The sequence below is a fragment of the Xiphias gladius genome, chromosome 11 (genome assembly GCF_016859285.1).
Source record: "Xiphias gladius isolate SHS-SW01 ecotype Sanya breed wild chromosome 11, ASM1685928v1, whole genome shotgun sequence".
Classification (NCBI taxonomy): Eukaryota; Metazoa; Chordata; class Actinopteri; order Istiophoriformes; family Xiphiidae; genus Xiphias; species Xiphias gladius.
Genome location: NC_053410.1, coordinates 9244249 through 9360136, shown reverse-complemented (window position 1 = coordinate 9360136; position 115888 = coordinate 9244249). Strand labels below are relative to the sequence as shown.

Here is a 115888-nt window from a genome sequence, read left to right as displayed (position 1 = left end):
CAAAGGCTACGTGCCCAAAAATATCAAGTACAGGCAATGACTGTGCGCTAACATCCTGCATGGATTCAGTAACCTGGACTGGCTCCACTCTTAGCAGTACGGGACAGTGTTTACGGCAGGAGGGAGCTTTACGTGCCACGCTCGTCGCCTTTAATACGTTTCTTCTGCTGGACACATTTTTTTTTTTTTATCTCTATCTCCTCGCCTGATCGTGTGATCCCAGGGTCGACACACATTCACGGGCAGCGTGAGCAAGCGAGTGTCCCGGGGCTCCCCGCAACGCTCTTTCCGGCCCGGCCCAGCCCACACACTCGGCCTCGCCCCGCAGCCGGCGGCCTCGCAGTCGGTCGTGTAAAAAGAAGGGAAAATTCCTTTCAGAGAGTCGGAGTCGGATTAGCATCCGTCTGCCCAGCTGTTTTGTGAATGAGCGCGCTGAGGGGGTTCGGGTTTCGGTTCTGGGAATTTCCACACAAATGTCTGCGGCATGGGAGTTTACGAAGGGACCAACGGAGGGACCTTGCAGTAGGTATCTGTCTCAAAGTGAACGAGCTCCTGTCTCCTTTACACACACGCAGGCACACAGGCGCGCACGCCCACACGCCCACACGCACACACACACACACACACACACACACACAGACAGATGGACAGACATAAGCGACCCGCGTACAAACAACATCCCGCCGACCCCGCACGACACTCATCGGGCCCCTCGCCCTGCCGCCACAGACGGAGAGGCGGCAGACAGAGGCTGGAGGCGGGGAATAGCAAACGGCAGAGGCAGTGTGCGGGGTAGCGACCCTGCCGCTCCGCTCTGCTCCTCATCTGGCTCGCCCCCCCCCCCGGACAAAGCGCATCTGTTCGAATGCAGGTCACGCACGCCCGGGCACACAGATGGGCTGGTGGGTCCTTCTGCCCCTGCGACTCGGTGTTTTGAGGGGGCGAGACTACACAAGAGGAGCTACCTGCCCATGTGGGAGCGGAGAGGGGCGTGTGCGCTGGCTCTGTGTCGTTTGGATGAGAAGGTATTTGCGGCCGCGCGTCTGCGCGTACGAGTGCCCACCGAAAGCGCTCGGGCGTTTGCAGGGCTGCGCGTTTTTTTTCCACGTGCCGGGGCTAACCGCGCGTCTGCCCGCAAAACGTGCGAGTGAGCGAGACGCCAGCGAGAGCGTCCGCTCGGGGCGCGGAGCGCCGTGGGCAGCGGAACAGGGCAGCACCGGTGGACGAAACGTTTGGATGAAGCCTCTGTAGTGAGAATAAAACAACCCAAAGCTTGTACGCGATGCGGTGCGCGCCGGCCCTGTCGCCGCCCGGCCGTGTGGGGCCGCCGGCAAAGTCCCCCAGCCCGGCCGGCAGCGTGACGCCAATCTCAACCAGTCCTGTACCGACGCAGCGTTATATTGTCACTGCACCCCATTTTCCGGTCTCACGTGACCAGCCCCGCAGTCACGCGACCGTCCCGAGTTGTCCTGCGAGGTGGCCCCCCACGAGTCGTCGGGACAGGAATCTTTCCCCGTCCACCAGCAGACAGACCGGGGGGGGGGGGTCTGGACGACCCGACCAACACGCTGTTGCTTTTATGGGATTTGTTTACATGAAAAAAAAAAAATAGTTTGTACTTGATTTACTTTTTGCTGACGGTACTTCTTTGCGGCTAAAAACTTTGAATGAAGGGCTTGTAGTTACAAAGGATTTTTTTTTTTTTACATTGTGGTATTGCTGCTATTACTTAACAGATCTGAACACTTCTTCCGGTGCTATTTAAGACACAGTGTTTCAGTTTATCTTTGAACAGAGGCAGGCTGAGAGAATGTGTGTGTGTGTGTGTGTGTGTGAAGAACCATATCGGTTAACACGCGTTATAAATGCTGCGTTGTGAATAATAAAAAAAAATTCTGAAAGCGAAAAGCCAGATTACAGGAGTATTTTTTCTTTTGAATCTTCACCCACGTGGATGTGGGCCCAGAGCTTTCGGAGCTCGCAGATCTGAGAGATGGATGGTGCCTGCGCGCTCCCGTCCGTGTTTCGTGTGTTGGTGCACAGGCGGTGTAATTGGGTTCCAGCATGTGACAGCTCGACTCGTACTTACTGAGTGCGGGCTGCTGATGGTGAGCACAGAAACCGTTGAGCCTCTCCATAAGTGTTTCACCGCTCTCCGGGGCCGTGCGTGCGTGGCCGTGCGTGCGTGCGAGCGACTGCATCAGCGAGACGAGGGCGTCTATCTCTGTGGAGACAGCAGAGTTCTTACGGCTGGAGGGGAAATCAGTAGGCAACACCACTGATGAGAAGGTGTGTGTGTGTGTGTGTGTTCACCTCAGCCACACGCGCACTGCGGTCAGAGTCTTGGGTGCTCACACCGCCTGGTGGCATTGAGGCCTGGCGCCATTTGTGCCCTCAGAGGAAACAGCGGGGGAGATAAGACGACAAAACAAAACGACATTTGCCCCCCCCCGCAAACTAATCACCCATTCAATCTTCCCATTCGCGGCAAAGCAAGCGCGTGCGATAAAACACCAAATGGAGGGTGTTTGCAAGGATCGTTTTTGCCGGGAGTTAATCTCAGAATGAGCAAGATCAGAGAAGACCTGAAGACCGCGTGTGCGCAGGGGAGAGGTGAGACTGACAGGACACACGAGTGGAGCCGGGGGGGTAAATGTGGCCGGAGAGGGAGAGAGCGAGACGGGCAAGCTGTAAAATCCAGTTGTAGTGCTTCCCCCTCCGGCTGTGCAGCTTCACGGAGGCTTTTGATTGACAGGCGGGACACGTTAATCCCCCGTGCTCCGCAGCTGTCTCGCCCTCAGTCGTCCCCCTCCGCCCTCCCTCGCACTGGGCTCTCAGTGGAGGACATCCCATCCATCCCGTTAACCTATGGAAACGCTGCCTTTTCCCCCTCCTTGTGTTTACTCTCATCTACTTCCCTGCCACTGATCATCACAGGGGGAATGATCTCTCTGCCTACAGCTGAAGGACTGGCACGTATAATACATTTGGGGGGGGGGGGGGGCAGGCAAAGGTGCCCGTCGTCCTCCCGCAAGATTCCTGCTCTGTGGAATTGAAATCTGAACGACCACCCGAGTCTAGTCGTGTATTTGTATGTTGGGCAGCGAAGACACAGCAGCATAATAAAATGCTATTTGTGCACTGTTTACCAAACGTCTTGCCCCGTCTCGTAAATTCCTGAGGTTCCAGATTTAAAGCCTGCAATCTGTCCCCGCTCGTTGTAATCATAGTTGACTTGACACCGCTGTCGCCTGCATGGAATCGGTGTTACCGGATAGTATTTCCACTACATTCCTCAGCCTCCCTGAGCTATTTGTAAGCTCGACTCTCGGGAAAGCAACTGCAACAGGAATCTTTTGTTTCCATTATGCAGCAGTCAGTCAAGCTGAGTGGCCACGTCCACAAACTGTCACTGCTGAGTGCTGTTAAGTATACCGACCATGCTTTGGACTCTCACTCCATCCCAGCGAGTTTGTCAGGGACGAGGAGAAAAGAGAAAAGAAAAAAACAAAAACAAAAAAAACACCTTTTTACATACACACACACGAAGCTTTCACTTGTAGCCTTGTAGGGTTTCGAGCAGAGACAAGGTGGAATACAAAGTTGAGCATTCAGCGGCTGCGACACCCTTGAATACCAAAAGGAAACTAAGCATCACTTCGTTTGGTAGCTTTCACCTCCAGTAGCTCCGAATGCATGTAAAACTTCATCCTGAAAGTCTGGAAATGAAAGCGAGCATTCCAGGTTGTTCAGACAATTCAAGGAAGAAAAGACATGGGGAGTATACTGAAAGTAGCAACTTTTTTTTTTTTTCCATTTTGAGATACAACTATTTACATGTAACCAAAGACAATGTCCTTGAAATGGTACAAACTATTTTTTTTTTCTCTTCCTGCGATTTTTGTTTTTCCAAATGACAACTCAGAAATATTGTATAAAATAAAAATATCAGCTTCAGGGAAAAAAGTAGTCTAAGCATTTTAAATGTCCATTAACCGCTATGTACAGGAGTATTTACATTCAGACCAAAATTTGCAAAGTAATAAACAGTAAACAGTTGCAGTTATGTTCACTGCAGCCCTACAAACCAGATAAACCTAATCTGCTTATACAGGTATGGCTGTCATTCAAATCAGTGATCGTACATGTGAGCAGTACAAGACGGAGGCGTTTTCGAAGGTTCAGGTGCATCATCAGACGTAAAATGACACCACAAAAGAATAAATAAAATGGGAGCTTAATGAATGTTGTCTAATGCAGACACACAATGATACAACGTGTACAATGAGAGTAAAAACATTAAGCTACATGTGGCTGGACATACAGAAACAGGAGACCATCAGGAAATTCCCCATGTCAATTAACATGAGCCTAAAAATGACTTGTCCTATTTTATTAAATGCAGCACTGTGGTGTAAAGCCAAAACCATGTTTAAATTAAATCTGTCATTATACATGTACTATGTCCAACCACTGAGCTGTGTCACATGGAGTACATTATAATGAAACATGAATTGAAACTTTAGACACTAATGGCATCTCACGAGGTAAAGATATTTGCATTAACAAGGGAGGAGAAAGCATTAAATTAAATACAATTTAAAAAAAAAAAAAAATTAAAGTTCATTACAAATTCAAAAAGGAAGCACAACCATCAAATTTTTTTGAGTAATTCATCACATCTGTTATACTTGTGAGGTTAAATGCATACTGTAATTACATACTGTTGAATTAAATGAAATTTAAATAATCTAAACAAACTAAAAATATGACCAAATTGATAATGGGTGAAAAGGAAATCAAAAATTCATAATAGCCTGTAATTTCCAAGTGCCATTATCAGCCAAATAAAGAACATCCTATCAAAGTCGGCATGTCACGCAGTCCTGATCTCTTTAAAAGTAATTCATAATTAGAGTGGGGGGAAAAAAAATGCCCTCAAGCAAAAAGAAAGTTTTAAAAACATATCAGAGAACACCTATCTGACTTGCTAACTCGCACAGTTTACAAAATTAACGGGCACAATGAGAACATAAAAATCAAAGCTTAAAAATACTCTTTCCCTTAAACATTCAAGCCAACAGCAAACAAGTAGGTAAATGGATGTATGCATTCAAAATCATTCCACACAAGTTTACAAACAGAGACGTCATTCTAACATCCATGAACATGATTGTTTTTCATGCTAATCAATGATTTCACCCTCGGCTTTGACATGGATAAGCAAAGATTAAAATGTAATGATCCATAAAATTTGATTCAGAGGTTCATACTCCAGCTAAGTGACCAGGAATCAAGACCTGACAGCGGGCAGGGGACTCCACCTTAGTGGCCTGTTGCTGTCAAACCTTTTGGGACGTTTCAAGAAGAGGTCTGCTTTGGGTCCATCTTTATATATGTGACATTCCACAGAGTATTTAGAAACTTGCCAGATTTAGCCTAGCCTCTGCCTGATTCCCAGTTACCTGAGGAGGAATCTTGAACCTTTCAAGTTTACCTGACTCTAACTGCGACATTGGTAGAGTGGAACTGAAGGAATCTGCACGTCTGTCAGCTAGCAGGGCTTTGGTTCAGGCTGTGCTCCAGAGAGGGCGGGGAACTTTTGTATGTGTGTGTTTAAATGCACATCAGAGTATGCCTTTATCGGTGAAAACTCAGAGTGATCACAGCACTGGGTGATCAGGTGAAGTCAAGGGAATGTTGCTAAGATTCCCACGACCCCCCCTGTTGCTCCTGTCAGGTACGGGGGGGGGGGGTAACAGAACATCCTGGGATCCCTTTAATGTGCAGTCAGAGTGTGAGTCCGCTGTCTGGCTGTCTGTTAACAGTGCTCCAGGTAGTCGATGACCCGTGAGATGGACTTTTGTCCTGTGGAGCCCATTGCACACTGTGTGGAGAATAAGAAAACCAAAAAACAGGAGTGAGAGAATGCCGACATGTGCCATTGTACTTGTGAGGTCTTGAGGCGCAGACAGTGAGGATTTGGAGGATGTTTGAGCTTCTGTTCACTTGAAAAAGCAGTATCTATGAAACAGATGGTTCACATCTCCAGCTCTGACAGGATGAGTCACATTCAAAGCTGCTGCAAAATGCACACATCTGTAACCGTGTAGCTGTTCGTTTTAATATTAATGCTTGAATTATTTTCTAAATTACCCTACATATCACTCTTTTTTGTGACAGTTGTGCCGCTTGGACACACAAGAATCATATTTAATTTATAACAATGTATTGATCATATTTCTTATTATAAAAAGGGGCATTATTGCCACTTCATTTTATGAGAGTTAAGTGCCAGTAAATGCATTGCAAGTGATTTCCGAGGTAAGAAATTACTGAGAGACACTTTAGATGAGCGAAAACCAAAGAGCCTTTTCATATATTGGTGATATATATTGGCTATACAGCCATTTCAGACATTATGCATTCCTCAATCTCTTTGTTAATGAGATACACAAAATTAATAGCTTTCTTTTTCATCCATATTCTTGTATTTTCTCAGAAAGGAGCTGAATGAAGGGGCGGACAGAGTGTAAAAGCTGCAATTTTCTCAAGTTAAAGGGAAAATGCAGCGGCGTACAGAATCCCCGGTCGTCAAAAATGTTTATTTGATCCAAGCCACGCCACTGCACAAAAATGGGCTCACTGGGTCTAATTAAATGGCTTTTTGTAACTTCAATATAATTCGCCTTGAGCTAAGGATCGCATCAACATATTTAGGTGTTTACAAAAAATACGTTTCATGGCTTATCTTTGCGGGAAAATCAATTTGATTTATTGCTACTGTGTATTTCTAATATTCAGCATGTTTCTGCATGTCTGTAGTTACCACAGAATTAATCTCAGCAGTGTCAGCAGTCAGCACTGATGGCAGAAGTACTGTTCTGACAGTCATACTCACAGTGAGGTTCATGAAACTCAAGAATTTCTTCAGCATTTCTGTCATGATGGAGAAATCCCCTTTAGGTAGATGCTTTCTCACAGTAGTCACATTTATCTGAGAGGGAAAGAAAGTGCGTGAGTAACGACACAAATATTTATGAGTATGAAACAAGCTCCAGTCATATTTTGCATGTGTGTGTGTGTGTGTCTGATATTCTCACCTGGCTGCCCTGGCAGAGACAGCCCAACAGCAGAGCGGTGTAGGAGGCAACAATGCTGTCCTCCATATGCTTGCCTGCATGCTGCAGAGCTACAGCAAAAACGGGGGAGAAAGAAAAAGATTAACCATTACGGTTACATGCACTGCTTCATTTGGAGAGGAGGGTTTCAAACACATTGTGGGACATGCTGGACGGATAAAAATTTTGGCTGGAAACATCCCTGTGAGAAGGAGTTTATAGCTGTAATTCACTGGTCCATTACTGAACAGTCTGTACTGTGGCTAAAACATTCAGAGAAGGTTGCTCCAAGTGGCACTAAGTCCTAATTGTTCATTCAAAAGGAACAATCAAAAAAAAACAATACAAAACAAAACAAAAAAAACGAGGTTTGCATTTCGTAATGCACAACTCAACTATCTGACCGGCCTGGCTACGCAGTACATGAGCTGTTTTACTGTGAATTCATAATTGTATCACTGGTATATAATGATAATGACACTATATTAGTTGTAAGGTTGGGCAAACAGGACAAACATACAGTAAGCTGTCAACGATTGGCTGAATCTATGGCCAATTGACTTTTACGGCCGATTTAAATCACCAAAATATGATAATGCAGATAAACCTCAGACATACACAAATGCTTACCTTTATTTAGGTCCAACTCTTCATCTTCCTCCTCTTTCTTCTCGGTTTGGCTGTCGTTGTTTTCGGCTGCCACCCACTGGATTTCTCCCGACGTCTCTTGCCACTCTCCGCTTTGGTCCAGAGCCGGCTTGGGCGCTTCACTGATGAGGTCGTCGGTCTTGGCCTCGGCCAGGATGGCTGCGCGCTCCCTCTCCAGGAAGAGCTAAGGTTTAGAGAGAAATAAACGCATGTCAATTCCAAACACAAACTGAAACAGAGGGTGCGTCAATTCACACTTGCTAATTACTAGTTTACACAACTTTAGACATTTACTTCAAAAGCACTGAAGGGAGCAACTAAGGTTGTATGCGCTGAGAGGAAATTTGAAATGATGATAGTGACATCTGAACTATCTTTCCTGACAAAAGCAGGTGAAACACCGGGTTGCCAGATCATACAATACACGGATTTTTCCTCACAACTGCTCATCACTTGATGTTTCTGCTCCCATCCTTACTTCAAAAGAAATCATTAAAAACTTTCATGTAGCCAAGAGGAGAGAAAGAAGAAAAAAAAAAAAAAAAAAAAACCTACAATAACTGCTGAAATATTTATTAATGAGTCTTTGCACAATTCTTACCTTTACAAGTGCAGCTAGAGCACCGGAGGGTTTGGACTTGTCAGCCTCATCTCCCAGAGTCTCAGCTGTGCCTGGTGGTGCCAACTCTGCCACTGTCTCTGATTGTGTTGGGTCAGCAGGCTGCATCAGGCTGTCTTCAAGACAGGTCTCGTCGACACTGTACTCCATGTCCACCAGACAGTGGCGGTTTCTGGAGCTGTACTCCACAAGGTTAATTAGTAGACCCAGGCCCTAGCATACGAAACAGAATACACAAATAAGGTACATGCAGGCGCAGATATAATAAAAGCTAACACATTTTGGCTGAATATATTTTCAACAATTATGAGGTGTTGTTTTGTTTTGTTCATGAGTGCCTTACCAGTACTCGCACATCAAAGCGCTGCTCCTGGGGGATGTAGCGTGGGACTCGCAGGACGCAATTCAGAGCAGTTACTATTAACTGTTCCTGCTCACCTGTCTTAGTGCTTCCCCACTCTGCCGACAAAAATAACATCATTATTATCCTCCGCTGCTATTAGACGTCATAATTCCCCGCTAAGCACCTGAATATTATATTTCATGGTGAGATCTATGGGTATACCAACTAGGTCTGAGTGATATGGTTGAAGCCTGTATGGTGATATTAATAAGAATATATTCCAATAATGGTACAATGCAATCATGGTCATGCATTACATCAGATAAACACTAAGCCATAATACTGAATTATCAAGTGGCTCTTAGTATCCAAAAATTACAGATAAAACCAACACACACTGAACAAAAGCAAAATAAAAGCAAATTCAAAAAACGTAAAGGTTTTAAATGAGAATACCATTGTCATGGGTAAGGTTGAGCAGCACTCCTATCACAGCCCTCATACAGTCCTCCACCGCCTTGCCCACGTTACTGAAGCTGCAGTGGGGCAGCGTTACAACCGACGAAGACAGGGAGCTGTTGTTTAATGCCCTGCTGTACCGCTGGATCATATCCTCACAGTACCGCAAAGCTCTGAGGAAAGTAAGGAAAATTGGTGAGAGGAGGTAAAAAGCAGAGTAAAAGGGCAGAAGTGAGGGACATTTTCAAGAAGACGAGCACATGGGTGAAGGAGAGAGGAGGGAGAGACATTAACAGAGATGAAGAGCAAGGAGATTCAAAAAGACACAACATAGATTAATTTTCTATGGCATGATTCTGACCGTTACTGTGTGTCAAACAATACAAACCATCAAACCAAGCAATCAGTGGTTAAAAGACAAGATCCAATTTTGCCTAAAATTCCCATTAACACAGCTTGGAAATCTGTACAGGCTCCTATGCTAACCATTACAATGATGTGATTTTCTTTTACCTACAGTCTATGCTACACTAATTAGTCCTTTGCTTCAATAAGGTGATGATGTTTTAATGAACAGACATCTAACCAATTGTAAATGACCCATAACACCCCCGAGGGCATTGTTGAATATGATGGGTACAATGCTGTAGCACAAAGTACAAAGGTAAACTAAATGAACCATAATAGTCAGTGCCTCAGTATGTGTCCATGTCCGGTCAATAACAGCTCCAAGACGTATCCGGTGCTCACCTGGCAGAGGAGACAATGAGTTGCGAGTCTTTGTAGGCAATCAAGTAACCCTGGTTTTCTGGGTTCTGCACTGTCACCTGTTGGCAGAAGATGAAAGAGAAGTAAAATCAATTGAAGGAAAAGTACACTGAAAGGCTTGAAAAGGAGTGTTTTGTTCAGACTTTTGACCATTGACATTTTTAGTGATATATTTGATAAGAGACCTTCCGCATTTTAAAACACAGCCTTTCATCAGGTAACAATAAAGTTACCAGCCAATTCACAGCTCTCAGTACTCAAATACTTATGTCCTTGAGTCTTGTATGACTTTGATGAAAGAGAGAACCCAATTTGACAGAGCAGTACTTACACTTTCAAGCACTCTCAGACACCTCTCTGCCCCCCATAAAGACGCTACAAGGTTCTCCTTGTCATCCTCTTGGCTCAGGTTCTGCACACATTCTTTCACTGTGGCAACACAACACACGAAAGGCACATGACTATTACACATGCTTGAAAGTCAACAGCTGTGACACTTGATTTTGGGAAAAACAGATGTTTGCACATATACACTAGTACAGAGACTTGTGAACTGCCAACCTTAACATAAGTACGGTAGCGTATCACACACCCACCTTTGTCTACAATATGGTCTAAACCTCCCAGTAGCCGCAGTTCTTCTTTGAACCAATCCCCGGCTCTCTTGGAGGTTAGAGAGAGCAATGTCTCCATGGCAAGGTGGCCCGTCTACAACAGAAAAAAAGACGACAGGTAAAATCTGCACTCTCTTTACAGTATCTCTTCAAATGTGCATACACTTCTGTATTTGGCTATACACTTTTAGCCCCAGGGAAACCTGTAATCTAACACGAATAAGGACATCAGCACATTTTGATAATTAACTGCTAGTATTGCCCTGGAGTCCTGTACTACAGATTGATTATTTGATAATTATAGTCTACACTTAAAATATAATTTAATTCTCCTAATCACTTTAGATGGCTGATAAGGAATATTAAAGCACCAAATGTGAATAGTGCCATCACTACAACATAACAAGGGCATGCAAAGAAACTAATGCCTTTCTTGGCTCAAAGTAAAACTTTGATGTTCAAGGATCACAATCACTGCAATATGCATGAGGGGAATTCAAACTTTTATGCTGAGTTTTTGTCAGATCAGGCTTTTACTTAAAATATTTCCAATGAAGTTCTTTAAGTATTCACTGAATTTTGCTCTTTTAAAAAAAAAAAAACAATTAGGGGGGGAAGAACCAAAAAACAAAAAAAAAACAGAGAAGGTGATTACTTATTTAAACTAAGGTACATCCTGAGTAGAAGCCTTTTTGTAATGATCATTATATTACTCAAAGACAACGCACCGTGATGTTTTCCAGGTCGAGATGTTTATTGTGCACGGTCTCACACAGCTTCCTGATCTTCTCCTTGACCTTTGCAACCTCCTTCGCGGTGAGCTGATCCTGGTGGGCCGAGTAGTCCTGGTCCAGCTCCAGCAGCTTGATCATTAGCTCCAGACATGCCCTGTCCAGATCCATGTTAAGACGATCCCGACTCAGAATATACATCAGGGCAGCTGTGCACAGAGCAAGGTTCTGGTAGAACAATAGAGACCGGTTTTAACAAAGTGGTGTAGAGCAGACAGAGATGAGACAAGATAATCAAAGGTGATCAACGGTTTGACAACCCTGGACGACTGGGAAAAATCCGAATGTATGTCCACTATTACTGGCGAATTCTCTAAGTTAAGAAAATTAGCTTGGAGGGCAACAAACAGTACAGTACATGAATGTTAAACCACGAAATGTTCAAAATACTTGAAATACTGCACCCAAACAAAAAGGTTATACTTATAGGATGACTGAAACCTCAAGGCTTTAACCTGAATTCATTAATTAAAAGAAATCGTGACTTTTAAAAAACTGCAGACATGTAGATATAAAACATCCCCTTCTTTAGGAAATCAAGAGGTGTTGATTCAGCTACTTAAACATATCATCTCTCTGTCTCTCTATACATGTACACACACACACACACACACACACACACACACACACACACACACACACACACACACACACACACACACACACACACACACACACACACACACACACACACACACACACACACACAAATATATACCATGAACAGTACATTTAAGTTTTTAAGTGTGTATTTTAAGCGATGACTTAAGTGTTTGTAAAATTGTAAAACAAAATTAAAATCAAGAAATGTATTGATAAACATACTGAGGATTAATTGCTGAAATAACTATCGGTACTAGTCAAATCACATGAGTCAGTCAGTTTTTTTTTACTTTTGGGTCATTCATTATTCAAGCATACCAGCTTAGGCTGATGGCTCAAACTCCCTGATTCAAGACTTTGGAACTGAACCTTAAGGGAATGAATTTCCATTAATCATAAAGTAACAACAAAAGCAGTAATCATTGAAAAGTGGTAAACATATTACCATCCCAATGTTTTTGAGGGAGATGAGAAAGTAAAACTGGAAAAACAGGTGACAAAAGAGTTTGACTGACCGGGTGCTGCGGTGCATCACTAAGCATTTTGAAGACCTGTGCCACTTTCCCCCTGGCCCGCAGGTGCATCCTGAAACTCGGCATGGCACACCTTGTGGCCAGGCTGATTATACTGGAGCAGGTGAGAGAGAGAGAGAGCGAGAGAAAGAAAAGGAAGGATTACAGATTTGTCGGGTCAAATATTTATCAGTCTTGTGCTAAAAACTAAGATGAATGAGACAGAATGTGGAACAGCCTACTTCCAAATCCCTATCACCATTTGTAATTCCCATCGCCAACATGTATTTCTGCTCTGTCTTTTCACCCTGTTCTCTCTGCATGTCTAAAGACTGAAAAACATCGTGAAGGAGGCTGGACTCCCTGCAGCTTTTTCTAAAGCTTTTTCTTTCCTGAGTAAATTCCATTTTCACAACAGAATGGCTGTATGCTTTATCATACCACAGAAAAACACATTTCATCTTGCCATATTGTCCCAACGGACTGTGGAACTAAAAGCAAGACATATAAAAAGACCAGAGAGGAGGGCAAAATATAGGTACACAAACAGTGTCTCGTTTATTTTTATTTTAATAGTGCCTCATATTTTTTAAAATTTTGATTAAAAAAAAATAAAATCCTTAATTATTGGTATTTATTTTGAAGGAAAATACAGGCAAACAAATCAATAATAAAATTGAAACAAGAATAAAAGAAGAGAGAGGAATCTTCATGAAAAAGTGTCACTCTTCTCACACTTCACTACTGCTTGTTAAGACTGAAAAAAAAATTATTTTACTAATCATATTCACTTTGATATGCTACGTCTTGTGGCTCTGATTGTATAGTAATCATTGTTGTTTTGTTTACTTTAAGGACTTTTGCACAAATTATAAAGCTTTGAACAACTAAAGCAGATGTTCTTCCAATCCCTTTATAAACAGACCATTACTTGCTGACTTGAACAATTGTTAAGCGACAGGCACTTGTACCATTCAATCAATTTAGCGAGGTACTTCATACTCATAGAAATCAGTACCAACAACGTGCCATTAGAAAAAAAAAAAAAATCTATGTCAGAGCAGAGTTATAACATCTAAGTGCCCCGTGTAGAACGCCATAAAGAAGTCAGCGCTTAATGTCTTTTTTCACTTACCTAAGGCATCTTGTGTTGAGTGGCTGACTGCTCTTCAGCCCTGTCTCCAGGTACTCAAAGTCATCTGTGAACTCTTGATTCTCTCCGAACTCCACCACATCATTGAAGTGCTTCACATGCTGCACCACCGTGTACAGCTGGTGGAAGGGGAATGGGGTTAATTACAGCTAATTGGGAAGCAGTGCATTTCTCCAGAGATATAATCGACTCCCACAAACACACATACATAAGCACAATGAGAGAAATGCTCTCATTGTTAAATTCCTCTCTACTGGTTCCATTAACAACAATAGCTGACTGTTAATACCCCAATCAATCAATCTGCTCAGCGTGTGGCTGTGTTAGGGCCGGATCAGCAGTTGTCTCCATATGTTTACCAATATCAACAGTCATGCTGTGTGTGCACTCAGCATGACACAAGAGGGAGGACCTCAGCTTAGGACAACACCAGTGTGCAGTGACAGCTTAGCTGCAACCATTTTACCTCAGGGGATCTGTGGCTAACAGACTGATCTGGGGCCAGAAAGCCCATCTGTAAATGACACAAGCTGTAGGGGAGTTTAAATTAACAGCAACAGTCCACACTGCAACCTTAAACCCACGCTGGGCTTCAAATAAACAGTGTTAAGCTTGAGACCATTGTTTCAAATGAATGTTATGCCTTTACTTTATAACCTGCATTAAATGAGCTGAAGACACATAAACATTTAACTAGAGTTAGAGTGCTTCCTCGCCGCTCTGTTGTTCACCAGACATGTAAAAACACCTCCATGTTCTCCAAACTCACCTCCTTATCCTCCTTTCTGCATTTGAGTGCAGTGATAATATCCTGGTTGGGTCGTGTGGGGATGGTCTCTGACTTAATGACTTTGGGCGGAGGTGGAGGGGCTTTGAATAAGCCATCATCTTTATGGGAGTTGCTGTCCTTGCTGCTGCTCGATAAAACGGCCTGAGGAAGAAAGAGACGGAGAAGTGGGATTCATACCAAAGCAACAAAATCTGTTTAATGACATGTCCGCGAGATTTACCCCAGCTGAATAGTCTGTTAAGCACACAAGTCTTTAATAAGTGTTGTTAACAGATGTCACACGAGGTAGTGCATAGTTAACAACAACTTTTCAAGACTCTGACTAGCTTGTCTCTAAACAAACATTTATTTCCATGGGGGGAATTCAACACAGAACATACAAGTAAACCCTGGTTAACTTGTCTGGGAAAATAACTCCATGTGAACAGAAAGAGACTAATGAGAGTAATTAACACAGAACTGCTGACTACTAAGAGACCAATAAACAATATCCTGGAATGTGGACAGTAGGGAATAGGGACTTCTGTAAATAAAGAGTACTAATTAATAGCAATCGCTTTACATAATACCCTGTAATATCGCTCGCCTGCTTTGTGCAAAATCAATGCATTCATTTCAAACAACGTCTGAAATGTTACAACATTACAAATTCAGCTTTTTCCACCAGCTGATAGTTCAGTTCATGACAAGGTCACCTCTGATAAGTTTGCTAAAAGACACAATATAGCTAAACATAATACCTATGACCACAAAGCCAGTGATATCTTACTGGAGCAGTTTGAGATCGAGAAAGGGGAGGCGCAGGCATCTCTTCAGGCTCAGGTTGGTTCCAGTGACGAGCGTTATACACAGCTTTAGCAGGCGACTGGAACACAGCAAGAATTTAAGGATTTGTTAGTTGGCTAAACAAAGACATGCCCTAACACCTGATATGAGGTGCGTGTTCCATGTACATTCATTCATTCACTGATAGATAACAATCATCACAGTAAAAATCTTCAGACACCTACAGGACAAAGACTTTATCGAAACAGTCCCATGTTGATCTCCATAAAATAGTCTAGCACAAAGCTTAAAATATTGTTTTGTTATGACTGAACACAAAACTCTTGCATACTGCAAAAATGATGATAGACTGAGACAACAGCAGCCTCAGTGTGGGGCACAACAGTCCCCAAGCAGCACAAAACATTTCCTTAAAATGACACATTGTGCGACTCAGTTATATATCGCAAAGACCATGTTTGGAGTTTTGTTGATGATAGAAATACTAAACAAACAGATATAGGAAGACAGACCACAAATAACCCAAAGCCACTGCAAAACATGATGCAGATAAACAGAGCTAATGTGGGCGTTACACAAAGTACCACATATCAAAGCTGAGTTATTCAGATAAATATGGGTGTGACCAAAAGGTAATCTTCAAATCCCCCTTAATATTGGAAGACAGTACAGTGCGTGCAACTGAACACACATTTACCCCATTCATGTGAGACTGCTTTAACAGATTAATCCCTGGGCATCACCATTCAGAGCCTCAAGTTTGCAACTGTAGTTCTAGCGCACATTACTGCTGAATCACAGAATTACATTCCATTCAATGACAAACAAATAAATGTAGGTTTCAGTTGAACTTCTTTCCCGCCTACTTCCTCTATTTGTCTCTGCTCTCTCACATTATCTTAGTCTATTTTTAGACAAGCTGCGTATTCGGTTACATAATTGTCATTTAAACATCAATAACATTAAAAGAAATGCCTGTTCAAAGCCAGCAGAGTCAGATCCTGGTTGGGAGGAAGTCTGTGATCAGATCATGTTAGATAACTCACCCCGGCCTGTTCATATTGATCGCAAACTCATTTTAGGGTTCCTGCAAGCTCAGTTTCCTAGTTTGTGTAATTACAAAACAAGAAGTCTAACGGGCAATAACTCAAAGAAACTGGTGCATAATAAAGGACAAAAATTACTTTTGACTGAAAGCAGGCAGACTCAGACAATTTCTGGCATGATAATATACCTTTTTGGGTCCACTGAAGATCTTTTTGGGTCCACCGCCAATGTCCTTGGATTTGTCAGTCTGTTTCCCTGAGCGTCCTTTCTGCACCTCAGTGGCACCAGGACTGGAGTCATCAGAGAAGTCAAAAGCATCTGTTGGAGAGACCGCACCATTATGTGAATGAACTGAACATTAACCACATTGGGAAAAAACGTTTTAAAATCTTATGTAGTAAAACTTGGTTAATGCTACAAATATCAATCACACTATAACCTAATCTGGTTTTGTCTCCTTAATGTAAAGGCCAGCTCACCTGTATTGCTGCTGGCCTGGCTGTCCTGAGAGTCACTGGTATGAGGGCTGTCCACACTGGAGCTCAGAGCAGCCAAGGCTGCAGCCGCCTTCTTGGCCTTCTTCTCTTTGGTCTGAGAGCACTCATCATCACTGTCACTTTCACTCAGGTCATCGAATCCAAAGTACTTGATCTTGTAGCTACTCTTGCCTGCCATGCCAACTTCTGACCCCTCCTCGCCCTCCTGGTCCTCTTTGTCCTCAAAGCCAAAGAACTCTAGCTTGGTCTCAGTCTTGGTCTTCTTGGTCTTTGTCTGGGTGGGTCTGAACCTAGAAAGATACAGTAAGAGGATTTGTTTTTGCATGTTTTGTATTGTTGTTTTTTACTTAGATTGTGGGAAAGAGGGGGAAACTGGAAGGGGACAAGCACAACAAAAAGCGAGCTTTGAAGCTAAACAAATAAAACCACACAGGGTTCAGAAGGCGGCGCCTTTTCACTTTTGGAGTGAAAAGAAGAATTTTTCAAAGTCACACAACAGTAACCAGAGAAGACAAAATGATTTAATGTTTGGAACCAACTAAAACATAATGGACCTTTAATAGACCACAAAGTGTACATACACTAATGGCAGTGTCTCCACACAACTGGCCTAAAGAGCATCTGACATTGACAATACTCTTCTATTTATTATAATTCAAGGAAATTCAGTCAGGTGGGTGTCGTGGCATCGTATGCGATGCTTTAAAAACATAATATACCCAACTAGATGTATAGAGTACGCGTTTGTGCTAGCTTTTTCCATTCTGAGTTCTGCTTTAGACCTAGGTTCTAGTCATAGGACTTAATTCATCCAACAAACCAAAGCCCCATTTTACTATTTTGCTCCACCTGCTGTGATTTATCCAATCTGTACATAAGACTACTCATTTCCTATAATATTTCAAACTGACCTGACTGAGAAAAACTAAGAAATTATACAACTTTCAAACTATTATCGAGCAATGACTTAGAATTCAGCAGCAGGTATACACCTCCAAGTAAAAAATCACAATTCTTCAGAAGAAAAGTGTTGCAACATTACATGAGTATACCACTTGAAAAATACTACCCGTTTCTGTCCATTTTGTAATTGCAAAGATAGCATAACCCTAGAGACAGACCGTTGCCTTTCAGACATCTGTAATGAGGCCTATACCTATAATACAATATGCATTTTTCTCCTTGGCATCTGAACGAATTATATTTCATATGATTCAGTCCTAAAGGTGGTTCCAGTGAAGTTCAAGACAGGTTGTTAAAAACCACACGGTTATAAAGTGTGTGTGGATAAGCTCACAGTGAAGTAATATACAAAATTGATATCCATTATGTTGTTGGCTCATTCATGTGCGCGCATGGTGCCTGAAATCTGAATACTTCATGCATGCAGAATCCTGAATGATGCACACAACACACATCATTTCTGAAAACCTTTAAACATCACTGATATCAATTTTATCAAACTGTACAAAAATGTTGGGATTAATGTCTGGATTGTTTTTTTGTACCTCTCATTCATCGCGACGGCGATTGCTATTTTTGAAGGATTCTGAAGAAAACTTTTTAGTAATGTCCATAATGCAGGCTGTTAAGACACACAGAAAACAGAAAAGACTTACCTGGTAGGTTTGGGTGGTGGAGCATCTGATTTCTTCTTCATCTGGCCTGCCTCTCCAAGGTCAGCGGGGGCAGCTGGGGTGACCAGATCATCAGAACTCCGCTCCATTGAGTCCTGGATGGTGACGTTGCACACTGATAGACAGGAAGGGTGCAGAACCGTGTAGTCCCGTACCCTACCACCACCCCTGCCTGCGGGCTTGGCTGCTGTTTTAGTACTGGCAGCATTACTACTTGCACTAGCAGAAAGGACACTGTTGGGTTTATCTTGGGCACTCACTTTTTCAGTGGGTTTGTTGCCGTTGTTTTCAGCAGGTTCAGAGGATGTTTTGTTAGGCCGGTTGGGCCGCTGGTATTTCTTGCAATTAGAGGCCCTTAGGGTAAATGGGGATGGGGGAATGTTGTCCACTGGTTCTGGTGGAGGCTCTGTAGGAGGATCCAGCTCAGCGATCTTCATCTCTTCTGATGGCAGTCCATCATAAGAGGAAGATGTTTGGAAGTCTCTGCTACCACCTGGTGCTTCAGTGGACAGTTTAAGGGACGTGTCTATATTTGGAGAGGAATAGATGGGCTTTTGGGACGCTGTGAAATTCTGATCATCAGAGGGGACTGTGTTTGAGAAAGAGGCCACGCATGCAGGTTTCTGGTTGCTATCGGATGTACTTTTGTACCATGGCTGGTTATTTTTAACAACATTCTCTTCAAATGTTTGCTTGCCTATGAATGGAGAAGAAAATTACAGATGGTCACATAAAAAAGCTTACAATGCAACTAAATGGATTGTAGATACTATTAGAGATAAATAAGGAAATGACAGGTAGACTACAAATAGTAAATGATCTGTAAGACAACCAGGGGCAGACTTTAAGGCATAGATAAACTAGTCTAGTTGACTTATTGATTACTTACTTGTGAATGTGGCTGTTGAGCTTGCAGAGCCTTGTGCACATGTCACAACAGTGGCTGTCCCACCGCCCTGCGCTGCCGTTGTCTTCGTCACGTCCTCTTCATTGACTTTCAGCTGGGACACGCTGTGAGAGGTCACAGTCTTGGAGTCATCATCACTGTCAAACCCAAATGGGTCTTCTTCACTGTCACTATCCTCAAGCCTGGGCCTCTTGGTAAGCTCAGAAACGTCAGGTTTTAAGAGAGGCCTTTTAGCTCCCAATTGAGCCTTGTAGGTGGTCTCCCCCCATTTGGTGGTCAGTGTGGGCCTTTTATTGGAGAAGACCTCTTCAAATTTCGAATTAGCCTCCCCTCCCTTGCGGTTGTATGTTTTACCGAATCTGGATGTCATGTCGGATATTTTATGTTACATATTCCCTGTGAAAAGATGCAGAGAAAAAAAAATAAAAAAATAAAAAAAATCAACATTTAACATACCACTAAAGAAGGTGAACGCACAGCTCAACCAATATGTGTCTAACACTAACGTTACATATAATATTAACGTTACTCATACAGCGGCACGTTTGTACCACTTTTTAAAACAAGCAAATAAATGACCCGTGTGCTGTAACAATCACACTGGTAAGATTGGGCTACTTAAGCTGGCGTTAGCGTCTAAGTAATGTGTCAACTATTGGTTAGCATGACCAGCTCAAGCCGCGTAGCTTTCAAATAACATCATTCATCGTCTATGCGCAATATGACAGGAAGCTAGAGCGACTCAGATTAACTTTAGTAAAACTTGGACTTAACTACTTAACCTAACGTCACACTGACAGGAGAGTTAACTCGCCTGCGTCTGTTAACTCTAGCTAGGCCTGCTCAAGCTTGTAAAGTTACCATAAAGTTAGCCGTTAGCTTCAGCACTGCTAAACTACGCTAACGTTAGCCCCCTGTTTACATCTCACACCCGACTGCATCAAATGTCGGAAATCTTGCATTTTAAATATTATATTAGTAATTTCACACGTACAATTTGAATGCAGAGATTAAGGTTTGAAATCGTCTTGAGTACAAAGGAATAGCAGCGCTCACTGTTACCTTTCAGCTCCGGCGACTAGCTAACCGTCCGCTTGTTTTTTAGCCAGCCGGCTAGGCCTGTCGCACAAATCAAGCGGGTAAAGTCCGTTCAACGCAGTAGAAACAACACTAGAAATACATCTCTAGCTCGAGTATGTCCCACGAGCAATGCTGGTCACCAAAGAAAAGTAGCCTACACGCAGAAGTGGCTAATAGAGTCTAAATATAGTTGATAATCCGGACATTTCGCATTTTGTAGTGCAACTGACGGCCATTAAAATATCCCCTCCCTCCTCGTTCCCTGGCAAGACCCCTATGTAGTGCGCTGCAAGAAGAGAGGTGACCAATCAGCGGCAGTAATGTTTTCTTGTGCTTTGAGAATCCACCAGCAAGTGTGAGTCTGATTGGTTCAAACCTGACGCCATAATAAACCATAGGGGGTGCTGGAGGACCACGTTAGTTAATTTAAACTTGAAGACGTGCCAAAGAGAAGCGGTACTGCCTGCGTCGTCCGCTTCGAGTGTTTTTCGCAAACTCTCCTTTGTTTAGTGAACTTGAAAAACAAATGAGTTTCACCCGAAACCTAGTACTGTACTCACATTTCCTCAAGATGGTTTTAAGAATCGCAAACCTGATCATCTCTACACAGTGGGGGAACGTAACCACGGTAAGTACATTTACTCAAGTACTGTACTACTTGTACTTTACTCGAGTATGTTCTTTTCATGCTACTCCACTGCATTTCCGAGGGAAATATCGTACTTTTCACTACACTGCATGTATCTCACAGCTTTAGTCACTGGTTACTTTACAAAATTAAGATTTTTGCATAAAAAATATTTTATAAGCTAATAAAATGTGATGCCTTTTATAAACTACCCAACAGTATATATAAGTAGAGCTGAAGCGATTGATGATTGATCAGTAAGTCCATTGACAGAAAATTAATTTGCACTGGTATTGCTATTCTGCTAATTGTTTATTGTTTTTTGGTTCTAGCTTCTTAAATCTGAATACTTGCTGCTTTTCCCTTTGATTATTTTAATGGTTTTCTAATTTATTTTGTAATAATTTTGAGGTTTGGCCTGTTGGTTGGAAAAGACAAGCAGCTCCACCTTGACCAACTGCTCAAGCCTACAGATTAATGCATGAGTAATAATAATCTAATGATATTATATATAAAAGTATAATAGTCACAGGGCCAATTTTTCTGAGTTATGAATACTTTTACTGCTGTGGTCTCAATAAAATGTATCAAATCAAATATATCTCATACAATCAATAAGAATTTAATTCTGCACAGCCAAGTCTGATCGTGGCGTGCTCCCTGGACTGAATGACCAAACACCTGCAGCATGCTGGAAACAGAAAACATATAGATCACCGACACTGGCACTGGTCTGGGGCCCAGATGGTGTCAAATAAACTAATGGTGTGTTATAAACAGCCCGGGTCTGTAGGGCAAAGTGGTTCCAACTGTATCAACACTGAAATGACCATTACTCAGCCCAGACCGCCATCACAACATCTCCTCCAAAGCATGTGCGTCCTCGAAGATGGGAAATGGGGGCACCTTTGTGAAAATGGCTTGTCTCAGTTCAGATAGAGAAGGGTACTAATTTCCCATGGGAGGCATCTGAAATGTTTTTTTTATGGTATTTGTTTAGTTTTTTCTCCATCTCACCAAAAGAAAATAGAATTACTCTTACTATATAGCCCTATATTTTTAAACATGCCAAGGGTTCACAGCTGAAACATGTCACCCACAGCTGTTCTATATATTACTGTAATGCCATGATATCGACAGTAACGAGGCAAAGTAATTAACCTCTTTTTAGTTTTTCAGATGAGGAGGACACTTGTCTTAGATCACTAAGATCTAAGACAAGTCATTAGATTACCCAAATGACCAGAGGTTTTCTCAGTCACTCAGTTTTTGTATTCATTACGAAAAACACACGATATTCAGTCAGTGCTAATCATACAGATCTCTGGCATCTGCATGCATTTGGCCCAGCAGAGAGAGAGAGAGAGAGAGAGAGAGAGCATCACTCCACATCAAGGCTCAGAGGTGGTGAGGTAATATGGCCATGCCCTGGATGACTGATGGTTTTGGGCTCAGGTCTTGGCAGTCTAGCAGTCATGACTTCATTAACAGGCGAACTTTACAGCTGAGTCCAACGTTACGTATGTATACTGTAATCGCTCTGAATGTTTTGCAGTCTTGGAATGAATGAGTCAGGAATCGCTGTCATTGCCAAGTGAAATAAAAACATATTTCAACTTTGTGTTTACATCTGCCTGAAATATTTGCAACGTAGTCGGGATGGGTAAATTAAGATCAGAGAGTGCAACACTGATACAGAACCATGAGATGGCAGCAACACTTGCAGTCACATTTCTATCAAAGCATTGATCTGTAATATAGCTTCCATGTCAAGTATGGGAAGGGGGGGGGTTCCTGTAGTTCTCATGAGGTCTACTTTGTCATCTTCATCCAAAATTTATGTGGCAAACAAAACTAAGCATATTCATGTTGCCATCGTGGGGGCGGATCTCTGTTTGGCTTGCACTCCTGTCTCTGAGGTCAGTCTGCAGAGCCACTGGCCCGACAGTCACAGCAGACCACTATCAAGCCCATATGAAGGCAATGAAATTTAAACCGGGTCCTGATTGGTTTTACGCCCCCCTTGGGTGTGTGTGCATGTGCGTGAGCAATGGTTAAGGAAAACTGTGCACATACAAAAGAAAATGTTGATATTTCAGCCTGGGTGCAGTCCATCCCCAAATGTTTGTGTTTATATGTGTATGAAACTGAGTGAAAGAGAGGTGGATGGAAAATGAGAAAGTCAGCATGGTGAGTGTCAAAACAAAAGAAGGTCAACCGTTTATTTTCTTCTCAGTATACATCACATAATGAACAAAAACATTCTACAGTACTTTAAAAAAAGGAGTTTAGAAAACAACAATTATACAAATCAGATTTGCCCAACGAGTCTCTAAATTGTTTAAAAGGCCTGACTGAGCATGAGTTCATATTAAAAAAGACACAGAACAAGAAAAAGCAGATAAAAACAATATGCTGATAACCAACTTCTTATGTTTGTGACCAAACAGTAGTAGCATTGATGAAAGCATTAAAGACTAAAAGTGAAAACACACATGGAAAACAGAGTACAGCACTGCTTTTACAGCATCTGTACAGTTGTTCCTTTCAAGGCAAAACCAGAATTTTCCTGGATGTTTGGTGCCACTGGCCTTTGGCCACAGCGAGAGAGTGTGTCAGTGAAGCCTCTCTCCAATATAAGGTCCACTGGTGATAAGTCAAACCTAGCTCCAGCTCCTGTGATGTGACGTCTGGAGGGTCAAGGGTCAATCTCCATGGGAACAACAGTGAGGATAGCGTCCTCATTTCCACGGCGCACGACTACTCTCAAGGTGTCATCCTTCTTGATGGCGGCGCTGACATCGGTCGCTGATGAGATCCTCTGGCCGTTGATGGAGATGATGACATCGTGCTCTTTCAGTCCACCACTGGAGGAGAGAAGATGAAAAGATGACTGATCCAGGGCTTCAGACATGTTGTGTGGATAAGCAGAAAATGATGGGGTTGTTTTTTTTTTTTTTTTTCCAGGCCTGATGATCTCAGATATTCTGCCAGTAGTAACTAAGGAGGTGTATGGGACCCCGTTGGAGATTTAAGATGCTGACCATGTTATCACAGTGTCAGCAGATTAAGTCCAGCTGTTGCATTTAAATCCCCATCACTCTCTACCCCCATGTCCTTACAGTTCCACGTTGTATATCATCTCATAAATGCAAAAATGTTTTCCCAAACTAATGCAGTATTTTCTCCTGTTTGAGCAACATGTGCTAAAAACTACTTTGCCCGGCTGTTTTAGAAAATTAGTTGACTTTTAAGCTTCTTTTTTTATTATTATTAAATAAAAGCATATATTTGACCCACTTTTAAAGATTAACATCTTTAGAAGGAACCAACGGGTTTGCGGCTGACGAGGTAGGGAAGTCAGAAAGTACTGAGAGACTGTTGTTGGTTTTGGTCTTTTCATGGAATGTAATTACACTGGAATATCACCAGCTTTTTCTTTTAATGATAAAATGTGTCAGTTTTATGACAATTCTTCTCCTTAAATAAGCGTTACAATCATTTGCTCTTTAGATTTTAGTAGGTAGAATAAAAACAGCGGGTTAATTTAATGGTCTACAGATGTAATGGCTCACAAACTACACATTATGAGTTCACAGTGTTATACACAAACATATTTAACTTTGGTTAGTTTTGTTTACAGGTCTGTGAGCACAATCTAATGCATATAACAACTGCTGAAAGAATTTTAATGATGGAAAAATAATGAGGGAATGATATCACAGAAATCAAATTACACATGTTGCTCAAATGTATACCCATGGTGAAAAAAACAAACTAGTAAACCTGAAATCACAATTAGTCCAAGGCAGCAACCAGCATATCAAAAGCTGACTCTCAACACAGCTGCTTCATCACAGCCACATGTAAACACAGACCACCACACCTTCACTTGTAACAACATCCATTAACACAACTGCAGCGCAGTACTGCCCTCATTACACTCAGCTGCTCTAACACCTCCCACACAGCAAATGGAAGGTTCTGTGCAGCAGGGTCAAGATTTCCAAAGGCCAGAAACCAACTCAGAACAGAGCAAGATCTAAGGCACGAAAGTGCAGGCTAGAAAATAACATGGAATATAAAAGGAACCACAGAAATGCTATTATGCAAAAAGCGGGGTGATTTAAGCAATAAGTCAACTCTGACGAGGCCTTGTAGGGAAGACCGCTCTGGAGTGGGCTGGGTGAGCAGGCGCAGGAAAACCACGGCGCAGCTAGTAACCTCCCAGCATGCGGTTTGAAGGAAATAGCTGACCTCAGCATCTCCCGAGCCCCACTCTGCTGGAGCTGTGGTGGTGGCTTACTGGTGTGGACTGCGATTGGGGGAGGAGGGGGATATTTTAGAAGGCCAAGCACTCCAGGCACTTGGGAGTGAGCTATGAATTTACGTACTACTAAGACAGTTGTGTGGGAGGCTGTGTGTGTGTGTTTGAGTGTTTGTCTATGTGCGCGCTTTAGAGTCAGAGGAGAGAAATAAAATAAAGGCAGGAAATGAATTATACTGTCTGTTTGCATTGTGAGAGGGGACCAAGAGCTGCAGTGAGTGCGATGTGAGTCCTTTGTGCATTAGGCGCACGTGTGTAGCACGAAGTGCCAAAGACAATATCCCACGGCTCAGAAAGAGTCCGAAAAAATTTGCTTTTGGACTTCACTGAAAACTATATTGTTACAACTAAATGGGAAAAATATCATTCTTACGTTGCCGCTGGTGTCTTTGCAATGACCTCCATGACGTAAGCTCCAGAGGTGATGTCGGGGAAGTCACGGTGTCGAGTCTTCAGCTCTTTGGCGAGTCTAGGTAGAAAAGGCGACAGAGAATCTAGTTATCAATCGCCTTTTTTATCTGGCAAAGAAAAAAAATAAACGTAAATGTTGCAATATCCTATTGTCTCAAGCAGAATGAAGGGAATCATTTAATTCATTTCTTCAGATTTCATTCTTATATTTCACAAAGTGGGCAACTTACGCTGGAGTGAGAGTCATCATCCTCACACCAATATATTTCTTCTTAGCAGCTGCTCTCCCTAGAGATAGACAACAACACACTACAATCATTAATCCTCTCTCCTGCAACAGTCTGGGTTCTTAGCTTTATGAAGCTGTTTGTTGACCTCAGTGACATTAAAATCCTCTAGGGTGTTGTTTTTCTGTATTTGAGGGAAAGAAATATTACTTTAGACCAGACTGGTGGATCACAGACTGTCTCACTAATCTTGAACTGTCTTGCAGGGCAGTGTGCACTTGTGCACCTCCACGCACTCCGTCTTCTATGTGTTTCATCATAAATTTGGGGGGTCTTGTTTTTTAGTTATTTCATCATACAGACAAATCAAATTGAGAGGCCACATATAAAGTATGTGGCCGTGCAGGTCCAAAACACTAGGCAAAATAAAGGGTGAAAAGCAGTAAAATAAAAGAACAACCTGACATATACTGGCTTTTTCTTCTTTGTAATTTATTTGCAATGTCATAATACTGTTAGGTATTGCTGGGCCCGGATTCATAAAGCTAAAAATGGAGTGAGTATAGAGAGCACACAGAGATAAAAAATTACAACCACAGAAATGGTGTGCTGAATTATATGCTCCTTTACTGTATGTGAACATGGGATCTCGGTCCAACTCTTGCAGCCAGTTTTCAAAATGTTACAGGTTGTCCTGGGAATTCAATCGAAGCAATAAACTGAAAACATAATGAGTTGTGTCAGTGCGAGCTCGTACCTCTGGACTGTCTGTCATAGGACTCCGCCAGGAACTGTCGAATCTTGTCTGAGGGTATGGCAAAGGAGATGCCGGCTGTCACCTTCAACGTGTTGATCCCAATCACCTCGCCATCCTAAATCAGAAAAGCTCGACTTATCATCTGGTAAAAAGCACAACTCTAAATAATTATATGGACTATTATATGAATGCAAAAATGTGTTCTGTCTGCCACCAAAATAAAAAATGGCTTACCAAATTTACCAGAGGCCCTCCAGAGTTGCCGTACTGCCAAGAAGATACACTGCTTATTATTTGTGTTTTTAGGAATAACAAAGTGTTCGTATTATGAAAATGTCATAAAATCATTCACTTACATTGATGATGGCATCAGTCTGAATGTAATCCATGTCGGAGTTGCGAAGGCCCAGCTCTCTGCCCCCTCGCTGAGTGGTGCTGACGATTCCTGTGGTAACTGTGTTCTGGAGGGAAAAGGGGCTGCCAATAGCGACCACAAACTCCCCCGGTCTCAGGTCTGATGAACGGCCCAGCAACAGGACAGGCAGCTTGGTCTGCAAGAGAGAGACAAAATGGGATAACGTTCGTTTTACTGGAGGGGAAACACATTTGAGCCGCGAGGCTTTGCTGCATAAAACTATGGTCATGTAGACCAGTAAGTAGGAAGACATACCTGAAAGGAACCATTTATGAATTAATATTTCACGAAGGAGTGTAAAAGACGTTGGCATATATAAAGAAAAGATGTGATTATTGCATGACAAGGGAACCATGGCTCTATGCTAAAGAAAACCGGTATGCTTTAGCTTGCTTTTGAAGGTTTTCACTTAGTCAGAATGTCTAATCAGTACTGGTAGGCTGTTCCACAGAGAGGGTGTGTGTGTGTGTTAGTGAAATGTGAAAGCCCCTCTTCCAGCTTCTTCTTTATCCCTGCAACGGACAAGAGGTCTGAGTCCTAATATTAAAGCTCTCAACGATACAGTTAATATAGGATAAAAGGAGCTGGCGGGTAAGGTGAAAGTATTTTGTGTTGCTAACAAGGTCAGATGAGGAAAGAATGATCTATATTTAGCGATATTCTGCAAAAAAGTATGTTCTATGACATTGTTAATCTATTTAATATGAAATTCATACAGTATTAATGTGTTTTGGTGACTTATTTGTAATGAGTAGAGCTCTAAGAAAAAAATCAGAAATTTATGAGTGGACAGTAGGAAAATAATTACAGCAAAACCACAAGTCTTCTAAACACGACCCACCCAATGCTGCATGGCAATGCTCCCATACAAAAACAATTCCTCCTTTTCCACTGCAGGGAAAGGTGACATTTATGCCAAACAACTCAACTAAAAACGCTAATAATCACGATCAACTGCTAATGTGTTGGGCTGAAAGTGTAGCCCGGCTGACAAGTTTGATGCTAGTGGCGAGTGTGTGCCAGCAAACCACAGAGGCTGGAAAACCGACTGATATACGCTAAGTAATGACTACCCTTAGGTCTGGTTAGCCCTGTTACACTGAGCAGCGGAAACCAGGCTACTGAGAACTTGCCTCTGGAGACAGACACAGAAAGGATATATTTATCCGTCCGCAGTGACAGTTTCTTTCTCTGAATGAAATCATCTCTGTCGGGCAGCCCACAGTCAGAGCCCACGCGCCGCCACATGACGTCGAGTCTGTGCATAGACCCAACGCCCTGACGGCAGGCGAGCACTGACTTAGGGAAAAAAAAGAAAAAGGACCTGTACTGAGTACTCCTCCTGTGTATCCATTTTGTTTACTCTGGGTTATAAATAGGAGGCACAGGAGGCCGCAAGGTAACTGAGACAGCAACATAAATTGGTACACACAGACAAAATGATCTAGTGAAATATGCACACCCAGTCTAACGCTAAGACACAGCAGGCAAATCACAAATCATATTATTCTCAGTCATAAAACATGACAACTCGCTGCCCATGCTCGCATGCATTTTGCTCCGTGTTCACGGACGTCTGCAAATTGTTGACAAAATGAACATATAACGGACACCCGATTCATAAATTAGTTTTAACGAGATTAGAAAATTGTGAGAAAACATTCAACACACACTTTTGATTCAGCTGTCGGTGTGTTAGACCTCGCTGTAAGCGATCTTGACCCTTGAGGTGAAGTTATTATTAGAAGATGACAAAGACAGCGATAGCCAGTAACTGAGGAAGAGCACCTCTCAACCGAACTTTCCACTTTACCTTTTATGCACACCCACACACGTGGGCCCTCACAAATACAAACGCATACACCACCAACACAAGTGACCGCGGCCGTGTTCCAGATGCCTGCGGGCTTACTTGTACATTGGGGGCGGGGGCGGTGTTAAAAGCAAACAAGGCACACGCAGACAGGCTGCAGAAGTGTGTACATAAACCAGGAAACCTGCATTTGGCATGTGCGTGCTCCCGTGTCAGACACCTGACACAGGAGTAGCAGTCTGTATAATTCCCCCTCCTCCCTTCCCACCGTGAGATAAGAGTATAACCAGATGGAGAGAGGAAGCAAGAGAAACACACACACAGCTGAGAGAGAGAGAGAGGTCGTCAGGTGGATGTGCGTCACTGCCAAGACATTCAGGGCTCGGCCACTGCTGGTCACCATGATCATGACAACAGTTAGTGATACCGGTGGTGTCATGGTGACTGTTGCTATCAGGTGGAAACCTTGTATCTCCAAAATGTCAACTTTGAGGAATAGCTAGCTCGACTACCGTTAATCCTGACGTGTTCTGAAAGAGTTTAATAAACACATGCACTGCATGAGTTTTTGCAGCTTACAGACGTCTCTGCCCATCCCAGGCTCACACACACACACACCGTACGAAGTCACAATGCATTCAGAAAAATCATTCCAGTTTCGCTGACAACCCAACAGCGCATCCGTGAGAGGGCAGAACAAACACTGAACAGTCAGACTGCCCAACGTTGTGAAAGACCCTTAGCTTACATATCACTTACTAATTTTGACTATTCAGCTATTTGGAATGAGTTGTGGAAAATCAGCTCAGCATGTAAGTATGTTTCTCCTGACCACCCAAGTGACTCACCCTGCTATTTCAGATGAAGGTTATGATGCTCTGGTACTTTGTAAATGAAGGAGGCAAGGTGAAAGAGGGGAACAACAAACACCACAAACCACAGGAAGAGAGTCTGAGAATGTGAGACAAATGAGTCAAACGCAGTGTCGTTTGATATTACGTTGACGCATGCCGCCCGCGCTGGCAGAGAGCAGCTTATGACCAAAAAAATGTATATATTTTTGTGATTTGAGACCCAAAAGGGCACCATTTTGGGAATATCTCAGAAAAATGCACTTATGTGATCTGACGTGGTCTACGAGGATGGATAGCATCATGCTTCTTAAAATGAAAACTTCTTGTTTTGTTAGGCAGGAGACCACTTCATTGCCTCACACTGTTGTTGTTGAATTTCAATATGATGCCGTAGATCTCTCTCACCCATGTCACGAAGCAAACTGCGTTATCCAAGTTCTTGAGTGTTTTGATAAGAGGGAAAAGTTGGGCATCAGATTAAAGGAGGGGGGACTGAACAGCTTTGTTTGCCTTGACCGAAGAAGTAGTTGCAAGGGGCACGCGCAGAGAAAAATTGCAGACTTTTTTCAATCTTTGTCGCTGAGGTGAGTTCTGACCTCTTGCACTCAGACAGATTTTGTCACAGTTAGGTTATCGGGGACACCATGATGAAAGGACCACGAGACAGATATGCTGGCCGACAGGCAAGCAGATTGACTTGAAAATGGCTGCAGAGTTGCTATAAAGATCTGTCACTGTTGAATGTTACAGCCATTTAAAAGCCATTACACTAACTACCATTTTATGACTAGAAGACCAGGTGCAAACTTTAACTCCAGTCAGGCCGGGATGGACACTGGCCTAATAGTTTCTGAGGCACATGTGTACTTATATATACGCGCACAGACACACATACGCATACACAGAGAGAGGGAGGAGGTTGCCTGGGCATGAACCCTCACAAATTCGTGCGTAAATTAAAACCCACACACCTGGCACTGCTTATGTATTCAGCCAGACAGCTTGAAAATAAATACATTCTGACACAGAAGCTGTTTTGGTTGGGTCAGTGTGTGACCCGGACTGTACAAAAGCTCAGCCTCAGCCACTTAAGCTCTCCTTTTCCTTTCACACATGCGACTTCAAAGCAGGGGCACATACTTTTATAAGTTGTACCTTGCGATATTCATAAGTAGGCTAAGGTATAGGGTTTTTCCTGCTGACGTCTGAACTTACACCCTCAGGGTTGTGCTAATGCAGATACAATTGGGGCGGGTTTCAGCATGCTCCTACATAACATCATGTCAAGGGATCGGGAGATGGGGCTGAGGGGTTGGAGAGAGGAGACACCGAGTGTGTTTGTCTGCAAGTCTGGATGCTTGTATGCTGTGTGACTCATTTATGTGTGTGTATGGATGCCTGTTTGTGCATGTTTGGTAGACTTGAAAAAACACAGATATGTGGGTGAATTTTGTTGGTGTGATTTTTACACACATTCTAAATATCACGGAGGTAGGTGCTAATCAAAGCAACGGTCCACACGTGAAGCATGTCTTGCACTGAGCAGTTCCTCGCACTGTAGGTAACATCAACATCACGGCTAAACCATAACCTTGCTGACACCAGTACAGAAAACCACTATGGTTTCCATATGCTGTTGGGAAGTCTTTTAGTCTGCAATAAAAGCAAACATATGTCTGTGAGTTCCGTGCGTATATGTCCCACTCTGTGTAGTTTCGCATGAGAGCTCAAAGGACTTTAGGGCGTCTCGGTTCTGGCTAGACACCACAAAACTTTGAACTGCAAGAAAACCCTTAAAAGCAGGGTCAGATTATACATTGATAGCCAGTGAATGTCTCAAATACCCTGTCTGTTATCAACCATCTGACTATAGCAGTGGTAGATTGGAAACTGTTCCATAATGCCTCAGATGTATCTAAAGTGATGTCACTGACTGGCAAGCCAGAACGGCAATGCTGCTGCCTGTCAAGAAGGCTTGGAAAACAATTACGCAGCCAAAAAGTAGGCCAAGACAAAGTGCATCAAGACCCAGCAGGGCAAAAGTGTGTGTGCGCGTGCGCGTGCGTGTGCCTGTGTGTGCGTGTGTGTGTTTTTGTGTGTGTTTTCCATGGCTCTTTTCCCACCCAACTGCATCCTTAAGCATGGGAACCATTTTGGTTGCAGGGACAAGAGATGAAAGAGAGAGGATGGGTGAGGAGGAGAGGAGAATGTGATTCATTTCCCCTCCGCCTGCCTTTGAAGGACAACATGCAGTGTCTTTCCACTGGCAATGGAGCATGTCCTTCATGTCCCTGCAGTGAGACAGCTTAAACCCATCCATGTGCGCGCACACACACACACACAGACACACACACAGACACACACACACAGACAAACTGAATCGAATAAATGATTGCATGTTTTTTGTCTGTCAGTACTGTTCACCCAGGGAAATGTAGACATCTCTTACTTCCTGGGGAAACATTTACCCAGTGTTGCTGATAAACAGATATGCAGCTACAGATGGCTACATGGAGGCACATTCCTCTCTTTCCTCTCTGCACATAAACACAGACACACACATACATATTCCAATAATAGCCCTGTGCAAACCAGCACCAGGCAAATCTCCCAGAGAGAATGGATTGAGAGTCCTAATACTAGGTGATGGGTAGTACGGAGACAAACAGTGCCGTTGTTGTCAGGGGACCATATGGGAAACATAAGCCCAGTTTTCGCTGCCACAATGCAATACTTGTAAAGCTGATTTAAGCATGAGGGTTAGGTTAATGGCTCTTTTATTGGAGTTACATGCAACAGTTTCAGTGGGAAAGTCTTTTTGAGGCAACTTATCTTTACAAAACCTGTGGTTCTGAAAATGGGATGAAAATATCAATTGACCCTTCAGTAAAAACTGCTCCTCTTGCTACTTGCTACAGTAGCTACTCTATCGCTGGCTAGATAATTAGAGGAAAGTTAGTTCCATGAGTTATTGAAAACCCCACCTCTGTCTAACTTGTTTTTAAATGACAACCCCGGGAAATGCCCTTAAATATGCAACTGATAGTTACTTACATGATATCATGCAAAAGATTTGATGATTCATGTAAAAGATGTGGAAGTAAAAGCAGCATTGTTCTTATATTGTGGGATAGAGCTGATTAACCATAGTGGCACTGGCAGAGCATTATAATGGAAAATATACCATTCAACTATAATATTTTTTTTTTCATATTCCAACAGAGCTCTGTTTGGTTGGCCATGTAACAAAATACTACAAGCAATACGGAATTTATATTTATGGTTTATCGCTCATATTTTCAAACACTTTGTTTCATGCTTGTAAGCGCAAAGGCTTCGACGATGAGTTTGGCTAGCGTAAAGCTACCTTGGCTAATGGGTTTGGCTGGAATTATGTCTCATTCACCTGAAAATAATGTAGTTCCTTAATGATATGCTAACTCTGAAAACTAGGCTAATGTTAATATTGTAGGCAGCAAACTAGTTTGTCGGGCACGCTAAAGTTTGTAGCTTACAGCAGAGAAGATAAACACATAGATTAATCCATTCCTTACACTCTTAAAAAACAAATTTAAAAACTCTTACTCTCACTACACCCCCACATGCCAATTTCAACACATGGACACATCCAAAGCTTGATAAGCCTGTGCCTATGGTTGCTAAACTATGATGCTAAACTATCAGTGTTTGGGGGGGTTTTTAGCTAATGTTCAGTTCCACCACAGACAATTCTGATTTCTGAGCTGCAACGTGAACCAAATATCAATGGAGCACTATAAAGCACTCAAACCCAAGGTTAATGACTGCACAAGTCATGTGATAAAATGATCTGGAATGACATGGAAAATTCCCTGCACACACCAATTGATTGTTCTGAAGTCTTTCCAAGACAGTATGGTTGCATGCACGTCTGTGGAGGTCAACATAAGTTAATATGATTAAGTAAATGTCCTTCCAAGTCAGCAAGCACTCAAGTCAGAGTGAGTCCCTCCGCGTAAAAGTGAACTCATCCAATTCTTTGCAGGCATTTCCAAGTGAATTTGACTACGTCCAAGTTCTGCGTGAAAGAATGGGGTTAATGGGAGGCCTTTTAAACCTGAAGCACAATGAGTTCTATCTTTACTTTGCCGTTGCCACATCACACAGTGCACTCATTAGCCCTTTAGCTCACATAGTCACTCAGACATATGGATCCATTTTCCAGGCCTTGACCACATCGCTGCTTCTTTCTCTGTCCCTCTCTCTTTCTCTTCTCCCCTCGTACTCTCTACGCAGGAACAAGTGAGTACAGCACTTTTCCCCCCTTCCCCTTCCCCTCTAAAGTTCCAGCAGCTGTAGACAGACTAATGTATTCCCCAGAGCTGAGGGGCAGACCACAGCCTCGGAGACGGACTGGGCCTTGCAACCAATAAACTCCAATTTCACATAGAAAAGAAAAGAGAAAGAGAAGAGAAGCGAGTCATTATTCCCAGGGCAAACTTAACTTTAAACTTTCTCACTCATAAACTGGTGCGATTGTTTATTGATCAATTGTGGCTGCTCCTGGAATGCTGATGTTGACAGGGGGGGATGAGGGAGGGAAGGATGGAAGATAAAAGAGCTGTATTCAGTATCAATCAGAATATTAATTTATAAACTCGCATATGGTAATTTTGGTACAAAATAGCCCAATTCTTGCTTTTGGATGTGGAAAATTCCCTATGGAGCCACTGAGTGACAAAAAATTGGGGAGCAAGAGTGACTTCTTTCTCATCACTTGCTGTGACAGATTTGCTTTTTAGGTTTACTGGCTGGAGACCTGAGACTTAGGACTTGAAGGATTGATTCACATATTTTTGGTGTCTGTCTTATTTCGACCATTGCATGCCCACATGTACAATGAAAGAGTTTTTGGTTGCTGTAATTGTTCATCCTGTCAATGCTGACCATCAGCTGTAAGCGATGATGGACATAATCCACAGTCCTCGTTTTCTCTAAAAATACATTGCAAAGTTCAGCAGAAGCTAATATGAGGCTTCAACAGTCAAATCAAGTGGTTATCTTCCAAAGTTACAGTCTTTTTGGTTCCAAAGTCCTCCTTTTGTTTCCCCAGAAAGTGTTTCTTTGTTGAGCTGCAGTGGAGGGACAATGGGAAAATTGGGGAATTTGTTACTAAAAGGACCATAATTTTGGTGGATACCCACATGATTGCCTAACTCAGACTGCTGAAGCCTCATATTAACTTCAACTTAACATCGCAATGGATTTTTACACAGAATGAAGGATGTGGACTTGAATGTGGATCCTCCATTGCTTAGCCTATATTGAAATCGACTTAGGAAGGGCTCTCTTTACAACCAGTATGGACAGGAGTAACAATTACAGCTGTCAATAGCTGTTTCAATGTAGAAATGGGCAATGTGAGTATTGTTTTAAGACAGAAAGGTAATCTTTAGATATCCTTTATCTCATACATAAGTTATAAAAATGAAGACTTTAAACTTGACTTGGACTTGCCCTCAAGGATTCCAGATCTTATTTGAGACTTTCTTTAGCAGCAATCCGCTATCTATACCTTCAGTGAACTGTCCTTGAATAAAGCTGAAATTCGTGGTTATTACTCTTTAGATACTGAAATAAAATACCCAGTAGCAGTACGTTTTGATGACTATATTTACTCTTTTAGATGAAATCTAAAATGACAATTTTACTTGCCCTCCTGCCTTCTCATTATAGCTCACTCATCCTTTACTTTCCCCGTATTAACCCTCATTAGTTCCATATATCACAACACACACACACACACACACACACACACACACACACACACACACACACACACACACATACACACACATACAAACACACACATGCCAACTCCCCCTCCTTAGCAGAAATGCCAGTCCCATCAGAATCATGTGGCCTTTCCAGAGTGACCACAAGTCTCCTGGGGCTTCATCCCTGAGTCATGGCCTGGGTGACTGCTCCAACTTCAAAAAATGACTTACACTCTTCACCAACACAAGTACACTCATGATGTTGAATCTGTTTTCTACCAGAATGACACCTTGGATATAGCGGGCTGTGATTTGATTAGAATTAAGCAGCTTTATCACAATCACCTGTTGTTTACCAACCAGATAAGTCTTGGCGTCATGGAGGAATGTTACAAATTTTTACACATTTTAGCCGAAAGGCAGGACACGATTTCTGCGTGCAATGTGCAACAACTCCTTCTGCGAGTTGACCAGGACGATAAGATATTTTCCATGTGTCTACAAAATGAAGTTATTCCTGAATCTGCAGCAACTGACTGTAGACAGCACAGGCTGACCATGTGACGCAAACAAACACGGGAAAGCAGCCCAGCCAGACCCCCCCCCCCCAACCCCCCGAATGAAGACCAGTCTGTCATCAACAGACGGAACGGCTTTTATTATGGGATGAACAAAAACAAAGCATCTGTCACTGCTCTTCCCTCACACTGTTGGCCGAACAAAACCTGAATGTTTCAACCTCTTTTCAAAATTGAGGGTCTTTGTAATACACCTTGTGTTGCTGTCATGAACATCTATTCAGCCGTGCCACCCAGCCATGAGACTGAGCTCCATAATGCACCCTGCTCTGCTATGACTCCCAGTCAATAGACCCTGGCTTTCTGCCACGCATTCCTCACGTGACTCTTGGCTGTGATTAACATGTAACGTGGATCTCGCTCATCCAGTAGACAGTGAAATAAACACAGACAGACAGGGACACGGAGATACAAAGAGAAAACAATGTAGCAAACATCCTCCGAACGTCCTGCACAGCGACGCGTAGAAAGATATTTACCTCTTTTCTTTTAAATATCAGCACTGGCGTTAAACCGGCAACAGGTTTTCACCTTTCGGCAGTAAGTTAATGTCTCTGCAAGCTGCTCGCGAAAAGAATTGTGTAATATCTGTCTGTTGTTTTTGCAGCCTGTTGTGTCTGAACGCCAGCAGATCAGGACTGGCTGCTGGCCAGCTGTCTTTTAAAGACCCATTTCGCTGCACCTGCGCTCTCACTTTAGTTCAATACAACTCTGGGTAATTTCCTTGATTTAGAACATTTTCATGCAGGACTTCAATCGCACAGCCTTCAAATTTCCCGACAGTTAAATGGCAGAATTACAAAACTGTGAGTTCATGTTTTGATCTTATTGCACTGGCTGACGGAAAACTGTCAAGAGTACCTTTTCAGATTTTCTCAATCCAAGTGACTCGTAAATCTTTTGCATAAAACTTCGTTTATGAAACATTTGTCCACATCTATTATTCTCATCGTGGAGGTTGGACAATTCAGTAGCCTATAAAGTGAATCCGGAGGATTGTTAGCTTATAGAACTTGACAAACAATGTTATTTCTTCAATAAGAATATCGGAAAAAAAACATTCCCAGAGCAAAAGCATAGGGCTGTTCTGACTTGCATTGGTGGTTGTGACTAAACATAAGTAAATGTAATTCTCTGGGTCAAGAGCTAAAAAACAAAAACTGGAAGCCAAGAGGGAGAGATGAAAGTAAGAGAAAGTGCAGTGGGAAAGTGTAGGAAATTTATCCTCTAATAAGCCTCTATCTCGAGCCTTAATTAAACCACATCTCATAGAGACAACGTAGAAACCTTTTTTTAAAAGTGTGACATTTTGTGAAATATCCTTATTTGTTTTCTTTCGCTTCCTTTTCACAGAGTCTCTGCTGGCAAGTCATCATACTAAGTCAAGCTAATCACCTCCTGGCTCCGGCTCCAGATCTTACCCACAGACACAAGAGTGGTATTGATTTTCTTATCTCACTCTCAGCAAAAAAAAGTGAATGAGCATACTCCCAAAAATGTCGAACTATTCCTTTAAAGGAGACCTGGCTGAGAAAGACAACGACCAAATAAAAGCGAGCAGAAAACGTTTGGCTGTTAAAGCACTTGGTTTCATCAACATTTAACTTTCTTGATGTCAGGACACATCTAGCTACCACTCTACTACTTTTGTCTCTTTGCTGGACCTCCTGACTGTCTAGCACTTTGACTGACCGGGGCATCGATCTTGATGAGGGCGATGTCCGATTTCTCGTCCACATCTTTGATTTTTGCATCATAGGAGGCGCCGCTCTTTAGCTCCACTTTCACCCGGTGCTTATTGGCCACGACATGGGCATTGGTCACAATCTGGCCATCGTCTGACACAACAAAGCCCGAGCCACTGGCCACTGCCACCTCCCGCTTGGAATATGTCATCCTGTGGGGTGAAAGAGACAATGGGGGTAGGGAGGAATAGAGTGTTAAATTTCACTTCACTCTTTCAACACACGTCTTGATGTCTGAGAAGATACCAAAACCAATGCATGATGTAACAGCAGTGTAAGACTCGCAAGTTGAAGGCATGTGAGTGTCTGCACAGATTTCGTTAACAGGAGGTAAATATATAAACTGTAGGCAGGTATGTTTTCAAAGGTGAGGTGGAGAGGTTAGGTATGTAAAAACAGTACGGGGGGAAAACAAACAGACACTGCGGCATTATTATATTGCACAACCTCAATGAAAAAGTGCTTTCAAGTCAACCTGAGTCAGCAACGGCAGAGGAGGGAAGAAAAGATAAGGATGGAAGAGCAGATGCTGAAAGAATCACTTTACAAGCCACAGTGACAGACGGAATGGAGACTACACCGACAGAGAATCGAGGTGTCAAAGATGGACGAGAGACAGAGATGAAAGAGCATAAAAGCTGGGGAGAAAATGCAAAGAAGTGGGGAGAAAGGTGCACGACCGACTGGTGTGGTCTGGTTAAGTACACAGGTGGGCTGTAAATTTTGTGTTTTTCAGTCTGGCCCATATACACACAGATGCACGGCTCTTACTTGCGGTAAAGTTCAATGTGAACTACAGATGGAGCAATTCTCTCCACCACGTCGGCGATGAAGTTGTATTTGTGTCTTGGGCTGTCTGGATTGTCCTGAGCTGGAAATACAAAACACACACACACACACACACACACACACACACACACACACACACACACACACACACACACACACACACACACACACACACACACACACACACACACACGTGTAGGATGTCAGACATGTAAAAACAAATAAAAGATGCACTGAAATACTGCATGATGTAAGATTTGTTTGAGAAGAGAAAACCAACAAATAAAACTGCCCTTTATCCTAACACAGTGCGGAAAAGGAAAGATGACAGTTCATCTGCGGTTGAGACTGTCTAGGTCAGGTCAGACCCACATGCATACACACTCATTTACAAACACTTAACCCTGGCAATAAACCATACAAATAATTACTTAACCTTCACCTTAACTCACCCCGTGGTTGATTATATACGCAGACTCTAAATTCTTAAAACCATCAACAGGTCTTTCGTCAAGACCAAACTGGTCCTCACAAGTATAATGCCGATCACACACATACTGTCTGACACTGTATGTATGAGGACTGCCAAATTCACTGAAACACCCACCCGCCCATCTATCCAGCATTGGGCAAGTCAGGAAATGTTTACTGATTTACCTGGTAATTAAGTCCTACCCAGAAGACGGTTTAACCAAAGCTATGAATCAAGACTCCCCAGACCTTTCCCTCAGAGCTTTTCATTCCCCCTTTCGTAAAAACCCTTATTTTGCCACATACCTCAAACTATTTTGTCTCCCCAGGACAATTTTCAGTCATTACATTCTCCTGGAGGACAGAATGTGCGAAAGTCAAAGGCAACCATAAGCCCTGGGATATCACTGATTGCAGTGAAGGGTTGCGGAAAGAGAAAGAGACTTTCCGCTTGAGGTGCAATTAAACCAACACAAGTATGGAATGAGCACCATCTTGCCGAAAAGAACGCCACTAAATTATACAGTACTTTAACTCGCAGGAGGAAAAATTCTGGTGTTATATGATCACTGGATCATGATCAGCAGTCTGATAAATTCTATCTGTCTATCTATCTGTCTAGCTATCTATCTATATGACTCAAAGTCTACAGCCATGCTATGTGAGGCTGTACTTAGGCACGGTGGTGCCTTTAAGCTAAATGCTACCATGTTCATGTTGACATGTTAGCATGTTGACATGCTAATTAGCACTAAACAGAAAGTGCAACTGAGGATGATGGGAATCTCATTAGTTTTGCAAGTATTTGGTCATAAACCAAAGTACTGGACAAATTAAACTTTTGATCAGTTGTCGGCACTAAATTTAGAGTTAAGAGATCACCAAAGTTATTTTATTTAATCCTGAAGGGGACATTATGTTTGCACCGAATTTCATGACAATCCATCCAATTTTTTTCTTTTTTAGTCTGGGTGGAAACGTTAGACTGACTGACCGACATTGCTATCCCTAGAGCTGTTTTCTTAAAAGAAGCTGGTTGTAAACAAATAGCACCACTTTCCTCCAAATCGCCACATATGTTTTTGAACTTTGAAGAGCTACAAATCAAATATTCGAATTTGATAAATGTCACACAAGTTTTTCATCACGTTAAAAAGAGAAGTAATGGAAAAGTAGCAGTCATTTTCCCCATGCTAGCTTCCCAACCAGGGAGTTCGTGGTCAGCTCTGATAGGATTACAGTTGGAGAGAGCAGGCCCAGTGTCCAGTGTTTTTTCTGGAGCGTCCATACAGGCTCTCAGTCTCTTCCATTTCACCATATTATGATGACTGCTGCCTGCTCACACACACATGCTGGAATTTGCTACCAGAGACGCACTGCTACCGCAACAAAGCAGATGTAAGGATAGAAGACTTATCAGCCAAGCGGTGATGATTTGTTAGAAATGGGAAATCAGGAATCAAATGTTGCTCAGAGTGCCTGACAGATTGTTTCGCTGCTGAAGTGATCTTAGAAAAGTTTTACTTTTATAGAATTACGTTGACTTACAAGCCAAACTGAAAAGCAGCTGTTTCCTCAAATGTAATAATGTCCTTATTCATCCTTGACTTGGAAGTCCTGAATGTCACTGAAGTGTGGAGAGAAAGTACAGATGTAAAGCTTAGTGATTAGTGCCTGATCCACATATTGCTTTTGTAACATTTTTCCAGCTACTGAATTGTTGCCAGAGGTAAACAGTAATTATCTACAGGCCAGACAGCTAAACAATGAGCTGAGAGCCGCTAAAGCTCAGCAAAGGAGCTGCAGATTCAGGTTCTAATTCTCTGTGGCTTCATCACAATGAGCGACCCCCTTTCACATTGTTTAACACAGCATTATTTGACACATTGTTTATTACAGAATTACATCTTACAGCCACTTTAAGTAAGAAAGATAAATTAAGTAGGACAGCTGCATTTTTTCATATACTGTGGCATCTTTTAAGAAAGTGGGACGCTAGGTGCTTCACAAGCCAATAAAAATGGGAAAAAACCAAGTAAATAAAAGGCCAAACACATTCAGCATCCATACGAGGAGGTTTTCAGATACTGTTAAAAACATTAAATCAGCATGACTATCATTACGGATGTCGTCCATCCTGCAGTTTACCAGCTGCAGTTCATCAGCTGCACTGTTATTGTTTATTTAAAATAACGGACAAAGGCACAAATAATGGATTTGATTGATTTTAGAGAGTGGCATTTGGAAGAAGGCTATTTCAAACTTTGTTGAAGAAGAACAAGATAGCAAAGTGACATATTTTCAGGTTCATTTGCTGATCAAAAAGAATATCACTCCATTTAGGCAAAAACCAGCCCAAAACTCAGTTCTGGATGTGATGCGATGCTGTTATCGCCGGCACTGAGGGCTTCCACTCTGTTGTGATTCAAAGGAGGAAAGTTGCTGGTGAGAGTAGATAAACTCTCGTGTAAGACAAAGCCACGCTGTCAGGGAAAATGACTGCCAATAAAAGATCCAAATAAAGCTAACCCTCAGCTAGCAATTATCAGATGTCTCAAAAGATTATTTCTGGAGTCAAATCAAGCATCCAATGAGGGGAAAACCATTCAAACACAAAATTTTAAAAAAGAACGCTCATATATAGGCACTCTCTTTCTCTAGCCGTCTCTGTCTCTCCCTCTCATACACACCCATTCAAAGCCCCCCGTCTTCATCGCCACTTATACCCATCACTCCTCCCCTCTCTGCACATTGACCTTCACCACACGGGTCCCCGCTCAAGATCTCAGCTTCTTTTATTTTTCAATTTTTCCCATACATGGTACCCGCTGTTTTATTGACGCCTGCAGACGGAAGCAGTGTTTTTCTTATCCTCTAGACTAGAGAGGCTGTCTGTGAATACAGTAAGGCCAGTTCCTCTCACTCTCAAACATGACTCTCCGCTGTTGGTCAAACCAGAGCCATGCAAAACTTTGAACTTGAAGCAAATTCTTTTTCTATGGTGATAGGATTCATTCCAAAAGGTGAATAATATACAAGTTCTGATGGTTCCTTTTTTATTCTAACTGGCCCGTAATGTGGGAGCTAAGCTGCTTCAGCTTAGGCAGAGCTTTAAGAAGTATGGCAAGCACTGTCGCAGAGTTACGTGTATGTTAAGTAAGTGACTGGTTTTGGCTCAATACGTCCATTCAATGACTCATCAGACGTGAATGCTACCGCACTAAAGTGTAACATTGTGACTCATTTAGTTTTGATGGGGCTCTGCTTTTCAGCAGTTAGGGGAATGTACTTTTGAGCTTTCTGCGGTTTATATTGCCACAATGACTGGCAACATTTTTAGGTGACCCACTGTACAACCGTGTGAGTAACTCCATCTAACCTCATTTTTCCATTTCTAATTTTTCTTTCAATTTGCCCTCTTTTAATTCAGTGTATAACTCGAAGAACTTTAACTTTCAACCGGGGACTTCATCCGAGGGTGGCAGCGCATGGTGCAACCAGAAACACACACACATCAGGGTGAGTAAGGGGACAGTGTAAGCAGCACGGTAACAGTAAGGCAATCCAAACCACTACACATTGTGTTGTTAGATAATTATCTGTGAGGGTCAAAGACATACACAGACCTACTGTCACACTATGCACATAACAGGCTCCAACCCTCGCAGAATATTAATCTGATAGCCTCGAAGCTGTTTATATGATTCTTAAGCTCAAGGATTTTAGTACAGATGCAGCACTCAATGCAACGTTTAGTAAGATTTATCATGGTCCAACGGTGACTACACTGGCAGAAACAGAGGAGAAAGGAGGTATGGACAGGAGGAAATGGCATTAGTTTTCTTGGCTTTATCAGTATGACCTGGCGAACGAGGACATACAAAAATATCGTTTCCATTTCGCGCTCAGAATTAGACGAAATCTGAGGAAAGGATGGTCAAGAAGGAGGCTGTGGCAAAGGTGGTCGAGCAGAAAGAGAACTAAAGAAATTGCAGGCCTCGCGGAGAGGAAGGAAAATAGATGAGGAAAACAGATGGGCGTGCAGAAACAGGAGCGGAGACAGACTGATAGAACATAAAAAAAGTCAAAGACACATGCACAAAGATGATGTTTTAATATTATGAGCGGCTGAGACAAGTTGGAGAGGAATGTGCATAATCAGCACAATGTCACTAGCCGGAGTCAGAGAGTGCATTCTGCAACATCAGCTAGCAACGCCATGAAGGGCAGTACAGTCTTGTATTGGGCTTTCAATTAGATTCAAATCCAACCAGATCGTTAAGGTATCATGACCACAACTGTATTCACCTAGATCCCTCATGTTATTCTTTCTCTGCAGCCAATAAATGCAGTTCTGTGTCACAAATGGGTCATTTGGGGTGTCGGTTGCATACCATTGAAGTCGAGTACAACACTCTTGGTTCAATTCTAGCCAGGGACCTTTGTTGCTTGTCATCCCTCAATCCCCCAACAAACTTCCCCTCAGTTTCTCCACTATCACTATCCATAATGGCTTGGAAATGCCAAATATGTAATGGTTTTTTTTTTGTTTGTTTGTTTTTTTAAATTGGGTCATTTTAAACAAATATGACCCCGAGGTCACAGCAGTATTTGACCCAATTTTCCGTGCCAAAACTAACAGCTTGCGTAATCACCTTCTGTACCGTCCAGACACGAAATGACATCAGGCAAAGTGTACTTGCATATGTTTTCTTAACGTGGGGCCAATCTGCAGGGTAGTTAAAGGTGCTTGGAGGAGGTTTGATTTTCTTTTCATTCTCAACTCCTGCAATTGCAAGTCGACAGCCTTGATCGCATCTTACGCCAAAGTGAATTTTATAGGAGGAGAGATGCTACTATGGGAGGCATTATTCGCTCAACAGCCTGGACAGGCGCACGTCTGAGGTACCAAATGAAATGTGACTTGTTTTATTGCGGCGATGGAAATTTTCACTGGGGTGCCTTGGAAAATCAATTGCACTCACCACAGGCTTGCTCTGGTTCAGACATGGTTAGCTGCCTGGGAATGACTTAACCATTAAGGTTTTTTTACATGACTGACAAACAAACGCGGCGATACAGTCTGCCCCACCGCCGCGCCAGCAGGGTTTTTGATGTGCATGTTAACGTTTCCCAAAAATACGGGTTAGCTAATTTTGTGTTTTCCCCGGTGTCTCCTGCCTGTTTTAAACCGTCTTCAACAGAGACGGAATTCTGGCTTTGAATCGACGCCAGGCATTCCTTCATGTGACTGTTAAGTTTGATTTATTAGAGACAACAGAAACACGGAAAGGAAGAGAGACAGTAAGAGAGAAAGGGGAGAGAGGGGAAGGAGTATTTGGGGGGGGGCAGTAAGTTTCCAAGCCTTGAGGTAAGTTATAGGTCTTTGAATCAACAGGTGTTGAAGCTCTTCGTTCAGAGGTTCTCAGTTGCACACATGGCGCCTGCTTCAGATGGACACATGTAAAACACGTGTGCACGCGCACACACGCACACACACACACACACACACGCACATGCACACGCACACACACACACAAACACACAAACACAAACACACACACACACACAAACACACACACATGCCAAGAACTGAAGAACGATACAACGTCTTTACCACCTGTAGCCTCACATGTGTGCAGGCGTGTGTTTGAATCTGACAGTTTTTAAGATATATCACACACACACACAAGGCATCGATGATGACGAGTGACTCACTAATTCAGCTGTACAGATTGTGCATTCTCTGTGAAACAGAGCAGCAGAGGCGAGGAACGATCTCTGTTTATTATTGCGCTCCACTGATTAGGCTGAAATACTTTTCACATGACACTGACAAAGTGCAGGTCCAAACCGAAACACTCACATATAGCAGTTATTACAAATGTACCACTCCAGCACCGCATCAGCCTGTATCATAATTATCGGGCCTTGAAAATTCTCCTGTGTTCGGCTGATGTTCAGCAGCCTGCCCTGGCATGGACTGCACTGTATAAAGCAATCGAGCAGATTATAGCCGTGTGACTGCTGGTGATGCAGGCCAGAGATAATCCACAGGCCCACATCAAGCTTTACATCTGGGGGGGGGGGCTCACGCCTTCATCCAGCCGGGCAAAAGCAAAAACGGTTCTCTGATCAAGTCTAATTGTAATGCAGGAACAGGAGGGAAACACGCCTGAATAGTGGCTCTTGTTGTCACAGACACTATAGGGATTGTGTGCCACTGAATGCAGCCTTTAGCTGTGACATCTGGGTGAAGTTCAAACCAGGTCGAGTGAGGATTTGAAGGGGTCATGTTCAAGAGCAGGTTGCGAGGAGTGAAGGTGAAACGACAGGGGAAAAACAAACAAACAAATACGTTTTGGAGACCTACTTGAGCTAAAACAGGCAGTGGCCGACGTGAAGATTTCTGTTGCAAAAGTGCAATCATGATGCCTTGTAGTCCACCAGGGTTAAACTCGGCAGAGAGTGTTTCGAATAAAGAACGACTGTAATCAATCAATAATAATCATCTATTACCCCTACCATTTCTTATCAGTCTCTCAGACCGTTCTGGGGTCGTGTTGATCCCGTTGTCCCGAGCAAAACAACCCCAACATTACCTTTCCCGCAGGCTCCCCGCTGAATGAAATGAACAGGTGGCTGCTGCAGCTTCTCCGCCCGGCGGCTGACCCTCTTCAGCTCGCAGATATTCCGGTAGGACACCCCATCGCTTCCACAGACCGGCTCGGCGGCCTTGCACGCGCAAATCCCCGACTTGCTTCTCCGCCTCACCGTGGCGGTGTACGCCACCCCGCCGGAGACGGAGCACTCCAGCCCCTCTCCGCACACGGGGTCCCCGAGCTTCCGCCGCCGCCGCCGCCGCAGGCTTCGCCCTCGCCGGAGGCGCACACCGGGCAGCAGTGGCAGGCGTCGAGGGTTTGCCCCGCCGGGCAGTCCGCGGGCAGCCGGGGACACATCGACTTGTCGCACCTAGCGGGACATCCGATAACATAGCGGCTGGAGATTTGAGCATCCGCCGGCGCGGACGCGAGGGCGGCGAGCGCGCACAACAGCAGCGACCCAAACATGATTCCACCTAAAAAGACGTTTCAAACCGATGAAATAGAAAGTTTCGGGGAGTTCCGAAAGTTCGCTCTCCGCCTGCAACGCTACGGGATGAGAGAGCTCGGTGGTGCTGAGGGCTGAGGGGGGAGTCGCCTCAGCTGGAGAGGCATTTAACAGAGACTCCACCGCGCAACCAATTACGCGTCTTTACGTTTCTGCTGGCGCAGCATCACAGAGGCAAACTCGGTTTTTTGGGGGCAATCCCCAGGAGCCCGGTCATTGGTGGGTTTACGTGACGTCCCGGGCGGAAGAGGTGCTCTCGCGGACGCGTCTCCAGAGGCGCGAGGACGAGATGAGAAGCGGAGCGAAGGGGGCAGAAAACGGGCCCGCGTGGGAATAGACGTCAGACTGACGGTATTTAAGAGCTGTGATACAGAAACTCGCGGGTGGGAAAAATCAGCAGGTTGTGTGTAGGTTCTTTATTTATTTTATTGTTTTCTGTCGCTTCCATGGGGGTCAGAGAGGTCAGGGTCAACCTCACACAGGCAGGCGGCCACTGAGAAGCTCGAGTGCCACCGCGGCACTGGCACCGGTTCAGTCATTTATATCTACAAACAAATACAAACATAGAATTACAAACCCAGTGGGGGAAGGGCCAATGCCGCTCAGATGTCTTACGTGCTGCCCGGCCCTCCACACGTCCTGCAGACCTATTCCCCGCATGGTTTTTTTTAAACTACTCCCTTATGAATTAGTCACTCCTGGCATCCACGCTGGCCTTACGGCTAATTAGGAAAATCAGCGATGGAAAAAAAACAAAGTTGGGTGGATTGTCCGATTTGCGGACTTAATGTGGCGCTTTCACGGAGCCGTCATAAACAGCCACATTTGTTCTAATTGGGGAATGGCGAGAGAACATTATTTATCCATTTATCGTGATCTAATTCCAACTCTAAGCAATCCAGCTTCCAGGGGAATAAACAACATCTAATGGTGATATGCAAATAATGATAATCATTACCTCCCGAGTTAAAGTGTAAATCACTTTTTTTTTAAATTTTTGTCAGTAATCTTTTGTGCCACAGGCTCAGTGGAAATACCATATAATAATCTTTAAATCGACTGTTTGTTGAAATGCCGCACTTTTAGTGCCGAGGGACCACATTTTACTGTCGGCAAACAACTAATCTCTGTTAGGTTAAGATGTCCGTGGTGAACTGTAAAAGAGTCCAGTAAACACGGAGGCGATGAACCCAGTGAAGTGGCTCGGCACAGTGGGACCGATTACGGCTGCGGGGTTGTTCTGATGGCCCTTGGCTTAAACCTGGTGGCCCCGGGTGAAGGGGGCGGGCGTTTTTTCCGCGAGAGGCTGCTCGGGAGCGGAGGGACCGGCGGGGCGAGCCCCCCGCCCCCTGGTGTGCCGGAGCTCTATGTAACACAAGCTTTCTGTATCCGAAAGGCAATTAAGGAGGGGGCATAAAGGGGCAGAGGGCAGTCGTGTCCTCTCAAATACTGGTCTGGCTTACGCAGCGCAGGAAACAGTAAACGTGCGTACAATGGAGACTTGTTACCCAGAGTTCAAGCTCGGCTAATTGTTTGGAGGGAAATAAGAGGGTACGTTCATCTCGGAGCCGTGGAAGTTTTTTGGTTTGGTTTGTTTGTATTTGTATTTTTATTTTTTTATGCATTGCTACACACGCAATTGCCCGAACTAAAAACGAGTGAAGCCCGTGCAGCGGTGGTGCGACCTTGAGGCATCATCAGAGCCGATTACATGTCGAAGGTGAAACGGTGGCAGAATCTGCGGAGGAAAACAACCCCCATCTCCAGGGAACACCCAAGGGCCTCTCCGACCGATGGGGGCCAGCGAGCGTCACCGAGTATGGACGCACACTGAGGTCTGTGTGATCTCGCCGCCCCAGTCCGCAATGATGCCTCAGCCGTGTGCGAGTTCGCGTCCACGCCTGAAGCCACACCAAACGGCTTACATCCCTCAGTTAAGATCAATGAAAGGCTGAGAAACGGACCGATGTGAAGCTGGAGTTAAAAAAAAAAAAAAAAAAAAAAAAAATGCTTCTGTATATGTCAAACAGCTGTAGATGGTTTTTGTTTCGTCTTTCCATCCTTATCAGCCCCCCCCCCCCCCAGCGCCTACACATCCAGAATATCTCTGCGCACACAAAGACCGAGGCCCGGAAGACGCCCCAGCTCGTTATCTGACTGATTAAAGAGGCTTTACATAATTCAGCGTTGCCCCTTGGCCTCACTGTAAAAATCCGTCCACGCGCACATCGGCATCGAGCCAGAGGCTGCTCGCGTGGGAGCCGGCGAAGGTAGCGCGATGAATAGTGCGCATGGCTAAATCATCAGTGCTGAAGGGAAAATGAAGTGCACACTGAAGCCCGCAGACCTACAAACCACACGATACATTTATGAAATATGATGCACTGAATTTAACTACCCAACAGTATATAAAAAAAGTAAGCACCACGTCAAACAACTTAAACAGTTAACTTAAACTTTAATGCGTTAGTAATAATATAACATTCACAGGGGCTATTTTTTTTAAATCTTATTTTATTTTTTGCATTATGCATAATTTTACTTTAAATGCTTTAAGTACACTTTGTTAATAGAAACTGGGTACTTTTATTCAGTTACTATTTCCAATGCAGGACTTTTGTTTGGAGTTCGGTATGTCGTCCGCCACTGTGAGCATAATGAGAAAAGCAGATTTTTCTTATTGATACTGGTAATACATGATATTGTACACAGCAAGAGCAAGGCCTGCTCTTAACTTGGGATCCAATGTAATTCAACATCATCATTTATCAAATTTCAATACTACCATTAAAATCTAACTGAATTGTTAAAAGTTTTTGTTTTAGACCTAAATACTTTTTTTTTTAAACATTTGCCAAATCACAATATATATTGTGCCCTGGTTTTAATTACAGTAACAATACTCAAAATGAAAAAGCCTCACATCACATTTTAATGTGTTGGGTAGAGAAATGTGGACAGAAAGAGAAAAACATTTCGAAGGTTTGGTTAAGTTTTGTGTTTCCAGCCTAGTCTAGTTTTTTGCAGGGTGGCAACGGTAAATGTTCATTCTTCTCCTGCTCGGTGCTCTGAAGCGTCTGCTGTTGCTTTCTCGTATTTTCTACTGATTTTTTTTACTCTGACTTCATTCTTGTAGATGGCTGGAACCTATTTCCATTCTTTAAACTAAAATCATCCTGTCGCTGATAAGTACATAACTGGTGACTGGTACAGCACTGTGTTCTCATTTGTAGCATGCCAATGCCTGTGAACCAGGTGCAGATTTTTCTCTCACCACGAGGGGGCAGAAGGAGCCTTGATGAGTGGTCGAGCAGCCACACCGGAGAACTAAAGAACCAAATGAAGATGAGAGTGCGGCGATGGGGAATTTCTTTCTTCCCTGACTTACTAAAGGTCTCATTTTATCCTCACAGACTAACTGTACTCTTTGGAGATGGATAGGCACATTTCTGAATGATACTCCAGGAAACCCGTGCACATTTTCAGTGTTTATTTCTTTCAAGTCATCCGTATAATAAATAGAAACAATTCAAACCAATTACACCACACTGAACAGGGGTAAAGTAGATTGGCTTTGTTGGGCTGAAATGATGCAGGCACTTTAAAAAAAAGATTAGTGTGTATTATTTAGCAGGACTAAAGTGGGACATTTTTAAATAAAACCATGAGGCAACTGCCTGCTAATGGGATGGCAACACAGGTATAAGGAATAAGATCATGAAACATCTAAAAGCATATAAAAAATATTTCTGCTGCACACAGCTCTATTCTGCAAACACACAACACACAGCAGCCGTAGATAAACAAAAACTAAAAGGCAAGACAATCTGAGGAGTCATTGACATGTTAACATGCAATGAAAGTGTCCGAGTTTGAATATTTTTTTCTGTTAAATTATGATCCAAAATATTTGCAAGGTGTTTATGTAGTCTAATCATCTTCAAACTTGGACTGCAGGTTTAGTTCATTCATGTAAACCTGTCATTACCCAGTCTGTCAGGACACGAAGCTTATCTATAAATGACCCAGCCTATTGCTGAAGTTTTTATTTCTATGAATTACAAAATGCTTACAAGCTTATGTCTTGTATTTCTTGTTTACTTATAACACTGTTGCTCCGTTCCCACGTCAGGCAGTGTCACAAACGCGAGTCCACAAAGTCTGGTGGGCTGAAATGTAGTTTGCAAAGACGCTGATTCAGGTTGTGAAGTGATGCATGTACTGTGATAGCTTCCGAATTTTTTGTTTTTCTTTTGCGCCTCTGCACAGTACTCTCACTTTACAACCAGAGGTAAAAACCGTAGATTTACATGTAAGCTAATTCAGCTGAGAACACCATTATATAATTAAAAAACTGACCTCAACCCTTTTATGTATTAAACAATAAAAGTTTAAATCAAAGGTTTGGCCAAAAAAAAAGGAAAAAAAAAAAAAAAAATCAGACTAAATGTGGCTGGAATACATTTGGCCTTGCATTATTATACACATGGATCATACACATATATTTCCAATGTTTCGCATCCAGTTCTAGACCAACCCAGTATGTTTGAATTATATTATTCATTTGCATTATAGTGAGGGTTTGATCTCAGACTAAGCTTGACCCATTTCCCTAACACTGGCCAACAATAGTAGACAAATCCAGTGTTACAATAGTGAGTGTATGAATGGACCACACCGTTTAAATTAGACTATAGAGAGATGATGAAAAGCCAGGACTCAGTTTGAGCACTCTTCAAAAATACGGAAACACACTGCACCCTTATTTTCTTGGAACAAAGTGGTTTACAAAAATCCTCCACCCACAAAATACCACTGAACACATCGCTTTGCCTGTACAGGTTAAAATAAAGCTCTGTCACTGAAATCTAATCAGCACAAGTAAACTAAAATTTGTAGTTTTGTTTCACAACATCAGCTCTTAGTAAATAAATACAGCGTTGTAAATGCGACAGCAGACAGGCAGAGGGGTGTGGGTGAAGACTGGGTCGTCTTTGGCACACGAGTGCAGTTCAGTGGTGACCCAACTTGTTTTTCTCTTGCACACTTTACGGCACTGATGGAGGAGCTCTAAAGGTGAGTTTTTGATGTTGTTCACCGTCCTCCGCCAACAGCTTTGGTCGGAAAACCATTGCCTGCCCTTTTTTTAAACACCTGTTGTGCATTGTTTCCACTGTATTCATGGCATCTCTGTCAACATCCATCCAGATAAACACGTTTTAATGTCCAGTTCAACGGCTCAGACCTCACTCACTGGCAGGTCTGCGTCATCCAGGTCCCGGGGTGGTTCAGGCATGTGGGGCTCAAAGCTGCTCCGCCGTCGCCACGGCGACTCCTCCGAGCTGGTGATGGTGGTCACAGGTGGTTCGCGGGTCACTTCGCCAGGTGCGTCTCCTGCAGCGACAGGCGTGCTGGCGTGTGGCTGTGACTTGGCCGCGGCAGAAGGCTCATGAAGTGCTCGCTGTCCCACGCCAGGCTGCGAGCGTGTGCCGCACGTGACAGCAGCGCCCCACTCTGGGTAGCATGGTGGCATGGCAGATATGGGCGAGCGAGGGACGGGGGGGCCCGTGGGGCTGCGGTAGAAAGTGGAACGGCTGCCATGTTCCTGCAGCAGAAACAGTAGAGAACACAGAGAGAGCAAAAATCAGGGCGACAAGACGAGCGGCTGTTAGTAACGAAAGTGAAATCCTGATATGTATAGTTTATTCAAGAAGAGCCAGAGTGAGTTACAGACATGGCATTAGCACCAGCACGTGGGGCCTGATGCAGCTTGAAGGTTGTAGGTTCTGAAGAATGTAGCATTGATAGAGAGTTGGGATGGTGGTAATAGCAGTAGAAGTAGTAGTAGAAGTAGTAGTAGCAGTAGTAGTAGTAGAAGTAGTAGTAGTAGTAGTAGTAGTAGTAGTAGTAGCGGAAGAAGTGGTAGTAGTGTCAGCAGGTTTTAGTTTTGGTAGTCTCTACAGGTTGCAGTGGAAGAGCAGAGTGTCTTAGGAAGCAGTGGTTGGTTGTTGCTCATTATTTCACAGCTTCTCATTGTCGGATTTCAATCTCTGAAACACAAAACAGAAGGGTGGGAAGAAAGAAAAAACACAGCAGAGGTAGTGAAAACAAAAAGGGGTAGCTGTTGAGCAGTTGGTGAAATGTTGGTTATAGAATAATCCCAGCTATAAAGCACCAAGAGACTCTGAAATACTGCATCTCAACTTTAAGGTTCTATATTTTGACACATTTTCTCCCGAATGATGCTACAGTGGCAGTGTGATATCCTGGGACTTTGCTAGCTTGTGAAATTTCTGATTAGTAAAAAAAAAAAAAGTCACTTAGGCATCAAACGATTTTTTTTGCCTTACAAAAACATGTCAAAATATCATAGGGAGTTAAAGAGATACATGTTAAAGAGATTTATGCTGAATCCAAAGGGCCACAATCAGGATCATTCTGCATTTCAGAGGCTGTTAGACAGATCATCGGATAATCTTCAACACTGAAGACTTGGAAAATTCCCTGCAGTTCATTACACTACTGATTAATTGATATATTCACATAACACAGACACATTAACAGCTCTTACAAACCCAAATATTCACATGTAAATCAACACACCATGAAAACCTCTAGTTTGTGACTCTGGACATGTGGATTCAGCACTTTCCAAAGTTGTTAAAATATTCAACATTTAGCACACAAAAGGTATAGGAAGTCAACATGGAAACAAGTATATTATTATTGTGTAAGAGAGAGAGAAAAAACCAAAAACATACAGGCAGCGAACAGGAGGGAAGAGGAGAGACAAGCAGGATGTCACACATCTAAGACAGGTACACAGCTGCAGCAGACTGCAGAGATAACAGGGTATGAAGGGAAGAGAAACAGAAGGTGGGAAAGACACATGTACCCAGTAATAAAGAAAGAGATAGAAACAGGCTTAACGTATTCATAGGTACGGTGGTCTGGTACTTCAAACGGTGAGCGTGTGTTTGCGAATGGATTGTTCATCAACTTGTATATTTTTACACTGAAGAATCATCAATAAAAGTGAAGACACATGAAAGCTGTGCAAGTGAAGCCATAAGGGAGGGAGGGAAGCAGTGGCTGTAGGTCTTTCCAATGGTTAGATGGTCATATTCCAAACGTTTAGAGTCATTCTGTACCCGGGCAACAGTATTACTTTTTAGCGTTCGTAAGACTTGAGGTGTGCTTGATTTGAGTTGCCATGCTTGTGGCAACAGTCATCACATGCAAGAGAAGCTAAATTAAGCACACCTTCAGCCTTACAATTTTTTTTTTTTTACCTGTTTAGCTTGAAACGATCCGAATGCAATGGACCTAAACTTTGAGCTCGAGGTGACAGTTCGGCAAGGAAAACGAAAAGCAAAAGAGGAAGAGAAATGAATGAGAGAAGCAGTGAGAACGAGGGCGTGAAGGGAGGAGCGCTTGTTGGGTTATCACAGCCATACGTAGGATGTGGTTGGTTCTTAGCAAAAAAAAGAAGAAAAAAAAGAGCATCAGATGTGCTGTCAGATCTGATCTGCCCTATTTATGTCTACAACCACAAAGGGCCAGCCAGTGAGTGGAAAACAGTATTAAAAAAGGTGAACTTATAGTTTCAAGGGGGAATTTAGACGAGCTGACATACGTGCTGCTGCACTCCCCGATTCGGGACGTATACCTCTGTATACAGGGGTTCGACAGCCGTCTGGCCTGCCGCATCTGCAACAACACAGTGCAAAGCAGGATTAGAGCAGATGGGCCATCTGCCCACAGGGAGAGGAAGAGGTGGAGAGAATGTGACAAAGAACGAAAGAGAAAAAGGGAAAAAGAGGATAGAGAGAACAGGCACAGGAGAGGTAAAAAGAGGTGAGAGAAAAACAAGCAAGAGGGAAAGAGAGATACTGGAGGCAAGAAAGAGGGAACTGTAGGGAAATAGTCAGCGCAGACGTGTTGAGAATGATTCCAGTCTAACTAGAAGGAACCAGCTGCAGCAGAGGACAATGTTTCCTCTGCGGTCAGGACTATGGTACTCATTTACTCCGCTCTTCTCACCTGCCAAGTCCACCTGCCTGTCTCTAAGCATGCAGGCTGCTGACTGAACTAATTAGGCTGTTCTAAAACTTAGGTAGTGTACTCACACAGATTTCATGTACTGCTGGATGCTGAAAAGTGGTGATGATGGATTGGTTATCTTGTGTACCGATGAACTACTTTAGTTAAAAATCAGTTTAGGGATGCCCTGGTGGCTCTAGGGTTAGGGTGCCAACCATGAACTGCAACGTCCTCAGTTCAGATGCAGCCGGGGACCTTTGTTGCATGTGATTCCCCATCTCTCTCTCCCCTCATTTCCTGTCATCTATCAACTGCAAGTGGTCTAAGGAAGACATAACATGGCCAAAACAGTAACTTTAAAAAAAAGCCAAAGTACTGTTTTTGCTACTCTGCATCTGTTTGAAATGAAGGGATAAGGGATTCTCATTACAGCTCTGTATCTTGCAGCTGTGTGAGCTCTTGTGAGAGCAAGAAGCTGCAAACAATAATCAATAAATGTCACGCGTGAAACCATACAAATAAGTCTTGTGAATAGTCTTAGTCTAGGTGAGATAGGTGTCAAGTTCTGCACGTGTAAGACCGAGTCAAGTCGGAAGTCATCTCCCTTTTCCACGGGTACGTCTCTAAATTTGTGACTCCAGTCAGACTTAAGTCTTATTGTGATGACTTGAATCCATACCACGGTGACACTGTGGTGCACTGTAGTGTATGATACATACTGTGGCAGCAGACCTCCCAGGCCCCCGCTGGGCCACAATGGCCCCTGAGACAGCCTTGATCCAGCTGTGCATCTCCTCTGGACTGTCCGCCTGGTGGAGACAGAGAAGAAGAAAATGAAAATGAGAAAAGAGAGAGAGGAGAATGAGGCAGTGAGGATTGGAAATCAGAATGAGACAAGTGATGGGAAGGAACACATGCAGACAGGCGAGAAACCGATTTGAGTACAGAATTTATGCACACTGCAGTACAGAAACATCTAAGAAATGTCTGCGTGTGCGTATGAGAATCGACTGTACATTCCTTTTATCACAGAAAAAGATGCACCTGTATGTAAAATGTTCTTGATGTGGTGACGACTTCAAACAGATTATCTCTCATCATAATGTCACTACAAAAAAAGCGGAAAACAAGTCAAATCATATTTATTTCATCTACTGTATATCTTTTTCTGAATCAGAAAAGAATTTTTTTGTACAATGGGAAAATGCTGTGACATGTTAAATACCTCTGTTTGCACTCCTGGACTTTGTGAACTTCCTTCAGTGGGATCATTCTCAGAGGCTCTTTCTCCTAAAAGGTAAGAAAATAACTATTCATGATACTTTAAGAAGCAAAACTTAACAACTCAAATACACAGGATAAATATTACAGAGGCTTTTTCTAATATACTAGCTAAAAACAAGGCTGAGTTTTTCTGTTTCATAGGAACTGAAGACAGTAAGCTAGAGGCAGCAGACTGCAAACTAAAAACCCTGATGGTAGTAACTTTCTTGACCTGGCCATTTGATACAGCAGACAGAGAGTCTGTGTCCTTGGGGCCTGTTGATAGCCAAATAGACAGATAAAGCTGTCAAATAAGGGCAGACCCTGCCAAATACGGGGAATGGGACGTGCAGTATTGTCCTGAGGACAGTCCGTGTATGTGTGTGTGTGTCAAAGAAAAGCCAGGGGGGGAACAAGGCATGATAGGACATGTGAAGTGAGGGCACTGAATTCCACAGACTGCGGATAAAACATGTCAGAAGTCGGGACTGTGCGTTTGCTGTTGCTCTGCCTCAGACTGTGAGGGTGAATCCAAGCCACATGCACCATCAATAAATAATTCCTTACACATAATTCCTTTTACATTCATCCCTTCATTTCACATAACTTAATCAAAGTTAATTACCAAATCAGACTTGAAGTAACTCATTGAGTTTTCTTCTAGTAGGAAATATCGCCGTTTCCAGTTCCTCATCTGGGGGGAAAAGGGGAAAAGATGTTCAGGGCTTTCGTGTAATTTTCTGGGAAAATAATTAATCATAAATGGTACTGCATGTCCACGGTGAGGCTGGCCAGCACATGCCACTTTGCCAGGGGGCAAAGTGAAACCGACTGAGCCCAACAGAGAACCATGACAGCGGCAGGCACTCACCACAGCTCCTTGCTTGACGCAATAGCCTGACTTAATGACGGTGTGCTCCTGAGCCGGCCTGCCCAGAAAGTACGGCAGCTGGCTGTGAGAACGATGCATGGCCTCACGCTCCGCTCTGTCTGCACCGTCGCCACCTTCGTGCTGGAAGGACACCAGAAATATTGGAATTGCAAGTTCCCACAACATTTCAAAAAACAAACAAAAACAGCTTTTCTACAGTCTATGGGCTAATTTACGTTGTGGATTCTACAACCAAAAAAAAAACAAAAAAACACATCAGCCACATTTTAGAATTTTCAGTAAACGGTGTATAAATTTAGCAGCATATGTGTACTGTGTATTCATTACTATAAATAAAAAACAAATAAATTAACAACACAAGATTTTTCCTCAGATCTTAACATCAACCCATACTGCTTACAGTAATAGTTTCTGGGGATGTAACAAATGATTATTTTCATTATTGATTAATCTGTCAGTTATTTTTTTCTATTAGTTGCTTAACCATTAATAGAAAACAGTGAAAAATGCCACAATTACAACTTCGCTGAGCCCAAAGTGATGTCTTCGGATTGCTTGATTTGTCTAAGCGACACAATGATATAATACAGAGAAAAGCAGGAGTGCAATCATCTGTGGATAAAATTATGCTATTCAAAATATAAATTTTGCTTACTTTCATTAAAGACAGTATCACTTTTTTTAAAATCAGTCTGCAGTTTTCTGCCTGCTTTTTTTAAAGCAGTTAACAGCAGTTTGTCAGTGTTGTGCGTGTCTCACTTTAGGTTTCAAAATCTTTGAACGTTAATAAATTTTTAAATGTGTAGCTAAAGTAATAACATATGTGCATGCATGCATGTAGGTGGTGCAATACATGTGTGGGTCATGTTTACCTGTGTCTGGGTGACGATGGGGACTCCTCCTATGATCTCTGTCTTATAGGAGACTTGTTTCTTGGGTCCTGCGACATCTGGCAGAGCCTTCTGGTTCTCTGAATTCTGCTGGCCATCGGACAACTTTGGCACCTTAGGAACACGCAAACACATCAGCCTTGAGAAGACCGTGGATCATTTTTAATTAAACACAAAAATATTAAATAGAAATTGACATTTTTTGGAATTTCACAGCAGGATGGAAAACAACCCTTTTCCCTCCACAGGTAAAATCCAGTGTGTAGCTTCTATGTATGCAGAAGTTGACAAGCTTTGAACGCATTTTATATCCCTTTCCTTTCTGAATGGTCAAGGCTTCATGGAGAACAATGGAAACAGTCCTTTATCACAGTACTCAATACAACAATACAGCATCCTGTTAGTCATGCTCTGACTCACTCCAGTTTCTTGACAGTCCGCTCATTCAGTTCTCCATAAGAGGAAGAAATAAAAATTTCTCCACACAGTTACATGAGCCAAAAGGAACAGATGACTACAGCTGAATCAGGGATGAACTGTACGCCTTGTGTTTATCTATGAACGCGGTGTATGTGTTTATCTCACAGTGATTTTGGTGGCTTTATTGAGAGCGTTGACCCAGTCCACGAGGTCCTGCTGATCATTGGCCTGCAGGAAGAACTTCCTCATCCCCGCATTGATGACTAATAGATCATAAAAAAAACAGCAGTGGGGACAATAGAAGGAGTGAAAGTATATTCAGGCCTCTTCAGTCAGTCAGACTACATTCTCTACAACATCTGATTCATTCGCTGTTATATGAAACACACGCATATACCGGTACAAGTACAAAGATGTACTGTGAAGTGGCATTGACTGACTGTGCTTTCAGCTTTTCTTGTATAGAAAATATGATACGAATACGTGTGGCAGGAGAACAGATCCACTGACACAGATTTCTCTGGAAGTGAAAAACAACTGAGCCAAGGGACTCTCCCACACACTACCAGCAACATTTTCTCTCCATGTGGATGATGACCCAGCTAGATTCAGCTGCCTCAGTCTGCCACCACCTACCCACTTCTGACCATGACGGAGAAAGAAAAAGCCCACGGCTACCAACCACCAAATATTCTTGCACATTTTCACACCCATGCGAACTTGAGCGAACCCTTTTTCAGTAACAAAGAAATTTTTGGGTCAAATGCTGATTTGCTATGGATAAGGATTTAGGGACTGAAAGAACTCAAGTCTCTCATTCTCTCACTCGCGCTATCTGCCACAAATCCTGGCAGATAGTTCTGAGCTCAAACCGCCCTTGTGTCTCCCCTATTTCCTTTCGAAACCATGGGAATAAATTACATTAAAACTGGACTGGTAAATTTGACGGGGCGAGCTGCAAACGGCACTGAGAGCTCAAACTCTGTGGCACAATGAAGATCATTCTTCCTTGTTCTGTGTGTTTGGTCCAGCTCTTAGACACATGCAGGACCTCACGCTCTATTTTTCCCCCAAACTTCTTTGTAAATGAATTTGTTTGTCTGGTCTCATTCAGGTAACCAGCATGAATTAATCCAACAGTATTAACCTTCCAATGTGTCCACTGTATTTTATGGAGCGGTAAACTGCTTGGTAGCAGTGAAAGCGTAGTGGACTTTTGTGCGCTGGGATGAAAAATCTGGGAGCGGGGTGATCAGATCTGACTCATAGTTACACATAATAAAACAATGTGCTCTACTGTGAAATGCCGCCCAGCAACAAAGTTCCCACAAATGCAACACTTTTGATCTTTCTCATCACCACACATCAATCAAAGACCGCAATCAAGTCTCTACTTTCTTATTGTGAAAAGATGTCTAAGTGTGATGGCCATTACCTAACTTTTCTAAATACTTCTTCACCTTATGTTTCTTCTTAAGTTGCTAGATGCAGGAAGGGGGGAGCAGCAGGATTTGTAGATACCAGCAAACCATGTGGCACACAAATTACAGTTTAAAAATAACTTCACACATCTCTGAATCCTGTTCTGATTAGGTTGCCGGCATCTTGTCAAAACCTCTGCAAGGCAACTGGTACGCACTCGCGCACTCGCACTCGCACTCGCACACAGAGTGGTCAACTTCTTGTCACATACTAGCATTTCCTAATATTGAAGCAGATGGAAGAGGAAGAGAGGGGACAGTAAAAAAATAACAGGGAAGTTAGGTTTACTCCTAAATAACTGGATGGTTCATATTTATATTTATGAAAACACAGGGCAAGAAGAAAATGACATATCATGTCAAGATGCACCATTTTCTTTGTTGAAAAATATTCACTAGTAGGATATCAAGTGATTTTAGTAAACCGAGATCAACTAGTCAATTACAGATTTTCTGGATACATTTAATGGACATGCATGTGTGTTGGCATGGTAAAAGATGGGTCAGGGGGCACGCTCAGGCAGGGTTAGGTGCATTAAAAAAAAAAAAAAAGGTTTAAAGTTCAAATTTTTTCTCAATGGCATCCTTATTGTTCTGGTAGATAGAACAGAGAGCATTTCAATTAAAAGGATTACATTCAGATTTTAATGAGTAAATGAGTTTGCTTGGTTGAATTTTTCTTATCTAAAAAAAATGCAATCTATACAATGTTTACCAATGATCAGTTTCAAATTATTTTTAAGTAATGTGATTGTTTCAAGATTTGACTTTCTACAAACACTGTTTGTATTTCTGTATTTATTCTAGGGTGAAATTATCTGATCTAACTAGATAAATACTTAATACAACATTTCTGAAGTACTGTAGGTCCTCAAGACCTCTTCCCTCTTAAAGGTTTCCTATGGAGCGTTTAACCACTGGTGGCGCTGTAGAGCACTTTATAACACATTTCTATGTCGTTGTCTACCAGCCCAAGCACAGGGACATAAAGAACATGCATGCCACAAGCACAGGTGTGGCTAGGTAGATGTTTCAGCCAATCGTAGAGAGCAGTAATGCATATCAATATTTGGTGGAAGTAATGTGACTTGTGACAGAAGGAGAAGCTGATGTAAACAATGAAGGTTTAAACCTTTAAAAAAGGGTTTCGGGGAATGCATTGAACATCCTAATAAGTCCCTCAGGATAGATACAATGCAAAACTGTTTACTTTTACTATCAGATTAATAGGATTCGACAGAGACAGAAAACCACAGCTTATCTGCAGTACAATATGGAAGACAATCATAAAAACAGACTGTTGGGAAAAATGTGTAATTGCTGGGGCTCTGAATTTATTAGACCTAAAAATACCCAAGAAAACTTATCAGGTGTGAACACAACCATCTCATTAATTAAGGTTATGAAATCTGAAAGGCACAAACAATCCTAAAATACTCAAACATAACGAACACAAGCCCAGATCATCAACCGCTGCAGCCTCCAGCATCTTTTTGTGTTGGCTAAACAGACAATGTTGAACAAAGCTGCCTGGTCAGTGGTGGAGAAAGTATATAGAGAGCAGTGCTTGACCAAGTTTAGAGGGCAGACAAGGACGGCAATCATTCTTCCCTTAGCTTATATTAAGTGTAGTCGGCTTAGTCAACACGTGATTAATACTACTACCACTGCTCATCTTTGCAAAGCACTACAGGCATTTGTAAATTCTGTAATTTTACAAGATGTAAGTTTCTTTAAGTCTTGCAATGATTCATGCCTTCAACCATATTGTCCAGGACCCATTTGCCACACCATGCCAGTATAGAAAAAAGGATTTTACTTTAAAGGTTAGAGAAATCATTGGATTATTTCTAGATAAGTCTGTATTTTTACTCCTTTAGTAAATTGTCAAATTATTTTTTTTAATACTAAGAAAATAATTAAAGATAGCTGAGATTATAATGATCAGTGATTTCTTACCAAAGCAGAATTCTGCCTTAGGCCTCAGCTTAGTGGCATCGCTGACCTAGCAGAAGACAAAGGTCACAACTGTTAGCTTCCCAGTTTAACCAAATACTGTAAACGGATTCTATTTTATTCATAATCTATCACGTTAGTGTCAGATAAGCTTCAGTGGTAACATTTCTATGTACCTTAGAGATGTAGGTGAGCTTGAGGGAACCAACGCAGTCTGCACCAACAGGCAGGTTCTGTAGGAGATGAGGCAAAAAGAACAAAATTTTCAAAAAGAGAAAGCTAAAACTAATCATGCATCATTCTATTAAGGTAAGGGCCTTAGCTGTGGATTACTGACTTAATATAATGTGGCAGCAGGTTGAGGTCAAGTTCTGAAAAGCAAGTTTATGTTATAGAGTAAGTACTGTATACTTTGGCTGCATTCCATGATAATTAATTTTACTGTCTTGCTGTGTTTCTGAAACTAGGGGATCCAGATTTAACATCATTAAAATTTAACCTTTTTCAATCTATAAAAAGAAGGGGACTTACTGAATTATTTAAAATTCTTCCTGCACTACATCATTTATGAATACTTCATGTAACAGCACACTTACAAATACAGCACCTCCAAACCAGCATGATGTACAAACCAAGAGTAAAGTATAAGAGAGTTATACGGTCATAGAGCAGAACATGTTGACCACTGTGGTCCCTACAAATATCAGTGCTAACTACACGGTCAAATCCAGAGGACTATAACACAAAAAAAACAAATCGTGGGTTTGGCGTTAAACTATGAATTCATTTCATATTCATTCTGTCCCATTTACAGCAATGTCTGCTGATAACTGAAACACAGACACACTGTTAGCACTGACCTACTCCTGTGCCTGTAATATGTGCTTCCTAATTGCTGTCAACTAGAATTACATAATACAAGTTCTCCCATCGTTGTATGACTGTCTGGCAATGGAAACATTTAGCCTCTACTTAGCTTTGTGTTCATTATAAATAAAGACAGCCTAGCTAAAAGTGGCCTGCAGTTAGCCTTCAGTTGCACGAGAGCCGATCATCCACATCGATAACTAACGTTAGCCAGCATGTAGTTGTCTCTAAATTGTCTAATTTTCCATCAACAAATTAAACATTTGCCTGTGCAGTTACCTGCAGGATTTTTCCGAAAAATACGGCTAAGAGCTAAGCTAACGCAGCCCCGTGTAATTACCTGCGGGTTGTCCATGAACCACACCAGGCTTCCCTGTTGTGTGTCCAGTATGAAGTAACGGCGCAGGAACTTGCCACTGCTCTCATTCTCCTCGATGTCCAGGAAGCCACAGATGCGGTTCTGTCGGTCCACGTAAGGCATCTCGCTGCCGGGACATTCCCTGGCCTGCTGGGGCCAGGAGTGGAGAGGAGCCAGTGGGAGAAGAGCGGGGGAAAGTGGGACCGGGAAGAATTCCTGAACGACAGAGTAAAGAGTGCAAAGAGAGATGTGTAAGGAGGGAGGGAGTAAATGAGGAATTTCTGTAGTCTTTGTGGTGAGCCTTGCTAGCGTGTCCCGCTCCCTCCTTCTCTTTGTATCTACTGTATCTGTGGTCTCTCTGCCACCTGGAGCTCACTAGACTGCATGGGGATCATGTGACACAAACCACAACCCCGCCTTTATCCTTTTATATCAGCCTCACCCACTCTCTCTCCCTCTTTTGCTCTCTGTGAGTCTCTCTTTTTTTCCTGTAACACACGCTACCCTCTGTCACTCTGTACTATCTCCTACACCCACCCTGGATTACTCTCTTTCTTTCCTTCTCCCTATTCTCTTACAGGCCTCTTCTCTCTCACTTTCAGTGCTATCTCCTCCCAACTGCTCTCTCATCCGATTTGGCAAGCCTCTGGCCAGCCCCTTCTATCCCCTCCCTCTTGCCACAGCTGAGCACCCACTTGAGCATGGTCAAAAAAAAAAAAAAAAAGGCCATTGAGCTCAGCCATGTTCGACACAAAGAAATAACACAAACACCCTCAGGAGATGCGCGGGAGAGAATGTCAAATATTTAAACTGCTGAGGTATCCCCGAAACCTACTGCTCACTGGAAGTTAACAAAAAAGTAAATGATTAAAGTACATCTGTTTAGTCTTACGTGTGCAAATGCAAGCATCTCAATGTCAAACCCTGTGTGGGTGGTTGCAGCACTACTGTGGGCATATTGTCACATTAGCCTGTTTAAGCTGGTGTCTTTTTGCACTGAGCCTAAAATATGTGAGTGAGATGAGTCTTTGGAAAGCAAAGATAAAGACGCTCTTTCTCCATGACGTTATGAGCACTATGTGGGTGGATGGGGGCAAATCAGGGACAAAAGGCCTGGTTGTTGTGCATGAACTCTGGGCTGGGAGCATCTCAGTTAGTCCCTGCATCTCTCCGAGTCATCCCATTTGACACACAGGCACAAGAAAGGAGCAACACTGTCCGAGGCGACTATCTCAACACCACACAAACACTGATTATCATGTGAGGGTGAGAGACGTCTCTGTAGACTTTAGTGACCCTGTAAATGAGGTGCTTTGCACAAGTTAATCTGCATGCATGGTAACGCATTTCAGTGATGCAGATTAGATGTTAGAGATAGTGCAAAACAAAATACCTAAAATGCGTAGGCAACAGCCTCCATATACTACATTTTAATTACATCTTTTAATTCGATGACAGGTTAATAGCCTCTTTTTCTAGTTCTTGAGAGAAAACAGATACGTCAACTACAGCAAGACTGATAATGGATTTTTGAGGTTGATACCAACAGTGATGTTTAAGAGTTTTAAAAATCCGGTGGCAATATGTAAGCCAATATTAATTTTTTATACAAACACATGGCATAAAGAACCATTTTCAATAGGAATCACTTAAGTTATGTTTTTAAAGAATTGTGACTAAGATGTGTGCTGAGTGGGGCTATAATTAATATTTTTATAATAACAATGTAGCAAAGGACAATGTGAAAACATTGTGACATTGTGAATGCGGTCGCTTGTAATGATAAACCTAGAGAGAAATTTCACCTGAATCTGCAGCTCCCCTCTGGTTTAGATCTTTATCCCGAGTTTCAGCTCACTGGCAACTTGACTGTTTTGGTTCACTAACAACTCTTTTACAGTGTTGTTTTAAGCTACAACAGGCGGCTGTTTTCAACAAAAACGCTCTAAAAACTCACTTTACTCTACCTGCTCAGCACCAAACAGCAGACAGATGCAGTTAGTGACTATCTGGTGAACAACGGTGGAGCATTGGCAGCTAAAAAGACAGAGTTGGTGGAGAACGAAAATTGAACCAAGAGAGTGAATACTGGCCTTACATTCAACAGGCCAGAAACACGACTCCAAATGAATATTGTTGTTTTATAGAGTAACTGCTGGATGTGTTAAAAAATTCATCAATTTGCTAACAACTTCACCACATTTACTTAAAAGTTGATGACAGGTCAATGTCGTCTTCACAACTTGTTTCTTCTGCCCCCTAGTGGCAAAAAAACATTTATTACAGGTTTAATAGTTAAAAAATAAACTTGTCATTGCTCTCTGGTGGACAAACTATGTAATAGAGACACATTTTCTATACCGTGTAGACATATTTTGGACATTTCTGGTCTTACTTATTGGCCGTCAAATTCCCAGATACCAAATGCAATTGCTTATATCGGCCAGTATGTACGGTAAGGCCAATGTATCAGTTTAATGCTAAGCCAATTCACATGACATGGATGTCTTAAGTTCAATAATTTCCGGCTAAAGCAACCCATGTAAAGATGATAAGGCTCCAAAGATGGGGTGCACTCATGTCAGACAACACTGAGTAGGTTTACATTCACACCAGTGTCCCAGTTTTGATCATTTTCTGGATATGATGCTGGTGTGGAACATGAGAAACCTGAGGCCTGTACTATGAAGAAGGATTTGGGGTAAGCAAGGTAACTTCAGGTTTAACCTTGGGTTTTCAGGGTTTCGATGGCAGTTCACCTCTTACCGGGGAACATCACCATGGTATCTTGTGCTGCACCCCTGAGCTGCTCCAGAGCCGGTTATGTTCGTGATGACAGATCAACGCATATAAAAATGCCGCCTACTGACCAATCAATTCTCTTGGAAAAGGACATCACCATTCTTGGACAACGCTGTGAAGCTCAGTGCACGGATCTGAGGGACCGTTAGGAGGGCAAGAGTGGGAGGCCCCCCTCCTGTCTTCTTCATTTAATTTTTTTTCCTGTTGGCCGCAAGCAACGTCAAAGCCATTTCATTGTGCTTTTGTATACTAATATAAACCCACAACAGAGACTCTCACACTAAAGCCTTGTACTTGTTGTACTTATAAGATATGAAAGTAGGCCAAAGTGTGTTATACACACCATCTATAGAACACACTTATTTAATGGAATACACAAATGTAATTATAGTCAGATCTACGTGTGCCCTACTGATGGGGTAGTAATATTGTAAGCCTATTAATTTACGCATTCACACAGTTGGCGATTTTTTGCCAGCTGTCCCTCTCGCATTTGGCAGCTGCAACCGTTGCTTTTAGCCTGGATTATGTGTTTAACTTCTTCCTATTTGTCTAATATTATAGTTTGCTCTTTGTTTGGAAAAATATGCCGCTCTTCTGCCAGTAGACTTGTCCTTGCTTGCGATAGGTCATACGCCGAAAACACCGCCCCTTTTATGTGAACGTGCTCGGGAAAACCTGGGTTGACTTACGGAGTTGATAACCGCCATTGTGTGACTGCTAATCGTGATTGCGGTTGTTAGGATTAGGGTAGCCTGATAACAAAAAGATATGCTGGGTATGTTGAACTTGCTTCGTAGTACGGGCCTATCGTTATTAAATCTTCCCTGTATACACGATCATAACAGTATGCAGGTTTTTCTGATTGTCAGTGCAGGCAAGTCCTTGAATCCCGCACATTCAAACCAACTCTGTATTTACTGTATTTGCTGAGTTACCTCAGAAGTTAGGAATGAACCCAGTTTGGTTTCTGGCTGGCAAGACATGATTACATTTACCACTGTGCTAGATTTGACTCTCCATCTTATCATTAGTAATGAATGAAGAGATTCACAACATAGTTTATCCTCTGCACAGCCTGACCAATATTGGATTTCTTGGGGCATTCTTACGTTTAAAGAAATCTGATAACGATGTATCAGCCAATGTTAATTTTTTTTAAATGAACAACAATCTCGATACAAAGCTCTTATATTTGTTTTTGTGACTGAGATGCATACTGATCAGGACATTTTAGAGTTGAAGATCAACTTGTTGGTGCTTTCTGGTGGACAAAATACGTAACAGTGTCACTGTTTCTAAATGATCTCAAATTTAGTTTGGAATTTCTATATTGCAATTTCTTGTTACTTTTTGTCTGACATATACACCGATACTGGTATATCTAGTATAAGCTATTTTACTGACAACATATCAGGCTGCCCAATTTATCAATATAGCCCTAATCCTCTTCAGGCACGCCTGCGAAAATGGCAGACAATTATAAGAAACCACAAGGTGTTTATACAACACACAATCCCAGTTTATATTTAGGTACTCAAAGATTAGCATATTTGGATTTCTGAGGCCAGGATATCAGGTTTTAGCTGCACAAACATATAACTGGGATACTTCAAAAACAGATAATTACCAAGATACTAGTGCACATGCACAAATGCGATCATTCTCTCTGGGCTCACAAGTGGGAGGTTACAGAGCTGGGCTACATGTGTAATGCCTATAAGAATGTAAAAAGACTGAGTGACAGTGAACAAGAGAACACAAGAAGGATACACCAATGAAATAAATGAAAACATGCAAAGCGAGAACCAGAAGACAGCACAAGGAAGAAAGTTAAAAGGTCTGACTCTGAAGAAGGTCAGATAAGGCAGCATGATATAAGCTTCTTTCTAGGTCAAACACTCTCCCCAGTAAACTCAGTCTTTATATTTGCTGGAAGGTTTTGTCCACCATCACATGGCAACCAACTGGTCACACAGGACAAGTCATAAAACGACAGTAAGCACCAGCTGGATAGCCCAGTAGAGGGTCATTATTTTTCTTTCATGATCTTAGACCACTGACATCCCATTGAAAGTAACACAACAGTTGTAAACAGTAACCCTGGAGCAGAAATGTTGTGTTGTTTTAATGCCTACCTACCTGTTCTCACCACAAAGGAACTACACAGCAAATCACTTATCTAGGTGTAGAGGACATGGCTGGATTAACTTCCAGGGAGCAAAAATTTGTTACTGGGCTGCTGTTCACCCCCACTATGCATGGCAGTTTCATTATATCCCCTGGCACCCACAAACCAACCAGTGCTCTAGAGATTAAATAGTTGATTAGACAAAAAATTAATTGGCAATTATTCTGATAATTGATTAACTGTTTAAATTCACTTTTTGAGACAAAAAAAATGCCAAAAAAATTCTGGTACCAGTTTGTTAATATTTGCTAGACTCAGTTTTCCATGATAGTAAACTCAACATCTTTGTGTTGACTGTTGGTCAGACAAATCAAGCAAGAACATGGTTGAATAACCTGGGCCTCAGTGAATAATGATGGGAATTTTTAAAGTATTTTTTGACATTTTAAACACTGTAAAATCAATTGATTATTGAAGAAAATAACTGTCATACCTATTGATAATGAAATGCAATAATTGATTGCAGTTTTACAGTTCTCTTATGATGGAATAATCCTACCTTGTTTGGCTTTTTCTGTGTGTTAATCACTTGACAGAGAGAAAAAACTTAAAGCAATGTGATGCTATTATGTATAAATTATGTAGACTCATATGGTAAGGACTAAACCTGGGACTTGTGTGGGGTCTGCGGCCCCCGTGCAGTTGCCCCGTTGGTGATCCAGCCTTGTTCAAGGAGATCAAATTTCATCGTACATTTGGTTTCAGAAAGACCATCGAAATAAAATCATCTACAAGAAATAACATTTAGGAACAAATACTCGAGGAACAGGGGCAATAAAGGGTTGGGACTGAATAGGCTCTTTATGGATCAAAGGTGAGACAGGTCATTCCAGTTCATCTGAGAGGAGTAATTTCTGGTCAGAGACTGGCTCTGAAAGCAGCACGTCAGGCCAGAAGGTTTGACAGACTGGGTCCTGTTTACCACAGCAATAGGCTAGTGTGGGTTGTTTTGTTTTTTTTGCTTTTTTTTTTTTTTTTTTTGTATTTTTAGAGCAGGACAAAATGAAGCCGCACACTTGGCAATTGTTTACTTGTAACACCGACTATGTCTTCGGACACTATAACAAACGACTTGGCCAACGAGCTTCCAAACTCCAAGCAGGATAACACACACACACACACACACACACACACACACACACACACACACACACACACACACACACACACACACAAAATAACTCCACATTACCCACAACACGTTGACAACATTTGTGTTAGCAGCATCAGTAACTCTGGCTCGCTGGCCTGAAGTTAACTGGGAGATATGGCTCAGGTTAGCCTGCTATTAGCAACGTACGCTACTTCACACCCCAACATTATACTCATTTACCACGAACTAAAAACTACCGTTCCTGAATTTCTCTACCTTTAACGGCAAACTGTGTCTGCCGTTCTGGCAAATAAGTTTTGTCACACACGGTAACCCAACGTTAACCTAGCTAACATTAGCGACTCGTCTTAGCCAGTCTCGTAAAATTTAACGGGCAACTTTAACTGTGCGAAACAATAAAGCTACGTTTATTAGCGTTAACCGCTTTCGTTGAACGTCCCAGGTCAGCTTACCCGAGCCTTCCCTTCTGTGACTGCGGCGCTCAGGGTCCGTTGGTGTCGGTGCTGTCGGGTCCGTCCTCTCTGCCTCAGCCCATCTCCAGTGATCCAGGACACAGTGAGCTCCACTGCTTCTGCTGCAGAGATCTTCTACCGTGAAGATGATCACTCTGTGGGTAAAAAAAAAAAAAAAAGTCATGCAAGTTACAGCGTAGTCTATATTTTGCAGGAAAAAGTTATTGAAAAAATAAATAAATAAATAAAAGTATGGTCCACCTCCTATAGATAGATAGATATCAGCTAAAAATCATAATCATATACAGTAACTAAATAGGCTAAATAAAATACAATGATAAAGTTCATAGAATAAAATAAAAATAGAATAGAAACTATAGGTAGAACCATAACTAGATAATACTATATGCTGAATATACACTGTGCAATGACAGTAATACTGTATACAATAATACACCGTACATTAGTGCATGTCAGGTAGGTATTCCTGAAGCTGTACAGTGAGGTGCAGGATTGTCCATGCATGTTAAACAGAAGTAACTATGCTCTGAATATATATGTGTGATCTATGGTTAATTTACACACTGTATACACGTATGGAAGCAGAATATACAGGCGGCACTTTAAAGATTTTCAGCTCTCCAACGTTCAACCTTACAAGATGAACGCCAGTGCACGGTTTCAAAGATCACAGTGGCGGACGGGCAAGGGCTTGTCCTGCTGCTAAGGATTAAGGCCCATGACAGTAGGTTATTAGGACATCCACATAAAAGGACAATGCTACACTGAAGACTTTATTACAGGTAATATTCAGGGCTACCACTTCATATGTCCTTTTTTTTTTTTTTTTAATAACAGGCTCAGCGCAAACAAAGCAAGGGCTTTTGCTTCTAAGGGTAGTGTAATGGAAACATGCATTCATAGGTCAAACCTTTTAAAAAAAATATTACCAGTTATAGGCTCTTAATAAATGTAAATGTAATGTCAGCTACTGACAACATGGCTGTGGGGAACACACTGAGCAAGGAAGCTTAATATGGATTATGCTGCGGAAGTGTTTTGGACATCTTTTTTTTTTTTTTTTACTTTTTCACTTTCTGTAACTATTACTGCAGATCAGTAAATACAAGCAGCAACTGTGCTACAGGCTGAGCCATATCATCATATAAGGTGACCACAAGGACAGTGTATGGCGCATCAGTGTGGTATGAAGCTACATGACAGACAAGCCAGTTATTTATTTTTGATCAGGCCCGTTGACATATATATTAAAAAAAAAAAACAGGCAAATAATAGCTCTGGATGTTAACATCTGTTTCATATTCATTGTAATCTGCTTAAACTAATTTATCCAAATGTTTTTTAAGCCCCGGTGCTCGGAAAAGAGGATCAGAGAGAGAGCTCTCGTCTTTTTTCTTTTCTTTTCTTTTTTTTTTTTTTATCACCTCTAGGTGTAAAGTATGAGACAAGCGTTGGGTGTCAACATGGATGGAAAGCGGAAGAGACGAACCGGGGTGGGGATTTAGCGATATCTAGTGGCCGAAAGGCCGCAGCCCCCCCCCCCCCGGGTGCCGTCGGTTTCCCCCCCCCGCCGACAAACCCTGCGCGATGACTGCCGGCGCAGGCCGGAGATCGGGGGGGCAGCGGAAGACGTCCTCACTTTCTTGAAGACGTTAATTTTTTTAACGGAGGCCCAAGGCTGTACTGTATTGAAGACATGGGGGGTATCCGATTTCACGCACACAAAATAGAAATCACGGCGAAGGCCAATGCCATGCAAACGTACGCACGAAGCTTAGGATAAGCTTAGATACACGTTATTAACAGGCTGCGTGTATTTTTATCCAAGTATCCCACAGCGCATTAGGCAGTGTGACATTTGGCCTACACTCAAACTTAGAAACTTTAAAAAATAATAATAATAAAAGAACAGGTTTAGCAGGTAGACAATCTCATCGGCATGTAGCTACCATTGCCTCTCATAAGCCTGCTCTTGGTAGTCGGGTCATACATCAAAGTGTCACCATATAAGTAGCCCGTCTTGACGAGGCAATGGGCGTTAACAGGCACTGGAGCACGCACGCGCGCACGCACGCACACACACACACGCGCGCGGACTGTCTTCTGCAGAAGAAAAGTTTGAGAAGAGGAAGGGGGGCGGATAGGCTGCTGCGGCCGCGGCTGCCGCTGCTGCTGCTGCTGCTGGCGGTGTTGACGTCGGTGAGCTTCAAGTGCGGTTTCTCGTCTTCTCGTCAGGGTGAATCAGCGAGGAGGCGAGCATGGAAGAGGAGGGGGATATCTACCCGGAGATGAGGCATTTTCCTCTGCCGTGGCCTCTCCCCAGGCTCCGCTCGCACAGTGACACCTCCGGATTCCGCTCAAGAGTGCTGCTCAGGCTCCGGGGAGCCCGCTCAGGTAGGACAAACCCCCACCGCTTTGACCAATAGCTGTACGACCAGGCATCTTTCCAACAGGGGCGACGAAAAACCCGTTGTAGCATCTTGAAGTTGGGTGAATGAACTTAACTCAGTTTAATCCAGTGATGCCGTTTTCATACATTTGAATCAAATCCCTGCTACATTTTGTCAAGCAGTCGTTAGGGCTCAACTGAGACATCACAGCTAAACTGCCTTTCTTTCATAAATCTGCTCTTTTTTTCTTTTGTTTTGCAAATTGTACCAGTTGCTCCTGGCCAGACATCATCTCCAAATGACTAATGAAACAGCTGTGGCTTCCTGTTCTCCTACACAGAAAAACTTTCCCCTTCTCCTTCTCTCTGCTTTTATGTCTGCGGGTACCATTAAAAAAAGCACACCCCTTAGTTATTTACTTGTTTCTTTTTTTGTCCTTCTTCACCAGGCCATACTGTATTAACATAGCTTCTTCCTTCCACCGATCAACAGCAAAACGAGTCCGAGGGGTTTGTCTTAAAACGCAATCATTAACTGTATATATACTCACCCCCTTTATCATAACACTCGCACCCAGTTGTTTTTATAAGTCACATAATAAGTTGAATGGAGATCACCTGTGTATAGTGAAGGTGTAACAAGGGATTCCAGGTTAACCGCACCCAGTAAAGATCCGAGTTCTTGGCAAAAGCTACATCACGAAGACAAAGAAACATACCACACAAATTCCACAATAGGGTTGTCGAAAAGTTAAAAATGCTACAAAGAGTGACTCTAATGATGTGCACTTGTAACAGTAAATGGTATGCAATCAATAACAATCGCTGTTTTATATTTGCACTCAGTTTACATCAATGTGTATCAATTACTTTTCACTTGGACAGTATGGGCTCCTTCTCCAGATTGTCAAAAAAAAATTGGTAAAACAGCCCAACACAAGGCCCAAGGGGAGTTGACAAAATCTTTTCACAGGCATCGAAATGTCTCGGCCACGGTGTTAACCACCTATCTGAGCTCACTTGCCTCGCTTAAATGTCAGTGTCATAGTTTAGCTGACTGAAGCCTTTGGCTTCTGAGAGGGAGCTGACAGGCTCATATATTGTTTCAATGGTTAGAACCACTTCCTATCAGCCGCGTTTAGTGCCTGAGCCGAGATCACACCCTGCAGCCTCGCTGTCTACTTAAACGACACACCTATACCTGCTCTGACATATACTGCAGACATGGAATGTATATAATATACTGCCTTGTCTGCCGTGTCCTGCAGTTGGATTAAATTACTATAACATTACAGTCGTATTTATAGTAGAAGTTGCAGTGATTCTTCTTGTGTTAAGTTGCCACAGGATGCGTTTGTTGTTTATGGCTAAGTTGTAATTACAGGAAATGATCCTGGAGTGGAGCGTTTAGGAAATTAGATGTCCAAAGTTGTTTACGTCTCCTGCCAGTTTGGATTTTGGACTTCGGTATGTAGTATGGATTGAGACAGCAATTTTAGATTTCACAACTGAACTAACTTTCACAAGAGATCCCTTTGAGATTTGCTCTGCGCTGTGACATTGTGTAAACTGAACAGTTTGTGAATCAAGCAACAGAGGGAGCTAATCTACCTTTTTACAGAGATCCGGTAAAACAAGCATTAAAATGGCACCTCACAGAGATGATATGACATTATAGTTTTCAGAAATGCTTCAGAAACATGTCTGTCATGAAATGTAGATAAGATCCTACATGAAGATTGAAACAACAGTATTTCTCTCAGAAAATTTTATTTGAATTACATTACTCTTATTTTTTTTAAACCTAAAGGGGTGTATTTGATCCTACTGATGAGAAATGTCTCTCGCCCAAGGAAAAATGCGATGAATATTACCAGAATTAATGGATAAGGACAGAGATGGGGTTTTTTTTTTTTTAGTTTTTTAACTCCAAGTAAGACTAAACGGGAAATGTAGCCCACAGAGTTGGGAATGTGCAAGTCAATAGGAAGCATAAATAAGTATAAAGTAGGCCCTTTTAGGTAAAAATACAGCCTGTGAATTGTTTGATGAGCACCAATAATCTATCCCTGCTTCAATTATTTGTTCTTTCTTTATGTCCACTTCATCCTCTCCAGGGTTATGGAGGGCTTCTACTCAGCTCAATTTGATCTTTTGGAAAGTTAGAACATTAACTGAAGCTAGTAAGCCGACTTGTGGCAGCAATCATCTCTGCGCTACTAACTATATGTGGAACTGTAAGTTCACTGGTTGATTTTAAAAGCAGTGCTTGCTTGTTTGAGATTTGTAAACCTATATCTCTGCAATATTACATGGTGAGGTACAGTCAGTATCGCAAAGTTATCAGCAGTTTTGACATAACAGTTTGTAAAGGAGGATATTTCCCCTCAATTCAAATCCAGGTTGAATTAGTCATCAAAACTTGAAAACTACTGAGGTTCATAGTCAACTCTTGAAATTTTGAAACAACAGTTGACAAAAACACTCTCACTACTATCTCACCGCATGCTGAGGAAGGTCGTGTGGTATGACTGAAAGCTCCAGAACAGAGATTTTTTTTTTTTTTTGGTCAGTTGAAAGATATTGAATGTTGTTAATCATCCAAAACAAATGTGTTACTTTCATAAAGATATATAATTTTAATGCTCTTTTCTATAACTATTCTAATGTGTATGCGAGAAGGCGTGTTAATGCCTGTCTGCATATGAGCTTGTGCACTCACACGTGCATTTTTACGTATGTGTTTGTGAAAAAAAATCCATTTGGAAGAATGTGTAGGCTGAGACGGTCTCCGCTGTCCGTTGTAAATAGCATGTTGTCCTCCAGATGGGCACTGTATCCCTCATGTAATTACACGGGGAGAGAAAAGAAGAAAGAAGAGAAGAGGGGGATAATAGGGAAGAAGAGATAAAGGGTGAACAAGTGAGGTTAAAAATGGGAAGGATGGCCAAGACGTAGATATATTAAGACACAAGAAAACATTAAGGGACAAAAAAAGGAGAGGGAAGAGAGTCAAAGAACAGAGAATAAAGGAGACAGTTTGATGGGGGCAAGGGAAAATTACGAAAACAGCAAAGGGAGGAGGCAAGGCAAAAAGGGATGCAAGGACAGGATGATTAAGGAGGACAAGATGGCAGATGGAAAGGCTGAAGAAATGAAGAGGACAGTAGAAGAATGTAAGCTTGCTGGTGCACTCTGCCCCTTGTGGGTACTTTCCTCGGAGTAACATTGATTACATACCCTTTTAGTCTGCAATAACAACTTGTTACTTGCACTGTAATGCAGAGAACAGCCCTTCCTCCTTCACTGCCCACACACAGTTTATCTTCAGGCACTGCTGTAGCTGCTGTAACAACCACTGTCATACCCAAAACGTTTTTGGTTCAGCTTTTCTTCAGAAATTACTGGTCTTATCTATAATTGTGTTGTAGTTTGAACTGTTCACATATTATCATTGCCTTCAGCTGTGTGTTGAGAAGTAAAATCTTTGATCACCAAAGTTATTACAATTCATCCCGTGGGGGACATGAATGTGTGTTTACCAAATGTCATGGCAATCCATTCAATAGTCGCAGAGACATTTCACTCATATCATCAAATGTGGCTGTCATGGTGGGACTGCAGGAAAATTAAGGGCATCTGATCACCAGCATTAGTAGGGTTCATCCTCTGAGGACCATGAATGCATGCACAGAATTTTGTGTCAATCTGTCCAGCAGCCTTTGAGGTGTTTCAGTCTAAACCAAAGTGCTGGACCTACTGGCTTGCAGTCCCTCTAGCCATGGCGCTAGCGTGACAAAAACTTGATTTCATTTAAGACCCTGCTGGGAGACTGTCCTTCCCAGATAAAACAACAGCATCAGTCGTTTCAGCATTTCCCCAAAAACAACACGTTTGCATTCATATTTTGTTTTCAACAGTGATGTGTAACAGTCTTGGAAGGCACAGACAAAACTGATATTGTTCCAATAGGAATTGTTGGCCTGCTGTTGTGTTAAAAAACGCTACACCACATGGTTATACTAGCAGTAGTCAGACAGGTGATTGTAATCCAATAACTAACGCGGTTGCGTGATGACACACAGCTGTGTTGTCTTGGTAGTTCATGCACGAAACATTTTTGTTCTCTAGACTCCCTTCAGTCCTCCTGAAGTCATGTATACTTTAATGCTTTTGAAAACTGACTGCTCTTTCTATCTCTTATACTCGCACTCTCAGAGTTGAATGTGGGTGCCTGTTTTTTGGTGAGTTGTGTGAGCTGTTTCGCATTTAATGTTGGGAAAGAGGGTTGGTTTTGTTAGTCGTTTTATTAATACCAATTGACCTTGGGAGGTACTGGCACATTCATGTTTTTCATCTACTCAGTTTGTTTTGTATGAGACCGTGTGTGTGTGTGTGTGTGTGTGTGTGTGTGTGTGTAGGTGTGGGTGGGTTTCACGGAGTTGATGAGCCAGTTGTTTTTCTTCTCGCTAGTTGTGAGCTGTTTCAGTGGACTGCATCAAAATTCAAAGTCTCAGTTTCTCAGTTAATCTGTATGGTTACTTACTAAGCCTTTAACTCTATTAATGTTTGTTTAAACATCTGAACAGCAGATGGACAGGATGTTAACATTATGCTGCACAGCCTCTAATAATGCTGTGTACATACAGTAAGTGTATGTGTGTGTGCACTATGGAAATTTAATAAAAACCTAGGTTTGTGCGGTTAATTAAAAATGCCAGTGGAACAGAGAGACATAAGGGACAAAACAACAAACGTAAGATTTTAAGCTTTAAGGTTTTGATACATTAGACAATCGGGGAGAGGATGAAAAGGAAAAGTGAAAAGGGAGGAAAAGGAAAAGAAAAGGAATAAAGCTGGAAAAACTGGAATGTATATAATACAATTAAATAGACTTGTAAAGAATAAAAGGAGCTCTATACTGTATGGCGTAACAGTAGCTGCTCTTATGCAGTCAATAACCTAATGGTTGTGTGGACGATATGTCTGTTCCCAGTCCTGTTTACTTTGTTTTTACATTGGTGTACACACACACACACACACACATATACACAGATGGACACAGACACACACACACACACACACACACACACACACACACACACACACACACACACACACACAATAAAAACACATGTGTCTCATTTTCAGTCGATCTCCACGTGCCGCACTTATTCTTTTCACAGGTGGATCTTTCACATCAAAAGACATGCATTTTATTAGGAACAAGAAATTAAAAATCAGCTGTGCTTGATACACACATATAGACACATACACAAATGTAGCAGTGTGTGTGTATTTGAAGGGGGACATCCATAGCAATTAGGATTGGTCTGGTGCTATACAGCAGTCTGCAACATGCAGCATCAAACCCTCGCAGGCACACAGACGACTCTTAGCCCTTCTTGCATTCCATGTCTGTATCTTTGATTCCTCTCTATCTCTACTTCTGTGTGCATCTATCTCAGTCTTTTTGTGCGTTGATTTATTCAGCGCCATTGTGAGTATTTCTAATGTCAGGTTTATGGTCTGCATTGTCTTTATCAGTGCAGTCAATGTGGCACCATGGTCCTCAGGTGTGTTCTCCATTTGACAGTTTCTATTTAAAGCCCTCAAAAAACTTAATTAACTCTCTCTATAATATTAAAGATTGTGTTATTAAGCAACAATCATGGTTAAAAAAAAACCTTTAAGTGTTATTTGTTGAGTTTAACAATCAAATACCAAACTGATATATTTGTCAAGACTGTGTAGGTGTGGTGTGCTCATCAGAGTCAGATGTTGCTTTTTCCAACTGAGCCCAGCCCACTTAAATCCAGGAAGCAGAACTTTCTAATGTAATATAAGCAAAATTACTTTAACTTTGGCAGAATACTACGTGTTTTGTTTGTCTGTACGTGAAATCCCATCACTCACAGTAAGACACTGATTGCAAAAATAGATTTTAAATAGTTTTCAGGAGCTTTAATTAATGAGGGAAAACAACTGGTGTATTTTTGTAAGGATTCAAATTTAACTGTGAGTTTTCATTTCTGGTTTGAAATTATTTGTAAAAACCCCTGCAAAGAATGAAATAAAATTTAAGGGTGAATTAGTTGCTCAGAAAGTTAATCACCAACCATTTTAATAATTGTCGTTTAATTTCCCACATAACATACACACACATCAATTTTTCATTTTTTAAAAGCAAATATTCCAAACATTTTCTGGTTCTAGCATCTCAAATAGGGAGACTTGCTGCTTTTTGCCAGAAAAAATTAATATTAATTAAGATTAATATTTTTTTCGTTTTTGACCATTAATTGGACGAAACAAGTAATTTTAAGAATTCACCTCTGGGAAAATTGTGATGAGAATTTTGTATAACATTGTTACAGACTGAACGATTAAACGAAAATATAATAGACAGATTAATGGATGATGAAGATAATTCTTTGTTGAAGCCCAAGTTAAAATGAAATGAAATAAGCTTAAAACAAACTTAAACTCTTTCATTTTCCCTACATATACATTCATCCTTAGCAATGACTCCTCATCTGCACCTGGCTCCCCTGTCCCTTCCTTTCCTCTGTTTTTCTTCTCCTTTTCTCTCCTCTCCTCTCCTTATTTCCTACGTCACTGTAGGACCTCAACACAGGGGGGCGAGTGAAAAAAATGAAATGGGTGAGACTGGAGCCAGACTCAGTAGCCAGAGGAAGGCGGAAAACAATGACAGGCAGGGTGATGGAGATAAATGCAGGACGAGCCACAGATTGGGAGGGTGAACGAAGGACAGAGATGGAAACAAACATTAACTTTTAATGCTCTTTATTGGAGTGAGGGGAGGCAGAAGGGAGGGAGGGATGGAGGGAGGGAGGAGCGAGTGAGTAGCATACAGTTGAGCAAGGCTGAGGGAGGGAGTCAGGGCAGAGCGATGAAGGAGGGAAGTAGATAGCCAGAGAGAGAGAGAGAGAGGGACAGGGAGGGGGAGAGAATAGGGGAAGAAGGAAGACAGTGAGAAAGAAGGAGGGGGATTCAGTGGGGGGAGGGAGGGAAGCAGAGAGGTGTTGTGTCAGGAAGAGGCAAGGATCAACTCACACTGCTGATAATATTCCCTGGGTCAAATCATGGAACATGATGGTGAGTTTCCTCCTTATATAATACGCTTCTCTTTCCCTGTGCATGTGTTGTTCAATGTCTCATTGACTTTCTGGGTCTGTATTAATGTAAAAGGCATGTCAGTCACAGAGAGAGAATCTTTCCACCACTTCTTATCTTTACATGGTGTCCTTGCACAGTAAGACGCTTTGGATGTCACCTGTTATCCAGTCACTGCTTTACATGCAGAGTGTACACACAGGCTACATATTCAACCCATACTAGCTGAATTATGAACCAGCCTGCTTACAGTGTCTGTGTCTCGTCTTGAAGTCACCTTTGTGAGGACCACTCGATTAAACAAAAGGAGGTCATACTGCATCCAAATGCACACATGACTCAGTATTGGTGTCTTTGACTGTTTTGCAACATGAGCGTCTGACCATTGTTGTCAGAGATGACTTGGCCGGGTGGCTGTCGTCAGACCTGACCGACAAATGCAGAGCCGGAGCGGGTTTTTCTACCAGTCCTTTGCCTGGCTTCATAGTCCAACATAAATTGTGTCAGTGACAGCAACACACAGTGATGCATTATGTACATGAACACTACTTTAAAGACACTAAGAGCTACACAGTGTGCAATATTAATAAGATGCTAATGCTAAAAGTAGAACACTTAATAACATTAAGGTTGGCTATATCTTCAGTTAACCAGGCTTCTGGTGTGCTGTGAGGGCCCGTTTTACTGACTGCACTTTTATTAAAAGATTTTTTAGCAAAGCTTAAGAAGCAGTGATAATTTGGTGTTTAACTTTAAGGCAGTTTGGTTTTGTAAGTCTGCCCACGGTTGCATTATAACATTATAGATTCTTGTAAGGCAAAGACAAAGCCACAAAACCTGTAATGTCCATATTTCTATAGAAGAAAACTTACTAAGACCAGTAGTTCCAGGGTGATAGCCATCTGGAGTGCATCGGACTAAATGACAATGATATTTTATTGCATTGGTTGGTGTCACACTCGGCTTGAGGAGGCAGGCTATATCGGGCCCACGTTATCTAATATAGTTTAATTACTGCTCGCAGAGGTTGTCATAACATCACAGTTTTTAATAAGCCCCTGGTGCCACATGTTAATAAAGAAAACCAGAAATTTAGGGCAGAAATGATGTTGCTGAAATTGCTTTTTTTTTCTGTATTGTTGATTTATAGAATTAAAACTACGTAATCTGTGCTCCTTTGTCTCTTTGTGTTTTGCTGTGTTGACAGAGATGTGGGCACGGTACTGACTAGGTACACAACAACAAATTTTCCTGCAGCTTGTCAAACAGCATATTGAAATGCAAAGCAGTATGTGTGAGTGTGCACATATGCATATGCATGTTGTGTGATGCTGCGTGTGTGTCTAAAGTGAGCATGAACCGTTGGTCACAACGCTCTTTGTGTCAGGTTAGGTTAACGAGATTTGTGCAATGCACATTACGGTTTGCACTACATGAACGAATTTGCCATGATTACAGTTCAATGTATAGACTCTCTTCCATTTTGTCTACATTCTGTTTGTTGCACATCCACCTCTGCACTCAGGGCGAATGAGGTTACCTTCTTGGAGGAAAAAGGTGTTTCACAACTTCAGTTCTGCTGAAGTGACAAATTCTCTTTCAGTGTATATTTTGCTTCTGTCTTTGTTAGATATGCCTGTTTATCTCTCTCACACACACTCATTCAATTTGATGTGAGACTTTCCCCACAACATGCTTCCAGCTTGGCAGGTAGAACTTCTCGCGTGGATGGATCTACATCCATCCGACTCACTTCTTTTTCAAAAGAGAAACATCCATATGTTGATGCAATGACTCACTGAGTGGCTTAATTGCCGGAAATAATCCTCGTAGTTGAGAAAATGTTGAGATAATGGTTTTATTTTATCTGGCTGCTAAAACTGGCTCCTCTGCTTACATTAGTAAGATTGCCAGTTTCAAAACAGACCTCAGTGTGTCAGGGAAATGTAGCTGGACATTTACCAAAGCTACCATCATCAACCAGTGTCAGTCTACTTTAAAACGAACCATGCTGAGTCTCCGTAAGAGTAATAATGTCCTGACTAACAGCCACAACACACAACTGAGCAAACACAAGTGTCACGCTTAGGACAGCTGTTTTTCCAATTGACAGTGGCTGTCCTCTAAATCTATGATGATATGGCCTTATATAGTTAGAATATGAAGGTATAGAAATAAATGCTGGCTGCTGTTTACTCTCCCCATTCACAGTCTTCTTATGGTTTCATGTCACACGCTTCTAAAGCACAGTCACGGCTTGTGTTTTCTTCTTGAGTTGCTATTACATTTTCCTGCCTTTATTCTGTGGTTATTATTAAAGACCCCGCTCTAGAATGTCATTCTTTTTCTCCAGCTCCTTTTTTTCTCTGTCGCTGTGCCTTTCTCTGTTTGTCTCTCTTGAGCTCGCTCTCTCTCAGGTTTTCAGGCTGCCTGTCTGGCAGGATGTCAACTATTGATTTATACAAGCAACATTTTAGCAGTGATGGCAGCTTATGGGTTGCACCAAACAGAATACAACAAACAGGAGATCAGGTTTCAGGCGAGTTGGCTTGCAGATGGGAAGAGGAAGAGAAATGACAGTAACCACTACTGTATCAATACAACAAAAAACTGCACAGTTAATGTATTAAATGTGCAGTTCATATAACTACCTTAAATAGGAATAGGTATAGAAATGTATTGGGTTATAAAATTGGAGGGAAAGAACAAACTCCTGTTTGTAAGCAGGAATGATTGAATATTGGTTGGACTGGACAGTATACAGACTTCCTGGAGTTGGGTCTTGCTGGAATGAAATTATTTTGATATTAAGTTACAATTTTAGATCATTATTATCAGCAGCAACAAGCATTGCAGTTTATTCTCAAAGCAATTTCATGCAGGTGAGTGATCCATGTCAGTCAGTGATTTATATTTGGTGGCTACACTCAAAAACACCAAGAAAGTCAGACCTATTGAGAGCATAGGTAGCTTTGGGATGCAGTTGCACTATAAAACCCCAGAAAATTGGCTGCAAAAGTCTCTCTCGGTAACATTAAATATTCATGACTAAATAAGCAATAGTCAAAGTCTTTAGGTAGGAAGTACCACTCAAAAACTCAATTAATCTGCTCTATCATGACTGTGTGGGTGTTGCTAGATCAGATTTGATTGACAGTGGCCAAACAACCCACAAACTGTAAAAACTGAGCACAGTGCAACAGTAACCTTCCTCAAATTAATAGGCTAAACGAAACAAACAGAAATTCCATATTTCCATCATGTTTTCCATGTTGTTTTTGTCATGGATGAAATTAAGGAGAGCAGTTTGCCTCACTTGAGGTTCGACTGCCGCTCTTCTAATCAAATTATCTTGTTGACTTCTTCTACAATGGTTTAATGGCACCTGACTAGACTCCAGCTCCAACTATTTACCCAACAGTAATGGATACAAATGCGCATTTATTCACATTTTCTTTTGCTAATTTTCCGGAAATTGGGTTAAAATTTTCATTAAATTTGAATGGAAACTTGACTGGTAAGAAGCTGATGGAGAAAATAAGTTTTCAAGAGTTTTAATATTCATTCTTAATCCTACAGAAAAATGTGCCAATGAAAAAGAGACCCTCATACATACAGTCCTGGTTGACATCATTGGTAACCCAGAATTTTAGGTATAGAATTTCAAATTTCTTCAGAAATAAATGCAAATTAACCTGTTCATGATGATCCGAATAGTAAACAAAATGTCCAAAGTTACTGAACAAGAACAACGAAATGCTTTCATATAATGGAATAAAAAATACAGACATAAAATTTTAGATAACCATAGACATATTCGTGTGTTAAAATGGTTTCAATGTATCCTTCCTTTGTAAAAACATTGAGAACATGCCCATACACTTGACACAATTATTGGCACCCCTTTTGATGAATTTGAATAAGTTCCTCAAAAAAAACAAATAAGACTCACCTGTGCTTTATTTTCAGTGTCCACGTGACCTGAATTAACCAATGAATGATGGTTTTACTGCATAAAAAGTGGCTCATGTTTCCAGTTTCTTTTTCACAATGGCGAAGACAAGAGAGAGATCTGAGACCATCAGAAATGCTATTATCAAAAAAACATAACAGTTCCAAAGGCTACAAGGCAATCGCCAAAGATCTTGAAATGCATGTTTCAACAATTTTTAATGTCATCAAGAAGTTTCACAGTAATTTCAACCGGGACCGTGCACTGACAGCAAGGTCAGTGCATTTTGCAGATCACTAACAATGCCAACAGTGAGGTGAAATATACTGCAAATTTTGCTAATCATATGTATTTGATAGACAGTGATTTGGACCAATGAAGCTCCACAGCACTATGACGAGATTCCACTGGTTCTGTACTGAAACCATTTAGGTACAGTTCCTCTCGGTTGAGCTGGGGTTGCTTGCGTAACAAACCCTATTTCTTGCTGAGTCACACTTGACTGTTATGACAGTTTGTGGTCTGAATTGTGATCCTGATAGAGAGATGTCCGGGTCCTGGACTCTTGAAAAGGTTAGCTGCTCCGTAAGATGCATTAAAAGCCACAGGTGTAGCTTTTCGGACTTAAACCACTTTGGATTTATGCATGTAAGGGAAATGTGCAACCGTATATATCTGTAAGACAGGTAACTTCTAATGAAAGTGCTCTTTTCTTTTCAAGACAGTCATACATGCACAAAATTTATTTAGCACATTAGCCCAAATGACACTCATATATGCACATATATTCCCTGTACTTTGGCTATGACTATATTGTGAGACTGTACCCTGGCAGAAACTGAGTTTAATAAATAAATCAAGGGGAGGGGAGAAAAGTAGCACTTAAACAATTATTACCCCTTGTTCCGCTGAGGCTACTACTTAATATTTGATGACTTCTTTCCTTTCTCCCCCTGTCCTGTCTTTCCTTTTTTTTTTTTTTTTTTTTTTTTTTAAAGTCAATGAAAAGGTCAGGCACCCCTCAGTTGATCAGTTATTTAGCGTCAGAATAAACAGTACCCGGCTCGTGAAAAGTGTCACCTTCATATACAAATTCCCATCCTCAGTGGGATGTCCTCTTGACTTTTAGGATATTCCCAAAGATCTCCATTATGGATATTGTATTCTTGCACAGACTTACAGAAAAGCATCAGATTGATTTTTAGCTAAATCCAGAGTGAGCTTTTCCCTGCATTTGTTCGATCAGTAATTGACAGAGGGGAATAAAATAGTAGCCAAAATATATAGTGCATTTGTGACGAGAACTTCCCAAAGAAAAGCTACGTTCAAAATCAAACATATTATCTTTATCTGTGTGTTTTTTATCGATAAGACTGATGAATGGTGAACACAATAAAAGGATATGAAATTCGAATTTTGTTATTTTAAAAGTTCCCTTATAGTACACATGAAAATCAGTTTACTTGTTATGGGCAGTACTACTGAGCCTGTGAAAACAGTCGTATAATTTTTTTATTATATACTTATATATTATATTATATACTCAAATTAATCTCTCTCTCCAATCTTTTTTTTCAGGTCAGTTTGGGTCAACCGCATTTTTGAATGGGATCTAATTATCTTTGGGTCTGTTTGGGTTGGGCTTAACTGTCCTTGGATCCCTTTTGGATCGTATCTCCTCCTTTTTGAACATGAATTTATTCATGTCGGGTTTGGGTAGGTTTTCCACAGGTACATTTTGGATTGGGTCTGAAACCTTGGATCTAATCGACCTGTGAAGATCTCTATCTCGAAGACTTTGAATTTTTAAGAGAAAGCCTGTAATGCAACATGGGGATGTGGTATTTAAAGGATGTGGCGGAGGGTCTAATGAGAGTAGAAACTAAGTAACATTATGGGATCCAGCAATTTCGTCCCACTGATTTGATCATCTTGTAACTACTTCCTTGGGCTCTGTGTTGATCTGTCTAATATACATATAGACTGAGCATCAACAGTACTGGGTTAGTACACCTGCTTAACTCAGGCCTTTTTCTGTGCTATCACAACAGTATTTTCCATTGTCATTATTGTCTCTTTAACACATGTGTAGCCTCATATTCCCAACATATTCAACATGCTTTGCTGATACATCAAGTTAATGACATTAACTCTCTATCAATGCTGACGCTGAGACTTTCCTCTGTTTACTTTATAAAGTACTTCCATCCTTCTGTCTTGTCTTTATCCTTCCACCTCTTCACAGACCTCCTTCCTGTCTCAGTTTATCCAGTTCCATCTTATCCACTAATGACAGTCCCCTAAAACTACGGTTTTGTGCGAATGTGAAAAAGGCTTGCTTTATTTTACACTACAAACAAAAGTGGATTTGGAGTCTTTGCCAAGGCTCTCAAAGTACCGTCAAATATAGTGCTTCAAGGAATTGATGTATACTCAGATATTCATGTTTAATGATGTCAGCGTCAGATGTAGGATCTTGCATGTAAAAAAACAAATGCAGCCGGTCATGTGATATTCTTGAGTCGTTGCAGATGAGTCAGATGACTGCGTTAAGAGGTGGTGAATAAGGCTCTGCAAAGCCTGCACGAACTGCTGAAGGAGCCAAATGCTCTGCTTAGTTTTGATCGCCCCACTTTTCCTGTGTGAACATGCTAATTTTGATTTGTTTGGAGTTCACTGCCAGTTTTATTTTTGCTATTGCGGCAACCAGTAAGAAGAATGTACTATATATACGTATATAGAGCATATTCATGTCCGATCATATACATGATCAGACTGTTTGCAGCTTCGTACCCTTTGATGACCTTGGGGAGGAAAGGAAGGGGGGGAAGCAGTGACGAGGAGAAGCAAAAACAAGGTTTTTATAATAATAATAATAATGAACAAGAATTGGATTATGACAAATCATCTGTGGTTTCCCTAGTGTATGCAAACTTGAGTCATGTAGTTAACACTAGATGGCAGTCTTGGCTTTGAATGTCACGCCCTGTGTGTGTGTGTGTGTGTGTGTGTGTGTGTGTGTGTGTGTGTGTGTGTGTGTGTGTGTGTGTGTGTGTGTGTGTGTGTCTGTGTGTGTGTGTGTGTTTTGTCAGACTGGGTTCTGCACGGTCTCAACTGACACTCTGTTGATGGCGATGACGGATAAAGCTCTCTCTCTCTCTCTCTGTATCACACACACACACACACACACACACACACACACACACTTTATACCACATTAATCTCTAGCTGACTCTCGTACTGAAAGTCATTCTGAGGCAGGAGTGTTTGGCTTGGTTTGCCACAGTTGACACTGAGAAGCTCATGTGTCTAATATTAAACAGATATTATTTCCCTGTCCAATTATCAAAGAATTTAATTGCCATGCTGAAAAACTTCCAAAGATTTTGCCCCCATTTCACCCACTCGAAGCTGGATTCAGGGTTCATTGTCGTCTACTTTTTTCAAAATAATTCGCCTATGGGGAAGAGCTTACACTACTGACCCACCTCTGCAGCCACAGACACTGTCCAGACCCTAAAATCATTTATTCATTATGGACTCTAAGCTAAATATATTGTGTCTCACTGTGGTTTGTTAAATCAAAAGCCTTAGCCCAGAGATATCTTTAAATGTTTCATTTTCATGCCAGAAGTTTTCAGTTTTGTTATTGTCCTGGTGGAATGTCTGTAAACCAACATTTAGACACAGTGATACTTAAACCAGAACTAAGATTTTCCAATTTCTTACTTTCTTTTCAGTTCTTTAAGATTATAAAAAGATAATTTGCTGAAAATTACTAAAATTTTGTAGGTAAAACGATTAATGGAGAGAATAATCTGCAGATACAGTGAATCAGTAATGAAAATAATCCTTAGTTGCTAATCGACTTGAATTGTGTCTGCACTGCGTTATACCATACCTCTTACCTTGACAGCGGTCATCCCAACATCCGTTCTTATCTCTCCCTGCTTCAATGGAGTAAGAGTGGGGCCTATTAGTTGATCTCTATGATATCCTGACGTGAGCAGGTCTCTACCACAGACTGAATAGCCTATGGTCTGCACACACAAGCATATTTTTCCTCTTTAAGGGCTACTAGAAATTAATTTACGCTGATGGAAGAAGCACTCATATCCTTTCGTTAAGTAAAAGTAATAAAACAATGTCAAAATACTCCATTACAAGTAAAAGTTTAGTGTACTTTAGTCCGTTGGTTTCAAACCCAGGGGTCAGGCCCCTCCTAAAAGTCACCAGATAAATTTGAGGGGTCATGAGATGATTAATAAGAGAGGAAAGAAGAAGAAAAAAAAGTTCTGTTACAAAAATAATGTTTTCTTTATATGGACTGTTTTTATAAATCTTTGCTTTTTAATGATAAAATGGATTATTTGACCTCTTTGGATGTCAAACAGTTTATTTAAATAAAACCATCTGAGAGGCTTATCAGGGAAATCTTTCATGAAACGTGGCAAAGGGCCCCCAACCAGACACTGCTTTTTTGTGAGGAGTCACAAGCCGAATGGTTGGGAACCACTGGTTTAATTTTAACATGTGTTATATTTTATAAGCTTATGTAATGTTTTTAATGTAATATATTATTCTCTAAAGTAACTAATATCTATGTTTGTCAAATAAATGCAGTGTAATAAAAACTACAATATTTCCGACTGAAATGTAGTGAAATAGAAGTAAAAATCTTATATTATCTTATTTTAAACAATGATAATACATCATAATTAATTTATTGATTATATTTTGTATAAGCATTCTGAATTAGCAAAGTAACTAAAGTTATTAAATAAATGTAATTAGTGGAATAAAGTGCCTCTGAACTGTAGCGGATTCAAATGAAGTAGTATGAAGTAGCATAAAATTGAAAATACTCAAATAAAGTACAAGTACCTTGAAATTTTACTTAAGTACAGTACTTGAGTAAATGTACGTGGTTACTTTCAACCAATGAAAAAATGGATATATTCTTGTTAAGTACAAAGTACATCAAAGTAGAGTTGTTAGTCAAGGCTGGATTACAAACTGGGAAAAAAGCAACTGCCCAGGGGCCCCGTATCCCTGGGCCTCAAAAGCCTCAGGTTTACTCCATATAATTTGGGTCTACATGTTTTGATTAAGGGCAAATTAGTTAGAAATTTGCACCACTGAAGTATAATATCAACTCTGACAGATCTGCCATCTTGCAGCCAACTTCTCGTCAAAGTCTGGTTTTAAGACCTGAATTGTTTTGATTCACATTGAGATAATTTGCTAAAAGGTTTTGTTTTATCAAAGTACTTGCATTTTTTCTGTGTTTCAAGTAACTCACACACAGAAAACATTGGGCAAGGTCGTACGATTTCATCACAGGAGAACTGTAAGGCTGCAAACAATGATCATTTTCATTATCGGTACATCTGATAACTATTTTTCTTGAATAACTGATTGATTATACAGTGTATAAAATGTCCAAAAACAGTGAAAAAAGCCTGAAACTCACTTGAACGTACTCATATTGCTTTTGTTGTGGCGAACCAACAGTCAAAAACCCAAAGATGTTGAGTTTACTGTCATAGAAAACTGACAAAACAGGCAAATATTCACATATGAGAAGCTGGTACCAGAGAATTTTTGGCAGTTTTGCTTAAAAAAAAAAAAAAGAATAAATTTCCTGTCAATCAAATAATCAATTCATAAACTAATCATTTCAGCTCTAGAGTACTGGCTGGTTTCTGGGTGCGTAGGTAAATAATGACACTGCTGTGTGTAGTGAGGGCCAGTAGGGGACCAACAACAAATGTTCGCCACATGGAGGTTAAAGCGTCCCTGTTCACAGTTGCTCTCGACGACGGTTCATTTATCCATGAAAGCCTACATCATTCATCGGGACCGTTTTTTTCCTCACAGTGAGTTATGTGACTTCGCAGACTCCCCCCGGCTCTGGCAGCCCCTCCGCGGCCCGTCGCGCTGTTATCTCGGCCAGTGTAAGCTGGAGGCCGAAGGTGTCGGACCCCGTCACCCTTTGACCCCGCCAGCGCCTCTAATCTGCATAGAGGAATGAGAGGCATTCTTCAGCTGCTCACGGGAGGAGGAGGAGGAGGAGGAGGGTTGGGGGGTGGGAGGGGAAGTTACGACGTAGTAGCGACCCAGTCAGTCAGTGAACCAAGTTTCCAGCGACTCAGCCATCACGGTCTGAAACTTTTTTTTTTTTTTTCTCTCTCTCTCTCTCTCTTCTTCTTCTTCCCGAAATGAAAACACTGGGCGAGCGCGGACGGGATTTATGCGGTGATAGAAGGCCGTGATCGTGGGTTTTTGGGGGGGCCGGTCCGGCCCGGTGCTCCGGAGAAGCTGAATATGGGTCAGACCGCTGTGTCTACCGTGTCCCAGACCGTGAGCGGTGAGTGTGTGTGTGTGTGTGTGTGTGTTTACGTGCAGTGTGCAGTCTCCCTCCCTCTTGTCTCTGTCACACACATTCCGCTGTTTTTACTGAGGAAGTCTACTCATTTTTGCTTTCTTTCTTTAACGTGTCCGTCGGATAGTTTATCGAAACCTCGACACAGTTGAACACGAACAGAGCGCTTAACGGTTTCTTGCTAATGGGAAGTTAGCGAACCGTGCGTTGGTTAAATTAATTCAAACGCTCTTTCATCATCGTGGGACCCAGCTTCTGACCCGCTCTGTGACACAAACTGTGTGAAATAGCCGGTCTGAAGGCAGGTACGTTTGAGAGGATTTGTCGTACGACCGCAGAGGAGTTTATGAAGCTGCACCGTTGCCGCTCGGTAGCGAAGTTGACTGCTGGATGGGAGTTGATGTGCTTAGGCGGCCAGTTCGACACGGTTCCAGGTGAAGGAGTGAAGGAGAGCGGCTGGGTCTTTAACGCGTCTGTTTTCCTAGAACCAGACCCGAGGCAATCCGAGGTGGATTTACATTTAATTCAAAGTCAGGAACCTATGGACCGCGACAGCTTCATGTCTGACTCAACAATTCGAGCTCACAGGAAATGGCATCACTCGCTGCCGTGGTTTGACAGTTGCAGAGTGTTTAAGAGTTTGATTTATACCAAATGAAAGGAGTCGGAAAACTGTGAAAAATGCCCGTCACAGTCTCACGGAGCCCAAGATGCTGCTACCAGTTTGTCTGACCAACAGCTCAAACCAAAAAGGAATCAGTTTACAATGGTGGAAATGGAGAAAAGCAGCAAGTGCTCTCAATTAAAGGGCAGGAATCGGAGAAGTTTGGGCATTTTTGCTTGAAAAATGACTTCAAAGATGAATAGATTATCAAAATAGTTGACTATTATTTTTCTGTCGATGGACTAATTGATTAATCTAGGGCTCCACCGAATGGGTATTTTCATTTTCGAATATTCTGCTGATCGTTTTTTCATTTAATAGATTAATTGTTTGGCCTACAACATGTCAGAAAATAGTGGAAAATGCCACAGTTTGGGTTAATGGACTTATAGTTTCAGGTAGAGTTGTCACAGTTGTGTCTCTATTTGGGCATTCCTTCTGTGTTTTGCACACAAGGCTCCAAAACTAAACTACTCTAATATAAAAGCGACCATATCCTTTTGAACATATACTTAATCTCAGTTCCTGTGACTGAGGGCCATGCAGGCTCGATTCTCACTGCTAAATCGAGGGCTGTCTCACAGCGCAGTACAAAGGGATTTCAACTGACTGTGATTTACCACCTGATGCAACAGAGAACCAGCATTTCAATACGCACCACATGCCTATGAAGCATCGCCTCAGAAGAATAACCATTTAAGTCTAGAGATGAGTGACAGAAAAAAACCAACCTGAAGCGTCTCAGTACGGTATTCAAACCTCAAGAACTGCATCAAGGCTCCTTGAAATAGTCTCTGAAACGCTACTGGAGGGATGAACATCATTCCTCCGAAATATATTCCCTCATTTGGTATTTTGATGATGGTGGTGGAGAGTGCTGTCTTAACACGTTTGGTCCAAAATCTCCCAAATGTGTTGAGGTAGACTGACATCTGGTGACTGTGGAGGCCATAGCATTTGACCTCCTGTGCCATGTATAGGGCTGAGTATTAAATGTCAATACTTTCTGAAGTCTTACTCAGAGTCCTAGTCTTACTTACTTTTCCTTTAATAAAATATTGCTGGATTTTTATCTTAATTTAGCTCATTTTACACTGTATTTTATTTAAAGTGTTACCTACTATCTCCAGCCCTTGCCATAATTTTGAAAAATGCTAAAAAGTGGGCGAGGGGCATGGATTTGTGAGGCAGGAGTTGCTGAGTGACAGCAAGGTACCTATGCGAGAGGGCTCTTTGGAGATGGAGATCTTTTCACCTCCAGAATCCCCTGAAGCAGATACTAGTGTGGTGGAGGACCATGGTGGCCCCGAGCCATATCAGTTGGAGCTGTTGGCTCCAGCTCCAGTAATGCCTGAAGCCGGAGCTCTTGGAGCCGAGCATGTAGTTAGAAGCAGTCTCATGAAACACGCAGATTGCAAATGTACATGGTTACCATCTGCAACCACTGCCGGGCCATTTGAGGGTCTGAAGGGAAAGAATGCAGTCCGGTGGTGCTTCGATAGCCGTCACAAGCACAAGTCTGAACCAAAATTGAAAAATACTAAGTAGAGGATTAGCAAAAAGTAGCGTAAATTCCTGTGAATGATCAGTCTCAATCAGTGTATATATTAGAAAATGACCATGGTTTCACAGACTCCCACTCATGGACGGGTGCTGGGGGGGGGGCATCCACAATGTCATTGACAGCCATCGTATAACATACAGAGTTTGTAAAGTTGTACATGGTCAAAAACAGTAGAGGTTTTATACATTGATGGGATTTGTGCTAGTGCTGACTGACAATTGTTATCGTTACGAATTCATCTGTTGATTATTTTCTCTATTAATCGATTAATTGTTTTGTCTACAAACTGTCAGAAAATAGTGAAAAGTGTCTATTTCTCTCAGCTCACAGTGATGTCTTCAAAGAGTCAGTTTACTACAGTAACTTTGTCTTATACGACAAAGAAAAGCATCAAATCCTCACATTTGAGAAGCTGGTACAACCAAAAGTTTTTTTTTGCGTTTTTGTTCGACTTAAATGATTATTCAGCTGTGAAAACTGATCCTGATGCTCATTTTTCTGTAGATTAAGCAATCAATTAATCCACTCATGGTTGAAGCTCTTATTATAACGCCATAAACTCAGATTGTTTGGACAACAGTTACAAAGCCTTAGACTTAAATTGCTAGCGTTTAAGATAAAAAATGTATGGATGTTTTATGAGCTTTTTCACTCACTGATGGTAAGCTTTACTTCTTTAGAGAACTCCACTGATAACGGAGCTGGAGCTAAGATAGTTGATTGAATATATTTCAATTTTGGAGTGTTGGTATGTGAAATTTGAAGACTTCCCTGTGGCTTCTCTGAGATTGTGATGGACATTTCTCGCTGTTTTCTGATATTTCTTGGACCAAATGATAACCAGAGAAAATAATTGGCATATTTAAAACAAGTTTCTCTCTTCAGTGAAGTTACACAGAGTGACATAAACAGCAATACATAAACTTCACCTTCAGGGGAAAAGCGTTTTCAGTGTGGAAGCTACATGCTATACCTCCATGCTTAAAAAATGGTTTTTGCATGCTATGTATAGTCCTTCTTCTGTCTGTGAGCCATGACTGTAAATATTTCACATTAATTCACATTTTTTATGGGAAAGTTTTCAGGCAGTCAGGTACAGGAAGGGACGAATGACCCTGGATGAAAACAAAACTGGACTTTTTTTATGGAGCAGGATTTAAAGTAAAGTCCAAACTGTTTAGTATTGCGCTTAAGTCAACATGCATAGGAACCTGAGGCTATAATAATGATGTAATGCTCTGAACGGCTGCATTATGGGTTGCATAATGATGATGTGATAAATCTGAATCCTCTTCTTATTACTGAATCTACAATATTAAGAGGAGAAAGGGGAAGCGATTCTGCCAAGGTCTTACTGAAAGATCAAAGCATAAAACTGTATCCTGTCAGCCTTTAGTAGTTATTGCTGTAAGTTAAAAAACTTCAGGGCTGCAGTTTCCTGTTTGATTTGTTTTTGGTCTGTTACTCTTGACTTAATCCAAGTTGCTAGGTCCTGTGAGTATCATGGGTTAGGCTGTACTGTGATTCTCTCTCCTACATTGGAGAAAGATTTGGAAGAAATGACCCAAGTGTTAAAACTGGAGCTAATGCCCAGTGTTGCCCCTCCCTCCGCTGTCGTCCAACACCTCTTGTTGCCGCGTTTTCTTCTTCTTTCCCTCCCCGTTTCTGCCCTCCTCTTTCCCATATTTTCTTTTTCCCCACCTCAGTTTCCACCTCTCCCATTCTTTCTCTTCTCTTTTGTCTCTCTTTGCCTCTCTCCCGCTCCATCCCTCTTCCTCTGTTCGTGATGTCTGGTTCTTCCCTCCCCGGTGACTTGCAGTGAAGGAAGGAAGCCTCTCCCTTTCCCCTCCTCCTCAACACATGTTGAAAAAAACATGCTGGCTTTGTCACAATACGTTGCCACTTTACTACATTGTGGTGCCAGACAATATATGCCATACCATACCATTGCAAACTTATAGAAAATAACTGCCAGTCTGAACGGCGGTTAAACCGGTTTAACATAAGTTTAGTATAACTATAACATCACTGGCCTGTATGTCTTGGCACAATAATTACAGCTTGTTGAATGAACCCTGTGTGTGATTAATTCATTCAGATGCCTGTTGTGTCTTAAGTTGTGTTTCTGATTATCCCTCCTACTTCCACAGCTGCTATATATAAATCCAGACCCCCCCCCCTTCTAGCGTGACATTTTGAGTTATCTGTTGCAAAATAAAATGCCTCTGTATGAAATCAAGTGTGGCATCATGGAGTCGAGTCAGCAGCTGTAATTTGTAATAACATCCCAGAGTTTAGCTGAGGTGGGTTTGAGTCACATTGTTGTAATTAAAAAGCTGTAGTCAATTTTATTTTGGTAAAAATCCATTGCCTTTCTTGGACGGATCTGTCTTGCTTGAAATCCAGGACTGCTGTAAAACTGTAAACGTTTGCAGTTTCTGTGTGTAATGAATGGATTTTAATTTAATTTAAATGACCCAGGTTTGATTAAACATAATATTTCCTATTCTTTTAATCAGCAGATTAATAAATTCAAGCCCTAAATTGCCCTTATTTCATCTTATCCTGTAGCCCCATTCAATGAGAACTTACAATTTGTGGTATATCTAGTTTCATTTATCATATTGTACAAGCTTGTCTCAATGTGGCTGACAGTATTCTGTATTCATATGTCAGGGGGGTGTGAGATGTTGAGAGTGCCATGGGTTGGATGGGTGAACATCAGGTCGTCTTGCTCACCCTCACTCTACCATACCATAAAAATTAAGTGAATAAATATAGGCTTATTCTCAGTTGTTCAAACAAAAGAATCAGCTATTTAAGACTGTTGCGCTGCAGATTCACTGTTAAGTAGATTAATATTGAACTTATTCATATACACAACTGATAAAATTAGGTTTGCTGCTTGTTTCATGTATTTCTTTCATTTTCTTCTAAAGTAAAATTAACATATATATTTGCCAGCAGGATTACGCAAAAAGTACTGAACCCGTTTGCATCGAACTTGGTGGAGGGATGGGGCATGGACCAGGGAGGAATTCATTCAATTTTGGGGCAGAACCGGATCATTTACTATGATTTTGAACTTTTTTCTCTGAAGTTTGGTGTATGTTGACACTGGCCTTGGCGGAGGGAAGCGCTCTACTGAGTGCCATTCTAGTTTCTTCTGTTTTTATTTGTCTGAAAATGTTACATAAAAATGGCATTAATTTTTCTTTTATGCAGTGAGAAGTTATTTGAATGTACATTAAATTAATAGAAATGAACAAATCTTGCAGCACCCTTGCCCCATTCTTAAGGCTATGGTCTAGAGGACAGGATCACTAGATTTTCTTCTGTTGTAATGAACACCGTAGACTGGGGCTGGGATCAATTAACAGTCTAATAAAGTGGCTGTACATGTAATTTACTGACTTAAAAAAGATGTTTTTTAGAGTAAAGCTGCTCTTGTGTGAGATTTTTGCCACCGGACACACTCATTGTGAATTTATAGTGGACTGAATATGTGTGACATAGGAATGTACGCTTACTAAAATATCCAATTCCTGTATTGCTACATGAAACACATGACGTTCAAATATTCCCTTTCTCTTCATGTACTTATTTACTGTAGATATTTTCAGAAAGAGAACTGTGTTTAGAGAACTGTGCTCTCTAAAGTTAAAGATAATTTTTCTTTTGCTGCTGGTCACTCTTTCCCTTTCCTTTCTCTTCTTTCTGTTTTCATTTCTCTTCTCATTGTCCGTATTTGGTTCCCACTAGAGGTTTGAAAGTTGGACTAATGGTGATGATAATCGCTGTTACTGATTTTCCCGTCATTAGCAGCACAAAACAGCTGCTGAAATGCACCTATTGTTGTGATTTGATATCAACATAGGAACAGGAAATGAGTGTGTGTGTGTGTGTGTGTGTGTGTGTGTGTGTGTGTGTGTGTGTGTGTGTGTGTGTGTGTGTGTGTGTGTGTGTGTGTGTGTGTGTGTCGCGCGCAAGCATGTACTGGACTCTGCACTGCCCTGTCTTCATTCTTGTTTTTTGTGCTCTTATTTGCCCTGTTGTGTATATACATGGAGCCAGGGTCGTAAAGTGAGCAAAATCTGGTTGGGAGCAATCATACCTGCGTGGTTTTTACGTCTTGCTGTGTTTTAAAGTACATTCTTCTACAAAAGGAAAATGCATAACTGCATCGTTTGATTCTAATGCTTTTCATAATTGGAACCCAACTTTATAATTTTGGCTGATGAGACATCTGTTCTTGACGTAATAATCCTAGTTCATCCAATTTAAATTCCTCTTCAGACCACCAAATGCTTTAAAACCACTGAAAGCTTGTCTTTAAATGGTATTTAAAGTATTTCTCTAAAAATAAAATAAAATTTCATGACTAAATATACAATAATTATCAGATTATGGTTCACGTTGTTAAATCGTGATTGGTGCACGAATATGTGACGTCACCTTTTTCTAACTCAGCCCCGCCAACTTAAATAATAATTTATAATCTATATATATATGATATAATACAGTATGCTCTTACATTGATCCATCATCACCAGTAAGCAGTGGTCGGAGGCAGTTTACACTCAGCAGTTTCAGTCAGACGTATGGAGCACCAGATGGCTGTTGATATCTAGTATTGGCATCAACAGTCTGTCAGCGCTGGTGAGAGCCATCCAATCAACAGGGTGCTGACAATTTTCAGTTGAGCTGAAGCTTAGAATATGGATTTGCTCCACCAGTTTTGAGTTTAAAATTTGATTTTTCATTTCCTGGACTTCTAATGCATTCTTTTTATTTAGCTTTCAAACGATAGTTTGCCAATGGGGAAATGGTTACCTAACTAATAATTCCTTTGTGTATTTCCAGCTTTGTTCTTTGTGAAATCTGGGAGATTTTTGTTGACTGTGTTGCTACATAAGCCTCTTAAATAGAATTGAGAAAACACTGCACTAGTGCGTTTTCAACCAACCTTTATTATGTTTCTGTCAGTAGTTATTGAGACAAACACGAACTGAAATCACCAGTTGGGCTGTGTGACGTTTTGTTGATGTTCGACTGTTATCTTTACTCAACAGCAGCCACAGTGAACGTGTGATAGTCTGTATGTGTGCTTGCGTTTATAAGAGCCAAAGGTCGAGACGGGTTCATGAAGGGGGCCATGAATGAAATCCCATGAATCATCTCACTCTCAGATATTTAATTGAGTGATTAAAAATGTGTTTGTAGAAGAGATGAGAGCAGCTTGTCTAAACAACCGAGTGACACTAGATGCATAGACATAGATAATTACAAACACCACATCATTATTAAGACACTCTTCTGCTTTTTTTTTTAATATTGTGCAAAATAGGACCTCTCATTTTTAAATCCTACATTTGTGGGTTTGCTGAATGCTAATATAGTGGAATACGTTTTTACAAATCAAAATAAAAAGTAGATTTTGAAGATCTCCTCAGCTCGGTATTTCGTCCCAGTGGCCTATACAATATGGATGCCCGCAGGTACCAGGGCAACATATTTGGTAATAATTAGTAGTTTGTGAGCATGAATTAGTTTGTCTGTGCAAATTAACAAAACAGACACAGTAGTCGCACTTTAAAATACCTTGAAGGAGCGTCAAAGACGGCACAAAATTGTGTTTATCCAGAACGTTTGTTCATACGTCTCAATATAAAATAAAAATAAAGTGGTATTAAACTCACGTTGCCCATATACAGTTAGGTCCATGAGTATTTGGAGAGCGAAACAATTTTCATAATTTTGCCTCCGTACACCACCACAACGGCTTTGAAACAAAGCCATCAAGATTTGATTGAAGCGTAGACTTTCAGCTTAATTCAAGTGGTTAACAAAAATATTGCATTAACTGTTTAGGAATTAAAGCCACTTTTATACATAGTCTCTCATTTTCAGAGGCTCAAATATAATTGGACAATTGACTGACAATCAGTTTCATGGCCAGATGTGACCTGTTCCTTCGTTATTTCATGACAAAGAAAGCTCTGGAATTGATTCTAAGTGTTGAATTATCATTTGGTAGCTGTTCATGGGAACTCTCAATACGCGGTCCAAAAGAGTGTCGATGTAAATGAAGGAGGCTTTTCACTTCCTGAAGACAAAACTGAGGGCAGAAAGACCCAGAAACGAGCCCCAACTGAAGGTGGCTGCAGTAAAGGCCTGGCAAAGCATCTCAAGGGGGAAACTCTGCATTTGGTGATGTCCAGGGGTTTCAAACCTCAGGCAGTCATTGACTATCTATCGATCTGTCTGTCTATCGATCTATAGATGTATATAGATATATTATACCTGTGCTTTTCCTACTGTGGCATGTCAAAATGTGGTCTGTGAAAAAGGCCTATAACTTCATATTCCTTTGAGAGAATGAAATAAGTAATTCAAGATCACAAATTTTATGATTCAGGGAAAAAATACTTTGAGTTTGTACACAGATATTTTGGTCCCTGTCGGGCTCCATACACTCAGGAGGCCCCTGAGGGATTCAGTAGTGTTATGTAGCTGAAAAAAACAAAAACCTTCCTCAGCTTGAATCTGAGGAATCACACACCACCTCACTTTCCTCTGTAAGATTCCAGTATGGTAAACGCACGCACATAAAGACGCACACCAGCCACACACACTGCAGTTTTCCAGAAGGTTCACAGCCCTACTAATCTTTCAACAGGAATAGGAGGAGTTGTGGAATGACAGGGATCTAGCCAACACACACATGAGCACACACACTGCAAACACTGTGGAGAGACAGAGTTAGAAATATTCGCACTTTGACGGTGAAAGCTGAGTTGAATAGTGGGACAGTGATATACAACAATATGGTTTATGACAGCAATTCTCAGCTTTTTTTTTTTTTTAGCTGTTGCTTAGCCTGATGTTTATATTGATTTATCTCTGCATGTGTGTCTTCTAGTTGATGGGTTGGAGAAGTCATCATCATTGGCCAGCTGTGACGTGGTGGTGGACAGCGCCACCAATACCCAGAATGCCGCTGCGTCACGGCAGCAGCGAGGCAAACTGTCATCACTAGGAAAACTTTTCAAACCCTGGAAGTGGAGGAAGAAAAAGACCAGTGACAAGTTCCAGGATCTTTCCAAAGGTAGGACGTCATGTGTGTGGGTCGTATTTTAATGACATCATGTGAACAAGTTGATGAGTGGCTTCTGATATGCTCTCCTCAATTGAGTGTCTGCACAACATCCTGGCCTAGATTTCTGGATTTGTTCTGAACGTTAAGTGTGAACTGGAGCATTGTTGTTCCCATAGGAGCTTTAAAAAGAAAAGATTGAACGGTTTGTTCTCACTGATTCATTCCTAAAGTGCTGACTAGGAAATAAAGGAAGGAACAGGAGTCAATGTAAAAAGCAGAGACTCTTTTTTTTTTTCTTCAAGGCTGCCAGGGGTATCTGAGCCTTTCTCCAGTATGTATCACTATGTAAGCTTGGTATGAGAGGGTTAAGTTACTAAGTGGGAAGTTGACCTTATCCTGAAGCATTTGTTTCGATGAGTTAATTTTTCAGAGGTCAGGGGAAGCTAGAGTGCATCACACCTGGAGTTAGGAATGAGTCAGTGGCTGAACCTCTGAACCCTGAGAGTGTTTAATGTTTCACTCAGGGGCATCAAATGCATTACTTCTTGTACAGTAATGCATTCGTAGTCGATATATTAACAACCTCTTTCTATTTAGTCTTTTCATCGAGTTCATATCAGCGTTTACTCCTCTTGATTATCTCCCGCTGATGTAGTCTGTTCAGGTGTGAGCTCTAGCCATCTTCTTGATTTTGATTCTCAATAATTCCTTGCTATTTAAAGGTATAGAACAGCACTAAATGTTGAATATTAGCTTGCCTAATGGTGAATATGGATAGTGGCAAAACTTTATACAAATGCAATTTTAAAAAAAAAAATGTGAATCTCGATTTTGAGCACAGTTATCTAAACCATTCATTTGGGAGTGAAAACAAACATGGGCATTAATATAATTTAACACTGCTTGGAGCATTTGGCGTTGTTTGGCCATTGTTCAGTCTTATTTGTATTTATTTAGTGAACAAACCACTCTAAGCTTTGTGTGTAGGGCCGCATCTAATTATTATTTATTTTCTGAAAATCTAACAAATGTCACAAAATAATGAAAAAGGGCATTATTATTTCCCAGAGCCCAAGGGGTTGTCTTCAAATTTCTTGTCTCATTCAACCATCCATCGAAAAGACAAAGATATAAATGACCAAGAAAAGCAGCAAACGTCCATAGTTGAGAAGCTGAAATGGGAAAATGTCTAGCATTTTGGCTTTTAAAAAAAAAAAAAAAAAAGGGTTATTCCATTACCTTAACAGTCACTGATTTTTTTTTTTATTGTCGATTCACTGATCGATTATTGACTGGTCATTTCAGCTCTAAATGTGTGGTCAACAGCGAGCATGCTCATTAGGTGACTCAGCTGTGCGAAGACCTTATTGTGAACAAAGCGGATCGCTTCATCATGATCATGATGTTAGGTTGTAGCACGACGGCAGAATTCACTTAGTTCCTCATCTACGACTTGAAATGTGGTGCCGTTGTGTGGAGTACAGGGTGGGGATTACAATGCTGCTTTTGCAATAAGAGGAGGAACATAGCGGCAACTGTTGTGCAATGCTTTTGCACATTTCTGTGTAGATTCATGCTGTTGAAGACTAGATGAAGGAATACCAAACAGAATTTCCCTACGGAATCACAATGGCCTTGTTCATCTTTCAGTTTTAGAAAGAAAAATTTCCACCAGGCAAACGAGGGAGGAGCTGATCAAGAAAGGAGTTCTCATCCCTGACCAAGGTCTGTCTGATAATTAATTCACATGATTCTTCATTCATTCATTTATTTACACTTATCCATTTGTCAAATGCAAAATCTCAGACATGAATCACTTTGGGAATAAAAAACAGGAAATGATGCTTCCATCCATCATTCAATATCACACTGATTGGCCCATGATAGAGCTGTAATTACAGTTCAGAACATTTTAGTTACTTATAAACCCAGATGGAGACTTTGTCATTTGTAAGATCTGACATCTCAACTGTTTCCTTAATTATTTATTTTTCATCAACTATATACCTTTTTATGCCTCTGTGCCGGTGACAGCTGTGGCTGGAGGCTTTATGTTTACGGGTTGTCTGTCTGTCCAATTGCGCGTCCCATTCGCGTGAGTGCGCTATCTCAGGAGCGCCGTGAGGGAATTACTTCAGATTTGGCACAAACGTTCATTTGGACCCAAGGATGAACTGATTAGAATTTGGTGGTCAGAGGTCAAAAGTCAAGGTCACTGTGACCTCTCAAAACACATTTTTGGCCGTGACTCAAGAATTCGTACCATAATTATGACAAAATTTCACAAAAAATGTTTAATACAATAAAATGATGAAGTGATGGTATTTTATATCCAAAAGGTCAAAGGTCAACTTCACTGTGACATCATAATGTTCTGCAAATACACTTTTCTGGCCATTATTCAACACCCTAACTCAGGAAGACAAGGTGCAATTGTGAACATATTTACTGCAACTTGACTGGTCAGTGGTGGCATACAACCGCGAGGCGGTAATTCTATTTTTTTTCTCTTCCAGATGAACCGATCAGCAGTGAAAATCTCAACGGCCATGCCACATCCAGTGTGAGATCGGAGGAGGTCAAAGTTGACATTGAGTTTCCAGAGACGCTGCTGGAGGAACAGGCCACCGGGCCCATCAGCACTGAGGACAAAACAGGTAACCTCTGGATCAGTTACTGTGTCTAACATGAGTTCCTGTCATAATGGGACCAGTAACCATGGGGATTATTGGAGACCTTAACATTAGGATCTCTAAACTAGTTGAGGCTTTAGGTGTGGGATAATAGTTTCTCACGGGCACATTATAATTTCAACAAGAACTCACTTTATTTTGTGGTTTGTCTTGTTCTTGAATGATAAACTTGTATTTTCAAAATCCGAAGTGGCTAATTGTTACTATGTGAACACCAGCACAATTATCCCAGGGACAACATTTGGATTATGCATAAATTAAACAATGTGTAAGCCACCACAGAGGTACTGATATTGGTGGATTGTCGAAACTGTCATACCTACACGCAGAAGGAAAAATAAGGGAAAAAAAGGGCAGATGAAAAAAAACTTTGTTACAAAGAGGTCTTTCTCTCCAAGGTAATCCTTAAATCAATTTGGTTAAATAAATATAGTATATTCCAACGCTTATTCATACACGTTTTAGAGGTTGTTGTGGATCTAGATTGTGAATTTATTTTAGTAAATAAAGATTTTCTCTTGGTAGAATAATTTGCCGTGCGTGCTATGAGCATGTACTAGAAATTACGTCCTAGACAGCCCAGCTGCTAAATGTTTGATTGAGCAATATGGCTTCCCTCTTCTAAACAGAACATGAAACCTGTTATGTTACTCAGAAATATAGGACTTTTACGGCCCTTCAGCAATTTCATTTTTATATGGAAGAACTAAAAGTATCAGCTTTTATTAGACGTTGGTCGCTTTGAGGTCTTTTCTTTTTGATCTTGGAATGCATTTGTATCGGCAGCAGTTTTCTGCCTGACATTGAATCCTCTGTGGGATCTCTGACCGGGTCTAATGTGTTCAAATAGATTTTCCCGTTATATCAGCCTGAAACAGGCATTCACAGTCTGAACAGAACAGTATCTCCATCTCCTAATGCCTCCCTTTCCCTCAGGAGACAAGCCACAGCTCTTCCTTCTGATGCTGCTTAAGTGTTGTGCTGTTCTCAACCCTGTTAGCATTGAGCTCAGAGCCATTTGTTTGTTCATTTATCAATAATCAGAAAGGCACAGACAACAAACACTGCAAATACAGTAACAGATCACACATACCATCTTACTGGAGGTTTGAAAGGGTAATGGGTTCATTTTATCTGTTAATACTATGGAAAAGATTTATTACAAGACTACATATTAAGCATCTTTTGTTGTCATCATTAGCTCTATACAACTCACTCTTTATCTTTCATTATCACTCGTCTGCCTCCATTTGCTTGTCTGCATGTCCATTTGTGCATCTTTTATCTTGCTTTCGATCTCCATTTTAACCCTTGACTACTGTACTTTTTCTTCCTGCTTCCTCTGCTCTGCTCTGCTCAGAGAGGTGTAATGCTAAACCCCTCACCCGGGCAAACCAGGTGCGACCTCGAGACATGCAAGCTAAAAGACAGCAAAGTGCCACTCCGCCTGCCTCTTCCAAACCTGCGGGTGGCACTGCAGCCACAACCAGGCTCAGAGAGGGGACTAAAAAGACAGCTAAAACCGCTGGCAAGACAGCCTCGTCCACTCTGGCTAAGGCTAACCCGCGGAGCGCTAACAACGCTAGTCGCGGGATCGGTAAGTTCAGCTCGCTGGAGCTGAGGCCAGTTTGCCTGTCGACGTTCCCGCCCTGCCTGCTTGCATGGAAAATGGGCTTGTGTCGCTGTTGGAAGGGAAAGATGGCTCACTTATAAAGCTTTTCTGCACCTGTAAACCGTTGCTTCATGTACACTCCGTCATGTATTTGAAATGTTGAGTCAAGTTTCTGTCGGCTGGCGTTAGAAGGGATTTCCGGTGAAGTAAGTAACTGTAGACGTTTTACGGTGATGATCTCTCTCTGTCGTTTGTGCGGTTCTGTAAACTCCTCTACGGGAGGGAGGGAGAGGGGAGAGAGAGAGAGAGAGAGAGAGAGTGTGTGTGTGTCGTACTTGTTCTTATATGCCTGTGGGGACCTGAATGCACACTAACCCATGGGGACTTATGCCACTGTGGAGACAAAAATTCAGGTCCCCATAGGTAGAGACTGCTTTTTTTGGTTTTAGGGTCAGAGTTAGGCATTTATTTGTGATGGTCAAGGTTAGGGTAAGGGGCTAGGGAATGCATGTCAATGAGTGTCCCCAAAGGGATAGTGGAGTGTGTGTGTGTGTGTGTGTGTGTGAGAGGGTGTGAGGGTGTGTGAGAGAGAGAGAGAGGCAATATGAGTGTGAGTGACATCATTGGAGCATGGCCTGTTAGGTACATGGAGTGCGTCAAGGGTTTGGACTGTGACGCAATTTTCACAATACTTCCGCTGTAAACCACCATAATGGAACTGAAACTAAGACATCAACATGTGATTGAGGTGTAGACTTTCAGCTTTAATTCAAAGGGTTTAACAAAAATATCACATTAACTGTTTAGGAATAAAATCCATTCTAATATGTAGTCCCTCATTTTCAGAAGCTCAAAAGCAATTGGAAAATTGACTGACAATCAGTTTCATGGCCCGGTGTGGCCAGTTCCCTCGTTATTTCATGATAAATTAAGCAGATAAAAGCTCTGGAGTCGATTCCTTTTACCAGCACACAAAGACACTTAAAAGGCTATTTCAGTCAGTATTACCGTAGGTAATCTATATGTGTTTCATTTTTTTTACATATGTGATTAGAAGGGGTTATTCTAATCCTTAAACATTACGGCTGCCAGCATTCTCTAATAGAGTGGTTTCTTACTGCTTAAAACCTGATCAACTGTGGAATGCATATTTACTGTAGATTAGGGACTGAGGTTATTGATCGATTAGTCAGCGATATAAATTGTCATTGTGAATATTTTTTGGCTCTGGACTGTTGGCTGTGCAGAACAAGAAATTGGAAGACAGGAAATATGAATGGACATTTTCAGAAATTTCTGGCATTTTATAGCCTAAACAATCAAAAGATTAATTTGAAAAATAATTGATGATAATGGATAACGTAATGAAAATAATCATTAGGTGCAGCCCTGCAGTGCATATTATTTTAAGACCAACTGAAATTAAGTTTCATAATTTTTTTTTCTGCTGCAGCATACACATCTGTTCCTTAAATTAATTGCTCTGTGTTCACGTTAGAGTAAGAATTAGAAATTAAATGTATAAATTTTCATTTTATATTTTTTGGTTTCTTCAGTATATCAGTATAATTAAATGATTTTTCTTTCTACAAAGCCTTTTTGAGGATGTCACATTAAACATCAGTCTATGCATTAAACCTTCAAAGTCTCTACTTAAATGAACAGATGTAAACTTTTAAAAGAAACAGTGTAATGTTACCATGGATTCGGTGAGTTATGCTGTGGGCTACAACTTGATTGACTGTTTTTTGCCTATATTAGTTTACATTTTGGAAAACATGTTGACAAATTTTTGACTGCAGAAAGAGATGCCTAAATGTGATTTAAGTTGGACTTTGAAGTAAATAATAGTCTAAAACAATTCATTTGTATAGACTGAACCACATTCACACCTATAGACAATTGAGAGTTTTTGTTTATATAGCTTTGCATGTCCTCACTGTAGGAGGAAACTGGAGCACCTGGAAGATAGGAAAAAGTCAGATTTTCTATCTTTCTCTTCTCACTTACTCTTGCTCCTGCTTCTCCTCAGCCAAATCCTCCCATCCAAAGAAGACAGGAGGCATAACAAAAACTACCCCTGCCTCCACCTCCACCCCTCGTTCTCGCGCACCTAAGGACGCAAGTGCTGCGGCACAGACTGATGGGACAGATGCAAGGACCAACCGGAAATCAGACACTCCAGTCTCTTCCTCTGTACCTCAAAAGGCCTCCGCAGAGACTCCTAGCCAGCCTGGGGGGTTCAAATCTTTACCCCTTTCCTCAGACACCAAGTCTGCCTCATCTAAAGCCTCAGGCAGTGAGACAGAGGGAACTCAGGCTGCTTCTCAATCTGCTTTCAATGCCTCCTCTGAGGATGAGGAAACCCGCAAAGGTATGGCTCCTGAACCCACAGTCCAGTCTCCCCATGTCAGCGCTGCTACAGAGGACACTTCCTTCACAGAGGGAGAGACAGACAGCAGCCCACATGGGGGGAAACAGGGGAAGGAAAGGGAAGGAGGAGAGGATGAAAAGAAGAAAGAAGAAACAGATTTTGCTGTGAACGGCCCAAGGTAAAAATTTAGTTAGGACATGCAACATTCCTTATGTTCACTTTCTCTGCATGTCAGTCTTACACTTCTAGAGTACATTACATACGTATCTACACAGTAGTCTTACTGGAATCACATGATGAGTGCTGAAACGATTTAGGCAATGAATTGATTGACAATAAATCTGTAACTTTATTTAATTGTGTCCAATAAAGTAAAATATTAACATTTAGTTGATATAGCTTTACAAATCCAAGTATTCGTTGTACTTCACAAATGTGGGTGGTCCTACTTTCTTGTTTCCTGCAGGTCAGCAGAAGGCCAAGCTCAAAAGCCACAGGGCCTGAGTGTGAAAACAGAGCAGGCCAAAGTGACAGTGATCCCTGATAGGCCGAGAGACGGCCAGACTAGTGACTCTGACTCTGACGGCCCAATCCTGTACAAGGACGAGGAGGAAGAAGAGGAGGAGGAAGACGAGTACACAAATAGTATGGCATTAGTTTCGTAACACATCACACAATAATGGAGAAAAATCAGTGCGCCCCCTGTAGAACTCGTGAACGTTTTAGAGAAGCTCTCATGACTACACATCATCAGATGTGTGATGTAATGTCCCAGAAGTCATTTTGGAGTTTTAAAACATCCCAGCAGCCCTTTGGGAGTTCTGGAATGCCCCATCAGCCATTGGGGAGTTCTTGAATCTCCCAACAGCCATGTTTTCTTTAGCTAATCTGGAAACGTAGACATGTGAATCGGTGCTAGTGTTTAGAATTTCACTTTTAAAATGTTTTTGCTAAGAAATGATGTGTCCAGGAGAGCCTGCTACATATACAGTCATCGAAAATGCTGCCGAATAAACAAGTTATGTAGTTGTCATCTAGACATCTAAGAAACTTAAACTTTTCAATAGATAGACGCTTGAACGTCTTGACCTGCAGGTCACCAAAACCAGACATACTGGCCCCCAAGGGGAAACAGTTTGCAAGCCTCTGTTCTCTTGTTATTCTGTTATTTTTTTAAATCTTAAATTATTTATTTATCACTACACTGCAATTTCACATGCATGTTGTGGAGGTTGAAAAAAAGTGGTATGTTAATTCAGTTAGTACATTTTCTCCCACAGCCATTGTCACAACCAAATTCAGACAAAGAGTCAATAACATTCACACGGGCTCCCTTTAGTCTGCCAGAGGAGCAAGTGCTGACTGTGATCCATGGTTTCATAGTCTGTTATTGTCAGTAATACCAGTAATAACTTACCACATTGACAAAAAGAAATCGATAGGTAGATCAGAGTTTGAGAATGGCAAGAAGTGAGCAAAAAATGCAGATGACACTTATTAAAGAAAGTTATATCATGTCCCAAGTCATGTATCATCACTGAGTGGGTGAAGGAACACAGTGACTTTTCATTGATTTTGAGGCCCGCACAGTCCCCAGATCTCATCTCTATCAAGATTAAGTGGAAAGGACGGCTCACAGCAAGACTATGAAGCCATCCAGTTTGGAGTCACTGTACAATGCAGACATTCGCATCAGAAAAAGTGCTGCCATTATGATTGTCAAATGAGGTGGAACACAATGTGATATACACTACTGGTCAAAAGTTTTAGAACACGGTTTTATTTTTATTTTTATAAAATCATGTAAATTTAATAGAAAACAGGCCATTTGGCTTTTTTTAGGAGTTAAGAAATTAAATAATTGCCACAAGGTTTGTAGGCAGTTTTGGACCGAACTGTGGTACTACACCCTCTGACGCACTATTAGGACAATACTGTACTGCAGGAAGTAGTATTGTATATTGCTGATCAGAAAAAGGCAAGAAACATCCTAAAGCTCAGAGAGTGACCCAAAACATTAGAAGATGAGAACTAGACCGTGGCGTCACATGATGGAAGACTGGCACCGTCTCCGGGCTTAAACCCCATGGAGGCAGTTTGGGATGAACTGGACAGAAGGTGAAAGCAAAGCAACCTACAAGTGCAACACATTTGTGGGAACTTTTGGACCAGTGTTGGGACGAACTTTCTGAGCAATATTTAATTCCCATTGTAGAAAGAACACCACGAGGGTGTTTGGCTGCTAAATTAGTCAAAAATTGAGATTCAGTTTAGGATTTAAGATTCCATTTTTTTTTTTTTAAATTTCAAAATACACAGAGACATTACAGTATGTAAATTTCAGTAACAAGTGGAAAGATGAAGGGGTTCTAAAACTTTTGACTGGTAGTGTACATGTTGAAAACCATAGAGAACATTCAGCGAACATCATTTACCGATTCAAGTGGAGCCATACATTTGGGTCATGTTTGGTGGCATGCTAATTAAGAGTATTTGTTTTTGAGGTTGCAGAGATGATTTGGCCTTTTACTTGTCAGCTCCTGGAGCTTTAAAAAAATAACCACCATTTAATCTAACATGACTCACCATTGTGGTCAGGTTTGTAATTCAAGTGCACTTGCTGTATCTACTACTAATGTAACAGCTAGTTGCCATCTTTCTGGTTTTGTAGGTTTTTAGGTGCCTCATTTGCTTCATTGATGCTTTGATTATTATCTGCAGCTGATCTCTATGCGGGTTGTTTCAAGGCCCTAAGAAGCCCGAGACAAGTTTTCACTGTTCGGTCTCTTTTCCAGGCTCTCTGGCCAGCAAGATCCGCCGACGAGACACCCTTAACATCAAGCTTGGGAACCGACCCAGCAAGAAAGAGCTGGAGGAGAAAAACATTCTGCCACGCAGCTCCGAGACAGAGAGACACGAGCTGCGACAGCAGATAGGCTGCAAACTAGTCAGGTACACACAGACACACACAGACACACACAAACACACACACACAACAGCATGCTGTGAAAATGTAGCTAGGTGTGAATTTGCTTCAAAGATTTGGTGGAGCTGTGGGGTAATAAAAGAGATTGTTAATTATTTTTTGATGTAGTTGTGAGTGGTGTACTAGTACAAATGATGCACAGTAAAAATCTGCTGAAGTTTAGTTTGGACTTTTCTACCAGATTCGGCATGGAGGCTGGTGGCAAACAGCCTTTGGATTAACAACAAAAAATGTACGAATGTTACTGTGAATATTCATGTTGTTTTCCTGTGGACGTCAGTTTAATGTTTAAATCATTTCTTATCTGTTCCTTGTAAAAAAGTATGAGTACACAATTTTCTCTTTTCAGGCGTCTGAGCCAAAGACCCACGACAGAGGAGCTGGAGCAGAGAAACATCCTCAAGCGTAAGTCTCTGAAATACACTAGTAAACTGTGGGGAGATGTGATACACCATTTTTATATTATTATTTTTGTCCAGACGTTTAAATAGTAATATGACGTAATTTTCAAACTATGGCAATGTGATGAATCAATAAGGGCGTGTGGAAATTGGTATTGTGTTGTTCTATCTGTCCAGTTGTAGTCTGTTGCTGCCACATTCAGACCTTTATATATGACCTTCTGTGTCTCATTAATCAGATGGATGAGACAGATATGTCTGTCTAAATTATGAGTTACTGTCTACTGGAGGCTTTGTGTCTCCCACACTGGACTAATGTCTTCAATCACATTGAAGTCTGTATTATTTGCAAAGGGCTCAGCAAAGATTGCCTCAAAATTATTATTGTTTTTATTTCTCTTTGCTTTGGTCACAATACAACACTGTGATAAAAGTTAGTTCTGGTCAGTTAGTCAGGCTGCCCTGTTTACAATACACACATACTGCACACTGGTTCTGATAAATATCAAACATACTCTTTCAATTAGTAAGTAAAATAAGTTTGTGATGCTACCAAACAATAATCTCATTATTTCACTGGAGGGTTTGCTAGCTCACTTTTTGTGACAACGTTGCACTTAAGAGACTTTTAGAGGCCTTTAAGCATTAGATATTATTATTTCAAAAAGTAATTTTGCTCTCGATCTAACTGAACTAATTCCAACAGCTTTTGACCTGCTTAAGATTGTGTAATAATCACAATCACCAGTTTGTAACCAGTGGATACAACACAGGAAATTGAAATCAAAAATGACAACAATTTCAGTTTAATTGTATTAACAATTTATTAATTAACAGTATAGCATGACTGCAAAAGAACTTAAAGTTATGTGAACATTGTATCTGACTAAGTTCAACCCCTTCGTGGCTACAGTTTATACATGAGTGAACACTCAGTTCTTTGAGGCTCTAACTAATCACTTAAAATATTACTGTACTACAGCATTTCAAGTGCTGGAATTAACCTTCACAACTGACTGTTGCAGTGATAGTGATACACTGCCATAAAGAACGATGAAGTGTCTTGTTAAAATTGACGCAAAAACTTTGCAGGGCATGCTGGGATGTGTGTACTGTTCCTTTTACCCCGATTTTGGGATAGGCTGGTTTTTAACTTCATTGCATAACATCCATCAAGAGATGTGACTGGTTTCTTTCTGTGCTGTGAGTCCCAGCCAGCTTGTGTTTCAATCTCTGGTGGGAACACCCGAGGTCAAGGAGTTTACCAGCTTCCCAGGCTAAGTCACTCACTAATTATTTACACACATGTATATACTGTGCATCCATGAAGACACAACAAGAGTATCTTCATTACATATTCAAATCACATGATTCATTCAATCTGTAGAAAGTAATTAAAGGTCATAATTTAACTTTTTTGTTTATGTTAAGGCAGTCACTCCGCTATACAGCCCAGGACATGCGTTAATATAATGAATCACATCTCCCGGTTATAAATAGAAGTAAAAGCTTGTTGCAGATAGGGTAGGTGTGAAATGACTCTGCTGGTTCTCTGCATGCAGAAAAGAATGAGGCAGAGGAGCAAGAAGCCAAGCAAGAGATTAAAAGGAGACTCTCCAGAAAGGTACTGTAAACACCAACTCCCCACACACATACATACACATACACTTACACTTACACACACTCTCTTAAGAGAGAACATAAAGGAAAGAGTGAGTCTATATTTAGCTGCTTGTACGTATTACTCCACCTTATGAGTCACATTAGGAAGCAGAGAATATGCTATGTGTGGGTTGAAATGGGCCATCTAGTGGACAAAGATGGAACTGATGGAGAAAACTATTCTCAGCTGAAAAATTGGGCATTTTCTGTCTCTCCAGCTGTGGTGATAAAAGATAACATCTGCTACCTAGAAATATTTAATTAATCAATATGGGGCACAACAGTAAAAAAAAAAAAAAAACATAAGTACACAGGCATAAAGAGTGTGTTAGATTTTAGTGTAACCTAAAACTAAAAAGAAAAGACTCTTCCTGAAATATGATGTTTATGGTTTTCTTTGTGAATGTGTGTAGTTGAGCGTGAGGCCTACAGTGGCAGAGCTCGTTGCTCGCAGGATCCTGCGTTTCAATGAGTATGTGGAAGTAACGGACGCCAAGGATTATGACCGGCGGGCGGACAAACCCTGGACACGGCTTACTCCCGCTGACAAGGTACTACAGTTAATACACTGCATTGTAAAATGTTGGGGGGTTTTTTTGTTTTTGTTTGATTGATTAGTAGGTGTTGCATATTCTATAAATGTGTAACATTAAGCTTTATATCAGTCTGAAAATACAAGTGAACTACAGGAGGCTAAAGGATGTCAAAGTACACTACATGGCCAGTAGTATATGGACACTCAAACAAAGCATATGGACACGTGGACATTAAAACCATATGTGATTATTGATTATTTATCATTATAAAAACTTTGATAATAATCGGATGCTATAACAGCCCCTACTCCTCGGTGGAGGCTTTCCGCTGCTGCAGGGACTTGCTCTTATTCAGCCACAAGAGCGTCAGAGAAGTTGGGCACTGATGTTGGGTGATAAGGCCTGACTCACAGTCAGCATTCCAGTTCACCCCAAAGGTGTTGGATGGAGTTGAAGTCACGGCTTTGTGCAGGCTAGATGAGTTCATCAAACTCAGAGAATCCTGTGTGTATTCACTTCCCTTTGTGCAAAGGGACACTGTCATGGTAAAACAGGAAAAAGGCATTTCCTAAACTGTTGCCACAAAGTTGGAGTAACGCCGTTGTCAAAAATGTTATTGTCTGCTGTAGCATTAATATTTCTCTTTACTGGAACTCAGTGGTTTAGCCCAAACTAAACCATGAAAAACAGCCCAGACCAACAGTACACACAGTAAACTTTTGCCCATGTAGTGTCTGTTGTGCTTGATGGTTTCGTACACGAAGTTCTTGCTCATATTAAGAGAGATGATACACATGTTGTCTTTATAAAACCTCCTCCTGGATAATTCTCTGAAGCAAAGCCTGCCCTCAGTTTTGATTTGGTGTGTGCGTGTGCGTGGTGTGTGTGCGTGTGTGTTCGTGGTGCGTGTGTGTGTGTGCGTGTTCGTATTGTGTGTGTGTGTGTGTGTTCGTGTTGTGTGTGTGCGCGTGTTCGTGGTGTGTGTGTGCGCGTGTTTGTGTGTGCGTGCTCGTGTTGTGTGTGTGTGTGCGCGCGTGTTCGTGTTGTGTGCGTGCGTGTGTGTTTGTGTGTGCGTGCTCGTGTTGTGTGTGCGTGTGCGTGTGTGTGTTCGTGTTCATGTTTGTGTTCTGCTCCTCAGGCTGCTATCCGTAAGGAGCTGAATGAGTTTAAGAGCCGTGAGATGGAGGTTCATGAAGACAGCAAACAGTTCACCAGGTACTTAAGTGGTCGATGGCCTCCACCGTTTGGCACGACTCTGACGATAACACACTTCATTAGTAATTTATCATTGTAAATCCTGCTGTTCATTAGCTCACATTGATCAATATTTATATTATTCTGCTCCCCAAAGCCATTTCCACTAACCACATTAAAGTCATGATATACAGCTGGGTCGACTCCAGTTCATTAGCCTAAGGCATTGATTGCCAATAAAGTTCAGGTTCACTCTCTCATATGTTATTAGATCTGTGTGACTTGGTTTTATATTCCCTCTGTACAGAGTACAGAGGGAATATGTCCACCAGTAAAAACTAATACACCTTTAAATGAAAATGGTTTTTTTTTGTTGTTTTTTTTTTTACACAACTACACAATATAAGATTGGAAAGGTTGGACCTTTTTAGTAGAAATTTCTCAATATTTGTTATATCCACTGTTTGCATTTGTTACACTCTGAATTAAAATATCTGTTATTCCATTTACTCATTTAGAACACAAATATCATTTGGCTTGTGCAAATCTCCTGTATGCGTTCTACTGCCCTTTGATTTTTTTTTTTTTTTTTTTCCCAGCTCTTAGGAGAACAGTTTAGCCGTACCAAGGTCTGACACAAGTCCTCACAAATACATTTAAAAAAAACAAATGATAGCAATTTGAGACAAAATTGGAATCCAAGCACTGTTTTATATTCCATAATAACTTATGAAACTCAAACACCTTTATCTCTTGCTGCAACATTTCGATCAGTTATAAATCTTTGGCACAAAGAAACACCATTACACCGCCACCATTTTCATACTCTAAATGGAGAAATGTTGTTGCAGTAGATAATTGAATCTATAACTGGATTATAAAACAGTCTGCAGTTCCTACTTTAATATACCCTGCTTTAACCAGCACCTGTTAAAACGTTTTGGCTAAGCATGCTTCTGTAAAGTGCTAGTAATTTGAAGAAAAATCTGCACCAAGAAGATACTTTATTTCAGCTCAGTGCAGGTTGGTTAAAGGCCTTGTACACCCACACAGGTGTTTCCACTTCCTCTGGCTGTCTTAAAGCTCTGCTCAGGTCGAAGTCCGGCTTTTACACTGTGTCAGTGATCTTCACAAACCAGTCACAACCAGTCTTTATACATTCACATGGTCCTGAGAAGGAGTCTAACTAGGGAAACAGGGGAAAACAGCTGTGTGGGTGTGTGAGAACCAACAAGAGTTCTTTTATGTGAAAATAAGCACGTCTAGCTATTAGTCAGAGTTTTATACCCACTGTCAGTTAAATGAGATTACTTTCAGCATATAACACAGTTTCTTATGTATGTACTCTATATATATTATACTCTTTAGTTTAACCTTTATTTAAGTTTGTTATCATTTTCTATCATTTGTCAGTAAGATGTCATAAAATTAGTGAATGCCCGTTATAATTTCCCACAGCCCAAGGTGATATATTTAGATAGCTTTTCTTATTCCGTTAACACTCCAAAACCCAAAGATATTCAGTTAAGTCTCATATATGACAAAGAAAAACAGCAGTTTGGAGAAGCATCGTATTTGAGAAGCTGGAACCAACAAATGTTTGATATTTTAGCTTAAAATATGACTAGAACGATTAACACTCTGAAATAAGACTCTGTAAAATTGTTACAAGACAACTTATGTATATCTCAAAATTGTTTTTATCCTTTCACGAATTACACTTGTGTGCTTTCAGGTTCCATCGACCCTAAGCGCTCTCGCTGCCCCCTGGACGTCAGCATCACAAGCTCTCTGGTCCACAGCTCCCAGCAGTCTCCCGGCCCTCCAGACCCCTCAGTCCACTTTGCTTTGGGATCCTCTTGCCCCTGATGTATTTATGTGTATAGTGACAGCTTACAGGTGTGTCTTAAGGCCTTGGCCATCCATGGGCATCAGTGAAACACTTCACACATATCCGTTGTCAGAACAGTGGTGTGTGTGTACAGCACTCTGATTAGAACCGTTTGTTCATTGTAGAAGGCCGGACCCTGCTGGTATATGATGGGGGGTTTGTTTTTTTTTTTTTTTTTGGTTCACTTCAGGCCTTGTAATGAGAGGTTCTGGGGAGGAAGACGGGCAAAATGACCCTCATAGTAATGAATGTGGCCCAAGTGTACTATACACCTTGTGTACATGCCTTGGTATGCCTTGTCGTAAACTGCTAAATGACCATATATGGGCATCATCCCAAAACAGGAAATGGGAGGGATTGGATGGCAGTGTGCTGATGTCAGGGCCTGTGTCATAGATCAGAGGGGAGGTGAGGTAAGTGGTTCTGCTCAGATGTGCCTCTCCGAGTTGAATCTGAAATACTGCAGTTCATTTTTAGACATATTTAAAGTGTATTGCCACTAGAGGGCAATATATCATCAATTATCAAGAGTTATGGCCTGGAAGGATGAAGATGTGTATGCAGAGGAAGAATAAAGTGCAAGTATTATATTTATAACTGCTGAAGCTGAGGGAGCGGTGGGTACCCGATGCATCACGAGCAATGGAAATGACTCCCAATTCACGCCAAATCTAACCCTTCAGCACTCTTCCTGATGATACATGATCATATATCCTGTGTTGAGTTATTAAGTACAGGCGCCTGATCACAAAGTGCTGGTCTTGCTGTTTAGAGGATCTACTTTTCATGCTTTGTCTTAATTTTTTTCAATTAAGGCTTTTGGCCGGAGCTCTCAGTCAGAGTGACTTGGTGCCAAAGAAAGAGCAGGAATTTGATTGCACAATGGTCTTCTTATTTGAAGGTTTACTGGTTTGATTTTGTTGGGTGGACTTCATATAAAGGTTTTACAAATATAGAGCAGTCACTGATTTCAACCGTGAGCCAATCAACTGGCCTCTTGAAGGAATGGAGAAGTACTTCACTTTCCATTTCTTGAAACATGCTTGTGCAATTTAATCTATCAGCTGGTGATAGTTAAGTAAGTGGCCTTTTTACACCTTGCCCTAACATGCACCTTGAATCCACCTGTAATGGTCTGTTCTTATCAACACAAAGCTGGATTTCTCTTTATACCGCAAAACTTTTGAATTTTACCATGAACCCGAGAATGTAAAGGAACTGTCCAGTGTTTTGGGAAATACTCTAAAGCTGAAATGATTAGTCAGTACATTGATTGGTGAACAACAGAAAATGGACTGTTGGTTGGATAAAAACGAGCAATTGGAATTGAAATTGAAGTCATCAGCTTGGGCTCTGAGAAATTATAATTGGCATTTTAACAAAGAAAATACTTGTCATGTTAATTTAGATCAAAACAATCATTAGTTGCTGCTCTAAGTGTTAGAGGAGAAGATTGATATCACTCTCATGTCTTTATGCTAAATATGAAGCTACAGTCAGCAGGTGATTAGCTTAGCCTAGCAAAAAGACTTGGTAGGCTGTTTCCCCCGTTTCCGTTCTTTTTGCTAAGCTAAACTAGGCGAGTTGCCTGGCAAATATGTCATGAGTATTTCTCAAAAGATTGAACTATTCCTTTAATATCACTCATAAGGCAAAACAAGCAGATTCATATGTGTTAGGCTGTAATGATCTAAGAATGGGCAGGGGAGGTTATAATGCATCATGCAGTATTTCTTTGGATTAAATTTAGTATTTTTTGCATTCTTAGAAAAAAATTTTGGACTCATAAATCTGGGCTGATTTTTATTATTAAGAGATTAAACACAAATAGGAAACATGGTTGGCAACAACCTAACTTTAATCAAGAGGATTTGCCTTTGTTTAAATGTGCAGCTACAATCAAATTTAGTGTGTCTATAGACTTATGGGTTGTTAGCATTGTGGCTGAGGTGGTCTGGTCACTGTTCAGCTTTGGTGCGTTAATAGATTTTTTGCCTTTAAGTGCTCTGTTGAGTTAAAATCCAAAATAACGCATGTTGATGCAGAATGTAAAGGGCGTCGATTAATAATGATTTGTTTTAGTGTGAATGTGTTTGTTTGGCTGAGCTCTCAGGAAACGAAACCTAAGAAAAGTCAGATGTAAAAGAACGGATACGCAGACGGAGGACCTGAACCTTTAACTTCAGCTGTCGAAAATATTTAAAGACTAATATAAGAAGCTTGTAGAGGAAAAAAAAAAAGAAACATGATGGCTTACTCATTGCCATGGACTTTCATATAAAAATTAAACAAAAATATTAGTAATTTTTTGTTCCCAGTATACTCGGACTATAAGTGATTGAC

General features: G+C 41.5%; 4 protein-coding genes across 13 annotated transcripts; 1 reads left to right on the top strand and 3 right to left on the bottom strand.

Annotated features, from left to right (window-relative positions):
• Window positions 1-3782: 3782 nt before the first annotated feature.
• On the bottom strand, window positions 3783-20650 carry wapla (WAPL cohesin release factor a). The gene is made up of 20 exons (XM_040139389.1): window positions 20358-20650; window positions 19278-19691; window positions 18371-19085; window positions 16734-17041; window positions 16442-16572; window positions 15191-15286; window positions 14401-14562; window positions 13614-13750; window positions 12482-12593; window positions 11301-11531; window positions 10555-10666; window positions 10290-10387; window positions 9941-10017; window positions 9188-9363; window positions 8732-8847; window positions 8371-8601; window positions 7752-7953; window positions 7104-7192; window positions 6902-6997; window positions 3783-5887 (listed from the first exon to the last, which is right to left on the bottom strand). Exons 2-20 carry the CDS (start codon window positions 19663-19665, stop codon window positions 5822-5824), a joined length of 3543 nt encoding a protein of 1180 aa, XP_039995323.1. The 5' UTR covers window positions 19666-19691; window positions 20358-20650; the 3' UTR covers window positions 3783-5821.
• Window positions 20651-23261: 2611 nt separating this feature from the next.
• LOC120796501 (serine protease HTRA1A-like) lies at window positions 23262-46276 on the bottom strand. Its single transcript, XM_040139417.1, is given in 10 exon segments — window positions 23262-23870; window positions 25704-25799; window positions 25972-26029; window positions 26726-26840; window positions 26960-26992; window positions 27082-27276; window positions 37834-38038; window positions 38658-38757; window positions 45749-45995; window positions 45998-46276. Coding segments are annotated over 10 exon segments (1437 nt in total). The 5' UTR covers window positions 46217-46276; the 3' UTR covers window positions 23262-23701.
• A 2558-nt stretch (window positions 46277-48834) lies between these two features.
• LOC120796877 (pleckstrin homology domain-containing family A member 1-like) lies at window positions 48835-69113 on the bottom strand. 6 transcript variants are annotated; one of them, XM_040140028.1, is made up of 14 exons: window positions 68986-69113; window positions 62409-62642; window positions 61378-61434; window positions 61205-61250; window positions 57930-58027; window positions 57327-57458; window positions 56434-56574; window positions 56188-56256; window positions 55525-55589; window positions 55344-55407; window positions 55019-55108; window positions 53893-53966; window positions 53018-53092; window positions 51524-51861 (listed from the first exon to the last, which is right to left on the bottom strand). In XM_040140028.1, the coding sequence occupies exons 2-14, from the start codon at window positions 62547-62549 to the stop codon at window positions 51630-51632; spliced, it is 1284 nt and encodes a 427-aa protein (XP_039995962.1). In that variant the 5' UTR covers window positions 62550-62642; window positions 68986-69113; the 3' UTR covers window positions 51524-51629. The 6 variants fall into 6 exon arrangements, with proteins under 6 accessions (XP_039995963.1, XP_039995964.1, XP_039995962.1 ...); XM_040140029.1 differs by lacking the exons at window positions 53018-53092; window positions 53893-53966 and having other exon boundaries at window positions 48835-51861; XM_040140030.1 differs by lacking the exons at window positions 53018-53092; window positions 53893-53966; window positions 68986-69113 and adding an exon at window positions 48835-49855 and having other exon boundaries at window positions 51511-51861; window positions 62409-62640.
• A 2054-nt stretch (window positions 69114-71167) lies between these two features.
• Window positions 71168-114998, top strand: phactr2 (phosphatase and actin regulator 2). Of its 5 annotated transcripts, none has more exons than XM_040140020.1 (13): window positions 71168-71400; window positions 98020-98205; window positions 99847-99921; window positions 100713-100853; window positions 102250-102486; window positions 104534-105053; window positions 105342-105520; window positions 107671-107827; window positions 108211-108266; window positions 109825-109886; window positions 110338-110475; window positions 111599-111675; window positions 113390-114998. In XM_040140020.1, the coding sequence occupies exons 1-13, from the start codon at window positions 71265-71267 to the stop codon at window positions 113403-113405; spliced, it is 1980 nt and encodes a 659-aa protein (XP_039995954.1). In that variant the 5' UTR covers window positions 71168-71264; the 3' UTR covers window positions 113406-114998. The 5 variants fall into 5 exon arrangements, with proteins under 5 accessions (XP_039995954.1, XP_039995957.1, XP_039995956.1 ...); XM_040140022.1 differs by lacking the exon at window positions 71168-71400 and adding an exon at window positions 78434-78514; XM_040140021.1 differs by lacking the exon at window positions 71168-71400 and adding an exon at window positions 88664-88854.
• The last annotated feature ends 890 nt before the right edge of the window (window positions 114999-115888 follow it).

What these genes read in the sequence shown, in the direction of transcription:
- phactr2 (XM_040140020.1), top strand. Translation starts at nt 71,265, where the DNA reads ATGGAAGAGGAGGGGGATATCTACCCGGAGATGAGGCATTTTCCTCTG. An exon ending in GCTCCGGGGAGCCCGCTCAG is followed by an intron (nt 71,401 to 98,019) that starts GTAGGACAAACC and finishes TGTGTCTTCTAG; the next exon opens with TTGATGGGTTGGAGAAGTCA. An exon ending in CAACGCTAGTCGCGGGATCG is followed by an intron (nt 102,487 to 104,533) that starts GTAAGTTCAGCT and finishes GCTTCTCCTCAG; the next exon opens with CCAAATCCTCCCATCCAAAG.
- wapla (XM_040139389.1), bottom strand. Translation starts at nt 19,665, where the DNA reads ATGACATCCAGATTCGGTAAAACATACAACCGCAAGGGAGGGGAGGCT. An exon ending in CCACCACCCAAACCTACCAG is followed by an intron (nt 17,042 to 18,370) that starts GTAAGTCTTTTC and finishes GTATCTTTCTAG; the next exon opens with GTTCAGACCCACCCAGACAA. An exon ending in AGAGTTGGACCTAAATAAAG is followed by an intron (nt 7,193 to 7,751) that starts GTAAGCATTTGT and finishes TTTTTGCTGTAG; the next exon opens with CTCTGCAGCATGCAGGCAAG.
- LOC120796877 (XM_040140030.1), bottom strand. Translation starts at nt 62,549, where the DNA reads ATGCCTTACGTGGACCGACAGAACCGCATCTGTGGCTTCCTGGACATC. An exon ending in GGTTCATGGACAACCCGCAG is followed by an intron (nt 61,435 to 62,408) that starts GTAATTACACGG and finishes CATCTCCTACAG; the next exon opens with AACCTGCCTGTTGGTGCAGA. An exon ending in CCATCGTCACCCAGACACAG is followed by an intron (nt 56,575 to 57,326) that starts GTAAACATGACC and finishes GTGTCCTTCCAG; the next exon opens with CACGAAGGTGGCGACGGTGC.